Source organism: Marmota monax, unplaced genomic scaffold (genome assembly GCF_021218885.2).
Source record: "Marmota monax isolate L192 unplaced genomic scaffold, Marmota_monax_Labrador192_F-V1.1 WCK01_AAM20220418_F8-fsc00129, whole genome shotgun sequence".
Taxonomy (NCBI): domain Eukaryota; kingdom Metazoa; phylum Chordata; class Mammalia; order Rodentia; family Sciuridae; genus Marmota; species Marmota monax.
The window spans coordinates 3,232,823-3,347,958 of NW_026693811.1; the positions used below are offsets into that span (position 1 = coordinate 3,232,823).

General features: G+C 35.1%; 1 protein-coding gene and 1 non-coding gene across 3 annotated transcripts; both read right to left on the minus strand.

Moving 5' to 3' along the window:
* Positions 1-371: 371 nt before the first annotated feature.
* LOC124105183 (small nucleolar RNA U13) lies at positions 372-478 on the minus strand. The gene has a single exon (XR_006855663.1). It is a non-coding gene; the product is annotated as a small nucleolar RNA U13 (small nucleolar RNA).
* Positions 479-11,477: 10,999 nt separating this feature from the next.
* Fap (fibroblast activation protein alpha) lies at positions 11,478-86,302 on the minus strand. Of its 2 annotated transcripts, XM_046462269.2 has the most exons (27): positions 86,067-86,300; positions 84,649-84,828; positions 84,242-84,326; positions 67,655-67,753; positions 66,600-66,694; positions 65,616-65,690; positions 63,158-63,210; positions 59,775-59,847; positions 58,981-59,101; positions 57,794-57,948; positions 55,672-55,775; positions 53,445-53,580; positions 49,909-49,953; positions 43,679-43,783; positions 43,510-43,580; positions 41,008-41,061; positions 39,235-39,359; positions 35,261-35,308; positions 29,855-29,953; positions 29,311-29,380; positions 28,379-28,573; positions 23,244-23,298; positions 15,508-15,607; positions 14,380-14,444; positions 13,800-13,872; positions 13,450-13,523; positions 11,478-11,878 (listed from the first exon to the last, which is right to left on the minus strand). In XM_046462269.2, exons 2-27 carry the CDS (start codon positions 84,652-84,654, stop codon positions 11,777-11,779), a joined length of 2,283 nt encoding a protein of 760 aa, XP_046318225.1. In that variant the 5' UTR covers positions 84,655-84,828; positions 86,067-86,300; the 3' UTR covers positions 11,478-11,776. The 2 variants fall into 2 exon arrangements, with proteins under 2 accessions (XP_046318225.1, XP_046318226.1); XM_046462270.2 differs by lacking the exon at positions 13,450-13,523 and having other exon boundaries at positions 86,067-86,302.
* Positions 86,303-115,136: the final 28,834 nt, after the last annotated feature.

Genomic DNA, 115,136 nt, shown 5'->3' on the forward strand with positions numbered 1-115,136 from the left:
GTCACTCTCCCTTGTCCCGTTTCCAAGCTCTTGACAACCACCAATCTATGTTCTCTCTTTTTATATACATTTGCTTATTCTGCACATCTTATATAAATAGGACCACTCAATATGTGACCTTTGGTTTATTTATTTATTTTTCAGTACTAGAGATTGAATCCAGGGCCTTGCACATGCTAACTAGTCATGCTGCCACTGGCTCTATGCCATACATTTGCTTATTCATTTATTTTTTTTGAGACAGAGTCTCAGTAAGTTTTCTCACTGACCTTGAACTTGGGACCCTTCTGCCTCCTTGCTTCCGGAGTAGCTGGGCTTGTAGGAGTGTACCATGGCTCTCAGGCATTTAGTTATGGGGTCCTCTAAGTTAATGTCAGACAGATAAGGTGCCAATATTGAAACACCGTTCTGAGGGAAGCAGTTCTCAACACAGTGGCATGGAACATGTAATCATCATCCTTATGAAGTAAAAATGGATACTCCTTTCATTTTTTTAAAAAATGTTTTTAGTTGTTGATAGACCTTTATTTTTATTTATTTATATGCGGTGCTGAGAATCGAACCCAGTGCCTCACACATACCAGGCAAGTGTGCTAACGCTAAGCCACAGCCCCAGTCTTCTCCTTTCACTTTTTGATGTCTTTATTTAGTATAATATTTTCAAGTTTCATTCACATTGCAGGGAGAATCAGTACTTCATTCCTTTTTATGGCTTAGTACTATTTCTATCATATAGTAATATGTCTATATCATATTCTTTTATACCCATTAATCAGTTGATGGACATTTAGATTGTTTCTACTTTTTGCTTATGATGAATAATGCTGCTATAAACACTTATGAACAAGTTTTTGTCTTCATTATTTTTTATTTTTTATTTTTGTACCGGGGATTACCACAGGGGTTTAACCAGTGAGCCACATCCCCAGCCCTTTTTTTTTTATGTTTCATTTAGAGACAAGGTCTCACTGAGTTGTGTAGGTCCTTGCTAAGTTGCTGAGGCTGGCTTTGAACTCGTGATCCTTCTGCCTCAGCCTCCCAAGCCACTGGGATTATAGGTGTGCCAGTACATACATAGGATCAGAATTGCTAGGTTATACGATAACTCTCTGGAAAAATTGCCAGCTCCTTTCCAAAGTGACAGTGGAAATTTTGCTTTTTAAAGAATCAGAACCATGAATTTTGGATAAGTCACATGATTGACTTTTCATTCTTTTTAATGCCTGCAGATTTCACAGAGAACATTAAAAGTATAGGATTGAGAACCCTGTGGCAGGGTAGGACATGGCAAGAATGAGCTGATGTGAAGGCAGAATTGGAGCCATAATGAGGAGACTGGATAAGGCTGGGTGTCTGAGAAAGTCTTTTTGGAAGACTCTGTTGAGACAATTGAGCAAGAAGCTGGAAGACTAGAATGCAGGGGTAAGAGAAGGGAGTATATGGCGTTTGAGAGGTTTAAGCATTCTGAGTGTGTGCACGGATGTAAGATAGGAATTTGATGTAAGATAGGAATTCTATGGGTTTCTCCTCTGCCTTTTATAGAGTTATGGCAGTGTCAGTAGAAACTGGTTAAAGTAAGCATACTTAAATGTTATGTTTTTTCTTTAATTGAGAATGAAAATATTCTTATTGGCAATAAGAATAGATCAAAATAGATATTCATGAAAGTACTAAAAAGCCTAATTTCCTGGAATACACTATATCTTTTATATCAGAACTCAATTTGTACTTGATTCTAGAACTGATTCAGTCCTTATTATGAATTAATTATACTGAATTAATTATTGAAAAAGAAACCCTTTAAAAAATTATTGAAGTGAAATGCAAATAACAAAATCTCCCGTTTGAAGTGAGTGTCTCATTGGCATTTACTCCATTCACGATGTTGTGTTGTGCAGTCAGCACCTCCGTTAGGTGCCAAGACTGCCCACATCACTCCAAAATAAAAGCCCATGACCCTTATGCACTTCCTCTCGTTTTCCTGTTTCCCATCCTCTGGCAACCACCCGTTTGCATTTTGTCTCTATGGATTTACCTCTTCTAGACCTTTCACCTGAGTGAAATACACAATAGTCTTTGTGTCTTAACATGAATTCAAGATCCATCCACATTGTAGGATGTACTAGTACTTCGTTCCCTTTCATGGCTGATTATTCCCGTGTGTATGCACCTCAGTTTGTTTGTCCATTCACCCATCGATGGCTGTTCAGGCTGTTCACACCCTTTGACTATTGTGAATAATAATACCATGAGTCTAATAAGTGGCTTCTCACTGTTGTTTTGATTTGTATTTCCCTAATGACTGAGGATGTTGAGCATCTTTTCATGCATTTCTTGGATACTTGAATATCTTCTCTGCAGAACTGTTCATTGAAGACCTTTGCCCATTTTTTAATTGTGTTGTCTTTTTATTGTTGAATTTGTAAGAATTCTTTATATATTCTGCATACGGGACCCTACAAATAATGTTATACATGTAAATATGTATGATACATATGTTTAGAATGTTTATATGAAATGCATATATAATACACATTAACATCTTTTCCAAAAGTGAAAAGAAATTTTAATGATAAAATGACACATTTTAATAAATTATATATCTTAACAACTTACAGTCATTATTTCCATGACTTTATCCATTTTTGGGGAAGTGTGACACAAGGATCATATGAATTTTGGGTTGCTATTTATAGGGTTTATTATAATTTTAAGACTGATAAGACCCTACTTTTTGTTAAGAGAAAATAGCATGGAAAATATTCTAAATAAATACATCAGAGAAGGTTTAAAGGGACATTGTTTTTTTTTTTTACCATAGAAGATTATATAAACAATATTTTATGGCTCCTGCTACTGTAGCTTGCAAAAGTACATAACAAATGTACTCTGGATATATTAAAGTTGTTTTGGCAAACTTGAGGTACACAAATGAGTTTTTAAAAATACAGATTGGTAGCCACTCACTAAAATGGGAGAGAGATAAAAGACTTATTTTATGTGGAATCTTCTAAATTTTATTTATTTTTTTGTCTTTCTTAAAAATCTAATCTGAAGGAATAAAACTTGAGGTTTACACATTCATTGTTCTTTTTCTCTGGAGTCTCTCTGCTTTGGCAGTCTGAATGTTTTTGGCATGATATACATGGTGCCAACTTGAGGATGATTCTTGTGCAATATCTTGGAAGCTTTTCCTCACCCTGCCCCCATATGTAGTTCTATGGCCATGGCGTGGGAGTTGGCAGGAGAACAACTGTGGGAAGACATAATGTAGGGGTAACATCAGAGAGAAGACATGGAAGAAACACTGGGACGGCCTGTGGTGGTGCCCACTTGTAATCCCAGGAGCTCAAGAGGCTGAGGAAGGAGGGTAGCAATTTCAAGGCCAGCCTCAGAAATTTAGTGAGACCCACAGCAATTTAATGAAACCCTGTCTCAAAAAAGAAATTAAATGTAAAGAAGAAAAAAGGAACACATAAACACTAGTGAGTGGAGGAGAGCTAAGGAGAAGACTGGAAAGCTAGCATCATTTTGAGTTTAGTCACAGACTCAGTTTACATGTTGAATGGCTTCCCTTTTTATACACACAATGTTACTGAGGCCAGAAACAAAATGTAGACCCCTTTAGAAGTCACTAAGTTATAGATGGGCACAAATTCATTTTAAAAATCCACCTATAAATGTTTACTTATCAGTCACTGAATAGATACTTCATTGACTATACTTAAATTCTAATAATGATTAGTAACAGCTTACTACGGCTAGGGTCATGGTGTTGATACTCTATAGAATATTTGCCTAATGAAACAAATATGTTATAAAGCTGTCTGAAAAGGCATTCCATTTCTTTTTTTCTAGAATACTTGACAAGAGGCACAGCCAGTGTTACATGGAACTCTGGTGATAGAAGGAAAGTCATGTCCAGTAGACCTGGACCTATAGGATCTTAGGTGAGGTCATAATACATACCTCATTTTCCTACTAAGAAATACTTATATTTTAACGTCTAATCAATAGTTTAAAAATTAAATGAAATAATATAAATGGAGCACCTACATTCAAAAAAAAAAAGCAGAAAAACTATTATTCCAAATAGAAATTGATACCTACAGGCCAAATCTGTCATACAGATTTTTCTTTACTTGTAAATTGGTTGTCAAGTGTTCAAAATTTGGAGAGAGTTTATATTTGAAAACACACTCCTTGGGCTTCTGTTGACAAAAATTCTGGCCACAGTAAGCCCACATTTCTGCACTGCAAGTCTGAACTTAGTTGTTATTTCTCTGGATGAACCCCCCAGCTCTCCGAGTCCCACCCTTGGCTTACCAGGACCTTCCTGGCCCATCTGTGGTTGACTTCCTTAAGTTTGATTCCTTCATTCTGGTTGCCTAGCTGACCTCAGAGGTTGCTTGGAACTGTCAACTTTGCACCCAGGAAATCTGTTCCATTTCTCCAGTGTAAGATTTTTCAGATATCTATTTAAATCCTATAAAATGAGTTAATCAAAAGAAGGTGGTGGGTTCCTTAAGAATGTTTGCATCTGAGCATCACACAAGAGACCAATGCTCACATTCCCTGCCTAAGTCAGGGGAAAAAACTTCAACTTCAGCACTTTTAGGGCATCAACAACTGCTATTCAATCAAGCATTTCACCCCATCCTGGTAAATAGAGCCTCAGAGAAAGAGTTCCATAATGAGAGGGAACAGTGTAACCACTGTGATCTCAGAAGATACTAAGATTCAAAGGTGAGAGGAGTGAATGAGAACAGATCTATCTATCTATCTATCTATCTATATGTATATATATATCAGGGTGCAGACATAAAAAAAAAAAAAAACTCAGACAGTAAACCCAGGAGTGCTTTACCACTAGCAATGTCCACAACCCTTTTTTTAAAAACTTTATATTTTGAGAGAGGGTCTTGCTAAGTTGCTGAGTTTGGCTTTGTACTTGTGATCCTCCCGCCTCAGCCTCATGAGTCATTTGGATTACAAGTGTGTGCCATGTGCCTGGCTTTGACCTCAGATTTTTAAAAACAATTTAGGACTTCAGCATTGCTGTGTTCTATTCACTAATAGGTTACATAAGATTTCTTAGGGCTTGCAAAGCATGGTTTGAGAGTCCTGGATAGAGCACAGTCCCTGTGGCACATAGAGAAAATAATTGAATCTTAGAAAGAGAGAGAACTAGTCTAAATCACAAGAACTGAGACTCAGTTTTCTTGATTCTGTCTGGATATTTTGCAGGTATACAACGCTGCACTCCATGTGGGATCCTAAAAAGCTCAATGTATTTGAGTTAAATCATCAACTACAAAAGTATGATCTAAAATGCACAACTTTTGGAGGATGTATCTTGCTGATGTACTTTGCATGCCTTTAAGTTTGTAATGTGAATTTAGGAAAATTAGCCAATCAAACATTCAGGGTTTGAATTTATGACCTGATCAGTGACAGTATAAAACATGGGTATTCTTGTTCCTAAATGTTAAGTAAACCTTGCACATTCAAAATATATACTTATTCATTAAAAATATATTATTGTTTAAAAAGTAGTATTCATAAAGGTGAGAAGATTTACATGATCTGAAGAGAAACTGAAGTAATATTATTATTTTTTTAAATAAAAGATGCTAGATACCCAAGAGCAATTTCAGATGTTTATCTGTAGTCTGAACATTTTGTGCCAAACTTCCTCAGTTTGCATGCCCCTTTAATGATTCATCTAGAGGCAGCAAGTGTTCAAGTTAGGACAATGCAGTAGGCTGTTTCCATTTCCTATCCAAATTATTTTTGTTTCAAAGGCCAATCTCGTTTACATCTCTGACTGATTGATGTTGTCCTTAACCCCATTTTTCTTACTGCTTATCAGAGATTTTTTTCTTCTTTCTCTTTGCTTTGAGGGGGTCAGAGCAAGACCTGTTTCATACTAAGTTACAGAAAGGGTAAGATGCTTCTGTTGGGAGATTGCACATAAAAATCTTAGTGGCCACAGAAAGTGGTGATACAATCAGCAAATATTTATTGAGCTTCTCTTATCTTATTCCTCCTGTTTAGGGCCTGGAGGCAGAGAAGTGAAATGACAGATGAGCTCTTTGTTCATAGGGAGCTGGTGTTCAAATAGGAGAAATAGAGAGCAAATGGGTGCAGACATAAATAAAATTATTTCTGATGCTTCTAAGTGCTACCAATAAAGCAAATTTAGATAATGTGGTTGGAAGTTTCTGAATGGTGAAAGTAATATTAAATCCAGTGACCAAGGAAATTCCCTCTAAGGCAGTGAAACTTAGATAAGAAAGACACAGTCAAGAGAAAAGTTGAGAAAAGATGTTCCAGGATCTAAAGCAGAAAGAAGTTTGCTCTCTAAAAAACCACAGAGAAGACCAGAGTGGCTGGAGTTTGGTGAGCAGTGTGAGAGGCGTGGAGATGAGCCCAAGAGGAAGGCCTCTGTGGGTTTTGTAGGTTGCAAAGAAACCTGGTGCATGTGTTGTCTCTTTCACCTGCATGGTGCCCTGGCAGTTTGTCCTTCCCAATTGTGATTCGATCTCTACTATGAAATATTAGACTTCATGGACAGGTGTTAAGAGTGAACTATTTGCTCAAGGTAAGGACCAGGGGGTTACATGAGCTTTCTTGGGCACTCACAGCTTCAATATTGGTTATTCCTAAAAGACTGCATTGCTTTAGAAGTAGAGATGCCCTTATAAGTGATTGAAGATTCTAACACATATTAAATTCACTGATACGAGAAAGAAATTTAATGGCTTCAGATGCAGACTATTAATTTCTTGAGAAGTTTTTTTTGAAAATGACAACAAAACACTTGTTCATTTTATGTCGCCAACAAACACCTACAAAATTCTTACTATGTGTCTGATATGTTAGCTCTACAAACAGTATTTTATTTTATTGGTACTGGGGATTGAACTCAGGGGCACTCAACCACTGAGCCACATCCCTAGCCCAATTTTGTATTTTATTTAGAGACAGGGTCTCACTGATTTGCTTAGCACCTCACTGTTGTTGAGACTGACTTTGAACTCTAGAGCCTTCAGCCCTACCCTCCCCAAGCCACTGGGATTACAGGCATGCACTACCGTGCCCAGCTACAAAAAATAACTATTTTAAAACTCTAATCAACTTCATGGGATATGAATTATTGTTATTTTAATTTCACTTAAAAGGAAAAGGAAGCAGAGAAAATGAATAGAAGTTGAACAAAGTTACATGCCTAGTATGTTCCTGAGCTGGGATTCAAACCAGGTAGCCTGACACCCATGCCTTACTCACTGTGGTGTGCTGGACTAAAATGGTGACGATCAACATGCTGTGTTCAAAAGACTAACATGAGATAGCTTGCATTTTATTTGGAAAAAAAAAGTGCTTCCAATATTGCAAAGAATTGCTTTAATCTTCTGAAGAAAATGAGAGTGCAGCATTGTCATCCCTGTAGGAACACAAAGTACTTGTATATATTTAAAGCATCATCGCTTTTTATTCATTATTTAAGTTAGAAATGCAGCTTAGTATCTGTGTGATATAAGCAAATTTTATAATATTAAAAAATTTTATGCCATATCCATTGATACCTGAAAGGATGTTCCAAGAACACTCTAAATACTATGTGAATGGATAGTAGATGTTTTTTAACAGACTAATCATTTTTATATTCTACTAAATGTTTCAGTAAGATGTGTACTTCCAAAACTCACCTTTTATAGTAGTAAGAAAAATTCATACTACCAAAAATGCTACTAAAAAATTCCTACTAGCAAAGAAGCTTCTACCCCTGAAGGACAATAGACAGCAATTATAAAGAAAGGAAGATGGATTGTTAAGCTACCATGGCATGACCTTGGCTTGACTGTGCTTCTATCTCACTCATAGGATATAGACTTTCTATGGCCCTAAAGCAAAGGGTAGCATTCTGTACCGAGGAATAAGTTGGTAAAACATATACTGTCAAAGCACCTTTTAAAGTCATAAAACGGAGTATTGGAGTATTAATTAGAAGCTGATAGAATGAAATCTATGTTGCCAACAACATTACCTATGTCCAAAAGATGTGCTTATAACAAGCATGCTAGTATTGCACGCCAATAATCTAAGCAGGTGATCGTTAGAGGCTGTCACTAGAAACCAGGTTATTTCACTTATAAACCACTTGGTAAGGTGTAGGCACTTATTTCTTCCTGAATGAGAATTTATTCTACATCAACTTGCCAAGGTACCTGTCCATAATGCCAAGAAAGCGTTTTAGCAATTCTCCTTTAGCAATTCACAGGCTGGGAATGATTTACTGCATTCAGAATTTTTCAATCTGTTTTATTGGATAAACTCAGAATATCTGGTTTATTGAATAAATTCAAAATCTCTGTTAGGTGCCTTCCTTCTTTTTTATAAACAGTGTAATTGAAAGCATTGTTTTGGTAGAATCTTCTCAGAAGACCATATAATCACCATTTAAATTAGCCCTAATTCATTTTACATTTGCTTATTTTACTGTTAACTTTCCCAGAACTATTTTTTTTTTTACAATTAGAACATCTGAATTTTAATTACATTACCATCAAGAAGCTCATTAAAGTCACTTAATTGGCAACATTTCCAAAAAAACCTTAGCTGGGTTTAATATATTTTAAAGAGTTACTGTCAAAGTATAATTTCACCATTACAAACAGCTTGGCAACAACATTTGCATAAAGATCTGTCAGTTTCTGAAAAATGCTCAAATGTTGGGAAAATCAGATTCGTTGAGTCGCCTTTACTGAAACAGCCTAGAAATGGAGAAATTGTCACATATATTCATCCTTGTAACCCCTGAAGTTCCCAGAATACTGCCATGCCAGCATAGGGATTCAATATATGTTTCTTGAAGGAAATAAATAATGTATCTTATATGTTGGAATAGATTTTAAAAAATGTAAAACCCCAATGAAAGTTCTCTCATTTTGTCAAATTTAACCAAATACTAATATACTTGATTTTTTTTCAGTTTTAAAAATACTAGATGGTCATTCAGAATTTTGAGACCTTTATAAATATCCCTGGGGCCAGCATTGTGGTACTATAATTTGTGATTACTTTTAGAACTCATTCTATGATTTCCCTCTTACATATACTAGAAACTTTTTTTCTTCTTTCTGTTTTTTTTGGTCATACACAGTATCTAAAACAATGACTCATAATTGCATTTGTTGAATGAATAAATGAATGAATGAATGTAAATCCCAAGTTTGTGATAAGTAAGAAATTATTATACTTTGCAGTATTTATCAGGGTTTTAGAACACCCCGCTCCAAATACATTCAAAGATTAAAATGTGGTAAAAGGTCATTATTACTATATGCTAACTTTTTTAAAAACAGAAAAACCCAAAGAGGAATCTAGGAAAGCTGTAAAAAATATATGTTAAAAAAATTTCCACTTGCTGCCTTGCTTTACAAAGTCTTGCACAATGTTTGATATACAGTCAGACTCAACACGTGTCTGTTGAATGAATAAGTGAAAGAATATATGCTGAGAGTCCTGAGGAAGACCTGGACTCAGGTAGGATCCATCAACAGTAATGTGTGAAACCTGAATTTTCATGAAATAGAGGCATTCATTCATTTATTTAACAGTTGGTGAGCTTCTGTAATATGCTGTATTCCAAGACAGAGACTATGAAGATTTCTCTATGACAGTATTGTCACAAAAGCATGTTGTGATGATGGACATATTCTACATGTACATTGTCTACTATGGTAGTCATTAGTGACTACCGTGTCACTATCTGGTGACATGTGACTAGTATGACCAAAGAGCTGAATTTTATCTTCATTTTGCTCATTTAAATTGAAACATCCGCATGTGCAGAGTGGCTATCACAGGTGGGCAAATACCACAAGAATTTCACTGTGTGTTGAAGAACATGATGTATTTGAGGAAATATTGGGCTTATAGAGGCTGATGTTAGGAGAGTGTGGTAAATCTGCATGAGGACAGGTCATCAAAGGCTCTGTGTGACCATGTAATCACTGCAGGTTTCTAAGTAGGCAAATGACATGACAGATTTGTCTCTTAGAAGTTGCTTCTGTGCCTATGGATGTAATCTCTAAGACTAGAGAATCTAACTTTTCGAATTTCACAGAGAAAAGAAATTGAAGATATATAGATATATAAATATGTATGTATATATATATATATATTTTTTTTTTCCTTCATCACATTGGTAAGATGCAATTTGAACCTTGTAGTCTCCCTAGATTGAGTATTAGGAAATGACTACTGGTTGGTCTCTCTCCACAGTGGGAGAGTTTGAATGCTGAGGCTGCTCTTTGGAGATAGAAAAAGAAGGTGCTACTTTCCTTTTACTCTCAGAGCATCAGCCATTGCATGCAGGTAGAGAAAAGGGGCTATTTTCAATTTTCAGTCCTGAGTCAGTAAAAGTACTATCTGGGATTCCTGACTACCACAAAGGACCCCTTCCTGCTGTGTGAGGTGGGACTATTTGGCCTAAGTGGGAGGCATGGTTTGAGAAGGCAGCAGTGGAAAGAGCATTGGACTGAGAAACGCCTGAAAATTCTAGAAAAGACTATGGTATATGATCCCTGAAGCCCTTTCCTGCTGCAATCTTCCATTCCTGATGGGTTCTTCTGGCTACAGAACATGAAAGAAGGCATGAGAGTACTTGACTTGAAATTGGAAAGGAGGAATTAAACTAGAAATGGAGAAAAATAATTCAGGGTGGTTCAGTGCTGAGAGACATATCAGTGAAAAATCTCCTGGACAGTGGCTTGGTGGATACTTCCAACATTCATGAAAGAAGATCTTCTGGTGACCTGGTATGGATCTTTAAAATTCTGTGGCAATCATAGAAATGGCAAGTTGCCCATAGTTTCTAATTGATGGTGACAGCTAACTGGCAGAGCATTTCTTTCAGGATTGCAGTTATTACAGCTTTTTTTTTTTTAATTTCCCAAAATGAACTTTATAATATAGAACTAAAACCCCAGAAAAATTTCATAGATATCAAAATTTCCCCTCTAGCTATTGGTATCTATTTTATTTATTTGTTTTCTTAGTTAAGTTATAGCCTAGTAATCTGAAGGCACTTACTATCATTAATTTGAAAAAGGGATATGACATGGGCACATTTCCAAATTTGAAGCATTTCTTAAAAGAAGTATGAATTCAAAAGTCTGACTTTATCCTTACCCAATGCTTTTGGCAATGCTAAAGAAATCTGGGAGAAATTTAATAAACATTTCTTGGAGGGAGAGCATGTAATGCAAACATCTCAAACTTGATTCACTGCATTTTCTGAACTATGTTTTTGCCTACTCTGAGCTATTTGTTCCAGAATTTGAAGACCCCAAACTGCTTCTAGATTCTTTGCTCCCATGACCATCAAGATATTATTCACACACTTGCTGTGTACAACACTTCATTCTGTGATAGAACCCAGAACCTGAAATCAATGAACACAAACAACATGAGAAAGCACTTGAACTTCTGACTTTATTTATTTATTTTTCTCAAATAAACAGGTTGAAAAAATACTAGCTGTGTCTAAAGGAAAATGCATGGTTCCTTTTTTCTCCTTCCACAGAGTATCAGAAAATGTAAACAATATTGAACTTCTGAGCCTTCCTAAATTTTTGCCATCCTTTAGAAAAACATTCATTTGTTTGTTTATACCAGCATTTTACAACATAAAAGTACACGAGTAAACGGTCTGAGACATTCATATAAAGTTTTCAGATTGTGATGCAGGCTTGTATCTGTATCAGTTTTAGTCTGATGAAGAAAAACATTGTTTCAGGAAGTGGGTCATATGGGTGTATAAGTGGTTTGTGGACAGGCCGGATAAGCCATGGTTCTGGTCAGAGTACCACTGAAATAGAAAAGAAAAGAAGCCTGTTTTACTCCTTTAGTCACAAAATGCATGCAACTTTGATGTTTCTGTATACTCCCAGGACCTGCTGTTTTTTTCTTTTTAAATATTATCGGGAAATTCTACGAACATTTGAATGAATAAAATAAAATTCTACGAAATTCTAAGAACATTTGAATGAATAAAATAGTTTACACATGAACATTTAGAGCAGGAAAAACTACGGAACTTTTATTAATGTTCCCACTGTTTTATATCCTTTAAACTTATATTTTATAGACCTCAGAGGCAGAATTTTCACAGTGTCCAGCATCTTGAGGCATCAGGATCAGGAAGCATGGGTTCCATGTTGGTATGTTGGGGCTGGTCCTTGCATCTATGGAACTTAATTTTTTCATTTGAAAATCAAAGGCATTGGATTTAATTTTATCTAAGAAGGCTTATAGCTCAAAAATTTTATGAGGAACAGACTTCCTCTCTGTTACAGAAAACTCATAATATTGTGCATCACATATGACCATAAATACCCCTTATGGGAGTAAAAAACAACATTGTAAAAAACTGGATGGGGGGTGTATCAGAGATAATACAACAATATAACTTTAAAATTCATTGTTGGGAGAGATACCAATAAGATTATTATTTTCATTAGTAAAAGTGGCAGTGGTTATGATATAAGTCTATATATTTACTAGATTGAATTTTCTTTGGGGAACACAATAAAAAAAGGTCAGAAAAATGATCAAATTATGTCATGTGCATGTATGATTATGGCAAAGTGAATGCATCTGTTATGTTTTATAAATGCACCATTAAAAAATCAGAAAAAAATCTCACCTCACTCTTCATAAAGTGTTAAAATAAACAAATTTACAAAAGATAAAAGAGCTCCCTTTCTGGCTTCTCATTCCATATAAGCAAGCAATTGAGGGAGAATCTATGCTCACTGAAGAGGTAACAATGTGGCTACCAAGGACTGCTCTCCTTCTCTTGGCTTCTGTCTTATTTTGTCCTGTTTCCATTTCCCATTCCTCATGCAAACTGGATTTTACATTGAGCTCATTTATTCATTTGCTCAGTAAAAATCTGAGCTGTGTTGGGTGGGGCATATGCCAGGTGCTGAGCAGATACAGGTGAAAAGATTCATTAACCCTGAATGGGGACTGTGTGACTTCAGGGAGCCTTGGCGGTTCTGATAACATTCTGCAATTGCTTTTTACTGAATATCCAGGATTTTCTAGCTGCTTTGAGAATCCTAGGTATTCTAGGGACTCTAAGTACATAAATGCACTTATGTACATAGGATTGCAGAACTATTTGATGTTTGCGATAAAATATCATTTGATCTTGTGAACTCCCTTATTTTATATAACTCAAGTGGGAACTCCAGAGGTACTTTTGCTCCTCTAGGGTGTTTCAGGGAGTTCATGAAGACCTACAATTTATTTGCTAATGTTCTGCTTACTCTACAGTCTCTTTGTCAGGTTTACTAACAGATAGATAAATAAGACCCTCTTCTTTTAGCTTGAGGGGTCTAAGGCCATGAACATGAGTGAAACAAAATTATGTACCATTGCCTGGAAATCCACTTGTGCATTAACCAGAGCTTTAGCAATCTGTGCTGAGTTTTGAAAGTGCACATTATCTGCAACAAAGAGGGAGAGAGAGAGAGAGAGAGTTAAAGTGCTGCTAAATACCAGAAAGCATAGAGTGACAATGTACTGCCTGGAAATGAACACCAACAATTATCTAGTCATGCATTTGACATTGTCAGCAGTGAGTAATCACACTCAGATATGGAAATGTCCCTGACTCTTAGGTACTGACCCTGAGCATAGGCATAGGAGGATGCTTAATGTTTCTTAAACAAAGTGATGCTGGCTCAGTATTTTTATGTGTAAGAGTCTTGCTTAAACCTCACCATCTGCTGTTCCGTGGATGAGAAGATAGTCTACATTTCTGAAATATTCTGCTCTTGCCATCACAGTTGAATTCTGGAAAAGAGGAAAAATTAACATTTTAGTTGCTGCAAGTTCTAATAGAAAACTAGCTAAATCATTGTGCAATGGACTTAGCACCAATACTGAAATTATGTATTGCTTTGGTTGATAAATATTTAAGAGTCGGAGCAACACATTTTCATCATCATTTGCATTACTTCCATCTGATTCTTAGTTTGAAAAACTGAAAGTTTATGTGTCATATGTTACATATGAGTGAGACCTTAGGCATAAATGATGCCCGCTCAAGCTGTGTAAGGGTTGGGGGGTGGGGTGGAGGATTGGGAAAAGGGAGGTTAGGGAAAGGAGAATGAGGAAAGAAAGAATAAAATCCCAAAGGGGTAAAAATCCTTTCTCGTGATGTGTTTTGCAGTTAACAAAAGAGGATCATTTTGGCTTGGAGACCCAGAATTAAAGCTATAAAATCTGGTTTTCTACTTTAACATTTATTTAGCATGTTAGAAATAAATTAATGGCCTAAGTAAATTAGAAAATACTTACTTTATAATGCTCAAGATTATCATCCTTTGTTGGGAAACCCATGAATCGTTCTGTGTAGATAGATGCTACAAAATATGTAAGAACATGTTAATTTGCATATGATACATGTTATTTCATTAACCAAAAAGAACTCTTTAATAACTCTTCCTCAACTCTTCTATGAGAAAATCTTGGGTAAATTTTGCTTTAGTTTACATAACGATTGGCCTCAATGAAGGTCTGTTATCTGTGCAGTTCAACTCAGTAGGGCAAGAGAGAGAATGTAGGAAGAAATTACAGGAGCAAGAACATCCTAACATTTTCTTTCTAGAACTGCTCTATCTTAGGGGGACTGCTGAGGTGGGCATGAAGCTGTTGAATGACTTTATATTTTAAAAGAAATCAGGAATGCAGCCATTTGAGCACTTGACCAATGTCTTTTCTCATCTGAGATGAAATATGTGCCTAAATTCATTCTCCTCAACATCACGCACGTGCACACACACACACACACGCACACACACACATGCACACACATACACACACATATTTTCCTGGATCCTCTCTAAAAATCACAATGATCTCATTTCTATCCCAATACAGGGAAGAAGCTCTGATGAAATCCAATTTTTGTACAACTTTTTGAATCATTTTCAAATAATTACTCTACACTGATGTTAATCATAAAAATAGGCAAGAGCAGGAAGGGTTCTTCCCAAACATAGTTTTCATTTCTATGATTTCTGGAGTAAAGGCGATGCAGTTGCAAACTGCAGCATGGAGGTGAATTGCTTGGTTCCCAGATGGACTTTGCACTTAACTGGCTTAAAAGCCAGTTAAGCTGCAAATGTGTGCTTTCAAAAACATGAGTTAGCTCTGATTTTAAAGATTTGGTTCAGAGCCTGCAAGCTTCTGGGAGAAAATAAGATATAATGAATTTTAGAAGAATCCTTCCTCACTCTTAAGATTTCTTTGATTGTTGCAGGGTGATTATAATGAATCATATGAACCACCTCATGTATAGATTACATTTTTCCTGGTGATGCTGGGGTGAATTTTACCACATAATTTATTTTTCTAGCAACCTCAAATATAGAGTAATTATATGTCAAATGTTTTCAGGGCAATATTTATAAAATGTTTCCATACCATAATATTCCCAGCTGGAGACAGGAGCCACTGCTATTCCACATTTGAAAAGACCAGTTCCAGACGCAAGGGCCAGTGATGAAACGTAACCTCCGTAGGACTGTGGAGACATTGTCATGTGTCAGGCCCAGATTTACTTTCAGAATCTCCTCCATATTTTTAGAGCAACCCTAATCAAAATCAGGTTTGAAGGGAGCTGGGAGATATGCATAAGACTACATTAAATGTCTGTCTTGCACCCTCAGCAGTAAGCTCCATCCGTAATTTTACCCCTAATAAATTAGAAATAATTGGTGTGCTAATCAGAATAGACTGTTCTAAATCAGGGTTGAAACAGCTTAAGAGATAAACATAATTGCAATCTTTCTGCAAGAAAATTCTCCTTTCAACTTCTATATTTCTATTTAGGACCTTGCTAGAACAAAAACAGGATTTTATATGAAAGAATGAACAGAAAAGTATAAATGTAATATACTTTATATTATTTGCAAGAGTTCTGTGAAGAAGAACCTGTGTCTATGTATCTATTCATTTTCATAACAGAAAAATATAAAGAAGCCCATAAGAATCTTTTGGAGAGCTTAAGACCCGGCCAGAGTTTGTGTATTATATAGCTACAAATTTTAAGGAATCTGACATAGTAGCACAAAGAAGGGAAAGTCATTAGTGTCTTTAAAAACCTTATATTTCATCGCACAAATTTAATAAAAAATATAAAAAGGAGATAAAAAGCACAGAGAGAGGAGTAGGTTTAGCTGGCGTTTCTTACAGGAATCAATGGGTGATTCAGAAATGGGACCCTGATAATAGCTTTTCCATGTCACTTGGATAACTGAATATATTCCTAAACATGAAAAATTAAACAGGGAATAACAAGTAGATTCATGTCCTCCTGGAAGCCAACTTGGTGTGTTTGGACATACTAGGATGGAGGTCCTTCTTGGACTAAGTAGGCTTTTGGAACATGAACCAAAACAGTGTGTGAAAAGGTTAAGAAATGATTCTCTGTTCATCCTTCTCTGGATGCAGGGACATCTCTAGCCATCCTAGGGCAGCAGTGTGACTCCCATTACAGTTTTGCCTTGTTTCTAAGACATTATTACCACAAATTTGGGAATTGCTTCCTTTGGATCATGACAGATTATGTTACATTTCACTATAGAAAAGTCAGTCCTTAGGGCAAACAGAGAGAGAGAGAGAGAGAGAGAGAGAGAGAGATAGAGGGAGGGTGGAAGAGAGAGACAGAGAGAGAAAGACAGACAGAAAGACAGACAGGGTGATGGCAGCAAGTCAGTGGCAGGGGTCTATCTGTAGCCATGAAATACAGGGAGTGGGAAAATAAGCTAAATTATCTTGTTGAATCCAACAGTTAAATGAAGATCCTCTAACTAGTTTACAGTTTTATGTCTCCAACTCTGAGAAATTTTATTGAGGGCCGTTGGCTGCAAAACACAGAATAAAAGAGGCGGCTCCAATTATACCATGGCCTCTTTTTATTATACTTGGAGTAGAACTGAACCATGTTTTAATAGGGGAAAATATATTTTAAAAACAGAAGGAACATTTGGGTTTGAAAATCATTGTGTTAAGTTAAAATTCTCTGATTCAAACTTTCACTTATAAAAATAATTTGTTGTGATTAGTAGGTTAGCAAGAACTATTTCTAAAATTAAAGGGGTTTCCTTTCTTTTTACTTTAAATTCAAATGAGAGCAGGGTAAGGCTAAAACCTTTAACAATTTTATTATTATTTATGGTTTTATTGGAAAAGAGTGTTTACCAAAAATGAAAATACTGGGTCTGGTTCTGCTTCTCCCATGCCCTAGAGCAGGAAATAGCATGAAGTGAGATTTGGCATGGAAAGACTTTGCACATAGTAAAATTGTTCTTCAACATTTCTGTTTAAACTCTTAGGAATTATTTAAATGTGTCAACTCAGAGATTAGGTGATAGTGCTGTATTTAAATATAATTCTCCTGTTTTCAGAATGAATATAAATTTTTTCTAAGAATTTGTAAGAGCAAAAAGCCACTGTATCTGCAGTACGACAAAAGAAAGCTATACTTTAAATTCCCAGGCAGCTTGGAAAAGCTATTCCTATTGTAGAAATGAAGAGGGGGAGAAAATCCTGTGTTGACTTTTTTCTGCTCCCCCATGAGTGGGGCTCCCAGGCAGAGTGGGTGGCTGCCGTAAGAAAAGAACCCACAGAGCAGATTGGCCATGAGAATTCTAGAATTGTGTCCTTTGCACTTAGATGCCTTGCCATTTTGTTTAAATGAAGGATGTCTTTAAAAACATTCTTAGAAGGGCACAGAATTTTAAAAGAGGGCTTGTGGAACACTCTTATTTGAGCTATAATGCACATTGGGACATTTTACCTAAAAGCAATAATCATAACTAGCTAACATTTGTCTGGTCAAGCTTATTGCAATGGTCTCTGGGGTCCCACGCAATCCCCCCACCACACACACACACACACCTCCTCCTCTTTTCTCTTCCCCTGCTCACTGGTTCTCTGGATGTTCTTTGAACTCTCCAAGCCTGATCTAGCCTCAAGAAGGTTGCAAATGCTGTCACCTCTAGCTGTGCGCTCTTTCCCCAGAATCAGCCTGCTTTACTTCCTCACCTCTTCCAAGTCTTCACTTAAATAAAAAGAGGCATCTCCAACCTTCTAATTAAAACACACCCACCCTGAAGCACACCCTTTCTTGTTTGTTTCACATTTCTCCATCCTGCTAACCATCACTCAACATTCTCTATTTCATTTATCTTGCTTTTGTCTTTCTCTCCAACTATTTGCAACTCCTTAAGCATGAAGAGTTCTGTTTTATAAAAGAATGTTTCCTTGGCACTGAGGATATGGCCTGAAATACAATAGGAATAAAATAAATACTTGTTGAATATAACTTTGTTATTAACTCACATAATTTTCAAAGTGACTTGGTGGGAAAACTGAAACTGAGAGGGAACCTACAGTGGCTATAGTCAGTAAGCACCAGAGCTAGGACCCAAACCCAAGACACCTGGTTCAGAAACTCGGGCCATTTCCTCTCCATCCCTACACCAGTGCAACTTCTTTTGAGGCGGGGAATAATATAGTCTAATACAGTCTCATTAGAAGTGCATTTGTCCTACTTTAACATCGTTGATCACACATAGCAATTCAAATTACTTATAATTAGTCACTGGAAGAGAAAAAACTAAGATTAAATAATGAACTAATGCTTATTCAACACCACCTGTCTAGGTCTATATTAACAATGCAAAGCCCACAAGTGAGACTGTTTTTCTAATAATTTAGACAAAACCCTTACTGCTCTTCAATTGTCAGAATAATTGATCCATTTTTTAATTGCATATAGGTTTTTAACACTATTGATATTTTTTTGGCTGGATAATTCTTTGTTGTAGGGCTGTGCTGAGCATTGTGGGATGTTAAATATTATCTCTGGTTCCTATCTTCTCCATGCCAACAGCTGTCCTTCAGTATGACAGCCAAAAATGTCTCCAGATATTGCCAAATGTCCTGAGGGTAAAATCATCTTGGTTAGGAACTACTGTAATAAACCCATAATTTTTGGGCACCATGAATAGATATTTAATAACTATCTAAAAACAGGGTTACTGAGCTGTGTTTTGTGTGAGCCAGAAAAATGAAAGGAGAAGGTAAAAATGCTTCCTACTACAAATATAGTGTTTGTAGCTTATTGACAACTATTTAAAAAAAATTGGTTTCATTAGGCATGATGTATTGTGCAGACCACAAAAATGTCTAGTACTTCATAGAAATATACCTTCTTCCCTGATACATAGCACATTAATAGCTAAATAACTCTCCTGGTCTTTCTCAATCCTTTTTCCTACCTATAATTTTTTCATTGGTCTTTGCCTGTATTAGAACACTTAAAGCTACGGTCTCTCCCCAACCCCTACTTCACTAGCTAACTTCATATGTTTGGTATTTATTCCTAGTATTCATGTTCTTCTGGCCCTTTGGTCTACCCCTCCCCTTTGGCCACTCTCCACTCTGCTGCCAAGATTATCTTTCTAACATACTAATAATAGCTTCAACAGTATTCTCATATAATGTTCATGGAAAATATTGTTAATGTGTGCTTTGTGATGGAAAAGGAATAAAGTATTGTGTAATCACATGCTTTTCGGTAATATGGTGCTAAACAAAATTTAACAGGTTTTTTTTTTTTTGACTCACCCTTCGTAGAGTCTGTACACTCTTTTATAAACATTTAATGATTTATCAAATTATTAGATCATAGAACCTTTTCGTGTAAAATCTCCTAGGACTAGTGGAACACATTTTGGGAGAACTTGTGGGAACTTGTAGGATTAACTTCTAGTTTAAACAACATTGTGGATGCTTGACAAGGCCATGCATCATGCTAAGTATTTGAGAAACAAAGCTTAGAAAAGACAGTCAATTTTCTTGAGCCTACATTCTTGAGGGAGAAACCAAGAGACAGATGAAGCTTGCTGATTCCCACAAGAGAAGGATAAAAAGTTATTGGAACACAAGGAAAGTCATACCTCAGTTGTGTTTTCAGGAGTAAGTAGAAGTGTTCCATTTGGGAGTGAGAAAGAAGCAGGGAATGGAAGAAGTGAATTGTAGTGGGTGGACATTGCAAAGCACAGGGAACTGCACATACAAAATCATGGGAACAAGGAAGAATAGACATGATTTAAGTTACTTATGAGATGTAGGGAAAAGTGGAGAGATGAGACTGGAAAAATAACCTGGAGCCAGACTGCCAAAGGCATTGCATGCAAGGGAATGTATTGGGGCCTTATGAGGTAGGAATCTTGGAATCCTAGTAAGTAGGAGCAGAAAAGCAACATGATAAAAATTGTGCTTTGGAATGACAACTTTTTAAACAACATTGCAACTTGTGGAGTCAAAGCAGGGAGGATGGTTTAAAAGCATATTGATTGGTTTAAACAGGAGTTACCCAAGTGATGGCCCATGGATTAAAAGCCTCAGCATTCCTGCGTTCTTGTTAGTAAATCAAACTCTGGAGCCTCACCCTAGAATACCACACCAGAATCTCTGGTGCTCAGGCCCTGGAAGGTATGTCTCAAGCTCTTCAGGTTAGCTTGTGCATCTAAAGTTTGAGAAGTCCTGATCTAAATGGCATATGAAGAAACTCAAATCAATGTCAGTGGGGATGGAGAGAACTTACCTAGATGCCTGAACGTAGAGTTGAAAGAATTTACCAACCAACAGAATGTAAGATTCACAGAGAGGGAGAGGTTGAAAGTAACTCTGAGCTTTATAATTTGGATGACTAGGTGGGCAGTGAGGCCTTCATATGAAGAAGAAGACTTATCTTAAAGTAGACAGTAATAAGTTTAGTTTGGGGGTAAATAAAGCCTCAGGTTCAGGTAGAACATTTAAAAGAGATAACCAGTAAGCAGTGAAATAAGCAGCTCTAAATAAATAAATAAATAAATGTAATTGCTAGTGGCAGGGATCTGACATTCATCATCAATTTTTAGATTACAAGATTTTCTCAAGAAAATGAAGAGTATTGTTGGGTCAAGGCTAGACCCTGAAACATACTTACATTTAAAGAATTAATGCTGTGTAATGATCATAGAGACATAGACAAATGAAAAGAGAAAGGTGTCACAAAGTCATGTACAAAGTCTATTCTCCTTTAGGAAGTCTAGAAGACCCTTGTTATCTGACTACCTTTCTGTGCAGACTCATGTCCTACCTCTTCTTTATGATTTTTTAGACTTGAAATTTCATGTATTCCTGACCAACTTACACATGCCCTGCTCTCTGTCACCTCAGGATCTAGGCAGTGTGGTCTTTACTCTGCCTGGAATGCCCTGTTATGAAGTTATCTTTGCCAATCTCATGTGCTGACTCACTTCTGAATCCTTCCTTAGCTCTCACAGCCATAAATAACTACTCTTCTTCCTGTTGTTCTTCACAGCAAGTTCATCTCTCTTAACACTTGGAACATTGCTGAGCCATTGCTTTTCCCCACAAGAGGGTCAGGGCTGTAGCTTATCATCCTTTCATCCCCAAAGACCCCAGGACAAGACCTAGCTGAGATTCAGTGAAAATTTACGTGAATGAAAGAATAAATGCATGCAGTGATGAGAGAGATGGATTAATATATGTGAATTTAGTCTAAAATCTGAAGAACAGATAAAAACAGCATAGTATTAAGCTCTTTCTCCACCTTCCCTTTCTTCTGCTGATCTGGTATGTGCTCAGATATTGCATCCATCAGCTGTCCACTTTCTTATCTCAATAGTTCTCTCAAAGTCTGCTTCACAATCACTATCATGTTGTAAACAAGCAATAAAAGGAGTCTAATATACTATTTCTTTCAGTGGCATTTGCACAGTTAGATGTGATGAGAATCTCTTATTGAAAAATTTTAGGCTGATATGGATGTACTTTCGGGTGATGAGTGGGTTCTTTAAATCATCCCACATAGATGGTTCTCTACCAAACTAATACCAAAGATGTTCTATAAATGAATGTAAAGTTCTACTTTATGGTTATTCCAAAGCCCGCAGATAAAGCAAAGCATAACGCTAAGTGTTAACTACTGTATACAAGCATTCAGCTTGAAGTAAAAATTTTCAAAGATTTACTTTAGGAAATTTCATAAAAATGAATAGGAGGACAGGTCTTATCTGAAATATTCCACTACAAAAATATTTTATTTATTTCCACCCATTTGAATTCCATTCTGTTATTTAACATTTGATAGTTTTAAGAAGGACCAAATGGTTTGAAATAACAACTTTCTCCAAATTCATAACAGCCCTTCATCTGGTCACTGAGCTGAAAGTTGAGCCGAATCCTGCAGATTCCCTTCAATACTGGGTTTCATTCCCTCCATCTTGTGCAGGCCTCTCAGAGAAAACAGCCAAGAAAAACAACCCAAGCACAACCGGCTGCAAATTGACTTGCAAATGTACAAATTCAGACCAAAAAGTGAAGCAGGAAATCTTTGAAGGGTAATTATCATAATTTATAATGGGCAAACCTAAACTCTTTCCAATACTTCTCCAAACTTTCCAGTGACTTCATTGCCCAGGGCTGATTTATTTTGCCACTTCCTTTTATGTTTACTTTCAATATACATACCAGTCCTCAATTATGAGAAATTATCTCCATGACCAATAGCTAAGAAACCAAATAAAATTTGTCTTCAGTTAGCATAAGTCAGTATTATATCTACTAAAAGAATTTAATGTCAAAATAAATAAATAAATAAATAAATAAATAAGAAAGAAAGAAAGAAATCTAACATCCTGGATAGGATTGGAGTAAACTAGATACTAAGTTTATATTGTAAACTTCCTATAATTTCAAACTTTAGCTCAATGTTTCACAAATATGAAATATAAAATAGAAGCATATTTAAGTCTAAAATAACAAAAGAAATTAAACGTCTGATGAGTATAGTGCAGTTCAATATGCTATAATTTAGTACCAAAAACCCAGTAAAAAAAATGTGTCAATTATGTGTTAATTTGCTGTATGCGAATGAAATAAAAATGATTGAAGAAAAAAAAGGAACAAACACTTATAATCACCACTTTGAAGCCCAGATTATCAAACTGACTGTTTCCATTGACAGATTAAATTATGTTGCAACATTAACATTTCATGAGAAACCTTATAAGCGAATACTTTAGAAAATGATGATTGCTAAACCAAATAACAGGCATAAAACATATAAAACAACTCACCCAGCCCCATATGGCTATTCTTTTTTCATCAATGAAACCCATTTCTATGAATTTTCTAAAGTAAAAGAAACAAATTTTTAGAATTTTAAGTGTGTACACATGACATTTACTTCATTACACAAGCATATTTAATCTGAAGATTTAATAGAAACGCTACATTTTCTTTGTTTAAACACATGCATAATAAGGCTGCATTTACAAATAATTAAAATAATATTATCATGTTTTCTGCAAAGGATTAAAAGATCCTCCATTGAACATTTACTGAGTCATGATCTCTGAGCTATCAGGCCTAGTATCCTAATCATGTGGGTGAGGTACTGAGACTCAGAGAGGTCAAGAAACCAGTTCACAGTAATACAAGAAAGGGCAGCCCCACTAAGTAGGACCAAATTTCTAAATCCCCACCTTTTGGAAAGAAGGTTTTGTTTTGTTGCTGTTTTATATTTTATTAACTTCTTATCACCTTGTGTGCTTAGTTGTTGCCAATAACCACCAATTTCATTTTTAGCTATGTTGAGAAAAATATCCATCCTTCTCCCATTTCATACTTAGCTGCCCTCAATTCATTATGGTATGAACAAGTACCTTTTAAAAAGAGAAATGATTCATTTTAGCTCTATCATAGAGGAGCCTCCATTCAAAAACCACTTTTTAAATACAATTTTCCTTGGGAACAAGAGGCCAGGAGGAAAACAGCCTTTAAAAAGTCATGAGAAGCCTTCAAAGTCAATGTAGAACAAGTGTTTTTATGCCATGTCCCCCCGATGGCAGGTGTTCTAGAGCAAATGTGACTTATTTGGGGAATGATTTGATAAAAGCTCAAAATCTCAGAGAAACAGAAGGGGTGAGAGAAAGAAGTGGTTGAAAAAACTGGAGGAGCCTCTGCAGAAGCCACTGTATGCAATAGTAACTGGATGAGGAGGAGACTCAAGTGTCACCCAGCCCCAGAATGATACCTTTGTTTTGAACTCTTGAGTTTCTCTTTGTGCCCTTTCTCATCAGTTCTTTGGAAGCAGAACGGAGTGATTTTCATTAGTTGAATAATGGAGTTTCTTAAAGGGATTTTACAGCAAACATTTCACTCATTGCATTGATTCATCATGCACGCTTCCGATGCATAGAGGAGTTGGGCAAATGCCCGGGACAAACATATGGGAAGAGGCCCCGTTAGTCACAGCTTACCCGACACTGATTCTGAAGGACACTGAGGAGTGTTCAGGGAAGAAATGCAATAGCAAATGGAAAGTTGCTACCTGGGTGGATGCTGCTCATGGTAAAGCAGAAATGTGCAGCAAATTGTGGCCCCTCAGCCCTTCTTCCATAAAACTTCAAAACCCAAAAGAAGAGGAGGTTCACTCTCCTGTTAAAAAAATAGTCTTGCTACTAGTGTTTGAAGACAGTTCTGAGCCATAAAATTGGATGTGAATTTATGATCTCCCAGAAGCTAGCAATCATATTGCCTTGCATCTGGGGTAAAAAGCAAATAACAGGTGATACAAGAGAACAGGAAATTCTTTACAGCTCCCTTCCTAGGTTTATTCCGAAAGGATGACATTTACAGGAAATGATAGCGCAATAGTTAACATGGAAATGAAACATTAACACTTAATGTGGCAGGACTAGGTTAAAAGTTAGCTAGATAATCTGAGCATGCTGAGATCAACAAGGCCCTATAAAATTCACCTCCAAGCTTTCAGGAAGGTAATCAGAAATGCTATTGATAATGTGGTTAAATCAACACAGTGTTAGTAATAAATGAATAGGATGCTTTCCTAATCTTAGAGGCTAGATTGAACTTTGCAATTTTTCCTCCCAATAAAAATGGCTCCAGGCCAAGGTCAACTGGAAATCTTAGTGATCAATTATTATGCTATTTTAGAAATGTTCTTAGAAATGTTCTTATTGGTACCATCTATAAGAGTATGATAGGATATTTTTTCACATGTGATTCTTTACTGTTAATCTCAAATTGTATAAAAATTAAAAGCTGTGGAAATGTTAAAAATGCAAAATACTCTCCAAATGAGCAGATTCGATCCTATAGCCACTGGAAATTTATGGTTCTATTATATATGCAATTTTCAGAGAAGCCTGAGGAAAGCGAGCCCAGTTTCACTTATATGTGTGACTTCAGAAACATCTCCTTAGAACTCTCCCTTATAGCCAGAATACTCTCTCTTGTATACAGAAGTTATGAGGTTGTAAGACTTTTGCTTTTTCTATCCTGCTTTGTTTTGTTTAAATCTATTTGCTGGACTTGACTAGCATTTACTATTGCTTCCAAATATATACATGATTTTCTTTCAATATGTAGAAAATTTAGCCAGATTGTATTTTATAAGAGATTTAAGAAGACAATTTTTATTCTTAGCCTGGGAGGAATTTGAGGGTTACAATGGAGGGATTATACCAATTTCTCAGGTCAAGTATTTTTTGTCTGATTCCTAAAACACTTCTTTGGGAGATAAGTGGTGGAATCATTCCCAGGATTATCATTATAACTTTACCCTTTTTAGCTTTTGATTTCTCAAAGCATTAGGTTCGCAGGCCTCCTTTTCACTTTTGCATAACAGTGATTTCAAGAAAGTCCAAGGCCAGCCCTGGAGACATATGCCATGAATTGGGCCAGGCAGCCATCTCTGGTTCACTGAGATATTTACTAAAATTACATCAAACAGCAATTCTGTCCCCTCAGAGTACAGATAGTTTATTCACTTTTACCAGATTGTAAGTGCATTGAAAGCAGACATTGTAAGTTGGACAATATCAGAGTGAAATACAATGGCATGTATTAATATTCAATATGTTGTTGGTAAATGGCTGAATGAATAAGTGAATACATGCTTGTCCTACCATAGGAAACTCTCTTTGGATTTCATCCTAAATAACCATTTACTACTTCCGGTTCATCTTCAATTTAAATACCAAAGACAAACTGGTTACTGCAATAATTGGTATAAGCAGAATTTGTGGCTTTGTGTCCTCTATATTGAGTATCAGAAATAGCAATTTTTATTAAGGTCTATACATAGGATTCAGGCTTAAAATTTCATTCTATCCAAGGGAGACATTAAGAAGCTATTTGTTCTTAAGCTCAAATGCTACATTTCTGGTGGTAAATCAATATACAAAAGTATAATGTCATATTTTGTTATCATTGGTGGATTGTGATGATAATGATGGTGGTGGTGGTGGTGATTTTTTTGACCAATGTGAAAATGACTTTTTAGCTCTATCCACTTTGGAAAAGATCTAATTAAATTACAAATGAAACATCATTGTCATCTTTGTGTTTTCATGTAGTCCTGGGATTACATGTTCTTAGTGTTTCTTGCATGGTTTAAGTAAAAATGGGTTGACCCAAGATGACCAAAAATAAATAAATAACAATTAAAAAAAATAAAACCTAAGGAGTTAAGGCTACAATGCTGACAATAGCTAACATTCTTGTTAAGGCATGCCACAGTCCTTAGATAAGAAACTGATGTCTTGGTGGGACAAAATTCCTCCAAAGAAATTAATAGTGGGATGGGGATGTGGCTCAAGCGGTAGCGCACTCGCCTGGCATGCATGCGGCCCGGGTTCGATCCTCAGCACCACATACAAAGATGTTGTGTCTGCCAAAAACTAAAAAATAAATATTAAAAAATTCTCTCTCTCTCTCTCTCTCTCTCTCTCTCTCTCTCTCTCTCTCTCTGTCTTTCTCTTTCTCTCTCTCACTCTCTTTTTTTTTAAAAAAGAAAAGAATTTGATAGTAAAAACACAAAAAATCTGGATCAGTGAAAATCATAGAGCTTTCTAGAAGTAAGGGGTTAATGATGGCCATAGATTTTCATGTTATTTAACAACCTGCTTATTAATTTGCCTAATTTTATTCAAATAGACTTTTTAATTGAACATATTATGTGTATATAAATTCACAGAATGAAAGAAACATGAAATATGTAAGTTATTATTATCTTTTTATTTTTAAAGTAATTACTTGTGAATCTAAACTCTCCTGCTTTGATTAGAGATAAAAACACAGAAAAATATTATCTGGGCTTGGCTCCTGGCTGTTAAATACAATTGGTGTTGTGTGTGTTACTTTGAAATCAATAACTAATAATGGCAATAGGTGATAAAAATAATAAAATTTCTAGATTGTTCTGCTGTGAATCAGTGTTTGACCTTCAGCTATCATGCATGCAAAATCGTCCATGGCTGAGAGTACCATTAGCATTTAGCTTTTAGATTTATAAAAGACCATTCTATAACTTAAATAATTTATACTCTAATAACAGAAACCCAACAGCTAGAAAAATAGCCAGAAGAATCCTGCACAGTGTTTCCAAAGAAGCAGCAATTTTGGTGGCAATGTTCTTTTTGTTTCAGAAAAAGATGATTGAACTGTAAGTTGTGGCTGAAAATACACTTGATAATAAGAAATCAGATTATGAATCTGTCTTCCCACTAAATATTATTTTAATTTTATTATTCTAATATTCTTTGTATTATATAAAATATGTTTTTGCCAAATTAAATAGGCAAAAACTTTTATGCTAGCATAGCTGAACTTGACATCTAGTTTAACCACAAATGAATGCCCAACACCTAAAAATATGCAGTGCTCATGAAATCCTGAGTTATTTCTTAAGAGTATTCACAATGCTTGAGCAAATTTAGATATTTGGTTTTCTGAAGATTATTGCTAGTGTTACACAACATTTATATTGTAAATATAATATTGTGAGTTGTAAATGAAAAAATATTGCAACAGCTGACACACTGAAAAAGGATGTGTCACTTAGCACAGTAAATCGTTTTTCTATATATTTATTAGATCCATTCCATGAATAATTTTCCCTATATTTGGAAAAATATTTCTTTAATATTAATAATAGTTTAGATCAAGGTAGGACAAGAGACAAACAGAATTATGTCTTTAAAAATGAAGAAACGAACTGAGGATGTGGCTCAAGTGATAGAGCACCTAGCTAGTATGCATGAGGCCCAGGGTTCAATCCCCAGCACTGCAAACAAACAAACAACCAGCCAACCACCACTACCAACAACAAAAGAATGGAGAAACACAGTAGTGAGTAATGATATTTGTTGCATGTCGATGTCAGTTTTAATGAGAAGGGGCTCACCTGACTGCTGTAATCTGGTCCTCAACTTCATAAACACCCAGCTTTCGATACACTGCATACAAGAGTTTGTCACCTTGGAAAGCTGTGCCTCGACCATCCACCAAAGCAATGACCATGCCTTCCTTACTTGAAAGATAGGATATCCAATTAACAGCAAACACAGATCTCACACTTTGACTGCAGGGACCACCATACCTAATGGGAGGGGGAAAAAGAATCTCAGAATCCTTTATAATACTTAATTTTCCATACTGGTCTAGCATTGCCTCTAGTAATTCCCAGAACAATTATGTGATAAAATTTTAATAACAATGGCATTAGAACTGGCTCAAAATCAAGAGACCAGGCTTTTCCCAGAGGTTTGCTACAAGGAAGTTGTTTTGGGACACAGCCTCCCTTATTCCCCAAAACGGATACATCTAGGGTTGGCATTTCAAGGAATATGTGTGGGTTTTTCGTCATTTCTGCCACCTGCCACTTGCTAAAAGCAGACATAAGATATACTAAAAAAAATGCATGGTGTTTTAAGCAAATTGTGTGTAGGTCAGCACTGATTTTGGGTGTGATTCCACTAAATGTATTCCATTCCTTTATTTCATTTCTAACTCAATTACATAAGATGTTAAGATGATTTACAATATTTTTTTGGCTGCAATTTCTCTATCTCAAAGGTATTCTGACACATTCGGCAATTTGCCATACAAAGGCAATTCAACACAGAAATTGCAGGCAAGTCCATCTAAAATCTCAAAACTTCCTCAATCTATTTTAAATAGCCATATTTTATTTACTCTGATTAGTTGAGGAATATATAAAAACAGCATCAATAGGAACTGTTACCAAGGAGAATGGTTCATTTTATTTCATAAATGTGTATTTCATCCAACATATTTTCAGTAAATAGATTTTACACCAAAGAAAATATTACATACACTTGAATTAGCAAGGGATACTTCTTTGATCTGTCAAATTGAGGAGGAAGAATCATCTTGTACCATAATGCTTTTGGGAAAAAAAAAAGGAAAAAATGTTTATTCCACAACATGCATGATAATATCATTTATTTTCTTTAATAACAATATACACCATAAAAGCAATTAATAACTAGTAAATCATTAGGAATTAAGAATATATTTAAATTAATTTTTGTTACATAAATTACATCTAATTTACAAATGACTAGAAATCTTGAATTACTGTTTGTTCTAGAAGCAGACATTCTAAAATTAAAATTAGATAAGATCTTTTTTAAAAATGTCAGTTGAAAGTGAGTTATGGAAAAGTATAAGATCAACTTTATTCATAACCACATTAAAAATGTTTAGCAAAACTACATATCATTACAATAAGACTGTTTTATACAAGATAATCTAATACGTCAGAGAGTTTGGACTATAACGTTTACCAGAAATATTTTTAAAGCAGGAAAGTATTCAATTTCATATTGATAAGAGAGAAGTTTTTAAAAGATCTTACTAATTTCATCCACTTCGAGCTTCTTAATTTCCTCTTTAGGTAGCTGGATATTTTTCAAAGCATTTTCCAATTCCTTGTTTTCTTCTAAAATTTTGATTTCTTAAAAAATAAAATGTTTAAATTAATAATATTTCCATAAATATTTTTTCTTAAAATTCCTTTGGCTTTAATATGGATAAAACAGAACAGGTTAAGGCTTCTTTAGGAGATTTCATATTGGCTAGCAGTTTTAATCCAACCTTCAGAACGGATACAAATATATGAAGGACATCACATTTCAATTACTGCCTCCTATGCTGATCCTTATGGCATCATAATTTCTGACATTTTCGGCAGTATCATAGAGCAACAATGTTAATTCAAGCATGTTTTCCCATCTCCGATTATTGTTGTTTTTTTTTTCAACTTAAAGCCAAGACCTAAGTAGGTGACATTTCTTAGATCATCCATTAAAAAATAAGTAGTAAATATAAAATCAAGATTGTTGAGCACTCAAATTTAAAATAATTAATTGTGAAGTTACACAATTTAAAAATTTTCAGGTGTAAAGACAAATATTATCTCTGTGATTTTTATATCTATTTTTGATCTTTTTCTGATACACTTAATCTAAAAAGTTCTCTTTTTTTGTAATTGAAGAACCATGTGTATAATTCCTTCAAATCCTTTAATAATATATGCATATATATATATATATATATATATATATATATATATATATCAGTAAAACAACAACATACAAATGCACTATGCTCTCTTTGTCTTACATATTAAAAGATCTGAAAACTGTTGTTTAGATTTGAGCCCAGTTGTGTTTCACAATTTAATTTTAACAACTGAGTAAATCCATCGATCTCTTGAATATTATCAATCAATGATACATGCAAATTGGTTTCCAAAAATAGAGGATTTTTCTATAAGTTTATTTTGAAATAGGACTGACACCAGCAAGTTTGTCTTTTAATATGTGGGGTTTGTACCTTTGTTTTTTACAAGAGGGACTAGGTGACTTATGAAATACAGCGATTACTACATAAGATATCCTGAGGACTTCTTATTCATTTGTCTTTTTGAAAAAAAAATGGTTCCTGAAAATAGCAAAGTGGAGACTTGTGACTACAATAAGTTGCCAAACCACTTCTCTTGTAACTATCAGTTTTCATATACTCAGGGTATCTTGCTCCAACATGTTATATTTAATCTTAGCACAAGTATGGGTGTTTTGGGTAGGAATTGTATAAGATGAATATTAAATTTCACATTAACTTTGGGTAATCCATCAGAAAACAGGTACTTGTTATGCCTTAAAAATTGAAACAAAAAATAAACAAGTAAATAGATAAACAAATTGAATACACAATTCTGAGTTAGAGCCAACTTCATTCTCCTTTTATGGATTCTGTATGTGGTGAAAGTGAATTCTATGTGGGGCCAGCATATAGAATGGTTGGTTGATTGATTTAATTGATCATTATTTTACAAAGTACTGGAAATAGGAGGTGTTACCAGGTTGGTATCACTTTGAATCCTCTCTAGTCTGTTTCTATCCATTGAATTGTTCTGATTTATGACAATGAAATACTAAATTTAACTAAAAAGCTAATCAATGTCTCTAGAATCAGAGTTATACTTTCAGGGATATTAATTGGGAAATTTTTGTACTTTTTGAAGCACAAATGGAATTTCATAGGGCTATAAGTAGAGTGAAAGATGGTAGCTGGATTTCTCTATCAGGCATTGAATTGAAAGCCTGTTACCTGCAAGGTGTGGTACAATACAGATGGCACACTTTATTTTGTTTCATTTGTCATTGTGTATTCAGAACCCAGTGCACTGACATGTAATATGTGCTCCATCTGTATTTGTATGTATGTATGTATGTATGTATTTATTTATTTATTATTTGATACCAAGGATTGAACCCAGAGGTGCTTAAACATTGAGCCACAACCCCAGGTCTTTATTTTTTATTTTAAGTTAGGGTCTCACTAAGTTGCTTATGACCTTGCTAGGTTACTGAGGCTGACTTTGAACTTGTGACCCTCCTGTCTCAGCCTCCTAAGCTGCTGGGATTACAGGTGTTCACCACCATACTGGGCTTGTAGTGGCTTTATTACGATGAAATTAAGTGTTAGAATGATGGCTTTTATATTTGATTTTTGTTTAAATCATATGAAAATGCAATATTGCTCATTAGCTAAATTATGTGAGAATTTGTGAAAAAATTGATATAGGAGGCCATTCAGTCAGCTGCTTAATTTTAATGAGAACCTGCCTTGCCCCAACAACTAAGCCTCAACTGGGCACTCAGTGTCAAGCCATCTCTTCTAGGTTTCCATAGCATCTGGTTCAAATACTATCTGCTATTTTCAAATGACATCCACCTTTGCAAAGAAAATGAAGTCATTGTACTCTCTTCCATAATGCTTACAAATTTCACTTAATTATGCCAGTACCACTTTCTTCATTCTCTACCATCACAACACACAGGATTGATTTCTTTACCTGTCTCTGGACTCCATCCCCTCCCAACTTCTCACTGGACTCCTTTCTCTGTTGCTTCAACCTCCTTTTTGTTTCCTAATTTCTTCCGACATCATTTAGTGAAACTCAATTTTTTAAAAAAATATTGGTTTAGTTGTCAATGGACTTTATTTTGTTTTTATTTATATGCAGTGCTGAGAATTGAACCCAGTGCCTCACTCATGCTAGGCAAGCACTCTACCACTGAGCCACAATCCCACCCCAAACTCAAATATTTATCATCTTTCCAAAACAAAATTAGAACTCCATCAAATCACTTCCAGCCATCATCCAATCTCTCCCTTCTTCTCATCACAGTCAAGTCCACTGGAAATACTGTTTCTTCTTCTTTATCTCTTATACAGCCCTAATCTTATTTCAATCTGGCTTCCACCTCCACTGTTCCACTGAAACTGCTCTGACCACGGTAACATCAATCTCTTGTGGCTAAATCCATTAATTTAGATTCGGTCTTGCTTCACTTTCTGCAGCATTTGACACATCTATGTACCTCCACTTTCTTGAGCTCTTCTCCTTCCCTGCCTCTTATGACACCATGCTCTCAAGAACCATACCCCACACCCCCGCTGTTCCCTTACAGGCTCATTTTTCTTTTTCCATTTCTCCTGTGTTGATGTTCCACACAGTTTTGTTCTAGGCCCACTTTCCACTAATCCCATCCAACCCCCATTTTTACGACTCTGCTGATCTCAATTATTTTCAAAGCCTTTATAACCAGGTTTTCCATAAACAAATGACTTCTTGATGGTCATCCTCAGTACAACTTGATGCTTTGACATGCAGCTCTAAAACTATGTCACTAAGGATAGTCCCGTTTAGATATCCCATCAGTATCCTAAACCCAACATTCAAAACAAAATTCATCATCTCTCCAAAGACTTATTTCCACAGTGAGTCCTCTCTTCCAGTGAAAAACACAAATTTCAATCGACTTGACCAAGCCAACCACTTAAACAGTATCAGCCCTTCTTTCATATTCATGAGTCCCAGATTTGATATAGCTACCACTAGGAAATATTTCCTACCCACCCCCTCAAAAAAGCCAGATGAGGTGCTCCCTCTGATTCAGATTTTCTGTATTTCCTCTCTTTTACAATATTATCTTACTTTTTTGTAACTTCCCATTCACACAATTGCATCCTCCACTGGTTTATTATAACCTTCTTGAGAACAGGGACACATCTAACCCAGTTATCTATCATTTTATAGATCTAGTAACCTAACACAGTGTCTGGTTTAATTTGGTAAAGCGCCCAATAAATATCTGTTGAATGAAAATTGCTGGCACCAAATGCAATGAAAGTGGGTGGAATAACTGTATATAAATAGAAGATACAGCATCAACTGTAAAACAGTAACTGGACATTTATTCAAGGTACAGATTCCCAAGCATAAGATCTACCAGATTGGAATCTCTGGGGAAGGTCTGATAATCTGCATTAATGGTAAACATAGTAGAATAATTTCAACATAAGGCAAGTTCACAGAATTATGATCTAAAAGAATTTGAGTTCTTCTTTATGAATTAGAAAATATAAAAATACAGATGATGTTATGTTTAGAGTGACATGAACACTGTACCTATTTGGTAAGAATTCAGTGACATAATAAAGCCTCAAAAGCAGTACAGAGATTAGCATCTACAAGAAATATGACCAGTACATTAGGGGAAAAAAATGTTATGATGTAGAAATTCATGCTATGAGAAAAGAAAAGCTGTTTTATTTTATAGTCAGGATAAATTGGGAATTTTATATCTATAGTGTTTTGCATTAAAAGAAAATTTAGGACTTGGAAGTAGTATTACTTTAAAATTTCTCTCACTGAAGGTTGATATGAGCCAAACTATAAATCTGTTATTCTTAAAAGCATTTCATTATTAGATACAAAGTTAAAACAACCACAAAATAAAACTAGATTCACAGTACTTCCATATTACAATGTGGGTCCTATCTAGAGATCCTGAATCAACTCCGATTTTCTTTATGATTTTATTTTTACTATACTTAAGCCATTGAACTGACAGTCAGACTAATCCTAAAGTAGCTTGTCACCAAAGCTGACCAGAGGCAACTATAGGCATGAGTGCTGAAGGAAGTGGCATCTGGGTGTCCCTCACTGTCCCAGATCTCCAACAACTCCAACCATATAATGCCATTTAATAGCAAATCAAAAGATAATGGAGAATCAGCTGGATGAATTTCAGAGCAATTAGGCACTTGCGAACTCTGTTGAGAGCAAAAGCAGTCATCTCTGAGCTGGGAACTATCTTGAACTAATATCACAAATTTAGGACACAGGAGGGCTGTCTCGATAGCACTTGAAAATGGAAAGAGCCTCCAAATTTCAGGGCTTTCATATGTGGCAACTATAGTGATGTAGCTGTTAAAAAAAAAAAAAAGCTAGCATGATAGTCACCCTCTGTTCTGAACTGAACTGAAGAAGTTATATCTAGAATTTGTCTTGTTTGGGATGTTACAAAACAATAACAACAAAACCTCAAAAGCAAAAGCTTCCCTGTGAAACAGGAATTCTTTTTTCGGAAGGAGGGTGTACTGAGTATTCTGTTTCTTTCCAATTCTAATCTGTGCTTTTTATAAGGCCAGTTGGGGAAGCTAGAATTAATCCCTATGATATAATTTATCTGCATTATGCCAGATTCTCATAGCAAATAGTCATCAAATTCCATATGATCATGTTTGACTAAAATAATATCTTGATCTGTGTAATAAGCTGTGTGCTAACAGGATTCCATCACAGTTCCTCTTTTCCATGTGGGGCCACTGTAATGCTTTCTCTAGTGGAGTATCACAGCGAATTCAGGATGCTTTTAGACAAGACAGCAGTATGTAAGAGAGTTACCTTGATCTGTGCGGCCATCATGAAGGGTAGAAATGGGGAGGCCTGGGCCTATAAGCAGGATAGAAGCAAAAACATTTTAGTGTTAAAATAACAGGGAGTTTTCAACAAGGACTGCTGACAGTATTTAAGATGAGTGTCAAGGTCAAGTATCTTTTTTAATTTCGCAGTAATATTTTTTTTCCCACAAAGAAATAAACATCACTTTTGTTACATTTAAATAACACAGGAGATCAGAGCTCAAAGAACAGATGTAAGAGAAGCATTACTTGTACGTATACTTTCTAAGAGTGATCCTAAATAACTAAAATCAAATTACACAAAGGGGCCTCCAAAGATACTGTGGCAAATATCCTTCTGGAAAGATACCACACTGTGTTGGGCCTGTTTTAGCTGTGTCTTTATTATCAAATAAACTTCATCAGTACTCAGATCATATTTTGAATCTGGCTTTCTGGTTCCATGTTCAGTTTATGTTGTTGGGCAAATTCAGCATTGTTTTTCTTTATGTAATTACTCCATGCAGAAATAAATTGATATAGAATATATATATATTTTCAAATATTCGGTTTCTGGTCATGTTCCCTGGGATACAGAAGGGTTGTAGGTCAGAATTTCATGGGGAGAAGGTGGCTATGAGATGCACATTTGTGGGACTAGTGTGAAAGGATGTGATAGGAAGGGAAGGAGGGCTTCAGTGTTGTCACACAGAGACCCCAGCCAAACCCCTGCACAACTCTGGAACTAGCTAGTCAGCAGATTTGTCTTTTGGGGCAGCAGGGTATGCTTTTATTCCCTAGCATGAAATGTAGTCATTGCATGTGGCCTGGGACGAGAATAGTCTGTAGAGGGGGACTCGGCTATAAGCTGACAGCCACCTGCACCCTCATTAGCTGGAGAAATTTTAGTGAATCAGTTCTAAAGATGGTGGGAGTGAGTCCTGCTGGTACAACAATGTCCACTACACATTCTAAAGTAGACTTCAGCTTTTGCATGCAGAAAATGGCCATATTAACAAACTCTAGAAATAATTATCAACTATATATCATTCATTTGACTTATAGAATCACATCATACCTAGAAATACACTTTTAAAGAAAATGCTTGCTCCGGCAGTCAAGGGGTTAAACAGGCAACACAGGTGGAGTGTGGGGTAGATGTTCATGCCACCCCAGTACTTCTTTCTGTGTAGAGGGAACACCAATCAGAGAAGTACCCTTGACCCCAAGCAAAGCAGAAGAAGAGTGATTTTCTAGATGAGTCTGAGAAGATCTGGCTATGAATAGTTTCTCCTGTCTTGCTCCTGGCATCTTTACGTCTTCTGAGAACATGCTTTTGCTCTATTCCTCAGAGCTATAAGTGTGACAGTGCCAAACCCCATGGGGGAAACCTATAGATGTTCAGTTTTAACCGTATCTCTGGGTGCAATTGTAATCCTGCAGTGGAATATTAGAAAGCCACACACCTCAGCCACATTTTCCAATTAGCCTTTTATAAATAACAAAGCTAATATTTTTATTTCCTACCTGACACCTCAGTCTAACTTAGGGATGGAGAACACAGATATTATTGGGCTTTCTCAAAAACCAAAGTTCGTTTATGGACTTTCAGAGCTTTATAGAATATAATTGCAGAGATTTTCATTTAGGTCAGTTTTTCTTCAAAGTTATCAGAAGAGACAAGTATACCTATGACCTTTTTGGCCAGAATGGAAGGAAATGAGCCAGGAGTATAAATTTCGAGACTTTAACCAATCAGCACCCATATTGCAGAATTTTCATGGGTGTGCAGTTCCAGTAATGAAAACTTTGCATTTCTTTTTTTGTCTAAACTATGAGTCAAACTAATGACTGACTGTTCTTGACACTGAAGCCCAGGATAAGGTCCTGAAGACCCTAGTACCAGTTGTCTAAAATTCCTACATCACATCCTTTTTGTTCCATCAGCATCATCGGTGTGATTTTATCTGCTTTAATCCTGTCATCTGGGACTTAGCACCCCTTTGGAGAGTTTGAAGTTACATAATGAGGCTTTACTCTTAGTCCTAAAGGGAAAGATTTCAAGGTTTTTCCTATGATGGTGCAGTGACTCATTTTACTGGAGCTTCAAAAACACCAGACGATGTGATGCTTCCCACACAGTATATTTTTTGCTAAATGGGAAATTACCATACTGCCGAGGAAGAGTGAGTGGTGGAAAAGTCAGGCGATTCAAGTTCTAGAAAGGACTCTTCCACCAACTTTTGAGGAGAGCTTAGTCTTTGATTTCTTATTTCCTTGGTAGGCATTTAAGCTCAAGAAGATATTAGGGAGACAAAGTGATACAGCACGTGGTAGAGTACTCTCTAAAACGTTATTCAAATACAGAGTGCATGTCAATATAAATGCAGGTACATTAATGTAGTGTCACTGATGCCTTTATCAGCAAATGCTTCAGCACAATACAAGTTTCTTGGTAGACTTTGCAAAAGACAGCAATGCTATGATACTCCCTAGCACCTATGTTTCATCTCCAAGTTCTGAATGGCTAGGATGCATTAGGCATTCTTCTTGGCCTTATATATATAAAGATTAAAAGAAAGCAGCTCCTGCTTTCCAGGAGAGAAAGACAGATACTAACAATTGACTCAGTATGGTTAGCTCAGTGATGCTATGTGCCTGGCATGTAAGCTTTGAGTATATGTTACATAAATACAGAGCTTTGGATGAAAAATGTTTTTATATAACTTGAGAGGGATATTTAATGTATACCTTTGAATGCCATAGCCACAACCAGCACATATGGTCATGAACAACAATCTCTTGACATTTCAAAGATACCATTGACCCAAACACTTTATGACAGTGTTATTTAAAACTGACATCACGTGTCATTTTGAAGGAGGCATTTGGGTTAAAATGTTTGTTCATGTCCACACAGTCAAATGAACTGTGGTTCAGGTACTAGGCCCAGGTGGCTGGACTGAGGGAAATGGCATGTCAGGTGGCTTTCATGCTGGTTCTCGTTTCAGAGGACTCTGCATCTGAGCAGGGATCCCAAATAGAGATTCCACGTGTTCTCCATGCCATGTACTTCAACACAGGGAGTTAATACTAGAAATGCAAGGTCAGCAGGCATTTCCTATAATCTTATGCCAAATGCTCTAATCCCCACCCCTAAATTGGGGATTAACTAGAGGGTGGAGACACAAATGGGCAAATCAGAAACTTTCCAATCCAGTTTTCCAGATCTCTCTTATGAGTACTAAGATCTCAACAAATTTCATGGATCCATATTGTTATCTTAGCCTGTTTTACTATTTGTCACCACTTCAAGATAAAATGTTGTGCATAGAATAAAATTATTAGGATAGAAATTATTCATGAAATATACCAATGGCCTGAACAAGCAGGAAATGATTATTTTGTACTTGAATCAATTACTTAAGATATCATTCAAGTTTTGAAAGGGTATACAGAATGACAAAGGTTCATTTTCTATACCCATTGAAACTGAAGCTGGAAGAAGGTTGGCCTTCAGGGAGAGATCTTGGGATTCTAGGCTACTGTTCTTTCTACTGGATGCAGGAATTTGAAATTTCTCCAACAAATGAAGCCAAAGTCCCGCAACCATTTTACCAGAGAGTGCTTCTTTTTATAATATTTCCCCTGCTATGGATGGGATAGATTATGTTTGGATATAACGTCATGAAGCTGTGGACCATGGTGGTTAAGAGCATGGGATTTAAAAGCAACAGACTCTTGCTTCAATCTGGCTGGTGTTATCCACAGTGCACACCTTTGGCAAGTTATTCTGTTTCCTTAACAGCGGGGATAATACCTTCCATTCTTGCCTTCGTTGCTTCTCTTGGGCATTAGATAGGAGCCTTACATGTAAGAAGTGCTCAGTACCTGAAGCTGGGAACACACCAGTTGGTGGTGACGAGGGTGAGGACAGTGGAATGGGATGGTAGTGCTCATGGTGAGGCCATCACCTACCGTAGCAGATGAGTGCATAGTACTTGGCATAGTCGCTGAAACTTGCTGTGTAATATTGGCACCTTTCTTTCCTTAGATGGCAAGTAACACACTTCTTGCTCGGAGGATAGCTTCCAATGCTAATTCTAGAGGGAAATGAAAATAAAACTAAGCTAAAATTTTGAGATTGTATTTATCAAAATGTACTACTCCATGTAAAGTGACTAATTTACATATTGACATCAAACACACTCTATTTTTCGGTTGCCAATATCATTTAAAGTAAAGGGGAATCACAGTATTTTGATGTAGCTTGATTTTTGATCAATTTGTGCCTGAAGAGGCATAAACTTTGAGGGAGAAGCCCTGTGTGCTTTTCCCAAAGTAGGATAAATATCTAACACTTCCCATGGAAGTAAGGTAGTTACTTCCCATAACCACTTTATGGAGTGGTTGGGAATCCATACCTCTTGATTTCCCCATCTCTTTTTCTAACCCACAGCAAAACATACCAAGAAAACCTGGCAGTGTCAATAAGAAAAGGGTCCCTGTTCTAATCATAAATCTGGGAAGGGAAAACAGTAACAAGAAAATTCGAAATAAGAAGCCATGGTTCTATACACCTTTCATTCCTTTCAGCAGAAATTTGGGCTTGAGGAAGTTCAGAATGATAATGCTCCTTTGTCATAGCCCTAGCCAAGCCAACCTGTACCTTCCACAGTGGTCCTACACTTACCTCAGCAGAGCCTCTGTGTTTTTTGAATGCAGTGATTGATTTTAATAAGACTCCTGGATCTTTCTGCAAACCGTCAGAATTAGAATCCCACTTGGGAGATAATAGATGGTGTTATGCCAGGATGCAGGAAGGGCCACAACCCCATAGTGGCTTTCAGGGTTACCTGTGCCACCTCAGAGTCCCTTCTGCTGTCCCCTGACCTTGCTTTGGGCATGGTAGAGAGTAAACAGAAACATGGCTTGTTTCAAATAAGGATGCTCTCTAACAGCTAAGGGAAGGGCATGATTCAGGAGGGAATAGAGGACTATGACATAGGAAAACTTCTTATTTCTTCTTCACAGTTAGTTTTCATGTTTGTATTTTAGTGTATCATTGGAAATGAAAGGGAGGGAATTAACAAGGGCTCAGAGATCAATATGTCCAGGTACAGATTGTGGCTCTAACAACCCTACATATCTCAGAGTTGTGGGGATTAAATAAAAATATAGATGCAAATCAGATTAAAAAGGTGCCTGGCATATAGTGAACTACCAGCACATGGTAACTATTGTTTCTATTTCTACATCCAGAAGGAGTGTTGACGGCACCATTCCAGTCATCAAGGGACAACCAGAGAGCATTAAAGCAGGAAGAGAGATGGCTTATGCCAAAGTGAACCATAGTAAAATAAACCACACATTATGGGAACAAAAACAATGCCTGACACATAGTGGGTACACAATAAATGTGTGTTTAAATGAATAATGTCCTTAATTACCTTTAAATGTTGTTGAAATATTTAATATCATATAAATAACATTTAGTATTTATATTGCCATTACAATTTACTGTTTTTTCCTTTTGAAAATAAACATTTTGAAATGACTAAAAATGTATGTTTTGTTTTTATTCTGATGTAATACAAAACAACATTCCCTGAATGTTTTATATTATAAATAATTTTTGTTAATTTTCACACTTCAAAAAGTTTCCTACTTCTCCTGGGGATTATGATATATGATATATTTTTATTCAACTATTAATATATATAAATAAAAGAATGGACTGGCATAATTTACCTGTAGATATTTCTTCTTCCAGGGTAACCTTCAAATTCATTGCTAGAATAAAACCTGAAAATGTATTCAGAAATTGTTACATATTGATGAATGATCATAGTACTGTTACTAATATTAGTAGAATATAAACTATAGGTAAGTATTCACCTAATAAAATTATTTACTGGTAATTATGTGCACATATCACTGCTATTTATAAGTGAATTCTGGGTATTTACCCTGCATTCCAAATCATCAGAGAAAGCTTAAATTATGCTAGCACTCATTTTATTATAGATATATAATATTTTGATTTATTATGAGCCATGTGATATAAACTATGATTTTAAATTAATATTATGTCTTTCTTTTTCCAAGATTAATAACAATTTATTGGTTTCTGTATACTATATTATTTAATTTTGTCTATGATTATGAAAACAGTTTATTTTATAGTAACCCTGATAGGAGCTCAGTTGGCCATAAACCGGGGAAACGCATCCAAATGGGGATACCACACACCTTAGGACATGTTAACTTACAACAGAAGCAAAACAAACCACAAGAGAGCATCCTTACCACCTAAGAATCCAGGGAGTACCATTCTAGCTAGTTTTAATACAGCTCTGAAGTGGGAAATTCAATTTAGGGATATAATATTCTTTCCTATGTGAATTTATCTTAATATCACAAGTAACTGTCTATTTTTTTTTTTCAGAAAGAGCACAATAGAGAATGGAATGTTTGGAATAACTGAAGTTTGGTTTAATTCTCAGGATGGTTTAGCAATTCAGGTAGTTTATGTCCTCAAAGTCTTAACCTTTGTTAATTCCCAGAAAACAGAAAAAGGTAATAGAATGTAAAATTCATAGTATAAAATTTATATTCTAAATCTGCATATGTCCAGCTTATATCTTTCCTAATGTCACATGACTTCAATCACCACTTACACTTGTCTTTCTCACATCATTTCAAACCACCCGTGAATAAAATGCTTAGACTCTTTCCCAGAGGGCTCCCTGTAGCTTTCCTGAGATGTCAAAGTTTCCCCATTGTCTTCACCTCTAACAGCACAGTCCCCTTTTCCTCTTTCTTCTCTTTTCCTTCACGGTTAGTAACTGACCAGCACTCTTCAAGCCTCCATCTGCCTTAACCACTTCCCCTTCTTCTCCTCCACTTAACAAATATATACTGAACTGGTTCTCTGTGTCAGGCATAGTGCTAAGTGTCACACAGAAAAGGAGAGTAGATTTGTCCTCTGTGTACATCCTTTATTGCCATTATTCAAGTTCAGAACTCAGCTCAACATTTTGACCACAGCTGTGTCATTTTTTTTTCTTTCTGGTACTGGGAAGTGAACCCAGGGGTGCTCTACCACTACTGCCTCCCTAGTCCTTATTTTTAATTTTTTTATTTTGAAATAGGGTCTCGCTAAGTTGCCCAGGATGGAAGTTGTGATTTTCCTGCCTCAGCCTCAGTAGCTGGTATCATAGCCATTTACCATATTTGTGGGTCTTCTTGTCTTCAATTTTCTCTACTTCTTAAATCCATCATAAATGAAATTAATCTCCCATCTGTTTTTATCTTTTTAACCCCCTTACTGTAGAGATTTTAATGGCTGCTCTATATAAGGTCCAAACTCCTTTGCCCACTATTCAAATAATTCCACATATTGGCAATAGGTTTTTGACAGGTGTCTATCCAGTGAGCTTGGCTAATGATGCTGACCTTTTGCTCCATGAATCTGAGATAATGACAGGTAGTTTATGAGTACTAAGGGGAACCTCTGTGACAGTCAGGAAGTGCACATTTGTGATTAGAGAAGTTTTATCATAAATGATTACTTCAAAATGATAGGCAGTATTCAGAATGGACTGTGAAGGAAGTAACCAAAAGAAAAAAATCCCCACTGGAGGATAACAACAAAAGCCTTATATTTAATATGGTTTAGGTCTGAATCTTCATCTGTCACTAACTAACTGAGTGGCTTTTGGCCAAGTTAATTAAATTTTCTGAGTATCAGTTTTCTTATCTGTAAACTTGAGAAAATTATTTCTACTTTACAATATCTGGTACATAGTAATTCCTCAATAATGAATAGCTGTTATAGATGATAATATTAAACTTAGATAACAATAAATATTTACAAAATATTCTTCATATCAATGGGCTGCACCCCCTGCCCCCATTGAATTTTGAAGCTTGTTCATTGCTTCAAGTGCTGAAGAGTAACACTTGGCTTGAGAATTAGTTGTTGTTTTAAAATTTTTAGACTTTTATATAATTATCTATCAAATATCAGAATAAAAGTGTCTACTGAAAATTCTTCCCCAAAGGAAACAGTATTGGCTAATTATTAAAGAATGCAATCCTAAATGAAATCGTAGCCATCTGAACTAAACTGCAGAGTAACAGAAATGCTCTTTTAGTTAACTGGAAGAGATGGTGCAGTATCATTTTTACGTCCATCGGTCGGTGCCAATTAAAACCTGAATGGTGCATCGTGCTTCATGCAGTACTTACAGTGAATCCTGTGTTACTCTGAATATATTTATGGCCTCCCACTTGCCACTTGTAATTTGAATAGCATTTTCCTATAAAAAGACAAACATTATGTTGTGTGAATCTGAGCGTTATTTGAGCAACCTCAAGTGAATGATCTTTGAGGAGATAAATCTTGGAAGGAACGTACCACAGAGTCTTTGATATAGTGAATATGTTTGTAGCCATCCTTGTCGCTAAATATTTTGTAGTATGAAATGGCATCATAGCTGAAAACTGGTGTTGAAACAAAGAACTGAAAGAAATTAACAGAGGTTATGTTCAAAAGACAAACTGAACTAAAACCGTAGATTATTTTCAAAGCAATATATGGTCATGTTTGTAGGAATCAGAGTGCCTGACCTCCTGCTCCCAAATTCTGTCACTCACATCTGAAATTTCAATTTTCCAGATGACAGCTTTTCCAGAGATTCAAATAGGCACTCACACATGCCAGCTACTGCTGGGTGCTACTATATACCCCTGACTTTATAATGTTTAATTTGATTAAATTTCTATGTTCTGGGATGAAGAATCACAAATAAATGTTGATATTTAACCAAACCAAACTTTAAAATGAGATATTTGACCAAAGTGTGACTCTCATGAAAGCTGACTTGTCTAATGTCAAGCAACTAATGGCAATGCTTGAATAGAGACATTTTAGGGATTAAAATAGCACCTGCTAGCCACAGATTTTAATGGTGAAGAGAGAATTCTGTACTTCAGAGAAAAATATTATCCACGATGAGGGAGGTTTACTTCTGAATCTCAGGAAACCTGACCTTATTGTCTTAGCTTGACCTTTTCCAGGGAACCTTCCTGAGTGCCTGCTGGGAATCACATTATTACATCAGGAATGCTAGACACTCAAATGTGCCTTGGAACAGAACTAGCCACACCGCAACATCCTAAATGGTATAGAAAACTGAGATCCTGCAAATGTCCTCATAGTAAATTTCAACCAGTAGTATCATGTTTCTCCCATTAAAAAAAATGATATGCTCCTCCATCTCCTGTTATTTGTAAAATGATCACAAATTTGTAAAAAAAAAATTACGCAAGAAAAGAATTATTCTACTGATACAGAGTAGTTGTTTTCCTAATTTAAAACCAAATCTCTCTAGTTGATGTTCCTCCATGTGACAGGGGACCAAGATATTCAGTACATTTAGAGCTAAGCCAAGCAACAAAATCAAACAAATAAATTACTAATAAAATAAAATTAAATTAAAAACACCAACATCTTTTAGCTATGAACATTTATTCTGCTAAGACCTAGTCTGACATCCATTTTTGAGAAAGAGAGCAGAAGTTATTGTCGATTTCCTTAATCATAGTTGCATGTATGATCTGATATTGATGCCTTTTGATAAAATTCATCATTATTTTTGTGATCACATGACATTAATATGAAGCATATTTGATGCATCTGTAGTAGGATGAATAAAGTTAGTGGAATAAAGTACCACTAAAGTTAATTCCTGGGATAAGAGTCTAAGATGTGATGATACTTGAATGGGTGTACCCTAAGTCCAATTCTGGAGTTCTCAAGAGAGAGGACACAGAGAGACACAGAATTACAGGAAACGGACCTAAGTGAGAACAGTAGCAGGATTAAGGTGATGCAGTTGGAAACCAAAGAATTCCAGGGATTGCCTAGAGCCATTAGAAGCTGGAAGAAGCAAGGAAGGATTCTCTCCTAGAGCCATCAGAGAGGGCACAGCCCTGTTAGCACCTGATTTCAGATTCTATCCCCCAGAAATATGAAAGAAAAAAAATTCTGTTGTTTTAACCCACCAAGTTTGTATAATTTATTATAGCAGTTAGGAAACTAATATAGTGTCCTAAGTCTTATCACACTGACTAGACAATGAAATTAGGAGGAGGCTATTAGCTTGAGGCTGTTTCCACACTTTGAGTTGTATGTGATGAACCACAACCTAACCCCAACCAGCCAATCACAGGCAGGCAACTCATCACACAGGGCCCAATAAGGCAAACTCCTAGCTGCAGCCAGCTGGGGTTTCTCAATTTTGCTTCTGTCTCAGTTCACTGCTCACATTCTTGGGTGGAGCTTTCAGAACCTCTTCTGTTCTGAGTGCTGCCTGATTCATGAATTGTTCTTTGCTCAAAGAATCTCTGCTAAATTTAATTTGTCTAAAATTTTTCTTTTAATAAACGTTGAACAAAATGGAAAATGGAATAATGAAAAACTGCTGTCTCCTTATATGATTCCTTCATTAGGCTTGCTTATTAATAATAAACACTAATCCTGGTAGAGTTTTGCAATTAAGTGAAATTATGAGTCATGGGACCCAGGTAAAGAAAACTGATATGCAATTTTGTGAATGGAATTTTACTATTATCTGGGTCTTTACCAAAATTGTTTCTTCAGAATGAAGTTTTGTCTTCTTAGCCTAAAGATGATATAATTGCCTACTAGTAACCTCTTTATGTCCTCCTACTTAGTGTGAAAGACAAAAATTGGTTTTATGATGTCTTAATCACTAACATGAAATCTGAGTCACAAAATACTTTAACCCATTTTGTACCACTGCCATAAATGAGGAACACCTACAAAACTTCTAGGATATGATGCTAATACAATTATATATAATTATACAACAATATATAATTATACTATAATAGAATATTAATTAATACAATAATATGTATAAGCTGTAGATTATGATCTCCAACCTATTTTAATGTTTCTGTATCAATTTTGCTGAAATATTCACAGAATTGAAAAATTAGGATTGAATGGATTAAGGTAACAGTTAAAAAAAAAAAAGTTCTCCACACACTTGTAGTCAATTAAGAGACTTTGAAAAGGCTGTTCTGTATTAAAACCTAAAATTTTGCTTTTATGGAAAATTAAAAAAAATTAACTGGGTAGAGTGTTATATTTTAAGATACCAGAATCAGGCAAACAGGAAGAATCTTTCTGTTAAGCAAAGACTGTTATCTTCTCTCTCCTCTTTGGTTGCGGAACAGCTGTTTTAGATGATTGGGGTAACTTGGGTGAGGTAAAGAGAGTGTGAAATATTTCCGCTCTCATTGGGCCAGAGCTGGGCCCCTAATGCATTCTGAGTTAAGTGCTTCTTTCAGCAAGTCACACCTGGACCTAGATAAGCCACACAGCTAGGCTGTTGTCAGTTTTAACAAGGCCCCTACACTGGCCTTTTTATTATGCTTAGAATTTCTGATGAATTGCTCATCTCAATGTGAAGTGCAAAGCCATTTAAATGTTTTGCTTGAAAAGTGAGATTATTTACCACCATGCCATATCTTGTCTTAGTGGTTAAATGACATAAGGCTGATGCCTAAACTGAGTTCACATTCAACCAAAAGCAAAGGCTTTCCAACATCAAATAGAAACTTATTTGTTTTTAACCAAGAGGTTTCTCCAACAGCCTAAAGAAGGTGTAATGTACTTCTTAATTATTTTAAAATAATTTCATAGTGATTTTGCAGTCTAAGCAATATGCTTTCAGTGCTTGTTCTCCAGTTATAAAGGATTAAATTCTAGATTCTTCTGTTAAATTTTCCCTTTTTTGGTCTGCTCTTTAAAGGGAAAAAGTCAATTTATTTAGAGTGAATTTTTTTATTTCTTTGACAAAATACCAAAGAGTACAGTTATTTACCTTAAGTTAAGACATGAAATGTTTCAGTGCTGAAAAAAGAAAGTGGTAAATAAAATTCTTAGAACTTAGGAAACCCATTCGTTAATTCCTATGCCTGCAACTAACAAGTTAGTTACTCTTACCAAGCTTTTTTTTTTTTTTTTTGGTAGTGTTGGGGATTGAACCCAGGGCCTCATGTGTGCTAGACAAGTGCTGTACTCCTGAGTTGTACCTCTAGCCCTAATTTCTTTTTAATTTATAGATGATCTTCCAAAGTCTTTTTCAGTTTAAATTTCTTTGATAAATTCTAAAGGAACCCCTTCTCTAAAACTGCTTTTAAAATTTACATTAATACAACTAGCCTATATACTTTTAAGACCCAATAAATATTATTTAAGCAAGCCTGGCAATGTAATTTAGTGATAAAGCATTTTCCTAGCATATTTGAGGCCTTGGGTTCAATTTCCAGAAACCACACTCCCTCAAAAAAAAAAATCAAATATTATTTGAACAAATATGTAAAGTACATATACATTTCTAGATCTTCTCTGGTTAATTTCATTAAGTCACTAGTTTGAGCAGAGATCAAAGGAAGCTATGCAACATATTATGACTCTATAAAAATTGTGGCCTGACTTTTTCAAGAGCATATCAGAATTTATAAGGCAGATGCATTGAGAGGGTGTGAATTTACTCTTAAAAGCTACCAGTGAAAAGAATTTTTGAGAATTCTTCTTCTGGAATTTAGAAGGTTTACTGACTATTCAATAAATTTTAAAAGATTGACGTTAACACATAAGAAAAACAAATTGTTTCCAACAGAATTCTAAAACATTAAATATCCTGGCACAAAATCACATGTTCAAAGTAAATAATTCACTTATTTTTTAAATTTAGTTGGGCATGATTTCTGATTCAATGAAGGGACCTCATCTTCTCTCACAGGACAACATATGTACTCTAGTAGGGGTATTTCAAAAACATTCCATAATTTTACAAGGCAATTCCTTCATTCATTCACTCACTCATCCAGCCCTTATTGGAAAATGCAAGTTTGTTGTAATATGAACTTTAAAAATTAAGATGCAATTGATCTCAAGACCTTTCAAAAGGTGTATTCTAAAAATGTTCAGAGTGTTTTGGGCACTTCAGCATTTCTGAAGCAAGGTCTAGATACCCAAGGTAATATCTTTGAGAAGTTTGTTTGCATCATTGCTGATCTTTTTGTAAGCATATCATTCATATTACCGTATTATAAATCTAATAACATTATCATCATGAAGAATACAAGGATATTTTTAAGCACTCTTTCTTCCGATTCTTTATCAGAAATCTTTGCAATGGGATTGAATTAGGATCTTGATTTTCCTCATTCTTCACATTTTCAAATGCTGATATAGAAATAGGAATGACCTTTCTGGAGGTTGAGCTTCTGATGATCAAGAAAGCAGACAATTTACAGAATCCTTTCCCTCCCCCCACTGGTTATTGCTAATTTTTCCTGTAATAACATAATAGTGTGGCAAAAAGTGTATTAAAATAGAACTTTTCGACTTTTTAAAATCAATTCTTATTACCTCAGAGTGTAGTTACATTACTGTATGTTATTAATAAAGTTCTACTGGTCCCTAGTTAGTAAATAAAACTGAAATATCTTTCATTAAAGGCTGAGCGTAAATATAGTAGCCTGTAAGACAAAAATTACTGGATACAGAAAAGTGTTCAACTAAGAATTTTTAATACCTGGATATATATTTTTTAAATTTTTATTTCCTTCTCTCTGGCCATTTTAAGTTAGAATTTGTTAAAGATGTATGATCTTAGAATTGAATTCTGAATTCTTTACTGTCTTTATGTCATGAGTCAATGTATTAAATCTGGTCCTAAAAATTTTCTTTTTTGCATAATGTGTTCAAATTTCAAAAAAAAAGTGGCATCCCCAAACTGAAATGCTAGTTGAATTAAATTATGTATGTGATGAGTGAGTGACAGCATTCAAACCACATTCACTATTCTCCATCCTATTTTGTATTCTTTTTATAGGATATTAGATACAATTGGTATATTTCACTAAAACATGATTTTTACACTAGAATTCCTCATATATCACCAAACAACAATAACAACAATTTATCCAAAATTTCCAGATATAAGTAATCACAAATCATAATAAAACACATTTGCCTATTTGATACCAAATCAATGCTTATATGAATATGCATATATGAAATTCAGTTTAGTTTATATGAAATATATTAAGAGATAGTATGCATTTAACTCACAAGGATTCCTAATGTCTCTATTTTTCCTTGATTAAAATGGCATAAATATTAAGATGATTTTATCCCATCTGACTAAGATTTGTGTTTTCTTTTGCAAACTGATTAAATGTTGTTGTATTTAAGAAATACTATCAGTTAGTAGCGGGGTGTGGTGGTGCATGCCTGTAATCCCAGTGACTCAGGAGGCTGAGGCAGGAGAAGGATGGCAAGTTGAAGGCCAGCCTCAGCAACTTAGCAAGACCCTCAGCAACTTACACCCATTTTCAAAAGTGTGTGTGTGTGTGTGTGTATGTATGTGTGTATATATATATATATATATATATATATATATATATATATATATATATATATAAATATATATCAATTGAAAAACAAAAAGTGCCGGTTTGAGAACATTGGAGATAGTCCTTTGATAGTTGAGAATCTGTCAAGTGGCATTAAAATATAAGGAAAAGATAGCAAAATCATACTCCACCAGCCCATCCAGTTCTGCTTTCTTCTATATGTTCCTGGGTCTGAAAGACAAAAGATCACATCAAACATGGTATTAGCAGAAAATTTTTCTAAATATAATCTGGACATTTGGGACCAGTTAAACTGCTTGGCCAGAGAGTCCTATGGCTAGTCAACTATCTTCGATTTTGAATTTAAGAAGATTCTATTAAAAATCTTATATAACAGTGCTGCTGTATACACATGGGTACTTTGCCTGCTGGATCTAGTTTTAGATCTTTATTCTGGTTAAATCTTTTATAAAGTGGTACCTTAGAATTATCAAACATGTATGGAGGTCCAGCATAGTTCAAGCACTTGAATTAGTGTAGGTGAAAAGGAAATTCATAATGGAGATTAAATTCTTTTCTTGGTCTTAAGAATTTCTCGTGAAATTTTAAAATCTGTGTTAAATCTTATTTTGGTTTACATTTTAGCATAATAGTATTGATCATTTATTAAACAAATATTTAGTAATTCTAAAAGGGTGAATAGGCTTTTCTAGACAAATAATTAGAAAAAGAACAACAAATAACACCAGACTGGATTAGTTAACCCAAGTGGTTCAATATGGCTCAGTGGAAAGTGACTACAGGGAAGAGGCATAAGTATGAGCAAGATCTTGAGCAACCTTTATGCCATCCTAAGAAGTTTGAATTTCTCCTGTAAATAAATCTTTGAAAGACTTCAAATCCACCGTTAAGAAAATATAATTTTGAACATGATAAAGAGAATGGGTTAGAAATAGGTAAGATGGAAGGAAGCAGGGGACCAACTGGAATGTTGTAGTAATGTTTGGGAAAAGAATAATAAAGAACCAAATGAAGGTCTTGGTAGTGAGGATGAAGTAGAGAAAATGTAGTCACAGCTATTTAAAAGTTGAAATCTTTATAAATAATGTTGGTAAGTAGTAACAGAAACCTCTGATGTGGATAAAATTACCCAAAGAGAGTTGAGATAGAGGAAGCAGGATAATCAGGAGCTATTTCTTCCTTTGGGTGGGCTATGAGTATGCTACATTTCCCAGCCTCCTTTGCAGTTGGATGTGGTCATGTGATATGTTTTAGCCAATGGTGTATAAGCTGAAATTAGTAAGGCTCTTTCTAGACCTAGCCAAAAAAAAAAAAAAAAAAAAAAATTCTTATTCATGTTCCTCCATTCTTTTCTCAATCCTATGTCTGGATCTTGATGCTCAATGTTAATAACTTTAGAATAGTATTGAAAACCACAAATGAAGCTAGCAGAAATTCCATCATCTGGGTTCCTGAATGATTATATGGAACAGAGCATCCCCTCTCCCAGTCCTTACCACACTCCTCTTACTTGGACTCACTATTTGATGGGTATATGAATATGAATATGAAATAAACTTCTACTGTAACCTACTGAATCATTGGAGGTTGTTGTTTTGTTATAACAGCCTATCTTGCAAATACATTAAATAGGAGGATAAGATGTCTAGAGAAGTCAGCAGAACTATAAAGGAAAAGAGTAGTCAACAATGTAAGAGAACCATGAGAAGATGTACTGTCAAAAAAGGCATGGGAATAATAAATTTTAAGGACAGTTTGTATTATCTCCTATATGGAGAAGCCAGTGCCTACGAGAGAATAAAAAAGACAAGACTTGAAAAACTAGTGAAAGTTTTTTGATTCTTCATTTTTAATCATAAAGATAAACTTCATTTTAATCCTCTTTTGGGAGGACAATAATAATGTAAGACGATATTAGTGTCTCAAACTATAAATTTCTTAATATATCTCACAATTGTAATTACAAGTATCTATTGTCAGTTTCTTTTGATTCTTTGCTTTATGTATGGCTCTGAACATCAATAAATTATTGATAAGTCCTCTAACCTTAAATATTATTGGTTTTCAAACCCCAAACACAGTGTAAGTCATGAGTATGTTTGCTGGAAAATGCAACACCATTGTTCTCAAATCTGAAAATGTGTTGTATAAATTTTTCATAGTATTCTGAAATAGAGGTTATTTAGAAATCCTATGGTTATTCAGTTCTGGTATTTTAAATGTAATAACATTTCTGGCAAGAATGTTTCTATTCCGGGGACTTCCATACTTCATTGGATGAACATCTTTGATATTCTGTAAATTTAGGTTAATGTTATCTCACATTTTTATAAATTAGAATTTTGGATATCAAAGCAATTCCAGTTTTTAACTAAAGATATTAATTAGTTAAAAATTGTGTCTAAATAATAAATCTCCTAGTTTTCAAGCTAACAAAATTAAGGCAGTAGTTTCTAATCACTAGATCTAGTGAGTTTTGAAGATATTTTTAACCAAAGCTGACTATTCAGACCAATGGTTTCAAATCAACTAGTATAATTAAGGTCAGTTTGTTTGTTTGTTTATACTTTTGCCTATGAGCAATCAATAAAGCCAAATATTTCTACTTTGTATATCAAAATATAAATTAAAATAAGCTAGCATAGTTCATCAAAATCAGCCAAGTCTCTTTCAGACACAGTAGTGATTTTAAAAATATTTCAGCTTGAGTAATGTTGACTATTGCAGCCCTAATACATTTTCAAACAGAGTCATATGACTTTTTCAATGTAAAACATATTGTCCTAATTTCTAGATCAAATTTAATGATTTTCTATGATTGCTCTGTGCTTTTCTTCTTACTTTTAAGTAGCTTTATTCTATATTTGGTTTAATGAAACATTTCTTCAAAATTAGAAATCTCATTAAATGAACCCATCAAATTTCTTATTTAAAGAAATTTTGAATTTCATAGTCTTTAATATGAGTACTTAAGAGCCAGAATATTTTAAAACTTTTAAATTGGTTAAAGAAGCTTCTGACTCATTCATGTCAACAGATTATGTTTAGATTTGAGCAATGGAAACAATAAATCTCAGTAGAAATCTGTATCTAATTTTCAAATTCCTCCCCTTAGGTGTGGGGTACTTCCTTAAGATAAATGGATAATAAGATAATTTGATCTAATATTTCATGTCATGTTTTCAGACATCCACCTTGGATTTAAAATGAGTATGTTAGGCTTTCTTTTGATATTTATTTCTTTTGGAATTTTTACTTTTTAATTTTGACATTGAATTGAACATGCCCCATTTGCATTTCTTCTCCTTCTCTTGTCTAAAACACATTGATTTCCATAGTAGAACCACTTTATGTTTTTATCTTCATTATTTTGCTTTTGTTGACTGCTAATCTTATAATTGCAAAAGGATGGATGACCATCCTAATTGAGAACCAAATACCTGATTTTCCCAGTGTTAAGCTGCCTCATTTAGTCTTTTTCTCTACCCAATTTCAAGGTTAAAGTCATTTGAGAAAGCAACAAATATCTTATCCATTTAAAGCAATGGTGGACTTGTGAATATAGAGTATATTTTTGCCAAGCATTTTCCAGTTTGATGCAGTAATTCTACCTTTATATATTACATATTAGCTATAAATGTGTTTCTACTGTTGTGCTTTCATCTTCAGAAATATGTATCTCTAGCATTAATATACTTTACCTTTGGGCAATCCCATATCTGCCAGTCTTCCCTGAAAGCACATATAGACAAGACAGATACATTCTGGACTCTTTTTAGCCACTGCAAACATATTCGTTCATCATTGACCCATGTCAGCCAACTGAAATAGTAATCACTGAAAATAAATCAAAACAGATAATCACAACCATAAACACATCACATTTAAATAATTTCTTATTTTATGTTTTCTAAAGAATTTATCTTATTATTATGGAATATTTGCTCAACAGAAAAGGAAGATAAAACTTTCCTTTCTCTGAAAAGAATTTTAAATGTATCTGCTGACTCCTGATAAAATAATTTCACTTGCGTTTTCTCTCCATTCTGGGATAGTCACATCTTAGTTAATAATTGAAGACATAAGACCAAAGCTACTGGTCCATCTAGAATGGAGAAAAGCATTAAACTTTGTATTTTGTGCAAGGAATCACATTTTTTTTTTTTTTGCTGTCTGCTTGGTGTAAAAAAAGGTTTTACATTGACAAAACCACTTTTGTCTAGAGGCGTGTTTGTGTTGGAAGCAGAGTGTTAGCTGTGATAAGAGGTATTGAAATTTGGGTTAATATAATAACTGGATGATGGATATGAAATAACTATATTAGTGTTTGGTACATACTAGATGTCAATGAATGGCAGCAAAGATTATGTGAAGATGATTTGTAAATAGGGGAATGTCAATGTAAAATGAATCAGAGCTGGTGCAGTGGTGCATGCCTATAATCCCAGCCATTCTGGAGATTGAGGTAGAATGATTGCAATTTTGAGGCCAGCCTGGGCAACTGAGTGAGGCCCTGTCTTAAAATAAAAAAAAAAAATAAAAAGGGCTGGGGATATAGCTCAGTGGTAGAATGCCCCTAGATTTAATTCCTGGTACTGAAATAAATAAATAAATAAATACATGGATGAATAAATAAATAAATAAATAAAAGAATGAAATGAAATGAAACACAGAATTTTGCAGTCTTCCACAGAACTGAAGGAGTTTGGGGGCTCAAATTCTATCTTTACATCCTCTTAGTTGTGTAACTTCAAGCCAATTATTTAACCATTCTATGTTTCTGTTTCTATATAAAATGGAAACAAAAGTATTAATTTTAAATCTGTAAAGATTAGCTAAGAGAAACTAAGGTGCTTTAAGACTATGCTTGCTAAATAATATATGTTCAAAATGGATGAGTTATTACTATTATTATATATATATACTTTTAAATGTTCAGACAAGCCTCTTAACTCTATATGGTACTACTTCTATTCCATTTACCATCTAAGGAGAATGAGTTTTAAAAAAATGATGTATTCAGTCACCTTTCCATCAACTAAATTGGGGTGAGGAAGAACAGATAGTTTGAAAAGTTAAAGTTGTTTTTAGTACTGAAGAGTGGATTTACTTAGGTAAGTGCCAGTAGGGGCCTCCTATGTGGTTCTTTTCTGGATCAGGGATTAATCACTGTGCCCTAGTTGATTCTCCTTCATGAGGCTGGAGAAGCCAAAGGCTGGGTCTGCTAGGCAGGAGGCTAGGTAAGAAACCTCAGCAGCCAGGATGTGGGGACACCTTTCCCTTATCATTTCAACCAAAAGAGACCACAGAGGATGGATTGTGGGACTAGAAGTTTGCTGTAATCAGGATGAAACAGAGAAACTCTACATGAGGTCTAATGCTGGGGAGGTGAGAATACTTCACTTTCCTGTCTGTCTATAAATAATCCCCAAGTAGATAACTCCAGGATTAGAAAATTGAAAAGAGACTACTTTCTAGCAAAATAAATAAATAAAAATTTTAAAATCCTTATATTTGGAGAGGGTTAACCTATCTTTTCTTGTTTATTATGCATATATGACACAGGATGAATCTATAAACCTTCGCTTGAGAGAAAGTAAACCACACTTGAAAGAAGCCTGAGATGGAGGACATACATGAATTTTACTATCTTCTTTTTGATCCTGAGCTGATAGCTGAATGTCTGAGGAAAGCTTCATAAAGGTGGATCATTGTAGCCCCTTTCATATGTGTAAAAGGGCTACTTTAAAAAAAAATTTAAGAAATATTTATGATTTTTAAGTTTGTATGTATTGTGTGTGCAATTTTTACTTTTTGAGCTTATAGCATGCACATCCATAAACTTCCTAGAAAAGAAGTGTAAATTCTGATTTAAAAGTTTCTACATGATAAAATTCAGTTAAAATTCAGAAATCTGAAATTAATCACCTTGAGGCTATCATTGCTGGAACTGGCACTTCCCTGGGACCCACATGCTGAGGGTAAGTTGTGTCAATAATAAATATCCGAACAATAGGATTCTTAGCCCCAGCCTGCCAAAAAAAAAAAAAAAAAAGGAAATATATAAATTCACAAAATTCTGTTTATCACCAATATTTTAAAGACACTTCAGGAATTTAGACACATTTTTATAACTTAATATAGTTGAGTATATTATGTTGGATTTAGTCTCTTTATTGCCTAACCAGGAACTTCATTTCAATTTTATTTTTCAGGGCAGTTACAAATGTTGTCAACTGGAGTAAGAACATACATTTTAAGTGCTTAATGAAAGAGCTTCAATTTATAGTGGAAAATGTTTGGGATATGAATAAGTAGTTTTTCAATCTGTGTTCTCTTTTCTGATTTTCATGGTAGTTCTTTCACTATTATAGCATTCATATATCTGTGTGCTAAGGGGAGGAGAGAAGAAGATTGGTTTGTTAGGATAGTGAAAAGAAATAAATGAAACATACTTTTGGCTTTTGCCATGTAATTTGGATTAGGACAGTAACCAAATGCTCAGTCTCCTAGCTGCTTGTATTACTACTGCTAGCATCCCAAAAGATTAGGAAAATTCCGCTTCCAAATAAAATGTCCATGGGATTTACACTTTTCTTGTTTTGTACTTCCTGTGCTATGGCATGCCTAAAATTTACATGACAGTATAGCTTATGCCTAGACAGCTTCTTAGAATTCCTGTTATTTTACTGCAAAGAGAGAGAGAATATTACAGTTATAATAAAATTTAAATCACAAAGTTTAGGTACTCAGTGTTCCATGACTCAGTGCTGATTGCATTCATCTAGAGAACTGTTTAGTCTCTCCTAGGACCTCCCAGGTGTGGCTGGGAAATCCTTGATTCTTTGGGATATTCCTGTCTCTCTGTCCAGTGCCACATGTTTCAGCAACTCTAGTCTTCAAAGAAACATAAGAATGCGGGTCGAAAATGCCTAGTCAGTGTCAGTGGCTCCTCAGTTCTGAGTTTCCTGATCTTTCCCAACTCCCATAAACTCTTTCAAAGATTTAAATTATTTTATGTCTTAGATCCTAAGTATTAGTCTTCTCACATCCAAACACTTCCAACTTTCTACAATATCCCTTGAGGGGTCTCCTATCTAAATACCCATTTCCTATCTACTGATCTCTTAAAAATTACTTTGAATATAAACATGATACTATCTGCAATTCTATTTTTTTCTGTTGCATGTTTGTCTTGCTTCTAAGTCCACTTGTGCAGATCCACACTGTCATCCTGCACATAGAGGGACCCACTGGGTCCATGCATGACAGTGTTCTGCCTGGCCAAAAAAAAATACAGGAAACAGAAGACAAAAGCCATATCCTAAAATCATACCCAATTCCTCATGCAAGAGGTGAGTTTGTGCTTCGATTTCTTTTAAATTTCTCCTTTAAATTGAAATTAGGTTGCAATACCTCTTCACTGTGAGTTGGCTATTCTTCTATTATATACTCAGATCCTTTTTCTGTACTCATGGGCCTGAACAGAAGGAATGTACGATAATAATGCTAGAATGTTTGTTATGCAAAAAAACTCTGCACTTACCCCAGTCCACTTCTTTCATTTCCTTGAGGAAGAAACTGAGGTTCACAAATGTCACTATATGTCCACAAAAGACCATAACCCATGCCTGCTTCTACCTGACAGAAACATCAAATTCAACATTTGCATTTCCCATTCTAGTTTGCATTTACATGAGAATTCAAGAGGGAAATGCTAAACAGAACTTTACCCTGAATTTGGAGCATGAAATATGAAAAAAAAAAAAAACATTAAAATTAAGTTAAGCTTGTTTTTCCTCCATGATCTAGACCATATGTTTCTCAAAGATTCTGCAATGGATTTTGCAAAGTCTATTTCATCCAGCACAACCAGATGTCCAAAGCAACAGATGTCCACATCAACAATAGAGCACAGCACAATGTTTGCCTTACAATGCACAAGGACAAGAAGCTCTCTGAACATGTTGATCCCACCTCCACTCATGGTAATGACTGCTCATTTTGACACCAAGGAAATGAAGGCGTCTGCTGAAAGTAGTCAACATACCTTTGGGTATGGAATATTTATTGTTCTAGGATACTGCTCATCACCATAATAAGAATAGGCAATAACTGGTATATCTGTATCATTAAATTCTGCGTATGCCAAAAATTTTCCGTTAGGAGACCACCAGAGAGCATATTTTGTAGCAAGCATTTCCTCTGAAAAAAAAAGTACTATTATATTAATTACAATTACATCTTACTCTTAAAATCATTGCAATCAGTTCTAAATAGCTATTTTTGGACTGAATATGACACATGACATACTTTGGTTATTACAAAAATAAATAGTCTGAATTAAGAGGAACAGTTTAAACTTACATGCCATATTAAATATGAATTAGTCTTGTTAGCAATTGACATTAATGAGAAATGTAACTTTTAAAATAAAATATAAACATATTATCTATAATTAGTTTTTCCTTTTAGGGCAGCTTTTGGCTTCTATACTAACCTAAAGCTGCCCAAACAGGGAGAACTCTAGTTTAACTAGGGAGGAGATAGCCATTGAAAGTTGACTTCCTTTTTTTTTTTTTTTTAGTTTTCAATGGATCTTTTTATTTTATTTATTTATATATGGTGCTGAGGATTAAACCCAGGGCCTCACACATGCCAGGCAAGTGCTCTACCACTGAGCCACAACTCCAGCCCCCTGAAAGTTGACTTTCTATCCTGGAAATTTTTAAAAATAGGGTTGGTGATGTTATATTTTTTATATATTTACATATTTCATAAAGGCAGGGATTAGAGACCTTTTAAATTTCAGTTACGTGCTAAATCCTACATAACCTAGAATGGAGACAAAATTCAAGAGAATATAAAAAAACTAAGAACATTTTCTTAAAAAATAACATAGACAGTATTTAGTTTGGGGGTGGGGGGAGATTTCTTTCTTAAGAAAATGCAAACATAAAAAGACTAACACAGTACCTAAGGACTAAATACTTCTTGGGATATAAATTATTACTATTACTTTGTAGTAATGTTCATGAAAATAAATTTTACCGGTCTTTTGATAACAAGATTTAGTTCTTTTCAAATATGCATATATTGTTCATAACCTAATAATAGCTTTTAGAAATGCAAACACTTAACAAAATAAGATGTCACTCATCTTAATCTTGCTGAATGCATGAAATAGTTTTCAATTAAAGCCTAAAACAGCACCAGTAGAAAGAGAATACAGCTTACCTTCATAAACCCAGTCTGGGATTCCATTAAATATTTTATTTTCTTTTCCATTATATGTAATTTGAAAAGGTGGGTCCCCTGGTCTTTGTTTCAAATAGATATTGTTTTGGTAGACGTATACCTAGAAGTGGTGGTAAGTTAGTCAGTAGGAAAATTTCCTAACAAATATAGTAAAGGATATATATTTGATTTAATTATTCACAAATTCCTTTATAAAGGGTGGTGATTCAAATGCAAAAAAGACTCCCAATAAAAATATTTCAATAGGTTTAAAACCTCAACAATTAGCCCACATTAACATTGATTATGATTTTAAAAATCTACATCAAATAAAAAATGAATTCTATTATACTTGTTTTTATTACCCAAATAAGTAGTTATGCATATTGACAAAAAGTCAGATAAACTCTGAATATTAATAGCTAGCCAGATCTAATCTTTATTTAGAGTCCTTAAATAAGAGCTTGGACAAAATTTCATGTTGTCTGAAGCTAGTCTGGGAAACTTGTGAAAACCATATTTTTCCTGAGTTTTCTGGCACAACGCATTCTGGCTGAGTATAAGGATAAAGTTTTTGACTGCGATATTTAAAGAAGTCTATCCATGAGCTTGAGATTTTGCGGAATTCTCAGATGGGTTTCAATTTATCCAAACTCTTCCCGTTTTTAACCACTAAAATAGTCATGACTGTATTTTTTTTTTTCCGTTTAGGCAGGGAAATTTAACAAAGGCCAAAATCAAATGGCTCCTCTTTTATTTAAATGATTAAACACTTCTATAATTTAAACACTTACTAATTTACTCCCAACAGGCGACCAGCATAAATACTGAATTGGACGAGGAAGCTCATATCCTTTTACAAATTCTCTAGAAAGAAATGAAGAAAAAAAAGAAAGAAAGAAACACAAGGAACTTTGCTGTTCAATGCAAAAACAACAACAAAAAAATCTGCATAAATAGAAAAAAAACAACAAGCCATAAAAATGAAGGACAATTCTAAGAAATGTCTCTGTTCCTGGAGATATGGGTGCCGTATACCTCCTTCCACTAGTTATAAGTCACTTAACTTTCCTGAGTTTCAGTTTTCAGACCTTATAGTGAGGTAAGTGGATTTATAGACCGTAGGGATATCTCTAGAGATTATCTGATAGAATCCCTTTGTTTTATAGAAGACAATTGAGAGGTTTAGATGCATGATATGACTTTTTAAGATCACATTACTAGTTTTTGGCAGACCCCAAATTAAACTCAAGTCTTTTAACCCCTGAGACTGTAAAATTTGCACACACCAGATTAAGATGGTGGCTGAAGTGCCTTCCAACTCTGAAATTCTATAATTGTGCTGAAGTTTAATATGTGCTCTTCCACATTCTCATTCACAACCCCCATCTCTGTGAATGCATATGCATTTCAAATTTTTGAAAATAAGATGCCATTTGACAATCTCCCCAGGGATCTGACTTAAAATCAGAAAAGGAAAGGAACATCTGATCTCAAGCTAAACTGAAAAACAGATCTTATACTGGGCAGTATGCCTTAAGCTTGCAAAGTTCTCCACCCGTAGAGAAATTTCAAATATTCTATTGGCCAAAAATCTCACTTCGATGTTTAGAGTCGTTCTGTAAGTCTCCATTGAGTTGCTTGTATTGTGGAGCTTTTGCAGTTCTTTAGCAAGAACACATTCAGATTTTTATGTTACAGAATCATAGGAAGCTATGTTTAAGTTAAACTTCTTGAAGATTGTATTAATACTTTCATCAAGACAGTTTTTGTGGAACCACGCAGCAAGACCTACCTCCAAAGTCTAATTTGAGGAGCCCCAAGAAGGATTCCCTGTTCCTTCTTCCAAAATCTCTCTCTAACCCTGGACCTGATACATGTTTAATATTTCTTCCTTTCCTATTATCTGAATTCTTAGACACCTGTAAAGTCCTGTAACACGTATTAACTTGATTTAACTCATTAATTCATGCAACATGATATCTAGAAAGCAATGAAGGGAGAAGGCATGGGTTTGATAAGAAAAATCTCTACCTTGGAGAAAGATAACCATGGATGCGGCAGTGGGAATGCTGGCCACTAGAGGGCAGGATTTGAGTGCCACACCTTGGGGAGGTTTGGAAAAAATTGAAAACTATGGGAGGACACAATCGGGGAATGACTCTCAGAGAGGACGTTCTCCTGGTTTGCAACTCTCTTTCAAGTCAGTATTCATGTTACCTTTGACATTGTAACACTGACTTAGTTTTTGTACTAGGTGGAATTAGTCTATGGGATTATATAGTTAGCACCAAACTGAAAATCTCAGTGAATACTTCTTCATGATGGGAAAGCCACAACAGTTGTTGAGTCACTTGGAGTATGAGAGAGGGAGGATGATGGTGCTTTACAAAGGCTGTCATCTTCTAGGGGTTCCTTAATTAGCTTGAAACTAGAACCATATTAATTTTCTCCGTGCTAAAGAATGTCTATAGAAGCATGAAAGATGCTCGGAATTAGTGGCATTCAGTCATATCTTGAATCTCAAGTAATTTTTCATCCATCACTCATAATGTATTCACCTGATCAGAAAAAAAAAGTCTGAGATTTTAGACAGTTGTACAGAAAACAGAAAACAAATAGTGGTCTGATTACATTCACTGCAGGCAGGCTAGATATTTAATATGGTTTTAGGTTTTAAAGTTTATACAAACCATAATTAAAATATTAATACTGTCATTTTTTGGAATCCTTTCATATTTGGTAGATCTAAACATAGGGAATTTCAAAAATGATTAAAAGAAAAGCACAGGCATGAATAAAGATGTAAGAAATTGTACTGAAAGACTAAGATTGTCAGCTCACTGTCCTAAAGGTTTTTTGAGAGCAAATTTGGATTTCTTATATTGAATCTCTTGTATATGTTTATAATATAATAAGTATTCAGTAAATGTTTCTTGAATTATGTGATGATGTGGATAAAGAGTAGAGAAAGACTTAGAATCCATTAGATGGCTTTGAAGTCTATTTAAGAAGGGGCTCCTATTTCTTAAGTGACATTTTAAGAAGATCAGTTATTCTTTTCTGAAAACTTAAAAGAAGTAGATAGTTATTTTTTTAAAAATGTGTTCTTGACAGACAAAAGGGGAAACAGACCAGAAGATTTTTTCAATGCCTCTTCAAGCCATATAATTATTATTACCTTTTATGTAACAGCGAAGAGGGTATCACATTAAGATGAGTAATGAACCAATTCATTGTCCACACCCAGCCAGAGTGATTTTTCTAAAGTGCAAATCTGATCATGTCATGTCCCATTTAAAATCCTTCAGTGATTTCCTATTGTCATCAGAAAGAGATCTAAATGCTTTTCAGTGGTTTCCTCATTATAATTTGGCTTGTACCTCTGAGACTCAACTCTTTCTCAATCTTACACAATCCTCCCTGGTAAGTGGGTCCCTCCTCCAATTTCAGCTAACTCGACACACCTTGGGTTTCCTGCAATTCCATGTCCAGTCTCCCTTTTGGACCTTTATATATTCTTCTTTTGCTTGGAATTTTCTCTCTCAGTTCTCACCTACCTTTACATTCATTTAACTTTTTTCTTTTAAACAATAACTATTTTAAATAGTTAAAGCATACATAAAAATAAAGAAAATGATGTAATACATGGAAATTTATATACCATCTAAGTTTAGGAAAATATTTGGTGTTTTAAATATTAAGTTAAACATTTTGTAATTTTTAAAATAATTATTTTTGTCATTTTTAAGTCATTAATTTAAAATCAATTCATGGAATATGTGTTGGACACAATTAATGCTGACTTTCCCTCTCTCCCACCTCCCTCCAATGAAGTAGCCACTCTCCTGAAAATAGTATCTCATTTCCATGCATGTTTTTGTCCTTTGACTACATATGTTTATTTCCATAAATAGTACATCCATAATTTGCTCTTTGAAAGCAGGAAAACCAAAATTATATTGTGCATAAAGGTTTAAAATAGTAGTCAAATTTTAAAAAAAGGTGAATATCTCAAATCGTTCCCTGAATTTTCAGTTTTGTGGGTTCACATATACTGTAAAAAAATAACACATTGAAATTAGTAACAAGATAATACTGTGTCAATCTCAAATTAGAGATAGAATGGAAAGTTCTGGGTATTAGATGGTATTAGTAAATAGTGGTGACGTTTTACCCATTTCTAAGGTCGTAGATGTGGTATGTTGCTGTGTAAGAGTATCTCCAAAGCTGTCAGAAAGAAGAGAGATAAAGACAGATTATAATTTTTAAAAGGCTCATGTCAATAATGTATAACCACGGAGAATCCCATTCAAAGTTCAGAATTATAAAAGTACTGTTTTCACAAGGAACTAGGAAGGTTATGTTTCACTTCTAAACCAAGCCTCATTTAAGGAGTCTTACTGTGAACTTTGTAAGCTTGTCCAAGTTCCAGAACAAATCTCAGCAGTGATCTAACTTTCACTCCACAAAAAGCATATCCAAATCATTTCTTAATATAAAAAGCTAATCTTTCCTATAATCTCAGCAGCTCAGGAGACTGAGGCAGGAGGATAGAGAGTTCGAAGCCAGTCTCAGCAATTTAGCAAGGCCCTAAGCAACTCAGCAAGACCCTGTCTCTAAATAAAATATTTTAAAAAGGACTGGGGATGTGACTCATGGTTTAAAAAAAATGCTTATCTTTGACACACTTTATTCTAGGAATTTTTCCTTCTTGTTTACCTGTATTGAAGTAAAAACACTATGATTTTCATAGCCCATAGGGATTGTCCTGTGCCTTGGTAAAAATAATGATACCTTTTATCCAGAATTTCATTCAAAATATTATTCTGTTGAAAATTGCTTGACTTTAATTGAGCACAGTTTTCTACACAATAGAAATTGAAAAAAAATAAATGGAAGATATTCATCTTTTTTGTCAGGGACTAAAATATTAATATTTATTCTCTATGGCATTGACTTTTAAGTATGACAGCATTTGGATAATCCAATGATTAATCACAAGATTGTTTGGAGAGCACATATCCAAAAAGAAATAGAATTGGTTAATTTGAAAGAGTATTGACATGGTTTGAACCATGTCTGCTCCCAAATTGTCTACAGATCAAATCTACTCAAGCTTGTAATATACAGGATCTCTCCCTTGAACATAGATCTCAGCTTCTTACACTCAAATATCTTTTGTTAAAAGAAACCACAAACACAATTACACCATGCAAGTTAAGTTGCAGAACAACTAAATTATAATTTTCATTTATATTGCCATTTTGTCTCCTTGAGGACGTAATCTGTTCAACTTTATTGGACTTATACATTGTCAGAGTCTATAACAGGAGCACATTTGAAAATTAACTCTTCAAATGGATAATGACCACCAGTTCAGTTAATTCTTTAAAAAATATTATATATATATATATATATATATATATATATATATAATCATATATATAAATAATATATATATATGATTAAACTTTATTTTTATTTATTTATTTTTATGTGGTGCTAAGAATGGAACCCAGTGCCTCACATATGCTAGGCAAGTCTACCACTGAGCCACAGCCCCTCAGTTACTTCTTATATTCCCGCTGAATGAAGCTGCTCTTTTTTTAAAGTATGCTTTTACTCAGGTTAGTGATTGTTGATGATACAAATGCCATTTTGGATTCTGTTTCTTAAAGAGATTTCAAACTCTTGAAAAGAAGCCACATTTGTTTTAAGCATGTCTTTCTTTAAAAAAATGTTTTATTTATGCATTTTAAATTTTGATACAGAGTCTCACTAAGTTACCCAGGCTGCCGCGAATTTACAATCCTTCTACTTCAGTCTCTCAAGTAGTTGGTATTACAGGTTTGTGCTTCCACACCCAACTGAAGCATGTCTTTTTGAAGACTGTTGATGCCCAGGGGCTAGGTCTTTGGAAAATAATCAATGATCAAAAAAAAAAAAAAAAAAAGAGCAATCTGGTTGAGATAAGAATGCCTTTCCCCCCCCCCCCTAAATATTAAGGAAATTTTACATCTCAAATAGGATCTGAAAAAAAGTGGTTGTCAAAACAAAAAATTCTTGATGTGAAAGTAACTATTAGAAATCTAGTTTGATAATAAACCACTTTTCTTTTTTGTCAGTGTATGGAGGAAAAAAATAAGAGGATCAACTTTCTTCTCTTCATTCAGAAAGAAGAAAGTAAGTAACACTTAATCATCTGACTTGGTGGGAAAATTTCTAAACCAGAAACAGATATAAACCCTGACTTACTACTGAGTATATATTATAATGTTTGAGCACTTCACCAAAATTGTACACTTGTACAATTGTGATAAATTTTCATGGTGTTTAACTGTGTGAAAATTAACTAATGGCTTATGATATCAAACATAGGATAATTCTCCCCTTTCTAATGGATATTAGTGCTCCCAAATAAAGTGATTTTCCCCAGAGGAAAGTGGCTTGCATAGTGATAACCCAACCAGAATGCCAAATTCTAAATTATTTGCCTGTTTTGTTATGTTTTGGGGTGGCTCATATACTTCTTGAATCAGTGAAGATGGATTCTTATTTTCTTTTTCTTTTGTAAATTAACCTTTAGATTAATAGGGGATATAATAGATATACACAAATTAAATAGTTGATACCTTTGAATAATCACTTTCAAGATATGCAAATTGCCGATCAGGTGATAAACCATAATTTGAAGCATTCACACTTTTCTGAAATTATGAAGAAGTTGATTAGAATACAGAAAAAATAAAAGTCATATAAGTTTATAATTCTAAAAGAATATTGTGTCACTCATACACTCCTACATCTATACACTTCCGGTGCAACTGGAGAATGTTTATGTGTACCTAGTGTATGAATAGAAATTCACTATACACTATTGGGGAGGATGCAATAAATAAAATAAACTTTGTGACTTAAAAAATAATATAATGTAACACTTGTGAATGAGTAGCATTACACATTAGAAAGTTCTATAGAAGAGATTCAATATAGCATTAGAAATGCATTACATAAGAAGTTATTGAATCCAGATGAGAAAGTCATTGGTTACAGAGATGAGTTTTAGCTGAGCTTGGTTTGAACAGAATTAGGTTTTTAAGGCAGAGGAAGTAGAAGGTGGAAACCCAGAAGCACAGAACACTACGTATGCATGGATCATGGCTACCATATATTGAGCACTAAATCTGTGGAAGGCACTATCCCAAGCACTTCTAAATGTTATTTCATTTAATTCTTACATGAACCCAAAGAAGTACTATTTTTCCCACTTTATAGAGGAAGAAACTGAGTCATAGTTAAATTGGTGTAGTATAGAACATTATCCTAGATTCTGTAACTGGTGAATGACAGAACCTGTATTTGAACCTCAATCTGCCTGACTGTAAGGAATGAGTTCCCATTCTTAACTTAGGTCACACTACCTCCACAGAGGAGGATAGATGCTAGGTGATTGAGAGGAAAGCAGGCCAGTAGTGCAGAGAACCAGAGGACTGCAGCAGGGATGAAGCTGGGAAGGCAAGTAGAATCCAGATCAGGTGCTAAGAATTTTAACTTGCTCCTTGGTCCATGAAGAGCTAGCAAAGGTTTCGAGGAGGAAGATGAGGTTGGATACATACCATGGTGCTATTACTCAAAATGATATATGATTCTCCTGTTTCAATATTATACAAGATTATATTATTTTCTGCAGACTGATGAAGATATTCTTGTCCTTTAAGTAAGAAAACAAAGTTTAAAATGATATGTTAACAAGATACTCATTTATAACAAAAGAATCCTCTCTTATTTCACACACTTGCTTTGCTTTGCTTCTGGATCCAGTACCTGCTGCTTTGTCAGATTTAAAATAATGAATTGGTAATGGAAGTGAGGAAAGAATGCTTTTTTCCTACTTCATACAAAGATGCTATATATGCCAACAGCAGTCCTATTTGAACTGATTCCGGATGCTTGGGAATCAAATTTTGTTTTATCTAAGTTGCAAAAAGGATAGACTAGTTTAAAATGGTAAATTTCTTTTCCAATAATAAAAATATATTTGGTTTTTGTCTGATTTAGTTTAAAACCTACTTCATATGAATCATATTTTCTAAAGAGAAAAATGAAAATATTCAGTTTTATTTAGTGGAACTATATATATATATATATATATATATATATATATATACATATACAACTATAACATTATAAACTATTTAGTTCATCTCACCATTTATTAGACTTATTTGATAACTTATTTGAAGAACTAAATGTGAATGCCAATTTTATAACCCTTAAAGAACTTGCTGTTAGAATGAGGTTTTTGTCTGTCTTCCAGATTCTCTAGACTAATGATGGAATTTTTCTTTGAGTAAAAGTCTTATGACCTCTCCAAAGTAGATTCTTCTCTCCCATGCTTGAAAGATATACCACGTGCTAAAATTATTTCAACAATGCATTCTCAACTTTCACCTTTCTGTTAAAACTCCTCTTGGCCTTATTACTTTTGAACAATCCCAGTCTTAATGGTCTTGTCAAAAGTGCCTGTGTAGATACTTGAGTTTTCCAAATAATATCTTTTTTATGTATTTCAACTGATGTGTCTTCAAGGACCATATAGATTCACTGCTACTAAAAACAAAACAAAATACATTTAAGACACTTCCAGAAGATAAAGATATAATTCACTGACCTGAAATCCAGTTTGGAAAAAATGTTTTATAAGAAAATGTTCCATTTAAAATATCCTTCAGTGTGAGGGCCCTCTTTGTACTTCCTTCAGGGTTATGGACTTTGTGGAGAAGAAGAAAAACACTATTACTAAAATACAAAGTTAATAGTTCAAATAAATTCTATGTCTGGCCTTCATCTGTTCTTTCTCACATAATGATATGCTATGCCATTTGCTAAGTGCCACTTAGCTCCTGTCTTAATAATGATTTTGTAAACTGGGCAACCAAGACATAGAGAGGTAGTTCAATTGTCAGTTGGTGGAATGTGTTGAGGAAGATGAAGGTTACAGAGGAGAACAACCCAGAGCAGCAGGGACGTCATTCTTCAGGCAGGAAAAGCCATTAGAGGCTTCAAGGGAGGAAGATTAGAGGAGGTTTCAACATCTTTAAACCTTGCAGAGCTGAGATTACAGATCACGTGGGTTTGTCTAAATCCTTAGCCTCTGGATTGGTTCATTGTACTTCCTCATATAGTCTAGGCTGGGATTTCTACTGGCTTATCAATAATATATTTTAGCATCCCATTTGGTTGAATAAGACCAGCCAGAATGGTTACCTTCAAGAAAGGCATTAGTGAATACAGGTAATTTTCCTATCCTGACCATATCATTTTTAAAGAGAAATTGGACTAGAAAGAAAGAAAATCACTTGAACTCTTCAAGGGATCTTAGAAACTCTAAGACGAGAAGTTTTCCATAGAAAAGCTAGTATTTTTGAATCTGGCATTTTCCCAGGTGAAACTTCAAACATAAGACCTATCCTTTTGTCTTTCTGTGTAAACTCTTTCATAGTTTTCCATGGATTTTTTAAATAAAAACCAAAAATGATAACCTGAACCAAAGGTCCTGGCTGGTCTGGGATACCCTACCCCACTAGACTTTCCCGCTGCTTCTCTTTCCTTTCTAAACAAATGCTGGACTTTCTGTTCCTTAAGTATTCTCTCTCTGCAGGATTTCTGCACCTATACGCTTTGACTGAAATTTTCATTCAGGTTTTAGTGCTCAATCCCAGATCTGCTTCCTCTGAAAAACCCTTCTTTACCCTCTGGTTTAGCTTAGGTTCCTTTGTTACACAATTCCCATAGAATATGCCCCTTTCTTTCATAACACTTGCCTTGGTTTGTAATTGTGGGTGTATTCCAGTAATTGTTTCATTACAAAGTTTTCTAATTTCCTCTGTATGATCTCCCTCACATATATATCTTAATTTTCCTCACCAGTATATCTCCAGTGTTCAGCATATACAAGCATTGAATAAATATTTATTGAATGAATGAATGCATGAAAAGAAGGATGAATTAATGGATGGATGCGTGGATGGATGGTGGATGTATGCTCTTCTTTTAATTTCCTTTGGTCATTCTGTCATCCAAGCTTGCTCACCTATAACTAAGTTATTGGACTAGAAGATGCCTACAATCCTTTCCAGCTATGCTGTACTAGAATATGAGATGCAAAAATTTGACCTGCCCTGTTAACCTTGAATGTACATAAATGTACTGCTATGTAACCAGAGCAAAATTATCGACTAGGAGATGGCATCTTCTGCTATTTTAACTGATTCCCACTGATGAATGTATGCTTTGCCCATTTGATTAAGACCCTGGGTTTCCGTTTTTTTTTTCTATTTCTTACATACATGACAATAGTGGAATGCATTACAATCATAATTATCCATTCACAGCACAGTTTTTCATAACTCTGTATATAAAGTTTGTTCATGCCAAATTATGCCATTATACAAGAGCTCTCTTAATTTTTTTGCATTACAGTTCTTAATACACCTTTATACCACAATTTATCATATCTCTGTATATAAGGTATATTGACACCAAATTCACATCTTCATACATGTATTTTGTATAATAATGAGGGTCTCCTTCCACCATCCATGCTGTTCCCTTTCTCCCTCCTTTTCCCTCCCACCCCTATTCCCTACCTTGAGGTAATCTTCCTCCTATGCTCTCCTTCCCTACCCCTTTTTTTTTGTTTTCATTATTTGATTCTAGTGGTTATGCTTGCTGTAAGAACATAGGAGGTCAATGAGCTCCCTTGCAACTTGACACTGAATACTTCATAGCATTAAGTTATTCTTTAAAATAATCTTCCTTGATTGATTGTATGTCCTCCTCTGAGAAGTGTCTGTTCAGGTCCTTGGCCCATTTGTTGATTGGGTTGTTAGTTATCTTATTGTCTAATTTTTGGAGTTCTTTGTATACTCTGGATATTAGGGCTCTGTCTGAAGTGTGAGGAGTAAAGATTTGTTCCCAGGATGTAGGCTCTCTATTTACCTCTCTTATTGTTTCTTTAGCTGAGAAAAAACTTTTTAGTTTGAGTAAGTCCCATTTGTTGATTCTAGTTATTAACATACAATCAATCAACAAGTACATGAAAAAATGCTCACCATCTCTAGCAGTCAGAGAAATGCAAATCAAAACCACCCTAAGATACCATCTCACTCCAGTAAGATTGGCAGCCATTATGAAGTCAAACAACAACAAGTGCTGGCGAGGATGTGGGGAAAAGGGTACACTTGTACATTGCTGGTGGGACTGCAAATTGGTGCAGCCAATTTGGAAAGCAGTATGGAGATTTCTTGGAAAGCTGGGAATGGAGCCACCATTTGACCCAGCTATTCCCCTTCTTGGTCTATTCCCTAAAGACCTAAAAAGAGCATGCTACAGGGACACTGCTACATCGATGTTCATAGCAGCTCAATTCACAATAGCAAGACTTTGGAACCAACCCAGATGCCCTTCAATAGACGAATGGATTAAAAAAATGTGGCATTTATACACAATGGAGTATTACTCTGCATTAAAAAATGACAAAATCATAGAATTTGCAAGGAAATGGATGGCACTAGAGCAGATTATGCTAAGTGAAGCTAGCCAATCCCTAAAAAGCAAATGCCAAATGTCTCCTTTGATATAAGGAGAGTAACTAAGAACAGAGTAGGGACGAAGAGCATGAGAAGAAGATTAACATTAAACAGAGATGAGAGGTGGGAGGGAAAGGGAGAGAAAAGGGAAATTGCATGGAAATGGAAGGAGACCCTCAGGGTTATACAAAAGAACATACAAGAGGAAATGAGGGGAAAGGGAAAAATAATACAAGGGGGAGAAATGAAGGTCAATAGAGGGGGTAGAGAGAGAAGAGGGGTGGGGAGGGGAGGGGAGGGGGGATAGTAGAGGATAGGAAAAGTAGCAGAACATGACAGTCACTAGTATGGCAATATGTAAATCAATGGATGTGTAATTGATGTGATTCTGCAAGCTGTATATGGGCTAAAAATGGGAGTTCATAACCCACTTGAAGCAAAGTGTGAAAGATGATATATCAAGAACTATGTAATGTTTTGAACAACCAACAATAAAAAAAAAATAAAATAAAAAAAATAAAAAAATAAAAAAAAATAATCTTCCTGCATTCTCTTTGCATTCTAGTAATTTTGTGTACATTATACAATCTTTTATAATGAAAATTCTATTTAATTGAATGGTTTTGTACAGAATTCATACCACTGATTTTGTAATTTCCATTTAGTGACTAAAGAACCATTTACTATGAAAGCATTTAATTAAATTGTATTTAGCTTTCCTGAGAGCAAATTGCAATCTGTTTCTAATGCATTCAAGGGAAAATTATAATACTACTTGTTGTGAAAATTGTTTTCTATTTGAGATGAATTTATGTCAGAACAATCCAAATATTCAGATGGAAAATTGAAAAATGTAGTGAATCCATTAGCTGTGAATTCCAAAATAACTAGATTATTATTTATTTAATTTTTTATGTCAATTCAAAAAATGAGCATAATCTTGGTGATGTCTTATTTTTATATCCAGCATAAATAATACTTTGGTGATAACTAATGACTTATCTCATAGTTTTTCCTATTTAAGTATCTTTGTATACAGTTTTTTCTGTTCATAGTTATACTTTAGATATTCATATCTGTAATAAATATTCATTTTTATAGAAGATTAAATGAGATAGTTCAACTAAAATATTAACTTCTATGCTTAGTATGTAGTAAGCAGCCTTTAAGTATTATCTTTTACTGTTATAGCTTATCAGTATTTTTCAAGTAAATATTTTAGATCAATGTTTTCCAAACAAGTTTGACCACTGGAGTTTTTTGTTTTTGTTTTTGCAGTACTGAGGATTTAAACCAGTGCCTTGGATATGTTAGGAAACACTGAGATACATTCCCAGTCTTTTTTATTTTGTTTTGAGACAGGATCTTGCTGTATTTCCCAGGCTGGTCTCAAACTTGCAATTTTTATGCCTCAGCATCCTGAATAGCTGGGATTACATGCAACTACCACCATGCCTGGCATTGTTATTGTTGTTTTTTAATATCTACTAAAACCACTTTTGGGGAATTCGGTTCCAGCTTAGGCCACATATATCATACACACATATGTATGTACACATATATATGTATATATATGCTGCTTTTATTCTAGTTTAATGAAATTTATGGCTAAATAAAATTTATATAAAGACAAGAGTTTCAAATTATTTCTGAAAACCTACTCATTTTTTGTTCTATGTCATTAATAAACATCCTAAGCCTTATCAGATTTCTCAAAATGATTCCAAAGATTAGGTATTTACATTTTAAGCCTATAATTTATATTATTTGAGAAGGTTATAATTGATAGTGTATTTCATATTACTTCCTAGTTAGTCACTTGTTTATATGGTGAATAGCTATTAATGCCAACAATCTATATAGAGAACTTAGCATATGTCTTATTATGACTCAAAATACCTGTAAAGCAATCTTAAATATGTATTAATTGAACTACTAATTGCCATAATGTGAGAAGTACTGAGTGGTTGTAGAAAGCACACACTCTAGAAGCCAGCTACTTTGATATAAGAAAAAGGTTCTTGGCACAGATTGGTGTAGGATGATTACTTCTAACCAACTGTTACCTTTGTAAGCCGCTTCTCATGTGACATAGCCAGGGTTTGAAAGTGTAATTATGTTGGTGTTAGGCTGGGCACAGGTAAATTCATTCCCAGTATAATGGGAGGAATTTAAATTAGACATTCTCTTTCTGCTGAAAACTGACACATGTTCATAATGCAGTGCAGTACATATGGAAAGATGATACATACAATCATGTGTCACCTCACTATCAATGTTATCACCATACTAACCACAAGTAGAAATGATCTTCAACTGGGTACCATGGAAATGCCAATGGATTTTCACTATCTCCATTTTTAATTTATTGAACATAATTTTTACCTCAGTTATTTATATAGCAAAAAATTTGACAAGACATAGGTCTCTAACTATGAAGGTAGAGCCTTTGTTTGATTTTTCTATTGTATGCTCAGAAGGTAGGATAGTACTTACATAATATGGAATCACAATAAATATTGGATGGATAAAAAAAATAAACTAACTTCATGGATATTGTGTTACTTGATTTTTTATGATTTTCCCTCAAAGATTTACCTGTCCTTATTTTCTACCCTCTAGTCCCTATTGTCAATTTCATATACATGGTCTGCTGGAGGTATTTGTAAATATTTATCCAAACATGGTCCTTAGAACCATGTGAAGTGCATATTTAAAAAATTGATTTCTAGTCTTTGTCTCAAACATACTAAATCAAAAATCCTGGGCAGGGGTTGGTGGGATATCCTGGCAGTTTTAACTTTTACCAGGTCTCCTAGATGATTCTTCTCCAAAGGTTCAGAGTCCCAATTAAACTATTTTAGTAACTGCACTCTGATTAATGTACTCCTGTGCCTATAGATGGAATTGCTCCCTGACTAAACTTCTGATAGGTGTTTGAAGCTAGTCTGTTAACAGCGCACATTACACAAAGAATAGGCCCACATAATCAAGTATTGCTATCTCTCAAGGAATGTTACAGTCTCTTTTAATATTTATGCTCCTATCCAGTGAACTTGCTCATAGCCTACAGTGGGCTGCTATTTAGGTAAATTTTCTTTGCTGACCATGGAGAAGTAGAAAAAAGGCAAGGGGACTTATTTGTGGTCCAAATTAGATTTAAGTAAGATTAGGGGAAAAGTGTAGGGGTCATTATTTTCTAGTGTGTGTGTGTGTGTGTGTGTGTAAATCAGTGTTGTTATGGTTTAAATATGAAGAGACCCCAAAAACTCCTGTTAATGCAGGAATATTCAGAGGTAAAATAATTGGATTATGAGAGCTGTAATTGTCCATCCTAATTTGAATGGACTGACTGGGTGAAGTGTCCAGGAAGGTGTGTGTGACTAGAGTAGGTGGATCACTGGGGTGTCCCCTAGAAGGGTGCATCTTCTCTGAGGCCCCTTCTCCCTCCCCTGCTTTATGACTCCACCATGAGCTGAACAGCCTTTCTAGGCTGGGTCCTACCCCCTGATGTGTTGCCTCACCTGAGGCCCTGAGCAATGGAATTGGCAATGGACTGACACCTCTGAAACCATAAGCCCCAAGTAAACTTTTCCTCCTCTAAGTTGTTCCTCTCAGGTGTTTCGGTCATAGTGACACAAAAGCTAACTAAAACGAGTATAAGAAGTATCTTCAAAGAATGAAACTCACTGAACAAGTTCCAGTTACCTGAGAAATATTTCATTATACTGGATGAATAAATGGATTTTCATGTGCCTTCCCAAATATTATTTTGATGTTAAAATACAATCATTTGATTATTTTGGAAGGATAGTTTTGGCATCTATAAACTTTAATAGTTCCAAGAAATCAGAAAGGAATCTGAAAGAATCTCTCTCTTCTGATACTTACTTGATTAACACTTAATTCCTGACAGTGCCCTGAAATTTGATTTTGCCCATGTTTAACATAGTTACGCATACACTGCTTAAATACTCTAATTAACCATGCTTTAATTATTTGCATTTTCAACTTATTAAAGCAAAGCTGAAAATTATTTCAGTTATGTATCCAAGAGATTACAATTCATGAAATGATTCACAAGCAAGTAATGATTCACTATTCTCCCAGTTTTTTTCTTAAAACTTGGTGTTTCTTTATTGGAACTGTTTCTGCGATTTAATTGCCTAGTTCTGAAAAAATAGAAGTGTCAGAGCAGAAATTTTGTAATAGCTCTAATATTTATCATAAACCAAATGAAAAAAAAATAGGCTTTATTAAGTGGGCACTCAAGTGGCTGGCAGATCTATTGTTCCTGCTTTCACACTTGATTTGGAATTGATGCTTAGATACCACTCCAAGGAATGTGAGGTGGGTCCCAGGAACACCACACCAGTCCCTCTGCTGGCTCTGCAGAATAGCCATCATCTCCAACGGTCAGTTTGGGACATTTTTATTTCTGGAGTAACTTGCCACAAGAGCAAGTGTAGAAAAATGAGGGTGGGATATGTACAATTTATAAGCTATTGTGACAAAATTTGGGCCAAGATTGACAATTTTTGAAAAAAAAAGTGGATCCAAGATAATTTCATGCCAGAGATAGGAAGTGTTATAATTTACCAAATACTTGTCAGTAGCAAACTCTCTACACACATGGTACCATTAAATCTGAAGAACAACATTCTTAGATACAGATCATTATTAACAACATTTTACAAACTGGGAAATGGACTGACACCTCTGAAACCATAATCCCCAAGTAAACTTTTCCTCCTCTGAGTTGTTCCTCTCAGGTGTTTTGGTCATAGTGACACAAAAGCTAACTAATACAAGTATAGGCAGTATCTTCAAAGAATGAAGTAAAAGTCTGGTTTAAATTCGGCTCCATCTAACTTTATAGCTTGTGCACTTTATCACTGTACTGTCATTTAAAGTAAGAGCACACATAATAAAATGACAACAACTTATAACAAATACAAAAATAAAGTCAAGAACTAAGCAACACACAAATGGGGTAGAATAACTATGCCCCCACCCCCCCAACCTAGGTTAAGCTCTCAATTCTGAAAGTGATTTTCCATGGTATGTACAAACAATACAGAGCAACAAATTATTCAAAGAGAACTGTCAGGCTTTTTAAAAAAATAGCTTGCTTGTATATTATGTTATTTTAATTTAGGGTTTTTTTTTCATAATACTTAACAGCTTTCAACATTCCTGGGATATGGTCAATATCATGCATAAGAACATGAATGGCAAATGTCATTTTGGTGACTCTAAAGATGAAAGTAAACCTCACCTAGTTTTCAAGACCCACTTAGTCTCCTTTGGCAGCTCATCTTCCTCTAAACTCTACTTTAAATTGTGGTATGGTCTCATGGCTATTGCTAGAAGCCTAAGGAAGAGCTACCTTCCTGGGTCATTTTATTCTCCTGAGGTTTCTATTGTATATATTTGGGTTAATCCATCCCTTACTGTCACTGCCCCACCCCATTTCTTCTCTGCATTGGTGATGTGTATTTGGATATTAAACTTCCTTTTTAATATCTTCACATGCATATATTATGGGTACTTTCAGTGCTAAGAAATAAATTCCACACTCCTCCAGATTTCTGTACACAAATGGCACTATCTATCATCACTCCTCAGTTCAAACACTTGGGAGAGACTTTTGTGTCCCCTCTTCTCTTACTGCCTTTGTCCAACAGCCAACCTGGACAATTCTATCTAAACCTCTCCCTGTTCGGCTTTTCTCCATTTCTACTGGACCCTCAAGGTCAGGCTATGTCACACCTAGGTGGTTGCCTAATTACTCCCCAGCAATTCATTCCTGGTATTTCACTGTGACTTTGATTTGTATTTTCTTAATGACTATAAGTTCGGATCATCATTCATATGTTTATTAGCCATTTGTATATCTTCTTTGGGGAAATGCATATCTTTATCAATTTTTGATTGGGCTATTTGCCTTTCTATACTATTGAGTTGTTAGAGTTCTTTATATATTCTGGATGCAAGTCCTTTATCAGATATATGACTTGCAAATATTTTTTTCTCATTTCGTGGGTAGTCTTTTCACTTTTTTGATGTTGTCCTTGGCAACTCAGAAGTGTTAAATTTTGAGGAAGACGAACTTATGTATTTTGCCTTTTGTTGCTTATGCTTTTGATCATAGTTAAGAAATCATTGCCTACTCAAGGACTTGAAGAATTATTCCTAGGTTCTATAAGTTTAAAGTATTAGCTCCTATACTTGGGTCTTTGGTCCATTTTGAGTTGTTTTGTTTATGGCGAAAGGAAGGTCCAATGTTCTTTCCCACATAGATATTCAGTTGTTCCATAACTACTTCTTCAGGTATTCCTCAATGAATTGTCATGGCACCTTTATTAAAAAAAAATCATTTAACCACAAATATAAGACTATTTCTGGACCCTCAATTCTATTCCATTGATCTACATATCTTTCTGTATGCCAGTACCTCACATATTGATTATGTTCCTTTGTAGTAAGTCTCAAAGTTGGGAATTATGATTTCTGTTTGCTTATTTTTAAGATTACTTTAGTGATTCTGGGTACCTTACATTTTCGTATGAATTTGAAGATCAGCTTGACAATTTCTATAAAAAACTAAAATGAATTGGGATAGAGACTGCATTTAATTGATAGATAAATTTATGAAGCATTGTCATTAACTTAAAAGTGTTGTTTTCTGATTCATAAATATGGGCCATCTTTCTATTTACTTAGATTTTCTGGTTGTTAATTTCAAAAGTATAGAAGTACACTTGATTTTTATGTATTGATCTTGTATTCTGCAACTAGGCTGAATATGTTTTTTAGTTCTCTTAAGTATATAGTGTATTCCTTAGAATTTTCTATATAAAAAAAGATTGTGTCATCTTCAAATAGAGATTATTTTACTTTTTCCTTTCCAGCCTGCATACCTTGTATGTCACCTTATTGTCTAAATCATCCTGTGTAGAACCACCGATAAAATCTTGAATACAAGTAGTGAGAGCAGACAAACTAGTCTTCTGTTTTTGATTATAGGGGAAAGCCTTGAAAATTTTAACTGTGATATTTTTATAGACACCTTTTAACAGGTTGGGTAAGTTTGCATTGTTTCTATTCTGTTGAGTGTTTTTATCATGAAAGCATGCTGAATTTAGACAACTCCTTTTTCTATATTATAATAATTATGTGGTTCTTGCTTTTTTCCTGCTAAGAAGACTTACTACATTAATTTTCTAATGTTAAAACAACCTTATGTTCTTGGGAGAAATCCCACTTAGCCTTGGTGTATAATCCTTTTTATATATTGATGGTTTGGTCTACTATTATTTTTCAGGACTTTTACATCTATATTTATTAAAGATGTTGTTCTACAGCTTTCTCCAGTCATGATGTGTTTGTCTGGTTTTAGTATCTGGGTAGCACTGGATTTAAAGAACAAGCTGAGAATTGCTCTGGTTTTTAGGATAATTTTTTAAGCATTGGTAATAATTCTTTTTCAAATGTTTGGTAAAGTTTGCCACTGTAACTATCTGGGCTTAGTATTTTCTTCATGGGAAGTTTTCAAATGACTACATAACACCTAACTACATATTATAGTTCTACTCAGGTTTTCAATTTCTTGTGTATAAGTTTTGATAATGAATATTTTCCTAGAAATTTACTTCATCTAAGTCATCTGATTTTTATTTTTATTTTTTTTGAGTTCCAGGGATTGAACCCAACAGTGCTTACCAATGAACAACATCCCCATCCTTTTTTATATTTGATTTAGAGACAGGGACTCACTAAGTTGCTTAGGGCCTCGCTAAGTTTCTGAGGCTGGCTTTGAACTTGTGATCTTTCTGCCTCAGTCTCCCAAGTCACTGGGATTATAGGCCTGCACCACTGTGCCCAACAGTTATGTGATCTTTTAACATATAGTTGTTATAACATATAACATATATTTGTTGCAGTTGTTATAACTGCCCAACAGTTATGTGATTTTTTAACTTATAGTTGTTTAACATATAGTTGTTTAATATATAGTTTAGGAGCCCTTTAAAAACTTCTAAACACAGTGATTTTTCTGCCAAGTATAAAATTATGATCCGTATGAAAAATTTAATTTTGATATTAAACAATATTATTCTTTTTATTATTAATTAGAATTAAACTTAACAAATATTGTTATCCTGTTTTTGCTACTTATTTTTTGTATTCATAAGGATATCAGAAATGAAAACCAAATTCTTTGCTCTAAATATAATGACAAAAAGTAAAAGGAAACTGGTTGGTGTTTGATTAACTGTTATATGAAAAATCACTTCACTTTGTATCTGGTTGATTATTGATACATCTTAAGGTTCTGTTGAACAGTCTCTGATTTTCGAAAACATTTAGACATGATTCCAAATTCCTGATTTGATCTTTGAACATGTTTTTCTAAAGGTCTATTTATGATAAGATGCTCCTATAATAGTTGTGGCACAACTTGCTTTGGAAATCGGAGACAGGTAAATTCGTCTGCATGATAGGAATCATCCAAAGATTTGGAGGTTTTTTTTTTAATATCTAAAATTTGGCAAAACTCAAAAAGAGTTTGCCAAGATTCATCTTCTGTGATTTTAAAATCCAAATGCCAATTAGAGAAATATAATCTATGAACTTTATTTATTTACACTCAACTCAAAAGATCTTTTATATACATGAATGTTCTGAGCCTTTTCCTCAACCTTGCAGACCCCTCATGTTTCCTCCAAAAGAACACTGAATAAATAGCTTAAAACTCTTCCAAAGTTTGAGGGAGTCTGTTCTACAGCTCTAAATGTTAATACTGGGAAATCTCAAATCTTAAAAACATATTCACATCTCTTTTGAAGATGATCACATTTCGCAATGTCTTACTGTACCAAAAGTGACTTTTGGGGTTATAGCAGTAATAATCATAATAACAACAACAGTATATTTCTGACTAAAATGTAGTAGGTATTCTAAATATTTCTTCTGAGAAAATAATAATCTTTGTTCTATCAAAATTACCTATAACTTTAGATATCTTCTGAAATACTTTATATCAAGTATTACTTTGCTAATTTTAGATATACATTATATATATGTATATAGTCATAAATATGAATCTATTGCTATATCTTTTATTTATAAGATAAATAAATATATATCTATTTCACTTGCTAATTTGTTTAAATAATTTTGGCTTCGCAGCTCCATCAGTCTCCTTTGGGTTCCTTGAACTCCCCACTTTCCTGTATCAGGACCTGTCTTTTCCTCTACATTGGGGGCCTGTCCCCAGCTTTTGCCCTTCTTGTTCTCAAGGCCCCAGCTGAAACACCATCTCAGAGAGGCCTTCACTGACCACCAATGTTATGAACTGAGTCGTGTTCCCCCAAATTTTACAGGTTAAAACCCTGACCCCAAATGTGACTATGTTTGAAAATAGAAGCTTTCAGGAGTTGATTAAAGCTAAACAAGGTCATAAGGTTTTGGTTCTAATTCAATAGGACTAGTGTCTTTATAAGAAGAGGAAGTGACAGCGGGACGTACATGCACAGAGAAGCTGCCTACAAGCCAAGGAGAGGCCTGAAGAGAAACCAAAGCTGTGGACACCTTGATCCGGGACTTCCAGTCTTCAGAACAATGAGAAAATCAAGTTCTATTATTTAAGTCACCTAGTTAGTCTGTAGTACTAGTAACCCAAGTAGACAAATGCAAAATTTGCTACTGACAATTAGGATGATGCTGTAATAAACAACTACATGTTTTTTAAAAGCCCAAAATGTAACCTTTTATGAGAAACCGCAATTCTAGAAATTGGTAATAAATCTAAATTTGTATAAAATACTTCAGACTAAAATAAATAAATAAATAAATAAATAAGTAAATAAATAAATAAAATGTAAACAACAGTAGAAGCAAAAGGATGTAAAGGTGGACAATAGGACTCTAGGGTGGTCTAAGGCTAGACCAGCAGTGGCTCTCCCTTCACTGAGAACCCCAAGGCAGACCCAGTGAATTTGCACTTAACTCATATTGCATAACCCTCCTAGCTCTCTCCGTTTTTTCATCCTCCCTTTAACTTTTTTCTTCTTTTCTTCTAAGATCACCTCATACACAGGGACAGCAAAGATATTCAGGATTAAAGACTTCCTACTTTCAGAATTAAGGGGGACATTTTGAAAACTGAAATCCATCAAGCAGCAGTGCCTACTCCCCGTCTTGGCCTGTGTCTGTGTATATGTAAATCAGGATAGTGAACACAGAGCAACTCTACTACCATTCACCAAGTATCTGCTACATGTTAAAAATTTTAGAAAAATAGCGAACATTTCTTTAATGTTTGCTCATCACCATGTGAAGAAATCTACACTCAGTAGAATCCAAGGAAAGGGTACATAGCTCCTACAATTCCTTTTGACAAAAGTCCAGGAATTCAGAAACTAGAAATCACAAACCCTGAAAAGCTATATAGAATTTATGTGATAAATTCTGGGGCCTCTGTAACATTCCAATTCTAGTTTTTCTGTTTCATTACCTCTGTAAATCTCTAGAAAGAAGATGATCTACATGTTTGTCTTCGGGATCAATAAAAACAAGGGGGAACCCAGCATTGTGATGCATTCCTGTAGTCTCAGGGGCTTGGGAGGCTGAGGTAGGAGGATAGTGAGTTTAAAGCCAGCCTAAGCAATTTACTGAGGCCCTAAACAAATTAGCAGGACCCTGTCTCAAAATAAAAAAAAAAAGGGCTGGGGATATGGCTCACATTGGTTAAGTGCCCCTAAATTCAGTCCCCGGTACCAAAAATTAAAAAAATATATATATATAAATAAAAAATAAGGGGGAGCTGGGGAGCTTGGTTTGGGTTCCATCTTCACACTGGAGGAGGTTGCCCAGTAAGAAGAATCTCAAGATAAGAAATGAATGGAAGTGGAAAGGAGAATGAAAATCAATAGAAGTGGTGTAGGGTGAGGCCAAGGAGAATAACTTGGCACCAAAGGGTAGAAATCTATGTGTGTTTTCCATTTTGACAAACAAAAAATGGATTATTTTAGATTTTTTGATGAAACGTACTCCTTAGATGTTTTTATTATGTGAGCCAAGTGGATCTTTCTCATTTCACTATTGCACATTCCTATCTGTTCCTAACATCCTGTGTAATTCCTTCCAAACACTTTTAATCCTGAGACTGGCTCTCTGTGAACCCTACTGCTTCATGGAAAAGACCCTCTCATTTTTTTTTTTTTCACTTAGACCTGTGGGGAATGATAGAAATCCTTCTCTGGTGATGGTGGTGTGGACCAGGTATCTTTATCTTTGGGTTCACAAAGTCTTCCTTTACCTTTCAAGGGTAAAGGAGGGAAATCAAGACTGCTGCATCTCTAGAACCCTTGCAACTGGCCAATGGTGGCCAGGTAAATTAGTGGGACTTCACGCATCAGTATACACATGGATGAGTGAATGAATGTTCCGTAAGTCTCTCTTCAAGTTTCTCAAGACTGTTCTTACGTTGCTTACAAATTCTGGGCTAAGAATACAAGGGCACCCGAGGTAAATGTGAGGTAATGGATATTTGTTGAAGTGTGAGAAGCAGCCCAAGTAGATGCTTACTTGGCTTCAAGTTCTAGGATCCTTTCCTTGCCTGCTTCCCTTTTCTGCCTTTCTACTTTAAATCCTCACTAGGCATGGGACAAATGTGAGAGCAAAGACTGGGCCTGGCAACCTGGCCCTGGATGCTTGAGGCATGGGATGATAAGAAAGGAGGAAAGTCAGAAGAGAAGGCCAGTGCATCCGACACCAGGGCTGCCTGTGACACCAACACCAGGAAAGCTGGGCTTCTGCCCCCAACCTGCTCACGAAAGCAGGGGAATGATTGGTCCCATTTACAGTATATTTATGTGACTTCAAAAGAAGTTCTTCATCAAATTTAAAATTAAAAAATTGATATTATAAATGAAAAAAGAAATAAAAGCAGAGTTCTCAGTTTATTCATAATTTTTCTTTCTGAATGAATACTAAAATTAATTTTATTACTTCACCCTATCATGAAATTACTCTGAGTGTAATCTTGCCAGTTGAAAACAGAAAACTATGCTATAAAATACATCAGACTTTTATATTATATATGATTTATAACATAAAATTTATGTGTATACTCTACAAATCTAAACTTGGAAAGAGGGTATAAATGGGATTATATGGAATGACACAAATGTCTCTTTGTGTGTATGCTTATATAATATTGGTAATGTGTAAATGTAGTGTATCTCTTATTAGAAATGATAACTCAAATTCTGAAGTGCAATCCTTCCTTCCCTGTGAACAGAGAGGCATGCTCCAAATAAAATCCACATACTTTCACTCTAAGAACATCTATTTCTGAGGGAGAAAAGTGTCCATTTCATGTACTTCTGAATTTCTTTAAAAATTATGAGTTGATTTGTAATGATTTAATATTCAAAGGGTCATTAGATCTAACACAACACCTGACAATTGTTGGTAGGTGGGAAATGTGCCTCTAAAAGGATGCAGAAGAGACACCTGTTTAAAAACAATTTTAACTTGAAAATTTATGAAGTATATGGACACACACTGCATACATCTCAACAGTTTTGTGCTAGCAGAATACAGACTAAAAATCTAATTGAAGATCTGAGAACACTGCTTGCATGTTGCTAATCTGCATTCATTTTCCAAATCTGTGAAAAAAATCCCTTAAGCATTTTGGATGTTTCAAATTATTTTCTATATTTTGTTTTTAAGATCTTTGGCTGGAGGTGTCATCTACCTTCCTTTATGATCAGCTATTTTTCACCAAAAATATTTCCCACATTGGCTGTCATAAACTTTTGATATTTGTTGGTACAAACATTTCCCCTTTCCTAGAATCTAAAGCACAAAATCTGTTATTGTTCTATCTTTCTTCTGTTTCAGAAGTTCAAGTTTCTATAAATATTTTCATACAAAGAAACTATTCCCTTAGTATGACTGTATTATCTGTAGACAGAGTCATAATTTAAAACTAGCTTCAATTTCAGCCCACAGAATCTCCCAGTTTTCAACTGAGATCAATGTCAAACTAAGCTTTTTTTGTAAAAGGAATCAATTTATCACTAATCATAATGCTGGCTCAACTATATTTAAACTTCTAATTTAATTGTTCGATTCTACTGCACATAGAACAATTTTACTTGTTGTATACAGCTATTTCTGAGAGTTCTATTTTCAACTTCTTCCTTTGGAAAGACTATTTAGTTATTTTAAAACTCCATAAATTTTATTTTAACTCTTCTTACTCCTTCTTACTCATTTTGACTTTCCTTAAGATAAACCTAATAATGAAAAAAACAATGCTAGTTAAAAATACTGCCTCTAAAGGCCTATCAAAGCATGTATTTAAAATATGCATATATTTTTGGGGGGTTGTGGGGGTGATGCAGAATAGTTCTTAGGTTTTTCTATTGCTGAAATAACACTGTAAATCTCTTCCTGCCCATGCCTTAAATTCCTCAGTATTTCTGGTTTTACACAACACATATCTGTGAGCTTATATGTCTTCTTAGAAATAACAGCCTCACTTTGGAAAATAAGCACTTAGGAAATGTTCAACCACTTGTGATCACGCATTAGTGCACTTTCCAAGCTATTCTAGGCAGACTGAGCAAATCAGAGAAATTCCTTACCTCTCGAAGGGCGTAAGACAATGCACATGACCAGTAAAGCAAGCACAGCAGAGGTAGCAACTCCAAATACAATTTTTAACCATGTCTACATAAAATAAAGAAAATTAGGCATATATGTAGTTTCTGCTAAACAGAAGTGGCAAGATTTTGATTACATGTAAATCCTATTTCTCCTTCCCCATAAAGCTTTCAATTGTCCTTCACTGATCTGGCAATAATTGCTGGAATTCTTCCAGCTCTGCAAGGACAAATGTTTCTATAGTATATTTAGAACATTTTCCCAATCCTAACCCACTCCAGGAAGTGAATACTCATATACAAATCCTCACCTTCTGAACAATAGAAACTCTGATCACACTCAACCCAGCCAACCTTCTTTAGCAATAACTGAGGGTGCACATACTAACCTTCATTTTTCCAGATGTTTTTGAAAGTTAGCTAATTTTGACTGTAGAGCGTGGGTCTGTAGATCTGTGAAAACCGTTGAAAAGAAGCAAGTCTGTCTTCCTACTTGGAAGCCGAAGTCAGGACAAGAGTTTTTTTCTTTCCACGGACTTTTGAATACTGTGCCAAATTTCAAAAGATTTCTGTAAAATTAGAAACAGATTTTGGGGGCGTTCTTGGCCTTGAAATGAACTACGAGTGGCTCAAGGGAGATTTTATAGCCTTCTCATCCTTGTAAATTCTACACCAACATCTGCTTACATTGACATACAGAGGTTTTTTTTTTTTTGTTTTGTTTTTGTTTTTTTTGTTTTTTTTTTTTTTTACAAGTTCAAGCTTCTTTTTCGAAATCACTCATGGATTGCTTTGGTAAGTCACTGAGTTTTATATAACCTTTTTATTTGTAACTGAAAGATGAATATAAAATAATAAATCTACATGATATAGTCATTATACACATATCTAATTTTTAGCAGAAGAAGAACACTGAAGCGACATAGATTTTGAGAGAAGTACACCATATAACTGCACTTTTTTCTCCCCTGGGAGATTATGAGGTACTGCAGACAGAAATGTTTTTCTTTCAGCACAATTTCTTTGTCCATATAGCACCATATGCACTTTCAGTAAATACAGAAGTTTAAAAATTCAACTGTCTAAACCCACGGCTGCTTTACTTTAAAGAAATAAAATGCCATCTGGTGAAATTTAGTATGGGTTAGGTGTGTTTGCACAGGCTAGAAAGATGGAAAGATCAGTAAGAATAATTTACCAGCAGACCTTTGGAAGAATGGAAATGGCTTTGCAAGAGTGGTATTTTTGCTTTCCTCTCAGAATATCTTCTGAGAAAGGAGAAGAGTTAGTGATTATAAAAATTTTTACAATAAATAAAGAAGCATCTGAAAAGAATAGTTTTATGTAAAATTTCACTTTGGCTAAGTCCACAAAATTCCAAAGTGATCGGTCAAGTTGACAGATCAGTAAAATGACTAAATTAAAACACCCACATGCACAACAGTTTCTCTTGGAATATTCTGACAGGTTCAATGCAATTCACTTTGACAACTTCTCTGATTCCCAATGAACATAGTTGTTAACCTACTGTGTCTTTAATTTTTCCACTAATGAATTTTCTTTTTGGAATTTTAAATTGTTTTCACCCTGATTAAAACAAGTTTCATGGTGACCTTTCATGGATCATTCATATTACTGAAATCAGTTGTTTGCTTTAGTCAACTAGTCTGGCTGACACGGGTGCTTTCTTCAGCAAAAACCAGGACAGTGGCTTGTGAACTTCTTTTCAGACATTCTCCAGACATCCCTCCCTGAATTCCAGCCTTATGAAAATTCTGTTGAGGAAAATGAGTCATTAAGCACTTACTGGCAGAGGAAAGTATCCACAGCAGCTCCTGGATGAGACCCCTTGTCTGCAGTTGGTGGCCCCTACTTTTACAAACTGAATAATCATTAGGAGTAATGTGTGAGGTAGGCTTTATCTTCATGTGATCGTTAAATACTCAAATCCAAGATACAAGTCACCAGCCTGGTCCAAGATAAACTGCTCCCATGTGGGTCCTCTCAGATCGACTGCCTTCTCTGGAACATTCACACAGTATGTTCTCAGAAATTCTGTCCCAGCCTGCCAAAGCCCGAAAGTCCACAAGTGATTTTTAGAGAGTGATTTGCAAGATTTCACATTGTGGAGAGAAACTGACACCAATAAATGATTAGGGTGTAATTAAAATGAATATTATTAGCTTTACCAATTAAAAATGTACTGACATGTGACTCATCTGAGAAACTATTATGATTCTACAGGTGAGTGTGTGTGTCCAAAAAGTGTGTGTGCCTCATCAGGCAAACTTTAAGAGAAAGTGGGGTGCTGTAAGAGGGTCACATTTAAGTTGAAAAAATTGGTAAGTGGGGAAATTTTGAGGATGAAACATGTTTAATTTTGTTTGTTTTTTTCCCTTGGAAATTTGGGTGAGTCAAAGTGTAAATTCTGGAAATTTTCTACTAGTTTGAATTGTTTTAGGAAAATGAAACTGATTATGGAAATAAAGATGTCAAGAGCTCTTCCATTTGATTTCATGGGTTAGGAATATATGGTTTATAACAGAGCTACATGTACCTATGCCTTTGAGATAATGTGGATGCATTCTAATTTGTTTCCAAAGACTTCCATGAAAATTTGAATGTTTTAAAATATTTTACCATTTTTACTGTTTTTTCCTTTTAGAGTCCAAATGAAAATGCTCTAAATTTCTCCCTTCCTCCCACCCCCACTAAGGAAACTGACTCCTATTTTTTATTTTTTTGGTACCAGAGATTGAACCTAGGGACACTTAACCACTGAGCCACATTGGCAGCCCTTTTTTATATTCTACTAGAAACAAGGTCTCACTGAGTTGTTTTAGGATCTTGCTAAGTTGCTGAAGCTGGCTTTGAACTCAGAATCCTCTTGCCTCAGTCCCCCAAGCCACTGGGACTGACTCGTATTCTTACTTTACAGTTAACATACATGTTGGGAAGACAAAAGTGAATCAGACATAGTCTGTATCACTAAGGAGCACACATTCTTGTACAAGTATGGCAGTTAAATTCTTAATATTTGCTTCTTTTTGTTTTGGGGAGCTTTTGCTGGGTTTGTGCTTAGTAGAAAGATTCCCCTGGTTGGTTGGTAATTTCTGCATATACCTGGAAGGAAGGACAGAAAAAGCACATAACACATGCTTATAATCTTAATTCAAATCTAGCCATTGTCAGAACTAAAATTTTTCTCAGAAAGCAATTCTAGATCTATAAACCCTATAAAAACAACAGAGATGATGGGTCAAGAATCAGGATAATAAGGTTCATCAACTAGCTCTTTTCAGAGAAGGACCCTCTATATGGCTTGTTTTGGAATATAATGGCATTCTGGTAGGCACATGGTATAAATAAGCTCCAAAATAAATCCTCAGATTATGAAGGGGGCTTCATAGAGCTATGTACTCATAACCATTATATATTTGCCATATTCCCAGGAAATGCATCCCATATACATTCCTAGAATACAAAGGTAAGACAAAGCTGACAGCATAAATAAAGATGCTCTCTCTCTTCCTTTTGGGGTGGGAAATAAAGAAAGAATAATTTACTTATTAATCAAAAACTATAAAAAGTTTTAAGATTCAGTTATAAATAAAGAGTATGAGCAAATAAAATGTTTGGTTTTATACTCTTTATAGTGAGAAGTTGCTCCTAAAAAGCCTTAGATCTCTTAAAAACTTGCTCACTTGATTCATCCGGTTCGATAAACATTTCTTATTTACTCTTATATACAAAGTGCTCTAAAACATTATTTCATTCAACCTATAACCAACTTATTTTGTTGAACAGGAAACAGAGTCCAGAAAGCTTTGGTAACTTGCCCAAGACTCTAAGAGGACCCAAAGTCACTATATTACATTGCTTCTTTGTTACACATCCTAAGGTTGAATTTAGAGTTGTTTTTTTTTTAATTTAAAATGATATCTCATTGATTTTCTCCTGAAAGACACCTAAAAATGTGATGGTAGAATCATTAAAGCTAATATACACACAATCCTCACATCCTCAGTGTACATTATTAACCAGTCTCGTTCTACAATGACTGTGTCTAAAGTTGGTTAAGTTCTTTAGAACTTTGTTAGAATTGAAGGTTCCAGCTTAAACATAACTGTAAAAATATTTCTACACTGCCTGGGAATAAGGAATCTTCCTTCAGATTCTTATTTAAGGAACTCATCAGAATATCTATCATCAAACAGACTTCTGAGACCCAAGCTAAAAAGAGTCCTAAGGTCTTTAAAATTCAAACTCATAATAACGATAATATAGTATAGATGTGGAAGAATTGATACAACATAGTATCAATGAGAAAGGATCTAGCTGAAATAACTTTTTCAATCTGATCTAATTTCTAAAACTACAATTGTAACATAAAAAAAAACTATGAAGAAGCATGCCTCCCAGTTTGTAATTGGTACCTACTACCTTCATAAATGCATAATTATATGTCAGTGGTTCATTAGCCTATCATAAATAGAACAAGTTCTCTGAGGCAAGGAGAGTTAGCTATCAGAATTGGGTCAGAAAAGAAGGAGAAATAATTCATTTCACTGAGTGCTGAGAAAACAGACTCAAGACAAATCTGTGCCTCTATGTAGTTTAAAAATGCAAACATTACATCTCCTTAGAAATGTTTAATCAATAGGAAGATGAGTTAAATAACAAACTGAATGTATAAGTACCTTAAATACTTTAATACAACTTAATGAGTTAAATAATAAATTGAATGTATAAGTACCTTAAATACTTTAATACAACTTAATGAAACACACTGCTATTTCACTAGCATTTTAAAGTATATTACTACTAGTAGTAAATGCTTATGGAACACTTTTATTGAGCCTGACATTTTTCCAAGCACTTCACATGTATCACTTCAACTCTAATCACCCTCCCAGGAAATTTAAGGAATTTTCCCAAAGCCATACAGCTTATTGGTGATAGAGATGGGACATAAACTAAACCCAGGTAGTATTTATAACATGATTTGATTGATTCATGTTTAGAGTTCTGACAGAAGGAGTTTATGGATACTATGATTGTGATGTATAATCCAGGAAAGAACTAGAAGAATATTAAAAAAAGGGAAAAATTAGATGAGCTAATACACTGGCTATATTAATTAATACAAAAGTATGTTTCCTAGTGTAATTAAATAATAAGATGGGAAGTAAAGGAATTTTTTTACAAGATGACAGCAAGTTTCATTTAATGTTTCTATTCAAGATGATGATAAGGCCCAAGTATAATTGTTATAGAAATCAGTGACCCAGATAGAGCAAAGAAATAAAGATCCCTACAGATGGAGTTGTCAAAGCAGTGAGAGGCTAAAGTATTAATTGAGATGTTCTTTTTTTTTCTCTCCCTAGTCAAATGTTTTTCTTATTGTGTAACCATCATGCAGTAATTGAGATGTTCTTGTGGGAACTTAATTCACCCAAAATTTTGGCATAATTGGGGTCAGGCGAGAAATGTCCCAAGTCATATTTGAAATTCTTTATAAAGGAGTCAGAAAGGCATCCAGGTCAAGATGGCAAATTGAGTATACACACAGATTTCCTTGCCTTCCAAAACTCCATTAAATGGACCATAAGGAAGGAAAAGGACACACACACAACCAACAACAGACAGAAAGGAGAGAGTATCTTCAATGGATAAAGCAGAACAGAAATAGCAGCTGCCTCCAACATGTGTAGAAAGGACCACCTTGCTGCCAGAATGGGACTTTTCCAGACCTAACATGGAGGTTACCACTGAGGGTAGGAGAAAGAGCTGAAGCTGGAAAGAGGACTACCAGGACATGCACATGGAATTTTTTTTTTAACCTCTTGGGGTAGAACAATCTGTAGCTGGCATTTATTTCAGGCAAAAATAGGAGATTTAATTTTAAGAGAGATCAAGCTGGTGACTAGAGAACACAGCGGTACACCGGGGCTGACCACACCTCCAGCTCAATGGCTTCCTCATCTTCAATCCTGAAGCTTTCCAGCTCATACCAGGGTTTTCCATTCTCACCTTATTTTTTAATATCTGCTCCTAAACAAGAGTTATAGGCAAAAATAATGACTTCTTAAAAATAGAATTAAAATTCTAAAACACAAAAGAAGAATTTTTTAGAAAAAAAATCTAAGATGAATGAGTGGAGAAAAAATGCAAGGAAAACAGAAAAAAAATAATCATTTTGGGAATAGAAGTACACTTTTTTTCAAAGCTTGAATTTTTCAAAAACTTGTTGAATCTTATCTGTGAGATTCAGCCAGATATTTCCATCATCTAGTCACCAGGCTATGAAAACAGAACATTAGGAAGCAAATAAACTCCTCATGATAGATAATTTTATGTTTCAACTCAACCGGGTAAGAGATATCCAGATAGCTGTTAAAACTTTAACAACTGGGAATGTGTTTCTGGAAGAGATTAGCATCTAGATCAGCATATGAACAAAGATCAGCTTCCAAAAATATGGTCATGCATGATCTGGTCTGTTGAGGGTCTGAGTAGAATAAAAAGGCAAAAGAAGGGCAAATGGTCTCTTTCTTCTTGAGCTGGGACATCTATCTTTTGCCCTAGGATTCCAGTTCTTTGATCTCTGAACACTGGGACTTATCAGTGCCATTCCCCTGCTTTCAGCCTCCACAGTGCTTGAACTAGTTCATTTGTCTCCTTCCTCCCTCCCTCCCTTCCTTTCCCTTTTTTCCTTCCTTCCTTCCCTTCCTCCTTTCCTTCCTTCCTTCCCTCCCTTCTTCCCTTCCTTCTTTCCTATCATATGTCTATGTAATTTATTTACCCATCTATCCAGCCATTTTTCCTATTGATTCTCTTACTTTGGAGAAAACGGACTAATTCACATTATCTGTTTTTGGTGAATTTTCTTCCCATCTTAGTTCTTTAAATTCACTTTAGTTTTGAAAATTTCTTCTTTTACACTTTAAATTTTTAATTATTCTCCTTTCAAAAAGTTATTATTCTTGCCTATATAAAGTCACTAGATTGTGTGACTGAAAATATGATTACTGAAAACTTTTTAAAGTCAGTATAGATTCTGGGAAATAAAATTAGGCAATTCTTTCAGAACAGAAAGACAAAGATGGACAATATGATGAAAAATATAAGAAGCATAGAATATATAAACTGAGGAAATTTAAGAAATAAAAGTCAAGAAAAGAGGGAGAGAAGGTTTACTATGGAATGAATGCAAGAGAATTTCCTAAAACTGAAGAAGAAAATATGTTTTGGGTCCACAAAATGCCCAACACAAAATATGAGAAAAGAATCACACTTAGCCACATAATTGTGAAATTCCAGAATTAATTATAAAGAGAAAATCCAGAGAGAAGCAAAATTCAGACTGACAACAAACTCGCCATTGCCAATTAGATGCTGCAAAATAAGGGAAAAATGTTTTCAACATTTTGAAAGAAAAATGCTAATCAAATCTACTTAGCCAAGATACTGTCAAATCTGAGGACAGAATAAAGGTATTTTCAGATGTGTGATATTTCAAAAAGTGAATTCCCCAATTATCCATTTGTAAGAAGGAACTTAATAATGTATTTCATCAAAATGAGGGGAAAAAAATGCTGGAGTTATCATTCAGGGGAGAGCAAATGAGGAAGCCAGAAGCGAACAACATTGTGAGAGCTCCTGTCTCCAGCCACTTCTGAAGTCAGATCTAGTCTGTTTGTGTAGTAATTTCTTTTTAAATTTGGGTTGTATTTTATACCTTTTGTAACCAAAAGAGTTTATTGGTCACAATATATTTGGAGGTTCTTGATTTAATGCAAAAGTAGCATCTTAACATTCTCCATTGAGCAGCATGACAATTGGAACACAGAAAAAGAAATGCAGTCCCATCAGACTACTTACCTCAAAAGCAATGCCTGAGTAGCCATAATAAATCAAACTGCCCATTGGTTTTAAATTTTTAAAATTCACTAAGGACAAATCACAAGACATATGTTTAGTCAGAGAAATTAATGATTTTAACAAGTATTAAAATAAATGTACATCTAGTATAAGTTGGAAAGTAAAAAGGAGTAAGTTAAGCCGAGGACAGGAAAACTCATTTCTTAATGCAGACAGTCAAGAATAAGAAATATGGAATGAATTTAACAAAATCATGTTATATACATATAAATGCACAAAAGGAAATTTCATCTTTATGTATATGTAGAAAGTGCCAATAAAAATATAAGAGTGAAAGGAAGATCAGTAGTGTAGAGGAAGAAGAAAAATGGGAGGTACGAAGAGAAGAAAACAGGGCAGGAGAATAGAGATTGAAATCAAATTCCTTATATATATATATGATTTTGTCAAAATGAACCAAGATACTATGTATGATTATAATGCTCTCATAAAAAATGACTTTAAAATATGGGGGGAAAGAATAGGAATTAAAAATTAAAAATTCCTATTCTCTGAAAATTCCCTTTCTGAACAGAATACGAATTGTGCTGAACAGAATAGGAATTGGAGGCACTGCCATGTTATCATTGATAGACCCAAACTGATTTTCTGTTAAAATTGGGAGCCATCTTGCCACAAAGCCATGAAAAGATAATTTCGGCTTTACTATAAATTACTGCAAATTCTGAACTAGCTTGGAATGCCTGCCTGTGCCTTGAACTCACCACCCATGCCTGGCTCTCTGACCAGATAGCAGCCCTCTCTGAAACTTTAGTGATGCTGCACAAATCTTGGCCTTCCCTGGCCAGATAACAACCCTCTCTGAGGCTCTAATGACCTCCATAAATTCTGATGTTGGGGCCAGCAAAAATGTAAACTAGCATTCATCAGAGTTTTGTTATCTGTAACACCCCTTTGTGTAACTTTCTGGGCCTGAGCAAAAATACAAAAGCCATATGATTTTTTAATGCAATTTCAGAAGTTCAAAAAACAAGTCTACAAGTTCAAGTTCATGTCCACTGCTAAGTAGTTTCATACCATAGGTGAAATTTGGGCTTGGCTTCTTTTCTGATCCTTTTTAAAAAAGTTTTCTTTAATTTAGTTGTTTATTATTATTATTATTATTATTATTATTATTATTATTATTATTTTCTAGTTTTACAGAGTAGTTGGGTTCATCCCAACAAACTCATACATGCATACAAATCTATTTTAGTTCATGACTCTAGCTTTCCCTGGTCCTTTTTCCTTCCCATACTCTCTCCTCTCTCCCATTCTTCTTCCTCTACTCTACTAGAGTTCCTCCCATTCATCTATTAATTTCTGTTTGATTGATTCTTTATGTTATCTTATCCTTCCCTCCCTCTTTCCTTTATTTTATTCTAGCTTCCACATATAAGGGAAAACATTAAACCTCTGAGTTTGGCTAATTTCACTCATCATGATATTTTTCATTTCCATCCATTTGCCAGCAAATGCCATTAATTTCATGAATGGATTAAAATTGTGGTATTCATCTATCGATAGGCATCTGGGTTGACTCCATAATTTAGCAATTTTGAATTGTGCTGCTATAAACATTGATGTGGCTGTATTGCTTACTCTAGTATGCCAATTTTAGATATTATGCGAAAATACCAAGGAGTGGGATATGAGGGTCACATGGTTTCATCCTTATGTTTTTGAGGAATCGCTGTCTGCTTTCCAGAGTGGTCATACTAGTCTGCAGCCTTAGCAACAATGAATGTACAAGTTTACCTTTCTCCCCACAACCTTTATGTATCTTATTTTGAGCAGTTTCTGTTTAGTTCTTTAGCTAATTTATTTGTTGATTTTTTTTGGGGGGGAGGGCGGGTGTTGTTTTTGAGTTCTTTGTTCTGGATATTAATCCCATATTGGAAGAGTAGCTGGCCAAGATTTTCTTGCATTCTGTAGGCTGTCTCTTTACACTATCATGTCCTTTGCTGTGTAGAAGCTTTTTAGTTTAACAGCTCCCCACTTTTTGATTCTTAGTTGTTTTTTTTTTTTCTTATGCTTTGGGGTCTTGTTAAGAAAGTTGGTGCCAGCACCTATATGATGGAATGTTGATCCTATGTTTTCTTCTAGCAGTTGTAAAGTTTCTGTTCTAATTCCTAAGTCTTTGATCCCTTTTGATATGTCTTTTGTGCAGGTGAGTGATAGGGGTCTAATTTCATTTTTTAAAACATAGTTATCTAAGTTTTTTAACACCACTTGTTAAAAAAGCTGTGTTTTCTCCAAGATTATTATTTTTTTGGCTCCTTTGTTAGATATGAAACAGCTATAGGTATGTGGATTTGTCTCTGTGTCTTCCATTCTGTTCCATTAAGTCTTCATGTTGTTTGTGATGCCAAGATCATCCCTTTTTTTCACTACAGCTCTGTAGTATAATTTCAGATCAGGGATTGTGATGCTTCCTGTTTTGCTTTTCTTGTTTAGTATTGCTTTGGCTATTCTGGGTCTGTTATTCTTCCAAACGAATTTAAATTTTTTTTTTCTAATTCTGTGAAGATTGTCACTGGTATTTTGAATCTATATGTTGCTTTTGATATTATGACCATTTTGACGATATTAATTGTGCCTATCCAAGAACATGTGATGTCTTTCCATCTTTAATTTCTGTCTTCAGTGTTCTATAATTTTCATTGTAGAGCTCTTTTTTTTTACCTCCTTGGTTTGATTAATACCCGTGTATTTCATTTCTTTTTTTGAGGTTATTGTGAATGGGTTGGTTTTCCTGATTGACTGAATCACTATCGGAGTATAGGAAAGCTATTGATTTATGGGTGTTGATCATGTATCCTGCTACTTTGCTAAATTCATTTATAACCTTTAAAAGTCTTCTGATAGAGTTTTGGGATCTTCTAGATAAGGATCATATCATTAGCAAACAGAGATAATTTGACTTCTTTTTCTAATTATATTGACTTCCTTTTCTTTCTCAATCACTCTGGTTAATGTTTCCAGGACTGTATTGAATAAGAGTAGATAGAGTGGACAGCCTTGTTTTTTATCTGAATTTAGAGGCAATGCTTTTAGATTTTCTCCACTAAGTACTATGTTGACTTTGTGTTTGTCATAAATGGCCTTTTATGATGCTGAGGTAGGTTTCTTCAATTCCTAACTTTTCCAGTGTTTTTCACATGAATGGGTTTTTAATTTTATCAAAGGCCTTTTCTGCATCTATTGAGATTATAATGTAATTTTTGTCCTTTATTATGTTTAAGTGATGTATTACATTATTCATTTGTGTATGTTGAACCAACTTGCATTCCTGGAATGGACCCCAATTGATCATCTTTTTGATGTGATTTTTAAGTGTAGTTTGCTAATGTTTTATTAAGGACTTTTGCATCTATGTTCACCAGGGATTGTGGTCTATAGTTTTCTTTCCTTGATTCATTCGTTGTCTAATTTTGGTATTAGCTTCACAAAAAGTATTTGGAAGCCAGGCATGGTGGCACACGCCTGTTATCCTAGCAGCTTGGGAGGCTGAAGCAGGAGGATTGCAATTTTAAAGCCAGACTCAGAAAAAGTGAGGCACTAAGCAACTCAGTGAGACTCTGTTTCTAAATAAAATACAAAATAGGGCTGGGGATGTGGCTCAGTGATCAAGTGCCCCTGAGTTCAATCCCCAGTAATCCCCTCCCCCCGCCAAAAAAAAAAGTATTTGGGATTGTTCCCTCCCTTTCAATTTTGTGGAATAATTTGAGAAAGATGGGTGTTAGTTCTTTTCTAATGGTCTGGTAGAATTCAGCTGAATATCCATCAGGTCCTGATTTCTTTTCAGGAAGGCTTTTAATTCTGTTTCAATTTTGTTACTTGTTATTGGTTTGTTTAGGTTATCTGTATCTTCCCAATTCAATGTGGGCACGTCATATGTGTCAAGAAATTTGTCAATGTGTTTCAGATTTTTCAGTTTATTGGAGTATAAGTTTTCAAAATATGTTCTGATAATCTTCTGAATTTCAGAATGCTCTGTGGTGATATCTCCTTTTTAATCTCTGATCTTATTGATTTTTCTTCTCAATCTTCCTTTTGGTGAGTTTGGCTAAGCATTTGTCAATTTTATGTATCTTTTCAAAGAACTAAATTTTGTTACGTTGATCCTCTGTATTGACTTTTTAAATTCTCAATTCCATTGATTTTTGGCTCTGATATTAATTGTTTCCTGTATTCTACTAGTTGAGGGTTAGTTTGTTCTTCTTTTTCTATGGCCTTGAGGTGGAGCACAAGCTTATTTTATTTGGGATCTAATTTTTAAACATAGACGCTTAGTGCTATAAACTTTCCTCTTAGAAATGCTTTCATACTGTCTCAGAGATTTCAGTATGATGTGTCTTTGTTCTCATTCATTTCTAAGAATTTCTTGATTTCTATTTTCATTTATCCTTTGATCCATTATTTAATTAAGAGAATGTTGTTCAAATTTACATGTGTCTATGTAGTTTCTATTATTTTTCTTGATGTTGATTTCAAGCTTTATTCCATTCCATAATGATCTGATATGATAACTACATGGAGATTTTTTTTTTTTGTGTGTGTGTGTGTGTAGGTGTGTGTGTAGTATTTGCTAAGATTTGCTTTGTGGCCTAGGAGATACGGTCTTTTTTGGGAAAATTTCCATATTCATCTGAGACAAAGGTAAATTCAGCTGTTTGGGGTTGGAATATTCTATAGATGGCTGTTAGGTCCATTTGATTTATAGTATTGTTTAGGTTGAAAATATCTTTTTTGATTTTAAGTTTTGATGACCTGTCTATTGGTGATAAGATTGTATTGAAATCCCCCAGTATTATTGTGTTGGGAATCTATGTGGGATTTAGTGTTATGAAGTATTTTTTCCATGTAATTGGGTGAGTTAATATTTGGGGCATAAATGTTTACTACTGTTCTATCTTCTTGTTGGATTGTTCCCATTAGTATGTAATGACCTTCTTTGTTTCTTTCGATTAATTTTTGCTTGAAATCTCTTTTGTCAGTTAAGAGACTACCTACTCCTACTTGTTTTCTTGGACTCCATGCCTGGAATATTTTTTGCTATCCTTTACCTTCTGTCTGTGGGTGTCTTTGCCTATAAGATGAGTCTCTGTAAATAGCTTATAGTTGGGTCTTGTTTTTTTGATCCATTCTGTTAATCTGTGCTTTTAATTAAGAGGTTGAGACCATTGACATTCCATGTTAGTATGCATATGAATTTGTGTTTTCTGCCATTTGGGTTTTTATTTTATATTTTTTATCTTGTCTTGATTATCATTTAGTGGATTATCTTCTATTAAACTTCTTTGTGGGACTTGGGGATTGTTCTTTAGTTCTTCTATGTGCAGTTTATCTTTTAGTATTCTTTGTAGTGCTGACTTGGTACTCATTAATTCTTTTTGTTTTTTCTTGTGGAAAGTTTTTATTTCCCCCTCAAGTTTGAAACTGAGTTTTGCTGCGCATACTGACCTTGGCTGACAGTTGCGTTCTTTTAGGGCTTGTAATATATCATTTTAGGCCCTCCTTATTTTAGGGTCTGAGCTGAAAAATCAGAAGTGAGCCTTATTGGTTTGCTTGTAATGTGACGTAATGTTTCTCTCTTGAGGCTTTTAATAGTCTTTCCTTATTTTCATGTTAGGCACTTTGATTATAATATGTCTTGGCAAGCTTCTTAAATGACTGGGTCTATCTGGAATCTTATGTAAGCCTCCTATAGGTGGATGTCTATCTTGTTTCTGATATGGAGAAATTTTCTGTAACTATCTAATTAAAAATGTTCTTTTTTTTCCTTTTGTTTGTATCTACATGTTCTCTTCTATCTCAATGATTCTTAGTTTGTTCTTCTAAAGTTGTCCCAGAGTTCTTTTATATTGTAGTCATGTTCTATAATCTTTTTCCTTTGCTGCCTTCTCTGTACTAAAGATCATATAGCCTGTCTTCAATGCCTGAAGTTCTGTCTTCAAAGGCTGAGGTTCTATTTTCTATACAAATTAATCTATAGTGATGCCTTCAAGTGAATTTTTAATTTGATTGATTGTGTCTTCCATTTCTAGGAGTTTTGTTTCATGTCTTTTCAATATTTCTACTTTTTTTTTAATTTACATGTGTATGATTTATTAGTAGTTATTAAGAAGCCAAAGTAATCTGTGGTGATATAAATCAGAACAATGGTTATCTATGGGAAGAAGGTTTATTAGTTATCTTTCAATTACTAGAACAAAATACATAAGATGATCAACCTACGAAAAGGAAAGGTTTATGTTGGCTCACAGATCGAAGGTTTAAGTCCACGGTTCATTGGCTGTGGATTCGTGCCTGTGGCGAAGCAGTATATCATGGCAATAGTGGATGGCAAAGAAAGCTGTTAACCACATGGATGGGAAGTGAACAGAGAAAGAGAGGAGGGACCAGGGCTTCAGTATCCCCTTTAAGTGCCTATCCCCAGTGACCAAACTTCTTCCAATCAGACCCCATTTCTTGAAAGTTTCATTGTCTCCTAATAGTACCACAGGCTGGGAGCCATGCCTTTAACACATGGGCCTGTGGGGAGCATTTCAGATCCAAACTTTAGCAGGAAGCAGGAGGAACCTCTCAGATGATGAAAATGTTTTATAACATAGTAGGTTGTTGAACACACAAGCACATATGTTTTTCAAAAGTTATTGCATTTTACACTTATGATCTGTACATTTTATTATACATAAATTATACTTAACCTTAATAAAATAATCACAATACCATGTGGACCATAGGAGAAGCAGTAGACAAGAAATTTTAAGACATGTATGAGTTACAAACTTAACTCTGTCACTTGCTATTATTTTGATCTACTTCTTTATTAAAGGAAATTATCATCTCCTGTAACTGGTCTCTTAATTACTTCCTTAGGTCTTCTTTTAGTTCATTTAACATTTTAATAATATTTTTTATTATTGTTCTCTAGATTTTCACCCATCTCACTGTCAGTGGGATCCTTTGTTGGGGTATTGTAGTTTTGGGGGGGATATTTCTTCACCTGTTTCCTTATGTTTTCAGAGATTTTGGTCTTGTGCATCAAATGAGGTAGATTCCTCTACCTCTTTTTTACATGTGTCCTTTTGTGCAAAATTATCTTATTTATTCTGGGACTTCATGCTCTGGTTGTTCCATCTTGGGTCCTTGTTGATGGTTTGAGGCCTTTGTCTCCTCGTTTCTTTGAGTTAGAGTAATGTCAGGGAATGTTTAATCCAGCAGCAGAGTCTCGTCTCTAAACTGTGATCTTTAGTATTCTCAAGGATCCCAGAATCTCAAAGAATGGGGGCAAAAAAAAAAAAAAAATAGGAAAAACTATTGCAGATAACAAACAGTGTTAAAGTAAATACCCAGATCCTACTATGACATCTTCAACATTAATTTGCCACCAAAAAAGAAGAATGGTGGATTCAGCAATTGTCAACAGTGTCAACAATAACCATGAACTAGCTCTAGCTTTAAAGCAAACAGCAGGTGTCAACTATATCATCCACAGCAGTAATGATTGTATTAGTATTAATGGTGGGGGCAGGAGTTATTTAAACTAATTAGTTTGAACAGTAGTAAAAATACAGTTAATTAGGGGGAAAGGAAATGTCTTAAGAAGTTAGAAAAGACTTTACAACTTCATAAAGTGAACTGAGAGAATGCAAAAGAGATGTAGCAGGTGATGTTTATTCAGATGGAGGGGAAAAAATAGAAGAAGTAAGGTATTGGGAGAGAGAATAATAGAATTTGGCCATTAGCAGAAAAGAGAAAGAGAACAAGAGAAATAAACAAATGAAAACAATACAAAATCAAACCAAGGTATACAATCCAAGAATTCCAAACCCTCACAAGACAATACTAGGAAAAAATGCATTTAAAAAATATTAAATATGATAGAAAAGAGACAAGTGTATGTTTATTTATCCTTGAACCAACCTCTCTCTCTCTCTCTCTCTCTCTCTCTCTCTCTCTTACACACACACACACACACACACACACACACACATGGAATAAAAATAATAATAAATAAATAAAACAGTTGAAATTTCCTTAAAAATTAAATTTTAAAAGCCCAGTATCTTAGTGAAGACTGAAGAAAACTTCCACACTGAGGTGGTCAAAATATTTGACCCGAATGGGTAGTCATTGTCTATGTCCAATAGTTTTTCTTTCCAATTCTTTCATGAGATATGTATTGATAGAGCAAGGGGTGGGGATTTTAACCCCATTCTGTTTTTGTGTTGCTCTCTGAGATATCAGTTGGAGCATCCTAAGATTGCAGCTGTTTGATATAAGACTCAGCTTCCCTTCTCATCAGTATCAGGTGGGATGGGTTAAGACATACTATCAGTTGACATTTGTCCATTTGGACCAATTCACTGCATTCCCAAGGAGTGAAGAATTTTGTGAGAGAGTTCTAGCAGGTTTGCTCAGAGGTCTAATCAGGCCTCAGGGGCTTTGTTGGGTGGGGTCTTCTTTGGAGAGACTAGATTGACTTGCACCTAGGGCTAGACAGTAGCTGATCTCTTCTGCAGGTTTGATTTTCAGAAGCCCCTCAAGAAATCCAGTCATGGAGTAGTGAGGACTGATCCTCAATTCACTGCTGCCTAGGAACACAGCCTTCCGAAAATTAGCCCCTGAGTGTATTCACCCACTTCAGCTGGTCTGCTGAGCCTCCTGACACAAAGAAACAAGTTAGGCTTCCATTTTCCCTTACAACTTGAATCTCCTAAGGTACAGTCTACTCCACTCCAGTTTCTCTCACATTCAGTCAGGTACAGCCTAGGTCCTTGGACCAGTATCTGCTGGGATATTGTGGCTGTGTTTGTGTGTGTGTGTGTGTGTGTGTGTGTGTGTGTTTCTAATCTCCTGGGTCCCTCAGACACAGACTTTCCTCTTCCCTCTTTCTACTCCTTTTGAAACATTTGCTGCCTAGCACAATAGAAAAAAAAAAATGAGTAAAGGAAAAAAGCTAGATTTTTATTCAGGAAAATCCACACATTCAACCAAATTAAAAATAAAAATGATAAATGTTACCAAATCAAAGAAATGAAAATAAAATACTCAAGTGGATACTTTTCATTTGTTGCAGAGATTAAACAGATGAAACAATCCCTGTGTTGGCAAGGCTACAGGGTAAGTGACACTCTCATAATCAGCTGGTAGAAGAAAGATGAAGAACACCCTGGAGCACAATTTCAGAGTAAATATCAAACCGTTTAGAATATTTGGTATTACAGTTCTGTCTCTAGGAATGCATTTTAAAGATAACACTAGATAAGTGTTCAAAGATGAAAATACAAGAATACTTGTTGAAACTTGATTTATAATATTTAGAAATGAAAATATTTGAAAGTCCATCTTGGTGAAATTTGAAAAATGAATTATGTAACATGAATTTGAATGATGCAGGTCTAAAGGTGCTGACATAATAATACATCTAAAACCTATTGCTTAATGTACATGATCTCATTCCATTTTTGTGGAAGGGGATAAAGACATGTTTGTAGGTGTATTTATCATAGAAACTGTGGAAATATATACCTCAGAGACATGGGTACCAAGTGGGGTTTGGTGTGTATTGATTACCCAGGAAACAGATAAGAAGGGAAGAGCATTGTCAATAGCAAATTTATGAGCAACAATAATAAATCCCGCTAATGCAGATATTTATTTTTTATTCCCTTCATGCCAAACAATTTTAGTGATTCAATACTCCTTTCAGATGAAGCAGAACACTCCATCCCACCATACCTCATCCTTGGTATGTTATTTCATCAGAAGTCAAAAAGTGGTCTCCCAGTGAGCTAATCAAATTAGATCTGAGGGCCATTTGATTAAGAAAACTGTATGGGAACATAGTTTATTGTGGAAGTAAAAAATATTCCTGTGTGTTCATTGTACAAAGTATATCAGGCCAAGTATTGGATCTTCCAATCCTTGCCCTGTTTCACTCTGCACGCCTCACTTCTGTCCTCCATTGTGGTCCCTGGTCCACTAGTGTAACCTGAGACCCTCTATCCACCTACCTGCCAGCCCATGCCTCAGCCACAGCCCTTATCCTTCATGAACTTGCATATTTTTTCTTAACTCTTATTCCCATAGCTAGTCTGAATTTTAAAAGAATTGCGCTAAAATACCATGATTTAATTAAAAGTTATAATGGTCTTGATTGTGATGGATTCAGATATCAAGGCTGGCCAATAGGAAGGTTGTGTAACTATTTCTGGAAGTAGATTTAAAGTAGTAAAGAGACCAGAAGTGGCGATAGGACATTCTATAGCACATTCTATGTCACATCATACAGATTTCTACTTTTTGTTACCCTGAGTAAGTCCAGTCTTTTAGGTTTTTAAGAGGAAAGTCTTTACTATCATGAGAAAAAAAAATCAACTGGCCTGACTTGAGGTCTATGCAGTCTTAACCTACATATAAATAACTTTCTATGTGTCTGGTAGAAGACATCAGGAAACATGGGGAGAGAAATAGGGGAAAAAAAGTTTATGGATAAGAAAGTAACAAGGACATAACCAAAATAGGCTCAAGTCCTTGCTCAAATGTCACCTCCTCCTTAAGGCCTAATTACCTATGGAAAGCTGAAGCGTCTTACTTACTACCTTTTCTTACTCTTTTTTTTCCCCCCACATAACTTACCACTTTCCAGAATCCTTTAACAGTGTGTGTGTGTGTGTGTGTGTGTGTGTGTGTGTGTGTTTTAGTATGTATTGAACTCAGGGGCTCTTGCATATTAAGAGGATATATTAAGAGAGCATACCACTAAGCTATATCCCCAGCCCTCTATGACATTTTAAAATGTACTAACATTATTTTTTGCTTATTGCCTCTTTGTCCTCATAGGACTCCATTAGGTCAAGTATTTTTGTTTTGTTCATATATTCCAAGGGCTTTTGAACAATGCTTGTATGGGGGCCTCTGAGTTCCAGAAAGCCTATGTGGCCATCTGGACCCTTGGGCTGCTGAGGAATTGGGCTTTTCCTCCGATTGGCACAAACTCTAATGCATAAAGTAGGTATTCAATAAATATTTTTTAAATATTTATTTTTTAGTTGTAGTTGGACTTCATTTTATTTATTTATATGTGGTGCTGAGGATCGAACCCAGGGCCTTGCACATGCTAGGTGAGCACTCTACAGCTGAGCCACAAACCCAGCCCTTCAATAAATATCGTTGCATGAATAAATGAAGAAAGGAAAAAAGATGTAGAGGACATGGAGCTCTCCTTCCGCCCTGTGAGGGCCCATGCTGGGTAACACTGAAGGGCAATACTTCCAGGTATGGCCAGTAAAGGGTCAAGCTCGTGTTTGTGAAGCAACCAGATAATAACCATTGTTATCTAACAATGGTCATCTAATCCTTGTGCTACTGCATCAGGGTGCCTTTCAAGATGGATTGCAGGGTTTTTATTATAATGTGGAGAATTAGTAATAGGAGACGTCACTGCAACTATTCAGTTATTTTCCCCTGAGAACTGAGGAAAGATTACCAGCTATTTATGAGAAGTATCTCTTTTATAGATTAGTAAAGTGAGAATTAGTTGAACTCCATGTCTCCTTCATATGACATTTTAATTAGTGAAATTTCAATGAATATATAATCTAATCATTACTGTGTTCCACTGTGATGATTTTTCTAGCAACTTGTACTTTTTAAAAAAAAAATAGAGTAGTATGAGTATTATAATTAATTATAAGGGCAATCATTTGATTAAATTCTATAGATGGTAGAAGTCTAGAAAAATTTTTCTGGTGTTTTTGTGCCAAAATTATGGGACTCTTTTGACTAGCAATTTACCATGCTCTTGGTGGACGACTTTAGTAAAACTTTAATTTCTGTAGGGGCAGTGCTCTGCTCACCTGAAGAAGACAAAGTGTTTTAGCCTATGTGGACGTCTGGACTCTCTGGCTGCTGAAAGATAGGGCTGTTCCTCCCACTGGCACAAACTCTAATGCAGCAAGTTCTTCCTTTAATGCTTCCTTCTCCTCTAGACTTAAACTGATGGAAGCATCACAGAGGAGGGAGTTGTGAGGGATGGAGAAAGAAAGTCAACAGAAAGGAAAAGCAGGAGATGGTGGACTCTGTGGACCACACAGTTCTCTTGGACATTATTTTGTTATCCTATGCAGTGACTGCTACCAGTCGTGGCCGATTTGTTTGTGTCAGAGAAGCTTGTTTTAAGACAAAAGAGATCTTGATCTTCCCTTTTCCTTAATGTTTAAAAGGCTGGATCAGGCTACCAATCTAAGGTCTTTAGAGGCCTCGTAGTGAATGTAGTGTTTCGGGGAGGCAGAGACCCACCTAGCATGGGAATATAAATATAAAGGCTAGAAAAGTGGAGCTTCCCTGGAGAAGAAAAAACAAGTATAAGGGAAACTGCATTGGATGATGCAGATGCTAATGTTAACTGCTAGATACCCTGTCAACTGCAGATTTGCTCAGCATCACCACCCATGCAAATATGCATCCAGGAGCCAGGAAGAGGAAAGGAAAGGCAGCACTCTGTTAGCAGCAATAAATGCAAGGGCTTCCATACCACTAATTAATATCTTTTTCTGCTTCAGAATAATTTACTTACATATCAACCCAATGTTGTTGCTGAATCTCAGTTTTGACCATATCCTTTGTTCAGTTGTCACTTTGGCCTTTGGGAAAGAGATGGTGCTAGAAAAGAATGATAATGAAAGTAAATAGAAAAGAAGAGAGGGCAGGTCAGAGAGAGCTCTGGCCTTGCCCACATGTGAAATAGTGTAATTGTAAGACATAAAAATGAATTAAAAACTAGTTCCTGCTATTCAACGTTTACCTCAAACACTGCTAATAGTTCTGCTTTGATAAAAGAGAGATTACTTTACTTTTCCTCTTAAGTGAGGATCTCTGCAAACAGTCTCTAAGATGGAGAGATGCAACAGGGTTTGTTTGTTTTGAAGGAGGAAGATTGCTTTCAGGAGGTAAACCTATAAGGAAATGAGGAGGGTAGGTAGTCAGAGGGAAATGCTGGACTGCAGTACAATATGAAAAGTCTCATCCATCCCTATATGGACCCAGGAACAGGGGTGTCCTTTCAGAGTAGCCTCTAATGGAGTGAAAGGTGTAGACCTGTGTCCCCTCCAGTCATCGCTTTGGCTTTAGAGCCTCCCCGAAAAGATATATCTTAGGGGAGGCATTCCTCCAAACCTAGGACAGTACCCATGAAGAGGCAGCTGTTAGCTGTCAGCAAGCATATTCACAGACTTGGGGCATTGGTACCTTGGCCCAACTATAATAATGTGCACAACCCAAAAGATGAGACTTTGAAGAATTAAGAAAAAAAGAATGTGATTGGAACTTCATGTTTAAATTGAACTGTACCTATATCTTTATTTTAAAAAAATGTCTAGAACTATCATGGTCATTAGCCACGTGAATCTATTGAACACTTAAAACCTGGCATGTCCAATTTGAGATGTGCTGTAAGTATAAAATACACACCAATTTTTGAAGACCTGGAAAAAATAAAATTTAAAATATTTTATTAATTCTTAAATTGATAACATGCCTACATGATCACATTTTTACTATACTGAGTTAAAAACACTTTGTTAATTTGATTTTCCTATTTATTTCAACTTTAAAAAATATAGCTATTAGGAAATTTTAAATTAGTTATTTGTAAACTACTATATATTTAATCCCTGGTCTAGAAAAATCCTTCCTCCCTCATGGTACTAGGGATTAAACTATACCTATATCTTTATTAAAAAAAAAAAAATAAAAGATCCTTACAAATGCTAGACAACTGTTCTAACACTGAGCTCCCCCACCCTTCTGTCCCCCATCCCCACTCTAGAAGACCTTAAAATTTTATAATGTGTTATCTCAGGACACAACCTAAGGCAGATTGGAAGTAGCCACAGAATGAGAAGTGCAGAAATGATCTACCTTCTCAGATACATTTCCTGGCCTTTCTAGAATGGTAACTCCCAAACTCCTCACTTAGCTCTTGAAAGTCTATTAGTCAACTGAGGTTGCCATAACAAAAATACTATAGATAGGGCAGCCTAAAAAATATAAACTTTTTTATTTTCCCCTTATAATGCTGAATGTTGGAAGTCTCAGATCAGGGTACCAGCATAGTTGGATTCTGAGAGCAAGGGCTTTTTTTCTGGGATTATAGATAGCCACCTTCCTGCTTTATTCTGACATGACAGGTGACTTGGAGAAGCACTCTTATAAGGGCCCCGCCCTCATGACCTCATCTAAACCCAATTACCCCTCTAAGGCTCCATCTCTAATACCATCACAGTGGGATTTAGGACTTCAATAGGGACAAAATTCAATCCACAGCAGAGACCAAGATAGCACCTGGTCATACAACTAGCTTGTCTCCATTGTTAGAGTGAAAAGGAACATAGGAAGTACCCAAGATTCAATGAGACACTCCTTTAGGGAACCAGAGTTTCTGGGAAGCCAAAGGGTTTGTTTTATTCACAACTAAAAGAGATTCTGACTCAGTTTAAACTTTTTCCTCAGGACAGGAGAATTGTATACATCATTAGCTCAGTGATGAGTATGGGTAGACTGGAAACAGCTGAAGCCTATGAGCAAGTCCGTGGGTGCAATGCAGTAGTGATTCCATGTGCCAGGAATATGATTACACGTGGCACCAGATGACGACCAAGCAGAACTATGAGTCATATTTAGGGCAAAAATAAGGTAATGCAAAGAAATTACTTGTATTTGTTTCTATCACCCACTGTGCTGTACTTTTGTATTTATTTTATATGTTGCCATCAATTTCATGCCAGCCATATTTTCCCCAGCTCGTGATTTTAACATCATCCAGAACCACTCATTCCTTCCATTTCCACTGCCAATGACCAAGTCCAGATTTTCGTTACCTCAGCCAGAATGACTGCATCCAGCTCCTTCCTTAATCTTTTCCCTTCCAATTTTTTTTTTCTCTTCAATCTATGATTTAGCCTGTTAACTCCTTGTAGGTCATCTTTTCCAAAACATGTCATTTCCCTGCTCAAGAAACTAGAAGAACAAGAAACATGTCATTTTCTTTTCCTACAACATGTCATTTCCTTGCTCAAGAAACTAGAATGACATCATATTGTCCAGACAGTATGGCAAACCCAGACACAGTATGGCATTCCATCAAATCCAGACACAGTATGGCATTCCAATAGACGTGTAAAATATGTTAGTCTTTCTTCTTCTGTCTTCCTCATTTAGAACACACTTCTCTACCCTTCTCCATCTTTAAATTATTTCAAATAAATGTGGATTGAACATCTAATATATATGATGCTATTTAAATTCCTTATCCATTCTAATTCAGAAGTTTTCTCAAATAATCCTGAGCTTTTCTCAATTAATCCCTTACTTCTCTGAACTCTACAACTGCAATTTTTATACCATGCTACTGTATGCTCATCTTTTTTTTTCAATAGTTTCATGCCCATAATTACTGAACTCGCAACCAATTTGTGCATGCTAAGGTCAGAGATTACATCTCACACCTCAAATCTGAAAAGGAAATTAATATTTATTGAATATTTACTCTGTGCCAGTCACAGTAAAATGTGTTCAACATTTGTTATTCAGAATTCTCTGTATCACTTTTCCTTGTGTGTTTGTGCTCTCTCTTCATCATTTCCAGATTGCCCTGCCAGACAGCCCTGACTACTAATGCCAAATAACAACAACTCAAGTAAGCAAGTAGCAGATTTACTGGTGTTTGGGGACAATGCCGGTGGGATTTCCACTAGTCATCTCTTCTACTTGGGCTGCAGCCTCCTGCCTGGCTTCTGGGATGCCCCCTTTCTTCATCACTATTTTCTCCCCTCTTTTCTAGCAGATCCTGCTTTATGCAAAACAGTTTAGTTCTCTGATTCATTCCCACAGAGCCATAAGAAGGTCTCATCTTAATAGAGAAATGCATTCATGAGAGCTTTTCTAAAACCAAGACAGTTCTCTCTTTCTTTTTGAGAGTTTTTCTGCAAATCATAGGCATTCTTTCTTTTTCTGTCATATACGAGTTGTATCACTTAACCTTCTTAACAATCATATCACAGCACCTAGCAATAAACATGTGAGTGTTTACTTTGTATCAAGCCACTATTCTAAGTGTATAATCTAAATTATCTCATTAAACCTGCCCTCTAAACACAGAGGAAGGGAGGTATTATTATTCTTTACATTTTATAGATCAGTTGTCAAGGTAAGCAAATTTTTTCTAGGAGAACTCAGAGAATAAGTAAAAGAACAACAATTTTTTTTTTTTTTTTTTTGGCATTGGGGACTGAACCCAGGAGCGCTTAACCATGGAGCCACATCCCAGCCCGTTTTATATATTTTTTTAGAGAAAAGGTCTCTGTAAGTTGCTTAGAGCCTCACTAAGTTGATGAGGATGGCTTTAAACATGTGATCCTCCTGTCTCAGCCTCCCGAGCTGCTGGGATTATAGGTATGCACCACTGCACCAGGCAAAGAACAATTTAAAACCTTGATTCCATAGCCCAACCTCTTGATATTGCTGTCTTGCTCCACAGAGAATTAAACTGTGAGGTGAAGTGACCTGTTGTAGTCATGGTAACTGATGTGGCTGGGTTCCTTATCCTAGGCACCAGAGCATGATGTTCAGTCCCTGCTTTGGGAAAGCATTGCTCTGGTCTCCTCCATGTCTACGTGTGGCTTCCCTGACAAGTGAAGCAATTAACTGCATGCTAAGTTCACTAAAATATATAGGAAAGTCATTCTTTTAGAAAACTCATCTTTGATTCCTCTTTTTCTTTGATTCCCTCAAGTCCTGTATACCAACGAATCTCTCACAGTATGCCCCTTTCCAGTCTATTCCATTTCTATCATCCTAATTCGCATCAATAGACTTGCCTAGTGTTATCTAAATGCTTTAACTTTGTCCCTTCCAACCAATTCATCAAAGTCTCTTGGTGAATAAATCAATTCAAACCCCCAGTGCAAATCTCTAGAGGTTTCTGATTACCCTTAGACTGAAATGCATCTCCAGACAGTGGCCAACGGGGCCTGGCATGACCTGGCCCAGCATGACCTGGCCCAGCCTGCCTTTCCAACCTTACTGCAGGTCATTCTTCCTACTCATCCCACTTCAACCACACTGGCATTTTCTCAGTTCCTTGGAGAGACCAAATTTTCCTCATTTGGGATTCAGCCTATGTTGTTGTTTTTGTCTAGTACAGTTCATCCTTCCACTCTTCAAGATTGTTTTCTAGGTCACTGCCTAAAATGCCACCTACATTCAGATTCCCTTCTTCATCTTTCACTTCTCTGTCAGACCATGTCTGTTTCTTGTGTAATGCATAAATGATGAATCAACCCACTGGAGAACGAATATGTGAAATAGATTAATATTGAAATGCTAAATAGATGAAATGAACTGACATATATAGCAAAAATACAGAAAATGATAAGAGAACAACTCTAAGGTTATTTTTCCCTCTGTTTGCCACTATGTACAGATTAAATACATGATGTGTGAGGGAAGCCCAAATAAATAAGGGAAGATTAATGTAGGGGTTAATCAGAACTGGGTTCTTGGAATAATAAGATTTTACTGTGAACACTACAAGGATTTGATTGGCAAAACTTGTTTCTGCATAGGGGTAAACTGTAAACTAACTTGATAAAAACAGAGAGGTTATATTGGAGAGTAATAAGAACATTATGGTTTCAGTTTATGATAGATAAAAGAAGTGACATATTATATAGCAATTTTCAATTTATGCTAGTGATTGAATTTTAAAGAAGCATTATCCTTTCTTTAACACTGCTGTTGGTCATTACTCAAAATATTCTCAATGTTTCCTGTGAAATGGTATAGAAAGTACCATATACATTTTCCCCCTCAATACTCTTGGAAATAGTTACTTTTCTGGATTAATGTTATTTTTGAAAACCAACAAGTAATTTCATATAGCTAAGCCCAGTGGATGAAATGGTGATCAACTGTTATTAATGTCTAGGATCAAAGTTAGAATCTAACTCATCTAATCTCTAATGATCAATGTCCACATCTATATCTAGCTCTCCATCTATCTTTGTATCCTATGTATCTATCTAGCTATCTATGCATCTCTCTCTCTATCTGCCTCTATATATTCATCTATTAATCATAGCTTGCTCTGAAGGTCTTACAATCGAAGATACCCCAAGACCTTTTCAGGAAGTACAGTATAACCTCCCAAGGTAGGGGAACGTAATCTCATTTATAAACATAGGTTCTGTGATTTCTTTAAAAAAGAAAATTCTTCCTGTTTTTTATTTGTTTTGTTTTCTCAGTTACATTTGTGACTTAGGTCATAAGATTTGAAGTACTTCTGTTATACATCAATTGTCAGTCTTGGCTAAGTCAGCACTCCCTAAGAGATTTCTGTGCTAAACCAGAATACTATATTGTGATTCTTTATAAAGAGAAGAGATCCTTGCTTGCTTTGGGATCCTAAGGGGAACACTGATATACATTGATAAAAAAAAAATCCTTAAATACTAATTTGTGTATGATACTAAGGGTAGTGCTTGGCACTTAAAGTACATTCAACACATGTTGATTCCCTTTCTGTTTTTCTTTTATTTTTTCTTTTTATTTTTTTAAGGGTACTGGGGATTGAACTCAGGAGCACTCAACCACTGAGCCACATTCCCAGCCCTATTTTGTATTTTATTTAGAGACAGGGTCTCACTGAGTTGTTTAGTGACTCACTTTGGCTGAGGCTGGCTTTGAACTCGTGATCCTCCTGCCTCAGCCTCCTGAGCTGCTGGGATTACAGGCATGAGCCACCACACCTGGTTCCCTTTCTGTTAATAGTGTTTTGAGAGTTCAGTATCCTATACTTTTATTTTCCCCTTATAAATAATGCGTGTTTTGAACACATAGTAGCAGTGGCAGTGGTGGGCCTATGTGTAGAAATGCAGCAACATAGTCTTTCATGCAAGATAGGATTTTTTGAATTTAGTTACTGGTATTAAAAAACTGGTCAGATCCAGAAAATGAAACTATCCAGTTATAAAATACATTCTGTCCTCTCTCTAAATGATTTAGTTAGAGAATTGGTCAGATGTGTTTGAGTCATTTCCTATGTGAAACCTCGTGCTTACACATAAAAGTAATTGGTATTTGGAAATTACAACTTCTTATGAACCGATTCTGGTTTATCTTTCTTATTATTTTACCAGTCTGAGTCCAATCTGGAGGGAGAAATCATATGGTAATTTGAATGTAAAAAACTATAAGGGGATTAAAGAAACAGACCATTAGCTTATAAGAAGAAAAAGGAACTCTAAAAGCTATAGAAACAGCAGATATCTGAAGCAGCCACTACCCTTAAAGCTGAGATAGAGCACCCAAAACTGGGATGCAGATCTTATTGGAGAAGCAATTGTGGGTCACTGAACAGTGAAGTTGCTGTGGTGCCACTGGAAAGTCCTGGGATGTGTCCTCCTGGGAACCAAGGGAATTGCTCAAAGGAGGTGTCTCATTTGGGGTTCTCAACACAAAACTGCCTAAGGAGGTCCCTGGAGAGCTGCTGGCCACCGGGCACTACTGGCTGCCATGCACTATGAGAACCTGATGCTAGAGAAAATCACATTCCGTGCAGAAACTGGTGCTGGAGGAGCCACTCACACTGCAAAAGCTGACCAAGCAAGCGCCCAAGAGCTAGGAGGCAAATCCCTTTCATTCTGCATTGTCTCTCCAACACTTGCTACTGGTAAAGCCTACTGTCATGCCAGTTAACAAAAGCAAAATTGTTTAAAGGACCCGAATGAATTTTTTGAGAGCAGACATAAAGGGGAATTTGGAGATAATAAGACAATAAGTTGATTACAAATGTTATTTTCTGATATTTTGATATAATAAAAATAGTAATATCAATAGTCAAAGAAATTTCCTACTCATCCAAACCCCACTTCTAGTGTGGAAAACCATTTGTGGTTCAGGCATCCATCAAGCCTGAGATAATGAATAGAGAAAGGCCAAGAATCAAACATAGTATAACCATATTGATTTACTATATAAAAGAAACCACCTGGGAGAAGTGGTCAGGAAAATAAAAAGAAATGCAGGATAAGTTTAGAGAGATATTTGAGTAGCTTTGAAAAAAAGAAAGATAAAGAGAGGTAGTAATTATACTAAACTGAATGGCTCCTTGATAAACACAGTTTAAAAGAATTTAAATTATTTGCATAAAATGTAATTTCCTTTTGAATTTTTTTTACATTCCCGAAATAAATACATAAGTTTAGTTTTAATTAATTTAGGTCTAGTTTTTCTTAAATAAAACCCCACATGCTAAGATATCCCCACCTTATTGTGTTACAAGAACCATAACATTTTAAACCTTTTTGAGTATATTAAAAACAACAGAATTTATTCTAATATCTTGCATGTAAATATTTATTTGATCATAAGTTCCACATTTATTATTTCCAATTCAGCTGGACCTAATACTGTATAGCAAAGTTTTAGTTCCTGAGTAGCCATTTGGTATTCATCAAAGCAGGTTTAGATGTCATTTCTACTTCCTTACATCCCCATGCCCATCAAATCTGAAGTCCAACTCTGTGTAGATAGTATAGAGCTTAATTCTAGGAGAATAAATGCCATCCATCCTCTATTTTTGTAGCTTTACATTAAGCTCTATCTTTCCTTCATCTTTATTCCTCTTCTGTTGCAGAAGTGGTAGCAGCCACAGCCACAGCCTTTCTGTCCAACCTTAATCTGTTTCTGTTCTCTTGGTTTCATTCTCTTCCATGTTAACCCACAATTTTTCCTCTCACCTTGAACTTCATTCAAAGAATCCCAACTTCCTCCATCACTATTACATCAGAAGTTAGCATTCTCTTTCATTAGTTCATTGCCTTCTAAACGTACAGAACAGTTGAATCATATCAATATAATTTAACTACTCTATAATAACTTAGGTAAAGTTGTTTATTATTACTGTTATTGTTAGCACTGAGGATTGAACCAGGGCTGTTACAACTGAACTCCCAGTCTGCTGCAAGTGAACTGCTAAGCTTTGGGTCCCGCAATTGTGCATGAAGACTTGAGTCTTAAAATCGACAAATTGTTAATTGGGGGAAGCTGGGAGCCCACAAAGCTGCAGACTGCTTTGTTTTTGCACAATACATCTTTTATAGGGCAGTGTGAAGTTGAATCTTAACTATGGTATAACATTGAAAACAACTAACTTGTTTGCTAGTACTAAGAAAACATTTCCCCCAGTGTCAAAATAGGATATGTTCTCACAAAATTCTAGGAAACATACACCTAAGTAGGAAGCAGGTAGTACAGGTGAGGCTTTATTTTTCTCCTTAACCAGGGTCATCGTGCCCCACAAGAATTAGCCTAACATAAGGAGTTATTACTGTCCTGCCCCATTTAGCATTCCAGCCTCCTTGGCTTCAGCTAGTACACAGGAACTCCACCTTTGGGTTCTTCAGGGTGCACTCTCCATGATTTCGGGAGATGGGGCCTCAACACCAGTCCTTTTTATTTTTTATGTTGAAACAGGGTCCATTAAGTTGCGGAGCCTGGCCTTGAACTTGAGATCCTCCTGAATCAGCCTCCTGAGTTGCAGGTACTGCAGGCATGCACCACTATGCCTGGAAAGTTTAATAATATCCTTTACGTCAATATTATTTTATCTACACATTGCTGACGTTGATAAAATCAGCTCCAATTTATACTCTTTAAACCAAATAAGATTATATTCTGAATGTAGTCCCAATGACTTGCTTTTTCAAAGCATAATAATATTTGATAGTAAATTATCATTTATGGGTTATCACTTGTTCTCCATTTTTCCTATCTCTACAACATCTATCTTTGACACATCCAACCACCAAGAAGAACTCTGAGAAATCTTCTAGGTATTGCACCATCCAATGTGATCTTTTTTCTCTATTAAAAGTCACTTTCCCAAAGCCATATATGTATAATATGTCAAAATACATTCTACTATCATGTACAACTAATTAGAACAAATAAAAAAGTCATACACAAAAAAGATGCTAATATTTAAAGATACACTTACCAAAAGAGATAAATCCTACAAAAATTATATTAATTTGTAATTTTGAACTCAACAGGTCATTTAGAATTAATTGTGCACAGTCAAATAATGAAAATACAAATCAGGGTCAAATTCAAATAAAAGGATAAATTTGGTATTAGAAAGGTTAGAGTGGTACTGAATTGATATTAATCTCAGATGGCAAATGAGTTCAGAATAACTGTAAATCAATTATTTTGGTCACTTTAGTATTGTACAAATCTGCAGATTGATGAATTATGAGCTCATTTGCATGACATGTTAAGGGATTCAAAATGAGAAAAACTAGCCATCCAGAAATCCAGTCATTCTTTATGTACACAGTTAGATGCACAAACTCAAAGAGGACAGAAGGAGACAGGATTTGAAAGAGATATATAAAAATGCTCATCTCTGGTTCATTATTATTTTATATAGGTCGCTAAATCAATCACTTAAATCTGTCTTCCATTTGTGTCAAAATAAGTCTATTTTTTAAATTAGTATATCAAAAACTGAAATAGGTCTTCAAATAGATTCAACTTAAGTAGCGGTCTGAGTATAATATAAAAATTGTATGGTTAAATATTATTTCCTACAAACGGTCAACTTCTCACAGTCCTATATAAGATCTGATCTATTGTTGGATTTTAAAATAATAAATAGGGCTCAGTTCTGTCACATTTCATCTTCAAATGAGATGCATATGGAATGATTAATTTCATGTAAAGACAGACTTTGTGTTACACTGCAAAAATTTTCTAAAATTATAAAGAATCTTCAATGCTTTCCATGTTTTATAACCTAGGCCCTATGAAAAAGTTTAGAAGCAAAAGACATCGATTATTGGTGTCAGATAAAAACTGCTGTTGACATCTCAGTTTTTCT

Coding starts and splice junctions, on each gene's coding strand:
- Fap (XM_046462269.2), bottom strand. Junction 65,691..66,599: donor TTTTGAGTAATAGCACCATG/GTATGTATCCAA, acceptor TCATAATTTCAG/AAAAGTGTGAATGCTTCAAA. Junction 28,574..29,310: donor TATCCCTTGCTAATTCAAGT/GTATGTAATATT, acceptor CCCTCCCATTAG/GTATGGTGGTCCCTGCAGTC.